This window comes from Balaenoptera musculus, chromosome 8, assembly GCF_009873245.2.
Source record: "Balaenoptera musculus isolate JJ_BM4_2016_0621 chromosome 8, mBalMus1.pri.v3, whole genome shotgun sequence".
In the NCBI taxonomy this organism is placed as follows: Eukaryota; Metazoa; Chordata; class Mammalia; order Artiodactyla; family Balaenopteridae; genus Balaenoptera; species Balaenoptera musculus.
Genome location: NC_045792.1, coordinates 39,193,244 through 39,337,422, shown reverse-complemented (window position 1 = coordinate 39,337,422; position 144,179 = coordinate 39,193,244). Strand labels below are relative to the sequence as shown.

At 37.5% G+C, this 144,179-nt stretch overlaps 1 protein-coding gene across 1 annotated transcript; it reads left to right on the top strand.

The window, feature by feature from the left end:
• The first annotated feature begins 40,857 nt into the window (after positions 1–40,857).
• On the top strand, positions 40,858–140,836 carry DEUP1 (deuterosome assembly protein 1). Its single transcript, XM_036861435.1, is given in 15 exon segments — positions 40,858–40,935; positions 42,649–42,721; positions 69,037–69,208; positions 70,612–70,707; positions 77,690–77,824; positions 82,479–82,592; positions 84,600–84,839; positions 90,561–90,706; positions 93,905–94,010; positions 98,515–98,712; positions 100,431–100,517; positions 119,119–119,303; positions 124,974–125,026; positions 125,029–125,096; positions 139,935–140,836. Coding segments are annotated over 14 exon segments (1,824 nt in total). The 5' UTR covers positions 40,858–40,935; positions 42,649–42,674; the 3' UTR covers positions 140,112–140,836.
• Positions 140,837–144,179: the final 3,343 nt, after the last annotated feature.

Genomic DNA, 144,179 nt, shown 5'->3' with positions numbered 1-144,179 from the left:
ATGTTATTTGTATCTTCCCCCTCCACCACTTTAGTTCAGACTCTCATTATCTTGCTGGATTACTACAAAGCCACTGAAGTGGTATCTTTTTAATCTCCTGTCTTCCCCCTCTCTGGTCCAGTCTTCACACAGTTTCCAGATACATCTTACAGGCACACAGCTCCCATCACATCACTGTCTCACTCAAGAGCCTTTAGGGACCCTCTACTGCCAGCCAAAATCAATGGCATTCAGGGCCCTGGTATTTAAGGGCTTTCTAATGTGACCCAAACACACTTTTCAAACTTTTCTCCCAATCATTCCCTGCATGCACTCTATGATTTAAACCACTGGACTGTTTGCTGTTCCCCAAATATCTTTCCTGCTCGCACTTCTCTGAGCCTTGACTGTGATCTTTCTCCTATGATGATTGTTGTCTTATTCTGTTTGGGCTGCTGTAACAAAAAAATCATAGACTGGGTGCCTTAAACAACAAACATTTATTTCTCACAGTTCTGAAGTCTGAGAAGTCCAAGATCAAGGCACTGGCAGATTTGGTGTCTGGTGAGGGTCCGCTTCCTGTTATAGACAGCTGTCTCCTCACTGTGTCCCCACGTGGGTAGCACTTGGATGAAGTTGTGTGAGAAGGGAAGTCCATCACTGCTGGAGAAAGTCCAGAAGTTACAATGTGGGGGCAACCATCTAGGAGGAAAAGAGCAAGAGACCTCACAGGAGAGGAGGATAGGAGAGGGTGATAAGTCTCTGGGTCAGAGAGCTCCAAAGGGCCATAGCAGCTTGGGATCTCATAACCATAGGGCTCTACCTTATCATGACATGACAGGTATCATGACAGCCTTGGGAAAGGTTTCACAGGGTATACAAAGCAGTTGGGCTCTAAATGGCTAAAAATCTGCTTATTGGGGCTATTTTTAAAAGAATTGGATGTGTAAAATTTTGAGCATGATGCCAGTAGACTTTTGAACTAATAGATCTCAACATGCAGTGAAGTGATATACAACCCACGGGTCAATAGACCAAGATCATCTATAACTCATTTATATAATGTATTGGGCGATAACTAGCAGTTAGTGCCACAGCAACCATTTAAAAATTATTAAATATTCACATTTTAGGAAGTATCCAGCAAATGACAATACATATTTTTTACTTATTTATTTTTTAAATTTATTTTTATTTATTTATTTCTGGCTGCATTGTGTCTTCATTGCTGTGCGTGGGCTTTCTCTAGTTGCAGCGAGCGGGGGCTACTCTTTTGTTGCAGTGTGCTTCTCTTGTTGTGGAGCACGGGCTCTAGGCATGTGGGCTTCAGTAGTTGTGGCACGCAGGCTCAGTAGTTGTGGCTCGCGGGCTCTACAGTGCAGGCTCAGTAGTTGTGGCGCACGGGCTTAGTTGCTCCGCGGCATGTGGGATCTTCCTGGACCAGGGCTCGAACCCGTGTCCCCTGCATTGGCGGTGGATTCTTAACCACTCTGCCACCAGGGAAGCCCAATATATAGTTTTTAGAATGATAAACTAGGAAAGAATGAAACCGATTTGATTAGTGATGGCTGTACTTGGGAATGGAGAATGGGGAGAATAAAGTGAGCCTGGATGTCCTACTGTATTTTTATTTAGAGGGAACTCATCACTCACTCTCCCCCTTTTCTCCCAAATAAACCCATGGGAACTCTAATCAGAGTTCAACCCAAGACACCCACGTTAAGGTGTTGTTCAGTATGATGGGGAACAGAGGTTCCCCAATGCTACGATCACACTAATGATGCCCCCTGATGGCTGCTGTGTAAGATGTTTTCACGAAAGGACTTCCCTTCCCAATGAAAGAGATGAAAATGTTGGATAAAATGTATTATTCTTCCATGGGGTGATGTACTGTTAGAATTGTCTATGTAATCACAATTTAAAATGTCCCACAATTTATTTTATTCCCCTAAAGAGTAAATCTTTTTTGGGAGGGTTGTTTTAATACAGAAAGCTCCTACAGCTTGGACTCGTTTTCTACAGTTACGAGTAGATAAATACCTCAATTATTTGTTAGCATATAAGTCCAGAAGCACAAACAACGATTCCTTACAAAATGAGAGGTTAGCATATTAGAAATTCACAAATCCCTTAAGAAGTTTCTGGGACATAAGTCATAATATAAGATTTTAATTATTGCTTAAAACTCCCTGGGATGTTTCCTAAGTTAGTTTGAAGAGATAGTTTTAATCGTGTGACCCTGGAATCTATTTTTTGTTCAACAAATATTTATTGAGTACTTGCTATGTGCCGGGCACTGGGCCAGAAAATGGGGACGTGGCAGTGAACAAGTTCAATGTGATTGCTGCTCTAATGGTGTGGGGAATGATGCGGTGGTCATAAAGCTGCCCAGAACATTTGCCCCTGAAATTGAAGATTCTGACAAGGTAAGACAAAAATCAGTATTTTTACTGTTTTATTTTCTTCTGGTCTGGGCTCCCCTGAGGCTGGAACTGATTGACTCCAGTCGTAAATCCTGCTGGAGAGAAAGTGGGTGTTACTACCAAACGTAAAATAGATAGCTAGTGGGAAGCAGCCGCATAGCACAGGGAGATCAGCTCTGTGCTTTGTGACCACCTAAAGGGGTGGGATAGGGAGGGTGGGAGGGAGGAAGACGCAAGAGGGAAGAGGTATGGGGACATATGTATATGTATAACTGATTCACTTTGTTATAAAGCAGAAACTAACACACCATTGTAAAGGAATTATACTCCAATAAAGATGTTTAAAAAAATAATAATACAAACGAATGTATATGTCAAAACAGAAACAGACTCACAGATATAGAAAACAAACTGATGGTTACCAAAGGGGAGAGGGAAGGGGGGAGGGACAAATTAGGGGCATGGGATTAAGAGATGCAAACTACAATGTATAAAATAGATAAGCAACGACGATATATTGTATAGCACAGGGAATTATAGCCATTATCTTGTAATAAGCTATAATGGATTATAATCTGTAAAAATACTGAATCATTGTGCTGTACACCTGAAACTAATTTAATATTTTAAATCGACTATACTTCAATAAAAAAGTGCCTAAAGTAAAAAAAAACGGCGGGTGGGGGGGGGAATTGATAGCTATGTTAAGCATATCAGTGGTTTGGGGACTTGAGGTGAAGCTCCAATTTGCTTCATCAAGGTTCCTGATCTGCCTCAAGGAGCCCACTTCACAGAATCCCACACTCTGACTTATCAAAATATTCATTTGACCTTGAAAACATTCTTGTGGATGTCATGCAGCTAGCAAACAGTAAAGTATTTGAGCAAAATGTTTGCATCAGTGACTCCAAATTGACACAAACTGTAGATTGCCTAGGATGAGAAACCTCTCAAAGGCTCATTTTATTTAGTGCCTGCAGGGTTTTGTTATTCTCTGTGCTTAAGATGACAAGCAGCATGTTAATTAAAGAACAGACATCCTTCACTTTACTCTTTTTTCACTAGTTGCAATATTCCTCTTTCTCCCCCAGCTCCCATCCACACTCCTGCCATTCCCAAAAAAAGTGCAAATGAAAGGTTTCACAGTCCTCATGTGAATAATTTGGGGGCAGATACAGTTCTCCTCATCAACCACTTTACAGCAAAGTCAAATCGTGTGCCCTGTTATGTTAAATTTTGATCTTTTTAACACAGGAAAAAATCATTTTGATAAAGGTCAGTGCCTCCTTAATATTTATACACTTGAATCATATTGAAAATGCATTTTGAAATTCTGAAATCTTGAATTAATATGACAACGTGCAAAGACTGTGTGACACCATTTGTAATTCATGAGCACATACTTTACAATATATTAGCATCAAATGTGGAAGGCTCTGTCATGGTCCTGGGAAGCCTGGGAGTTTCATCCTGGTTTAGTCTCTAGCACTTTAAGGTTTTGACATGGATGTCCAGAGACAATTCCAAATGATTCTTGCAGATCAGGAATAAATTAATTTATCCAGAAACCTGCTAGGTATAATATACGAGCCTGAGAAACATGCAGCCATCCAGCATATGTTTGTCTAGTTTCAAGCAGATTTTGAACACCAGACTGCCATAATGGGAATGAATTGTGACATGAACCTGGTAAATTGGGGACTGCATCTGCTGTCCTGCACCTGGCATGTGGCTTCCTCACATAGTGACTCTGCAGATGATTAAAGGTCCCTACAGTTCACATCATTTTGAAATAGTGCCTGGGTAACCTCACATGTATCGTCAACAGCTCCTGGAACAGATGGAAATCTCACAGTGTCATAGATTTCATAAGTTGTTCTTTGCTGATGCTAAAGCCCGCTGGACTATTTATTTTAATGACTTACTGTCCTGGGAATCTGAAAACCAGTCTCTGATTTACAGATACACACAGTGTCTAAAACAGTGATTTAATGACTATGCTTAGTTTGACTATTACCTAAAATATTTAAATTTTAGCTCTTAAAAATTCCCAAATCCCCCCAAATCCTTTGGCATCATAGAGTATTCAGAATTCCCCTGAACTTGAAAACTTTTGTAAGGAATACAGCCTAGGAGTTTATGTTTAAAAATATTTATAAGGCTGTTTCTGGTTTTACCATTATTAAAAAGAATGCTGAATCATCTGGATTTTGGAATTGACAGGGCTCCTTCATGTTTATTATTAATCTCTGTGACCAACCTACTTGGAACTGTAGTGCAACATTTTTGATCTGTTGTATAGTGTATGTGCAAGGGCATATATGCACACACGTGTATAAGTGTGGAGATCTTTATGGAGCAAAACAAATGCACTAGTGCATGCGTGAGTGTGGGCTTGTCCTTGTGATCATTGTTGCCTGAACAAGTCAACTTGTTCTTTTTTGTTTCTTTGATTTTTGTTTTGTTTTTTTTATAAGTCAATTTTTATTTTTTTATTTTTATTTTTATTTTATTTTATTTTATTTTTTAACAGCTTTATTAGACTATAATTGCTTTACAATGGCATGTCAGATTCTGCTTTATAACAAAGTGAATCAGTTATACATATACATATGTCCCCATATCTCTTCCCTCTTGCATCTCCCTCCCTTCCACCCTCCCTATCCCACCCCTCTAGGTGGTAACAAAGCACCAAGCTGATCTCCCTGTGCTATGCAGCTGCTTCCCACTAGCTATCTATTTTACATTTGGGAGTGTATATATGTCCATGCCCCTCTCTCACTTTGTCCCAGCTTACCCTTCCCCCTCCCCATATCCTCAAATCCATTCTCTACTAGGTCTGCATCTTTATTCCCATCTTGCCCCTAGGTTCTTCTAACCATTTTCTTCTCTTTTTTTTTTTTTTTAGATTCCATATATATGTGTTAGCATACGGATTTTGTTTTTCTCTTTCTGACTTACTTCACTCTGTATGACAGTCTCTAGGTCCATCCACCTCACTACAAATAACTCAGTTTTGTTCCTTTTTATGGCTGAGTAATATTCTATTGTATATATGTGCCACATCTTCTTTATCCATTCATCTATCGATGAACATTTAGATTGCTTGGCTATTGTACATAGTACTGCTATGAACATTGGGGTGTACGTATCTTTTTGATTTAGAGTTTTTGTCTTTTCTGGATATATGCCCAGTAGTGGGATTGCTGGGTCATATGGTAATTCTATTTTTAGTTTTTTAAGGAACCTCCATACTGTTCTCCATAGTGGCTGTATCAATTTACATTCCTACCAACAGTGCAGGAGGGTTCCCTTTTCTCCACACCCTCTCCAGCATTTACTGTTTGTAGATTTTTTGATGATGGCCATTCTGACGGGTGTGAGATGATATCTCATTGTAGTTTTCATTTGCATTTCTCTAATGATTAATGATGTTGAGCATTCTTTCATGTGTTTGTTGGCGATCTGTATATCTTCTTTGGAGAAATGTCTATTTAGGTCTTCTGCCCATTTTTGGATTGGGTTGTTTGTTTTTCTGATATTGAGCTGCATGAGTTGCTTGTATGTTTTGGAGATTAATCCTTTGTCAGTTGCTTCATTTGCAAATATTTTCTCCCATTCTGAGGGTTGTCTTTTCGGCTTGTTTATGGTTTCCTTTGCTGTGCAAAAGCTTTTAAGTTTCATTAGGTCCCATTTGTTTATTTTTGTTTTTATTTCCATTTCTCTAGGAGGTGGGTCACAAAGGATCTTGCTGTGATTTATGTCGTAGAGTGTTCTCCCTGTGTTTTCCTCTAAGAGTTTTATAGTGTCCAGTCTTACATTTAGGTCTCTAATCCATTTTGATTTTATTTTTGTGTATGGTGTTAGGGAGTGTTCTAATTTCATACTTTTACATGTACCTGTCCAGTTTTCCCAGCACCACTTATTGAAGAGGCTGTCTTTTCTCCACTGTATATGCTTGCCTCCTTTATCAAAGATAAGGTGACCATATGTGCATGGGTTGATCTCTGGGCTTTCTATCCTGTTCCATTGATTTATGTTTCTGTTTTTGTGCCAGTACCAAACTGTCTTGATTACTGTAGCTTTGTAATATAGTCTGAAGTCAGGGAGCCTGATTCCTCCAGCTCCATTTTTCGTTCTCAAGATTGCTTTGGCTATTCGGGGCCTTTTGTGTTTCCATACAAATTGTGAAATTTTTTGTTCTAGTTCTGTGAAAAATGCCAGTGGTAGTTTGATAGGGATTGCATTGAATCTGTAGATTGCTTTGGGTAGTAGAGTCATTTTCACGACGTTGATTCTTCCAATGCAAGAACATGGTATATCTCTCCATCTATTTGTATCATCTTTAATTTCTTTCATCAGTGTCTTATAATTTTCTGCATACAGGTCTTTTGTCTCCTTAGGTAGGTTTATTCCTAGATATTTTATTCTTTTTGTTGCAATGGTAAATGGGAGTGTTTGCTTAATTTCACTTTCAGATTTTTCATCATTGGTGTATAGGAATGCAAGAGATTTCTGTGCATTAATTTTGTATCCTGCTACTTTACCAAATTCATTGATTAGCTCTAGTAGATTTCTGGTAGCATCTTTAGGATTCTCTATGTATAGTATCATGTCATCTGCAAAGAGTGACAGCTTTACTTCTTCTTTTCCGATTTGGATTCCTTTTATTTCTTTTTCTTCTCTGATTGCTGTGGTTAACACTTCCAAAACTATGTTGAATAATAGTGGTGAGAGAGGGCCACCTTGTCTTGTTCCTGATCTTAGTGGAAATGGTTTCAGTTTTTCACCACTGAGGACGATGTTGGCTGTGGGTTTGTCATATATGGCCTTTATTATGTTGAGGAAAGTTCCCTCTATGCCTACTTTCTGGAGGATTTTTATCATAAATGGGTGTTGAATTTTGTCAAAAGCTTTCTCTGCATCTATTGAGATGACCATATGGTTTTACTCCTTCAATTTGTTAATATAGTGTATCATGTTGATTGATTTCCTTATATTGAAGAATCCTTGCATTCCTGGGATAAACCCCACTTGATCCTAGTGTATGATCTTTTAATGTGCTGTTGGATTCTGTTTGCTAGTATTTTGTTGAGGATTTTTGCATCTATGTTCATCAGTGATATTGACCTGAAGTTTTCTTTCTTTGTGACATCTTTGTCTGGTTTTGGTATCAGAGTGATGGTAGCCTCGTAGAATGAGTTTGGGAGTGTTCCTCCCTCTGCTATATTTTGGAAGAGTTTGAGAAGGATAGGTGTTAGCTCTCCTCTAAATATTTGATAGAATTCGCCTGTGAAGCCATCTGGTCCTGGGCTTTTGTTTGTTGGAAGATTTTTAATCACAGTTTCAATTTCAACACTTGTGATTGGTCTGTTCATATTTTCTGTTTCTTCCTGGTTCAGTCTCAGAAGGTTGTGCTTTTCTAAGAATTTGTCCATTTCTTCCAGGTTGTCCATTTTATTGGCATATACTTGCTTGTAGTAATCTCTCATGATCGTTTGTATTTCTGCAGTGTCAGTTGTTACTTCTGCTTTTTCATTTCTAATTCTATTGATTTGAGTCTTCTCCCTTTTTTTCTTGATAAGTCTGGCTAATGGTTTATCAATTTTGTTTATCTTCTCAAAGAACCAGCTTTTGGTTTTATTGGTCTTTGCTATCGTTTCCTTCATTTCTTTTTCATTTATTTCTGATCTGATCTTTCTGATTTCTTTCCTTCTGCTAGCTTTGGGGTTTTTTTGTTCTTCTTTCTCTAATTGCTTTAGGTGAAGGTTAGGTTGTTTATTTGAGATGTTTCTTGTTTCTTAAGGTAGGCTTGTATAGCTATAAACTTCCCTCTTAGAACTGCTTTTGCTGCATCCCATAGGTTTTGGGTCATTGTGTTTTCATTGTCATTTGTTTCTAGGTATTTTTTGATTTCCTCTTTGATTTCTTCAGTGATCTCTTCGTTATTAAGTAGTGTGTTGTTTAGCCTCCATGCGTTTGTATTTCTTACAGATTTTTTTCCTGTATTGATATCTACTCTCATAGCGTTGTGGTCAGAAAAGATACTTGATACAATTTCAATTTTCTTAAATTTACCAAGGCTTGATTTGTGACCCAAGATATGATCTATCCTGGAGAATGTTCCATGAGCACTTGAGAAGAATGTGTATTCTGTTGTTTTTGGATGGAATGTCCTATAAATATCAATTAAGCCCATCTTATTTAATGTGTCACTTAAAGCTTGTGTTTCCTTATTTATTTTCATTTTGGATGATCTGTCCATTGGTGAGAGTGGGGTGTTAAAGTCCCCTACTATGATTGTGTTACTGTCGATTTCCCCTTTTATGGCTGTTAGTATTTGCCTTATATATTGAGGTGCTCCTATGTTGGGTGCATAAATATTTACAATTGTTATATCTTCTTGTTGGATTGATCCCTTGATCATTATGTAGTGTCCTTCTTTGTCTCTTGTAATAGTCTTTATTTTAAAGTCTATTTTGTCTGATATGAGAATTGCTACTCCAGCTTTCTTTTGATTTCCATTTGCATGGAATATCTTTTTCCATCCCCTCACTTTCAGTCTGTATGTGTCCCTAGGTCTGAAGTGGGACTCTTGTAGACAGCATATATATGGGTCTTGTGTTTGTATCCATTCAGCCAGTCTGTGTCTTTTGGTTGGAGCATTTAATCCATCTACATGTAAGGTAATTATCAATATATATGTTCCTATTACCATTTTCTTAATTGTTTTGGGTTTATTATTGTAGGTCTTTTCCTTCTCTTGCATTTCCTGCCTAGAGAAGTTCCTTTAGCATTTGTTGTAAAGCTGCTTTGGTGGTGCTGAATTCTCTTAGATTTTGCTTGTCTGTAAAGCTTTTAATTTCTCCATCAAATCTGAATGAGATCCTTGCTGGGTAGGGTAATCTTGGTTGTAGGTTTTTGTCTTTCATCACTTTAAATACGTCCTGCCATTCCCTTCTGGCTTGCAGAGTTTCTGCTGAAAGATCAGCTGTTATCCTTTTCGGGATTCCATTATGTGTTACTTGTTGTTTTTCCCTTGCTGCTTTTAATATTTGTTCTTTGTATTTAATTTTTGATAGTTTGATTAATATGTGTCTTGGTGTGTTTCTCCTTGGATTTATCCTGTATGGGACTCTGTGTGCTTCCTGGACTTGATTAACTATTTCCTTTCCCATATTAGGGAAGTTTTCAACTATAATGTCTTCAAATATTTTCTCAGTCCCTTTTTTTTTTTTTTTTTTTTTTTTTTTTTTTTTTTTTTATTCACACACACACACACTGTATTTTATTTTTACAAGACATAAATAGACTGACACCAAGCATTGTACATGGATGACCACAACAAAAGCAACAATGATTGCAATTACCAAACATGAAACACACTCATACTATGTCATAATATTGACATTCAGTCCAGTAATCCTCCACTGTAACAGCTCCTTTACTTTGCAGTGAAAATTGATTTGTATATTCTTTGCCTCTGAGTCCTTGTGGGATTTTTTTTTTTTTTTTAAATTCAGACAGAAAGTCACAAAAATTATACTCATCCTCATCAGTTCACTCAGTCCCATGTAATTAATTTTTTTTTCATCTTGATCTTTTGTTAGCACTTTTATGAGTTCATCAGTTTTTCATTAGAGTTCTGAAAATGCTTATTCATTCAGTTCAGCAGTACAGTCAGTTACCAGAAACCTGTACTTGTCAGAGTCTTTTCCATGAATTTCTTGAAGATGAAACCCTTTTATAGGAACATATTTGCAAAATCATCAGAGTACACCCAGGACTGTCTGTAAATGACAAAAGACTTAAAAATGACCACGGTTAAAGATTTGATGAAAGTTCATAATAATGCAGTTGACAAGAAAATTAGTTATTTCTGAGATATACATTTTAAAGTAATAACTAGGATTATTACTTATAACATTATACCAGAACATATAAGATTTTTAGAAATTTCATGTAATGTCTGAAACATTTATATTAACATATTTCCATACATATTTCCATACAAATACAAATATAAGATTTTTAGAAATTTCATGTAATGTCTGAAACATTTATATTAACATATTTCCATACATATTTCCATACAAATACAAATATAAGATTTTTAGAAATTTCATGTAATGTCTGAAACATTTATATTAACATATTTCCATACAAATAACCCAATGAAAGTTTAGTATTAGTTGTTTTGTTTGTTTTTTTATACTGCAGGTTCTTATTAGGCATCAGTTTCATACACATCAGTGTATACATGTCAATCCCAATTGCCCAATCCAGCACACCACCATCCCCACCTCACCGCAGTTTTCCCCCCTTGGTGTCCATATGACCATTCTCTACATTTGTGTCTCAACTTCTGCCCTGCAAACTGGCTCATCTGTACCATTTTTCTAGGTTCCGCATACATGCATTAATATACGATATTTGTTTTTCTCTTTCTGACTTACTTCACTCTGTATGACAGTCTCTAGATCCATCCATGTCTCAACAAATGACTCAATTTCGTTCCTTTTTATGGCTGAGTAATATTCCATTGTATATATGTACCACATCTTCTTTATCCATTCGTCTGTTGATGGGCATTTAGGTTGCTTCCATGACCTGGCTATTGTAAATAGTGCTGCAATGAACATTCGGGTGCATGTGTCTTTTTGAATTACGGTTTTCTCTGGGTATATGCCCAGTAGTGGGATTGCTGGGTCATATGGTAATTCTATTTTTAGTTTTTTAAGGAACCTCCATACTGCTCTCCATAGTGGCTGTATCAATTTACATTCCCACCAACAGTGCAAGAGGGTTCCCTTTTCTCCACACCCTCTCCAGCATTTGTTGTTTGTAGATTTTCTGATGATGCCCATTCTAACAGGAGTGAGGTGATACCTCATTGTAGTTTTGATTTGCATTTCTCTAATAATTAGTGATGTTGAGCATCTTTTCATGTGCTTCGTGGCCATCTGTATGTCTTCTTTGGAGAAATGTCTATTTAGGTCTTCTGCCCATTTTTGGATTGGGGTGTTTGTTTCTTTGATATTGAGCTGAATGAGCTGTTTATATATTTTGGAGATTAATCCTTTGTCCGTTGATTCCTTTGCAAATATTTTCTCCCATTCTGAGGGTTGTCTTTTCGTCTTGTTTATGGTTTCCTTTGCTGTGCAAAAGCTTTGAAGTTTCATTAGGTCCCATTTGTTTATTTTTGTTTTTATTTCCATTACTCTAGGAGGTGGATCAAAAAAGATCTTGCTGTGATTTATGTCAAAGAGTGTTCTTCCTATGTTTTCCTCTAAGAGTTTTATAGTGTCCAGTCTTATATTTAGGTCTCTAATCCATTTTGAGTTTATTTTTGTGTATGGTGTTAGGGAGTATTCTAATTTCATTCTTTTACATGTAGCTGTCCAGTTTTCCCAGCACCACTTATTGAAGAGACTGTCTTTTCTCCATTGTATATCTTTGCCTCCTTTGTCATAGATTAGTTGACCATAGGTGCGTGGGTTAATCTCTGGGCTTTCTATCTTGTTCCATTGATCTATGTTTCTGTTTTTGTGCCAGTACCATACTGTCTTGATTACTGTAGCTTTGTAGTATAGTCTGAAGTCTGGGAGTCTGATTCCTCCAGCTCCATTTTTTTCCCTCAAGACTGCTTTGGCTATTCGGGGTCTTTTGTGTCTCCATACAAATTTTAAGATGATTTGTTCTAGCTCCGTAAAAAATGCCATTGGTAATTTGATAGGGATTGCATTGAATCTGTAGATTGCTTTGGGTAGTATACTCATTTTCACAATGTTGATTCTTCCAATCCAAGAACATGGTATATGTCTCCATCTGTTGGTATCATCTTTAATTTCTTTCATCAGTGTCTTATAGTTTTCTGCATACAGGTCTTTCGTCTCCCTAGGTAGGTTTATTCCTAGGTATTTTATTCTTTTTGTTGCAATGGTAAATGGGAGTGTTTCCATAATTTCTCTTTCAGATTTTTCATCATTAGTGTATAGGAATGCAAGAGATTTCTGTGCATTAATTTTGTATCCTGCAACTTTACCATATTCATTAATCAGCTCTAGCAGTTTTCTGGTGGCAGTTTTAGGATTCTCTATGTATAGTATCATGTCATCCGCAAACAGTGACAGTTTTACTTCTTCTTTTCCAATTTGTATTCCTTTTATTTCTTTTTCTTCTCTGATTGCCGTGGCTAGGACTTCCAGAACTATGTTGAATAATAGTGGTGAGAGTGGACATCCTTGTCTCGTTCCTGATCTTAGAGGAAATGCTTTCAGTTTTTCACCATTGAGAATGATGTTTGCTGTGGGTTTGTCATATATGGCCTTTATTATGTTGAGGTAGGTTCCCTCTATGCCCACTTTCTGGAGAGTTTTTATCAGAAATGGGTGTTGAATTTTGTCAAAAGCTTTTTCTGCATCTATTGAGATGATCATATGGTTTTTATTCTTCAATTTGTTAATATGGTGTATCACATTGATTGATTTGCGTATATTGAAGAATCCTTGCATCCCTGGGATAAATCCCACTTGATCGTGGTGTATGATCCTTTTAATGTGTTGCTGGATTCTGTTTGCTAGTATTTTGTTGAGGATTTTTGCATCTATATTCATCAGTGATATTGGTCTGTAATTTTCTTTTTTTGTAGTGTCTTTGTCTGGTTTTGGTATCAGGGTGATGGTGGCCTCATAGAATGAGTTTGGGAGTGTTCCTTCCTCTGCAATTTTTTGGAAGAGTTTGAGAAGGATGGGTGTTAGCTCTTCTCTAAATGTTTGATAGAATTCACCTGTGAAGCCATCTGGTCCTGGACTTTTGTTTGTTGGAAGATTTTTAATCACAGTTTCAATTTCATTACTTGTGATTGGTCTGTTCATATTTTCTGTTTCTTCCTGATTCAGTCTGGGAAGGTTATACCTTTCTAAGAATTTGTCCATTTCTTCCAGGTTGTCCATTTTATTGGCATAAAGTTGCTTGTAGTAGTCTCTTAGGATGCTTTGTATTTCTGTGGTGTCTGTTGTAACTTCTCCTTTTTCATTTCTGATTTTATTGATTTGAGTCCTCTCCCTCTTTTTCTTGATGAGTCTGGCTAATGGCTTATCAATTTTGTTTATCTTCTCAAAGAACCAGATTTTAGTTTTATTGATCTTTGCTATTGTTTTCTTTGTTTCTATTTCATTTATTTCTGCTCTGATCTTTATGATTTCTTTCCTTCTGCTAACTTTGGGTTTTGTTTGTTCTTCTTTCTCTAGTTTCTTTAGGTGTAAGGTTAGATTGTTTACTTGAGATTTTTCTTGTTTCTTTAGGTAGGCTTGTATAGCTATAAACTTCCCTCTTAGAACCGCTTTTGCTGCATCCCATAGGTTTTGGGTCGTCGTGTTTTCATTGTCATTTGTCTCTAGGTATTTTTTGATTTCCTCTTTGATTTCTTCAGTGATCTCTTGGTTATTTAGTAACGTATTGTTTAGCCTCCATGTGTTTGTCCTTTTTATGTTTTTTTCCCTGTAATTCATTTCTAATCTCATAGCGTTGTGGTCAGAAAAGATGCTTGATATGATTTCAATTTTCTTAAATTTACTGAGGCTTGATTTGTGACCCAAGATGTGATCTATCCTGGAGAATGTTCCGTGCGCACTTGAGAAGAACGTGTAATCTGCTGTTTTTGGATGGAATGTCCTATATATATCAATTAAATCTATCTGGTCTATTGTGTCATTTAAAGCTTCTGTTTCCTTATTTATTTTCATTTTGGATGATTTGTCCATTGGTGTAAGTGAGGTGTTAAAGTCCCCCACTATTATTGTGTTACTGTCGATTTCCTCTTTTATAGCTGTTAGCAGTTGCCTTATGTATTGAGGTGCTCCTATGTTGGGTGCATATATATTTATAATTGTTATATCTTCTTCTTGGATTGATCCCTGGATCATTATGTAGTGTCCTTCCTTGTCTCTTGTAACATTCTTTATTTTAAAGTCTATTTTATCTGATATGAGTATAGCTACTCCAGCTTTCTTTTGATTTCCATTTGCATGGAATATCTTTTTCCATCCCCTCACTTTCAGTCTGTATGTGTCCCTAGGTCTAAAGTGGGTCTCTTGTAGACAGCATATATATGGGTCTTGTTTTTGTATCCATTCAGCCAGTCTATGTCTTTTGGTTGGGGCATTTAATCCATTCACGTTTAAGGTAATTATCGATATGTATGTTCCTATGACCATTTTCTTAATTGTTTTGGGTTTGTCTTTGTAGGTCCTTTTCTTCTCTTGTGTTTCCCACTTAGAGAAGTTCCTTTAGCATTTGTTGTAGAGCTGGTTTGGTGGTGCTGAATTCTCTTAGCTTTTGCTTGTCTGCAAAGCTTTTGATTTCTCCATCAAATCTAAATGAGATCCTTGCCGGGTAGAGTAATCTTGGTTGTAGGTTCTTCCCTTTCATCACTTTAAGTATATCACGCCACTCCCTTCTGGCTTGCAGAGTTTCTGCTGAGAAATCAGCTGTTAACCTTATGGGAGTTCCTTTGTATGTTATTTGTCGTTTTTCCCTTGCTGCTTTCAATAATTTTTCTTTGTCTTTAATTTTTGCCACTTTGATTACTATGTGTCTCGGCGTGTTTCTCCTTGGGTTTATTCTGTATGGGACTCTCTGCGCTTCCTGGACTTGGGTGGCTATTTCCTTTCCCATGTTTGGGAAGTTTTCGACTATAATCTCTTCAAATATTTTCTCTGGTCCTTTCTCTCTCTCTTCTCCTTCTGGGACCCCTATAATGCGAATGTTGTTGCGTTTAATGTTGTCCCAGAGGTCTCTTAGGCTGTCTTCATTTCTTTTCATTCTTTTTTCTTTAGTCTGTTCTGCAGCAGTGAATTCCACCATTCTGTCTTCCAGGTCACTTATCCGTTCTTCTGCCTCAGTTATTCTGCTATTGATTCCTTCTAGTGTAGTTTTCATTTCAGTTATTGTATTGGTGATCTCTGTTTGTTTGTTCTTTAATTCTTCTAGGTCTTTGTTAATCATTTCTTGCATCTTCTCAATCTTTGCCTCCATTCTTATTCCGAGGTCCTGGATCATCTTCACTATCATTATTCTGAATTCTTTTTCTGGAAGGTTGCCTATCTCCACTTCATTTAGTTGTTTTTCTGGGGTTTTTTCTTGTTCCTTCATCTGGTGCATAGCCCTCTGCCTTTTCATCTTCTCTATCTTTCTGTAACTGTGGTTTTTGGTCCACAGGCTGCAGGATCGTAGTTTTTCTTGCTTCTGTTGTCTGCCCTCTGGTGGTTGAGGCTATCTAAGAGGCTTGATGGGAGGCTCTGGTGGTGGGTAGAGCTGACTGTTGCTGTGGCGGTCAGAGCTCAGTAAAACCTTAATCCACTTGACTGTTGATGGGTGGGGCTGGGTTCCCTCCCTGTTGCTGTGGCGGTCAGAGCTCAGTAAAACCTTAATCCACTTGACTGTTGATGGGTGGGGCTGGGTTCCCTCCCTGTTGGTTGTTTTGCCTGAGGCAACCCAACACTGGAGCCTACCGGTGCTCTTTGGTGGGGTCAATGGCAGACTCTGGGAGGGCTCACGCCAAGGAGAACTTCCCAGAGCCTCTGCTGCCAGTGTCCTTATCCCCACGGTGAAACAGAGCCACCACTCGCCTCTGCAGGAGACCCCCCAACACCAGCAGGTAGGTCCGGTTCAGTCTCCCCCAGGGTCACTGCTCCTTCCCCTGGGTCCCGATGCACACATTACTTTGTGTGTGCCCTCCAAGAGTGGGGTCTCTGTTTCCCCCAGTCCTGTCAAAGTCCTGCAATCAATTCCCTCTAGGCTTCAAAGTCTGATTCTCTAGGAATTCCTCCTCCCGTTGCCGGACCCCCAGGTTGGGAAGCCTGACGTGGGGCTCAGAACCTTCACTCCAGTGGGTGGAATTCTGTGGTATAAGTGTTCGCCAGTCTGTGAGTCACCCACCCAGCAGTTATGGGATTTGATTTTACTCTGATTGCGCCCCTCCTACCGTCTCACTGTGGCTTCTCCTCTGTCCTTGGACGCGGGGTATCCTCCTTGGTGAAGTCCAGGGTCTTCCTGTCAATGATTGTCCAGCAGCCAGTGGTGATTCTGGTGCTCCCGCAAGAGGGAGTCCTCAGTCCCTTTTTTGTTTTACACTTTTTTTTTTAAGGAATTCCTTTATTTTTATTATTTATTTATTTATTTATTTATTTATTTATTTATTTATTTATTTATTTATTTATTTATTTTTGGCTGTGTTGGGTCTTCGTTTCTGTGCGAGGGCTTTCTCTAGTTGTGGCAAGCGGGGGCCACTCCTCATCGCGGTGCGCGGGCCTCTCACTATCGCGGCCTCTCTTTTTGCGGAGCACAAGCTCCAGATGCGCAGGCTCAGTAGTTGTGGCTCACGGGCCTAGTTGCTCCACGGCATGTGGGATCTTCCCAGACCAGGGCTCGAACCCGTGTCCCCTGCATTGGCAGGCAGATTCTCAACCACTGCGCCACCAGGGAAGCCCCAGTCCCTTTCTTTTTCTCTTCTTCTTCAGGGACCCCTATAATTCGAATGTTGGTGCGTTTAATGTTGTCCCAGAGGTCTCTGAGACTGTCCTCAATTCTTTTCATTCTTTCTTCTTTATTCTGCTCTATTCTGCAGTAGTTATTTCCACTATTTTATCTTGCAGGTCACTTATCCGTTCTTCTGCCTCAGTTATTCTGCTATTGATCCCTTCTAGAGAATTTTTAATTTCATTTATTGTGTTGTTCATCACTGTTTGTTTACTCTTTAGTTCTTCTAGGTCCTTGTTAAGCTCTTCATGTATTTTCTCCATTCTCTTTCCAAGCTTTTGGATCATCTTTACTATCATTATTCTGAATTCTTTTTCAGGTAGACTGCCTATTTCCTCTTCATTCTTTAGGTCTGGTGGGTTTTTGCCTTGCTCCTTCATCTGCTGTGTGTTTCTCTGTCTTCTCATTTTGCTTAACTTACTGTGTTTGGGGGTCTCCTTTTCCCAGGCTGCAGGTTCGTAGTTTCCGTTGTGTTTGGTGTCTGTCCCCAGTGGCTAAGGTTGGTTCAGTGGGTTGTGTAGGCTTCCTGGTGGAGGGGACTAGTGCCTGTGTTCTGGTGGATGAGGCTGGATCTTGTCTTTCTGGTGTGCAGGTCCACGTCTAGTGGTGTGTTTTGGGGTGTCTATGAACTTATTATGGTTTTAGGCAGCTTCTCTGCTAATGGATGGGGTTGTGTTCCTGTCTTGCTAGTTGTTTGGCATAGGGTGTCCAGCACTGTAGCTTGCTGGTCATTGAGTGGAGCTGGGTCTTGGCATTGAGATGGACATCTCTGGGAGATTTTCGCCATTTGATATTATGTGGAGCTGGGAGGTCTCTTGTGGACCAGTGTCCTGAACTTGGCTCTCCCACCTCAGTGGCACAGCCCTGACGCCTGGCTGGAGCACCAAGAGCCTGTCCTCCACACGGCTCAGAATAAAAGGGAGAAGAAAGAAAGAAAGAAAGAAAAAGATAAAATAAAATAAAATAAAATAAAGTAAAATAAAAAATAAGTATTAAGAAAAAAATTTTTTAAGTAATAATAAAAAAAGAGAAAACTGACAGACAGAACCCTAGGACAAATGGTAAAAGGAAAGCTATACAGACAAAATCACACACAGAAGTATACACATACACACTCACAAAAGAGAAAAAGGGGGGGAAATATATATATTGTTGCTCCCAAAGTCCACCTCCTCACTTTGGGATGATTCGTTGTCTATTCAGGTATTCCACAGATGCAGGCACATCAAGTTGATTGTGGAGCTTTAATCCGCTGCTTCTGAGGCTGCTGGGAGAAATTTCCCTTTCTCTTCTTTGTTCGCACAGCTCCTGGGGTTCAGCTTTGGATTTGACCCCGTCTCTGCGTGTAGGTCACCTGAGGGCGTCTGTTCTTCGCTCAGACAGGACGGGGTTAAAGGAGCAGCTGATTCGGGGGCTCTGGCTCACTCAGGCCGAGGGGGAGGGAGGGGTATGGATGCGGGGCGAGCCTGCAGCGGCAGAGGCCTGCATGACGTTGCAGCAGCCTGAGGCGCGCCATGCGTTCTCCCGGAGAAGTTGTCCCTGGATCACGGGACCCTGTCAGTGGCGGACTGCACAGGCTCCCGGGAGGGGAGGTGTGGATAGTGACCTGTGCTCGCACACAGGCTTCTTGGTGGCGGCAGCAGCAGCCTTAGCGTCTCATGCCCGTCTCTGGGGTCCGCGCTGATAGCCGCGGCTCGCGCCCGTCTCTGGAGCTCGTTTAGGCGGCGCTCTGAATCCCCTCTCCTCGCACACCAGGAAACAGAAGCAAGAAAAAGTCTCTAGCCTCTTCGGCAGTTCCAGACCTTTTCCCGGACTCCCTCCCGGCTAACTGTGGCGTACTAACCCCTTCAGGCTGTGTTCACGCCGCCACCCCCAGTCCTCTCCCTGCGATCCAACCGAAGCCCGAGCCTCAGCTCCCAGCCCCGCCCGCCCCGGCGGGTGAGCAGACAAGCCTCTCGGGCTGGTGAGTGCTGCTCGGTGCCGAGCCTCTGTGCGGGAACCTCTCCGCTTTGCCCTCCGCACCCCTGTGGCTGCGCTCTCCTCTGTGGCTCCGAAGCTTCCCCCCTCCGCCACCCGCAGTCTCTGCCCACAAAGGGGCTTCCTAGTGTGTGGAAACCTTTCCTCCTTCACAGCTCCCTCCTACTGGTGCAGGTCCCGTCCCTATTCTTTGTCTCTGTTTTTTCTTTTTTCTTTTGCCCTACCCATACGTGGGGAGTTTCTTGCCTTTTGGGAGGTCTGAGGTCTTCTGCCAGCGTTCAGTAGGTGTTCTGTAGGGGTTGTTCCACATGTAGATGTATTTCTGATGTATTTGTGGGGAGGATGGTGACCTCCACGTCTTACTCTTCCGCCATCTTGAAGCTCCTCCTCAGTCAACTTGTTCTTACTTCCTCCCTTTAGCAGTGACGGAAAACTTTGCATTCAGCCTCATCCGTGTCATGCTGCTTCACCCCTCCATTACGGTGTCAGGCCTGCTAATTGCTTCCTAAAATCCCTTTTTCCCCCTCTATAGGAATATCATGCTGGGTTTTAGCTGGATACATTGCTGCCCACTCAAATGTACAATTTCCAGTCTTCCTTGCAGCTAGGTGTGGACAAATGACCTCATTTTAGACAACAAGATATAAATGGAGTTGTGTGGAGTGCATACTCTACCCTTCTTCGACCCCTTCCATCAACCTGCTGCCTGGAACATAACTTGATGACTCAAGCTCCAGCGGCATCATGTGAAAATATTGAGTGAGGTCCACACAGCGAGCTGAAAGGAGCCTTGTTCTATGACACCTGGGGAAACTCACCAGTCCTTGGCTGCCTATCTTCGGATTATTTTGTGAAAGAGAGAAATAAACCTCTAATTCAAGGCATTGTTTGTCTGCGGTTGTGTGTGCAGGCAAACGGAATCCTAACAGATACATGTGTCCTGGCCATTTCTTCCACACCTGCCCTTGATGCTGCCTCTCTCCTGCTCTGAACCCGGCCATCCACGTTATCCGTTGTGCTCCCAGGAGCCAGTCCTGCCTGTCTAACATCCTTGACTGGTCACATGAGGCCTGCCAAGATCTGATGACAGCCTCCCTGCCCAGCCTCACGTCTGCCGTTCCTCCTAACCCCAGCTCCAGGCTTCAGCAATACGGCCGCACTTCCTCCCACTACAGGTTTGGGTTTGTTCTGTCTAGGACATCCTCCCTGTGCTCAACAACATGGAAATATCAAGTCTCAGCTCAAATGCTCACCCCGCTCTTTGAAACCTTCATGTTCCCCCAGACAGAGAAAACCCGTGTGTCCTTTCTCTTGTACGCACTGCACCGGGTCAAATAATTGTATCACAATACTTCATGTTAAACTATAAGCCTCTCAAAAGCAAGGAATCAGTTACTTCTTCCTTGTACATCTTGTAACAAGCACATATAATCACCCAATGTATATTAACTGAATAAAAATAAAAAAGAATGAATGGGTCAACTAGGGACTCATTCCACTAGGAAGCACTCCCCCCACTTTAAATAACTTAGCTCCAACTCCTTAGTTGTCTAGGTGACAGAACCTCAATTATTTTTTTAAAAAACCATATCAGCATTTTACACTATACTGTTTTAAATTTTTTATATTTTACCTTCTTTGTCTTGAACCTTCTTAGGGTAAAAAATGGCATAAAAGTATAAATAAGTACATGTTAGCTTTAATTACTTATCATAATGGCCACTGTCTGTTTAGCATCTTACTGTGGCAACTTGGCCCTGCCAAGCCCTGTGGTATGTGCTTTCCATGCTTTGTTCTATTTAATTTTTGCCATAACTCCATGAGATAAGTATTATGTTCAGACTCTTTTAGTTGTAAATGATAGGAACACAAGTCAAACTAGTTTAAGCAAAACGAATTTACTGGCTCAATTAGCCAAAGGATCTGGGGGTAGTGGTTCAGCTGGATCCAGGGCTCAAACAGTACTATCCCTATCCCTACTTCTAACCCTACCCTCCTCCCCGTCCCTACTTCTAGCCCCACCCTCGTCCCCGTCCCTACCTCTAGCCCCACCCTCATCCCCGTCCCAACCTCTAGCTCCACCCTCGTCCCTATCCCTACTTCCAACTCTATCTCTATGCCTATCTCTAACTGTATTCCTATTCCTATCCCTAACTTTACTCCTCTCCCCAGCTCTATCTCTATCCTCTCCTCTGTCTCGAGCTCCATCTATATCCCTATCCTTATCCCCATCTCTATCTCGCCAAAATCTCTCTTCCTATAGCAATCATGGTGGGCGTCAACAGACTCAAACTTATATTCTACCCCCTTAGTAACCCAAAGAAGAGGGAAGCATCTTCTCTACAGTTCTGGGAGTAAAATCCCAGAGAACTGTCTGATTGGTTCCCTTGGGTGTTCTGCCTCTCCCTGAAGTTGAGATTGATTAGGGAGGTGGGAATGTGGTTGACCAGGCCCCGGTCATATCCAACCATGCGAATAGAACAGAGCTCAACCCCTACTGAGCTAAGCACGTGGAGTGAGTGTCCCTACAGGAAGGTAGAAAAATGCCTGGCAGACAAAAATGGAAGATTTCTGTTGCAGAAGATTTCTGCTCTCTCCTTACAGATGAGAAAACTGAGCTCAGAGAGATTACTTCATTTTCCCAAGGACACATGAGAGGTAAGTCATGGAGCTGGGATTCAATTCCAGTTCTGTCTGACTCTACAGTCTTTGTCCCCTAACACTCTGCTGAATTACCTTCCTTTATACAGTACTAAAAAGTAAACAGTAAACCTTCAAAGTTTAAGGGATGATGAACCAGAAATAAAGAAAAATAATTAATTTGCCCAAATTTGTGAGATAGGGCTAAGGCTGTGATCTGAATTGCCCCCACCCCCCATATCCTACCCAACCAAGTTAAGTCTCCTTACCAAAAAAGTATACTATTCCTTTTTATACATTGTTCAAAAACAAACAACTAAAAAAAAAACATATGTGAGTCACTTTATGCCTTTAGGGAGTTTACTTTTCATTTTTCTTGAAGCTTTGTTCTTTACATAGATAGTTCCTATAAAGATATTTTATACTCAGCTTCTTAATACCCTTTTCTCACTAGACATAATCATAGCATCCTTAAACTACTCAGTTGGATTCCTACGTGAACTCTACTTGTCTTGGCACTGCTTTAACACTGGTCATGTTTTTTGGTTTCCCTAAGAGAATACAGGCTACCCTTCCTACATACTTTCTATGTTTAACACTCATCCATAAGAATCCTAAAAGATTAAGACATGCCTCATCAATATTAAGGGATTTGGGTGCAGGGACGGATCTTAGAGATGATTAAACCCAATCATCTCATTTCACAGATGAGAGAAATGAGATTGATTCAGAGGTTAAGTGGCTTACCCAAAGTCGCTCCACTGCTTTGGCAGAATTTGGGAGCCTAGTTTTTCTGATGCTTTGTCTAATACTGTGTCATTACCCACATTGCCCCATATCTCATTTACCTTGCCCTGCTGGGTCTTCCTCTCCAAAACCTGAGATGCAACCTCCTCTGAGACTTTGTGGGCCACAAAATTCAAGCTATAAACATGTGTCCTTGCACATTAGCCATGTGATTAAAATAAAGATGAGACAGACACGATCAAATTCCAATGAATAGGAAAGTGTGACTGAAAAATGCCAGGGTAAAGGTGTGGAGGTGGTTCAAGATGGCAGAGTAGGAAGATCCTGAGCTCACCTCCTCCCATGGACACACCAAATTTATAACTACGTATGGGGTAACTATCTCTGAGAACAGCCTGAAGACTAGCAAAAAATATGTTCTACAACTAAAGATAAAGGGTAGGGACTTCCCTGGCAGTCCAGTGGTTAAGACTCCACACTTCCACTGCAGGGGGCACAAGTTCCATCCCCAGTAGGGGAACTAAGATCCCACATTCCACGTGTCGGCCAAAAAATAAATAAATAAAAAGATAAAGGGTAAAAGCCACATTGAGATGAATAGGAGGGGTGGAGACATGGTCTGGCTGGGATCCACATCCCACAGGCAGAAGGGAAATCACAGCCTCAGAGGTTCCCCCTGAGGAGCAAGGGCTCCGAATCCCACATTGGGCTCCCCAGCCCAGGGCACCCACACAGGGAAGATGAGCCCCCATGACATCTGGCTTTGAAAACAAGTGGGACTTATATCCAAGTGGGCCAGAGGGCTGTAGGAAACTGAGAATCCACACTTAAGGGGCACGCACAAAAACTCCAAGGCCCAGCACAGAAGCAGCAGTATGAAAGGCACCTGGGGATTCATTGACTAAATTTAGGGTATGTGCCTGAGGGGCAGGGATCTGATAGAACTTTTTCTTATAAAGGAGCTGGTGGATGCCAGTTTTGTTGTTTGGATGGTTGGTTGGGTTTTTTCTTTCTAGCTCACCCTCTACCTAGCTGGCCCAGTGCTGGCAGGTGCCATTACTGACTCTCCCCATGCAACCAATTAACCCTGGGTTCACCCATGAACCCAACAGCACGGCACTCTTCCAAAGCGGCCCCCACACTTCACCAGGCCTGGCAGGTGCCCTTGGCTGGCATTGCAGCCAGGCAACCGAAACAAAAGGAAAAATAAACAAATGGGACTATATCAAACTAAAAAAGCTTTTACACAGAGAAGAAAAATATCAACTAAATGCAAAGGCAGCCTACCAAATGGGAAAAATATTTGAAAATATGTCTGATAAGAGGTTACTATCCAAAATATATGAATAACTCATACAACTCAATATTTTTTTTAAAAGAACCAGCAATCCACTTAAAAAATGGGTGAATGTCCTGAATAGACACTTTTCCAAAGAAGACATACAGATGGCCAACAGGTACATGAAAAGATGCTCAACATCACGAGTCATCAGGGAAATGCAAATCAAAACCACAGTGAGATACCATCTCACACCTGTTAAGATGGCAATTATCAAATACACAATAAATAACAAGTGTTGGCAAGTATGCGGAGAAAGGGAACCCTTGTGCACTGCTGGTGAGAATGTGAATTGGTGCAGCCACTATGGAAAACACTGTGGAGGTTCTGCAAAACATTAAAAACAGAACTACCATATGATCCAGCAATTCCACTTCTGGGTATTTACCTTAAGAAAACAAAACACTAATTTGAAAAGATATATGCACCCTTATATTCACTGTAGCATTATTTACAAAAGCCAAGATATGGAAGCAACCTAAATGCTCATGGATAGATGAGTGGACAAAGAAGATGTAATATACATACACACACACACACACACACACACACACACACTGGAATATTACTCAGCCACAAAAAAGAATAAAATTTTGCCATTTGTGACAGCATGGATGCACCTAGAGGTATTATGCTAAGTGAAATGAGTCAGATAAAGACAAATATTGTATAATTTCACTTATATGTGGAATCTAAACAGAACAAATGAGCAAACAAAACAGAAATGGATTCCTTGATACAAAGAACAAACAGGCGATTGCCGGGGAGGAGGAAGGAGAGTTTGGCAAAACAGGTGAACGGGATTAAGAGGTACAAACTTCCAGTTATAAAATAAATGAGTCACAAGATGTAATAGACAACATAAGGAATATAGTCAATAATACTGTAATAATTTTGTATGTAACAAATGGTTACTAGAATTATTGTGGTGATCATTTTGTCATGTATTTGATTGTCAGATCACTATGTTGAACACTTGAATCTAGTATAATATTTTACATCAACTATACTTCAATTTGAGAAAAAAAAGTGAAAGAGCAGGAAGAATCAAAGACAGTGCAGATGTGTCCTGCTTGAGGAATAGCACAGATGCCATGGCTGTGTCAGGAAACTCTGAGGGAACCCACTAGCTCCTGTTCTACACATTTCACATAAGGCTTTCACCTCATAGCTAACTTCTTTCTGTACCTTTACAATGAAGACAGTAGATCCAGAGAAAAATGTATTCCTTCTATTCAATTTCATGTCTACCCTAAAGCTGTTTAGAAAGTGATTTTTTGATATACCTCTCTACATAAAGCAATAGTCCAACCTGTAGAAATAGTAGAGAGGGTTATTAGATCTCTAATTAGTTCTCAATTGTTCTACATTTCATGAAAAGGTTGGAAATAAATCCAGTTAAACATTTTCTTTAATGCCAGGAGATTTTAACAGATGACGTGCTTGATGGATTTAAGTATGCTTCTTGAATCTTGTACAGAAACTCATTTTCATTATAGAACAAATAATCCTACCACTGTGTCATAGAAATGAAAAAAGAAAGAACACCAAGATAAAAGAGTGACAATAAGTCCTTGCAAATGACTGTTAAAAATTGTCCAGATAATTCTGATATTCTATTTTTCTATCACAAAGCATTTCTGTTCTCTTCCTTTTAATAATTCCTTTTCCAAAGGTGTTCGAACCACAATAAATTGTCATGTTGTCATAGTAGCCTCATCTCCAGATGTGAATTAACTATATGTTGACTTGAAGGAACATGATTTTCTTATAAAATGCTATGCCAATACTGCTAGTGAAGAGATTAAGCTACTTTGAAAACTCTGAGGTAATAAAATTCTATTAATCATAGTGGTGTAAAGCTTCAAAGTATATCTTCATGTTAATGTTCAGAAACCTAAATGACTTCTTTCAACTGTAGCAATTTCACTGGAATAACAGAGTTCTATAGCGCTGACGTACATCCTTTAATAAAGGTATTTCTCAGAATTAGGATATATGTTCTAATTCTGTATACCGTGAAACATATTCTGGGCTAACTTTCACTTAAGTTCAGAAATGCAAGGCCAGGCCTACACACGACTGAGCATTTCCTCTTAGGCCAAGAATGGCAAAGAGTTTGCAACTGAAGACCGAACTCCAATATACCTAAAAATAAGTGTTGGGAAGTATTGTGAGTGAGATTCCAGGCTCTGTAGGGAATGAGAGCTTTATTGGTTAGTGATGTCTCCCACAGACAAAAAAAGGAGAGGTAGCACTCTGTGATGCACTTATACTCTCCAAAAGATAGTTCTTATTGTCTCTTTGTTTTCTTTTGTTTCAGTTTCAATTTTTATCAAACTTATATATGTACGTAGCTAGAAAGTCAAATAGTCATGGTTAGAAAGCCCAAGAGAAAGACAAAAAAGACAAAAAACAGTAGTTTCCTGATCAACCTCTTCCCACCCTTGATTTTCACTCCCAGAGGTAACCATTTCAAGTTCTTTAGCTATTCTTTTCGTATTTGCCTCTGTAGTTCTGAGGGTTGTTAGGTACTTGGAAACAACAGACTGACTCTAGACATGGGGTAGCTCATGGAGATGCTAAGCTTCCAAGAACAGTGCTTAAACCATACAGCACACTCCCCTGAAAAAAGACACATTCTACCACCACGTGTCCCACGGATGTCAATTCTGCTCTGGAACTCAACCTTGTGGCCGCCCTCCGAAGCTGAACTGTTCTGCCACAGCCCTCACCAGCCAAATGCTTTCCATATGGGACCACCTTCCTCAAGTCGCTCACTTCTAGATCAGAATCTCATGGGAGTGAGTCTGCTGGTGGATCCCAGGTCACATGTGTCTGTGCTAGCTGAAAAGGACACTGGAACAGAATTTGGGAGTTTATTTTGGGGATACAGGATTCATATGGCAGTAAATTCCCCAAATATAACAGTATGTTGTTCAAAAGGAGCTAGACAGCCTGCAAAGAAATGACAAATATCTACCACAGCTTTCTAATGAACAAGTTTATTCTACTACTTATTAATTTTGTATTTTAGAGATTTTCTAGGCTCTCCCCACTGTTGAAGATACATCATGACTCCCCTGGACACCACACAGACTCCTTCTTCATCTACCCACACATTTATCTATATCATATTTTTAAATAGATCAGTATTTGAGTTTGCATTATTTTGTCTATGTGAACATTATTTTTATCTTAGCCAAGTACTGTATTATATTCTTTTCTTATATAATGTTATGTTTTCCCTGGAATTAATAGTTAACTTTTTTTCATTTGATAACTTTCTATATACCTATCATTAATGCATTCTAAACTTTATTCCAGAATTGTAATTTCTTGTATCATATTTTTAAATTTCTAAGGTCTATTTGGTTTTCTAAATGTTCTTTTTATAACTTTTGTGTTCATGTGTCATGGATGTAACGCAGAGATGTAATCATCCCTGAAGATGGTTATAGTTTTTTTGTTTTTGTTTTTTCTGCTTCCTATATTGTTTCATCTGTGCTACCTTTTTCTATTTGTTTTGGTCTCTCTGATGTTAAAAGTTTCCCCCAAATCTCTTGTTATTTTTATTTTGCTCATATTTAAGAAAGAGGACTTGAAATTGTGAGAAGAGAGAATAGGGCTTATTAAAGACTTGGCTTCACTGAAGGATAATTGAGTAGAAAACAGCCAGTTCATTAGGGGTCTCCCAAGTGCAAGTACTTTATTTTGTTTTTCTCATTTTCCTCTTTGGCTGATCACTTTCCTCAGAGAGGAATCCTCTAATCTCCTGTCTTTAAATATGACTGCCAGCATTCTAAGAGCTGAGCCATGGAAGAGGTTGTTTAGAATAGAGGCTTTCATTCAGTTCCCCTGTTTTTGGTATGGTACTCCATCCTCCTCTCTGCTGAATGCCCTAAGTCCGGAGACCTCTGGTTTGACATCTCCAGAGAGTAAACCTCTAGTTTTCTGCCAGATTCAAGAAGAGGCAGTTATCCAGCTGGGGAATAGTATAGAGGGAAAGATCTGGGTACACCCTATGTAGATGTTCAATCAACACTGTTTTCTTCCCTACCTGTTCTCCAATATTTTGAAGTACTTGGTGGATTCAATAAGAGGCAGTTATCCAGCTGGGGAATGGTATAGAGGGAAAGATCTGGGTACACCCTATGTAGATGTTCAATCAACACTGTTTTCTTCCCTACCTGTTCTCCAATATTTTGAAGTACTTGGTGGATTCAATTCCTGAGCTTTCTTTTTCGGAAATCCCTGGCATGAGTTGACATACTTCTTAGCTTCAGCTGTTGTAGGCTTAGATTTCAGCTTCCCCTGATCTAAGGAGTCAGTCACCACTCATCCATCAGCTTTCCAGCTGCCAAAATTACACCACTGTCTTCCTTCCTGTTCTTTCTCTTCCTGTTCCCTTCCCTTTCTCTCTCCTCCTCTCTCTCATTCTCTCTCTCTCTTACAATCTCTCTCTCTCTCCCTCTCTCTTTCTCTATCAATATCTACCTACCTCTCCCCTCTTCTTCTCTCTCACTATTTGTGTGTGTGCGTGTGTGTGTGTGTGTGTGTGTGTGTGTGTGTCTATCTCATCTTTTATTGACATTGTAGTGGAATTTCAGGAGAGGAGAGTAGGGAAGGCATGTTTCAATCTGCCGTATTAGTCAGAAATCCTTTGTTATATATTCTTTCTTAAAACCTTGTCAACACCCTGTGGTCCAACAGATAGAATTGAAATTATGTTTTTCACAATTTACAGGGCTGATTTTGTCCACTTTCAACAAATCATATCTTCAGTACTAACAAACTGGTGTTCCTCTTGGGCTTTTGATCATTATGTTGAGATTTGGGTAAGGTCTCAGCTCCATTCTCTTCCAATCTCAATCCAATGTTTATAGCTAAAAGTTAAATCTCTCCCTATTATGCACACTTGCTACCTTCTAATTATATAAGCAATACATGTTTATTTTAGCAAGTTTGGAATCACAGAAAAACACAAAGAAGGAGTAAAAAATTACTTGTAATTATTCCTCTTTTTCAATGTAATGTGTAAAACTCACTCCTCTGCAGTCCACTAGGTTCATTTCCAACCACCTACCATACCTCTGTAAGCACTATCAACATTTTCATCTCTAAGCTTCTAGAAACTTTTATGCTTACACCTACATATGTAAGATTTGGTCGGTTTCTCCCAAAATAAAAAATCACGCTATATATATCATTGCTATACATATCATAAAACTTGCTCTGTTCTTTTTAATTAATGATATATCAACAATGCTTTTCTAAGTTAGTATTTTTTAACACACCTCATTATTTTTAATGGGAATCGATATGGTTTTAAAATACATTCACAGAGTAAAAGAAGTCCACTAATTCTTGATACTCCTTTCCAAAAGGTGGAGCCTAATTCCCCTCCCCTGAGTGTGGACTGAACTTAGTGACTCACTTCTAATGAATAGAATATGGTGGAAGTGACATTATGTGACTTCTGAGACTAGATCATAAAAGGCATTGCAGCTTCCCCTTTCCTCTTTCTCTCTCAGATCACTCATTCTGAGAGGAGCCAGTTCTTTGTCATGAGGACAGTCAAGAAGCCCTGAAGAAAGACCTATATGGCCAGGAACTAAGGTCCCATGCCAACAGCCAGTGAGGAGCAGTGGCCCTCTGACAGTACACATTCAAGTGAACCATCTTGGCAGTGGATCCTCCAGACCCACTGAAGCCTTTAAATGAATGCCACGGGAGGGAGAGGAGGAGATAAATTAGGAGTTCGGGATTAACATATATACACTACTGTATATAAAATAGATAAACAGCAAGGACCCACTGTATAGCACAGGGAACTATACTCAGTATCTTGTAATACCTATAATGGAACTATAATGGAAAATAATATGAGAAAGATTATATATATATATATATATATATATATATATATATATATATAACTGAGTCACTTTGCTGTACACTTGAAACTAACACAACATTGTATATTAACTATACTTCAATTTAAAAAAGTGAAAACAGCCCCACTGACATCTTGACTATAATCTCATGAGAGACCCTGAGCCAAAGCCACCCAGTTAAGTTGCTTCCTGATTCTTGACCCACAGCAATTGTGATATAATAAATGGTTGTTATAAGCTGCTATGTTTTGGAGTAATTTGTTACACAGCAGTAGATAATGAGACTGATTTTGATACCTGGAAGTTGGGTGCTATCCTAATAAGTACCTAAAAATGTGGAAGTGGCTTTGGAACTGGGTAGTGGGCAAAGGCTGTCAAGGCTTTGAGGAGAGTGTCAGAAAGTGTTAATAGAGGCCTGATTGTCATAGGGAGGCTCTGGTGAGAGCTTACAGGAAAGTGAGGAACAGCTTTAGGGAAACTGGAGAAAAAGGGGATCCTTGTTACATAGTGGCAGAAAGTTTAGTAAGACTGTCCCCTGTGGTAATGTGGAAAGTAGAAAATGTACCTGATGTGCCAGGTGATCTAGCTAAGGACATTTCCAGGTAAAATGCTGAAGGTGCCACCTGGTCTCTTCTTGCTGATTGTAATAAAATATGAGAGGAAAGAGAGAAACCGAAGGAAGGATTGTTAAACACAAAGAAGCCAGAACCGGATGGTTTTTAAAAATTCTGTCTTTCCAGATGGCAAACAAAACTAAAATTAAGAAATGGGTTTGCAGCAAAGATCAATTCCAGGCCACTGCCAAGAAAGCCTAGTTTAGAGATGAGGCTAAGAGTAGAGCTTTAAAATACTTTGCTTATGACCTCAGAAAGATCTAAGATGGTGCCTCAGAGAACTGTTCAAACAACAGAGCTTTGAAGAAGCTAAAGGATACTGTCCTTCCATAGTTCAGCAGAAGCTCAAGGTAGAGAAGAATTTACCTTGAAGAGATTTGTGGGTGTGGCTTTTGTCTAATGAAGTGAACCCTGATAAGATTCATGGGAGGCCCACAGAGTTTCTAAAAATAATTATAATTACAGAAATAACACCAGCTTAGACTGAAGGAGATAGTACACAATGAAAACAGGCATTTGGAACTCTAAAATTTTACTGAGAAAACTACACAGCTCCAAAATAGGCTAACTTTCAAGGAAAAGGAGGAATGAATCAGGAAAGTAGAAAATGTACCTGATGTGCCAGGTGACCTTCGGACGTTCTTGAAGCCAAGAGCCATGAACAATCATTCCTGGTCAGGAGTAGGAATGAGTTTGAATCAAGAACATCTAACATGTAGCTGAGTGGATTTCAGAATTGCTGTAGAACAGTGACTGCTTTGGACATCCCATTTTTTCTCTTTTTGAACAAGAATGTCCAGAGTGGTTATCCTGTGCCTGTCCCATATATACATACACATATATATACATACATATATATATATATATGTATGTATATAGGATGAGTTATCCCCTCATGTATGTATTTATGTGTGTATATGGATGTATATATATATGGATAACTTGTCTCTTTAGTTCACAGGGCTTGAGATCTAAGGAACCATACTCTAGGAGTTGCACTTAAGGAATGACACCTGACAAGCCTAAGCCTCACCTGGATCTGATTAAGTTGACCTGTTTCTGCACTTTAAACTGATGCAATAAATGGTTGAAACGGGGTTGGTTGGGGGGTGTTGGAAGGGGATGAGTATATTCTCTATGTGAGAATAATTTTAATCTGTGGCCAGAGGACAAGTTAAATAGTTTTAAAATACATCCATAAATCATTCAACACCCTTCCCTCCAAAAATGGAGGCTAATTCACTTTCCCTTGAGCTTAGACTGGATTTGGTGACTTGGTGCTAATGAATAGAATATTATAGAAATGATAATGTGTGATCTCCAAGACTAGTTCATAAAAGGCATCGCAGCTTCCTTCTTGCTGTCTTTTAGATCATTTTTCCTGAGAGAAGCCAGCTGCCATGTCATGAGGATGCTCAAGAAGCTCCATGGAAAAGTTCACACGGTCCATGTAGAGAGGGACTGAGGTCCTCTGCCAACAGACATGAGTGGGCCATCTTGGAAGCAGATCCTCCAGTCCCAGTCAAGTCTTCAAAGACTCCAGTCCTGGTCAACATCTTGACTGTAATCTCATGAGAGACTCTGAGCCAGAACCACCCAGCTAAGCCAAAACCAAATTCATGACCCTTAAAGAAATAAGGTAATAGATATTTGTTGTTTTCAACTGATAATTTTGGGGATAATTTGTTACACAGCAATACATAGCTAATACAGGTGTACACTATTCTGTTGCTCTCCCCCTTCCTTTTTTGCTATTATAAACAATGCTGCAACAAAACCTCTTTGTATGTATATCTTTATGTCCTCAAGATATTATTTCTATAGGATAAATTTTTAAAATTGGAATTTCAGGCTTGCACATTTTAAATTTAGGTAGATATTGTTAAATTGCCTCCCCAGAATAATTGTAACAATTTATACTCTGCCAAACAGTAGATGAGAATGTCTCTCTCTCTTTGCCAATTTTAAATGTTATTAGTCTTTCTAACTTTTCTCAATTCTATTTGATATTTTTGTTAATTTGTATTCTTTATTGGTGAGGATGAGCATTTTTTTTGTATATTTATGATTTGAAAAAAGGACCTTGTTTATCAGATGAATTTCTCTTTGCATGCTCCTACCCCTTGATCTTTCCTCTCCCACAATGCCTAGCATATAGTTCACATTACATAAATGTGCTGTTTTTGAATGGATGAATAATGGAATAGTAAATGAAATTTTGACACACAGAAAGTCTTTATTTAACCCCATGGGATTGACTTTTAATTGGGAAAAATACCTTAGCAACCAATTAATTACCTTTCCCTTTCCCTTTATCAATATTTAATTATCATTCAAGTGTTCTCTGACGAAGCTCTTTATTTTAACTTGTCCAGGCTAATTTGCTTCTAAAAGTTTTTCTCTCTGAATATTTAAAACACAGCAGAATAGTTATATAACAAATAATAATATTATGATAGAAACAACCATGTAATGATGCTAATTCCAACTATTCTTAGGTACCTACTGAGTGACAAGCACATTAAATACACCACTGACCTAATTTAATATTTACTACAGCCCTGTAACTACTGTTATTTCCCACTATAGAAAGGAGGAAACTAATATTCAGTGAAATTAAATAAATTAGCCAGTCATATAGCTGTTAAATAATAGAGTTGGGATTCAAACTCTCGTCTGTCTAAATTCAAAGCCCATCTTCTTTCTATAATGCTCAGCTGAATTTCTCAGAAATAAATCACTTGTATAGTTGCATTTTAATATTGTATATTCAAAGGAAAAGTAGGGTTCAAGATAAGAATTCCACAATTTTAAATGATGAACATTGAAATTATATATTTTTTCCTGCTTGGAGGGCACTGCCTACTGCTATTGATTCTTTTTTCAGAAGAATGAATTTCCTTTCCTTCACTGTTAACAAACCTAATTTAGCCATCGACGGGTAAGTGACTGAGACCCAGTTAAAGTGAGAAATGCAACTGAAATATTTAACAATGAAAAGAGAAAAATAAAGAAAATGTGGTTTCTTCTCACAATGATCATCAGTCTCTACCATCTAAGGATTTATGTCAAGCTGAGAAAATTCTCCCAGTCAGTTCAGATATAGGACTGCATAATGAATTTCAGCACAACCCCATGATAATGAGATTGATGCCTTCTTTACAAAGCAATTTACAAACTTTCAAAGATAATTTGGGTTTCTGGATGTTGAGGTTACCATAAACTGAAGGCCAGTATACTTTTCAGGTGACACTCCACAATGTTCCATCAGAATTATGTAAATTTATTTTTTAGAGATGATCCATCCCTAAGTTGTCAAAAGTTGTTTTCTAACAAGTTTTCTGTAGAATCAAGCACTGTAGAACGCAAGCAGGTGGGGAGTAAGCGGCTCTGTATGTAAGGGCACTGGGAACTAGATTTCATGGTACATATTTCTCTGCTTCCTTTTCTGAGACATGTCTAAGAGGTTTCATCATTTTTGTCCAGGAAAAGGAAAAGACAAAAATGTTTCGGTTTTCTTTTTTCCTATTGAATGTGGCAAATTCATGTTCCCTCAACACTGAACTCAGATGCCTCCTGGAATAACGTTTTATTATAGGCATAAAAACTCATATTAGGTAGCAACAGGGACAGTGCTAACGTGCTTTATACCAGGAACAAAAAGAGGTATAATGGTGGCAACATGATGAGTAGTCTTGCAACACAAACCTAAGAAACAAGGGTACTAGGAGTCATTTTTCTTCAACCTTCGTGTTGTTTCACATGCTCATTGAAGGGTGACACTAAAATGGATAAAACACCGGTATCTCTCTGAAACAGGAGCTGCAGTCTCTCATGGTGATGATAGAATGTTTATCCATTGAAATTTGTTTCTTCATGTATCTCTAACTCAGTTTTACTCAGCCACCTGCACATTAACCACTGTTGATAGGATAACTAGGAAACATGACACTCAGAGATACACAGAAAGTAATTCTCAGTTCATAGAAGTCATTTCAATAAAATTAAATAACAATAAAATAATGATAGTTAGATTTCCTAATACAAAATTCTGCGTTCTAAATATATTTTAAAGCCATATTCTCTTACTATACACATTGCTATATTCTGTTCTTTAATTTCTCACTAACAACACTATCTATAGCAGATGGGGGCTGATCTTGAAGCATTTATTTATTTAAATCATTCATAATTTTAACTGTTCCTGTTTCTAAAAATAAAGAGCTGAGGAAACTTACAGAACATGTATATATAATATGATAAGAAAAAAATTTAAATAATGTAGAAAAGACTTCCATTTCTGGCAGCATGTTTGATTAGGTATACTTAACAGCCCTCCTTATCAAAACAAATAAAATATAAAATATAAATATATTGCCGAGTTGGAAAGAAAGAATGGAACCGATAGATTTATAAACCCAAGTAAAAGCAAGACCTCTAACAAGGGAGTGAATGCTAAAAGCAGCTTTGCCCTGAGTGTTTCTTCTTACACTGTGATGACTATGGGCAGAAGGGCAATGGATATAAAGCCCAGGACCAGCCCAGGTGAGGATTCCAATAGAAGACCCCTGCAAAAAACTGGGCTCCCCAAAGGCTACTCTCATTATAAAAGTAAGTGAGAGACAAAGAGTAAACTTTAATGCATACAAATTTTTAAAAAGTGATTTAGGGGGTTGAAGGATCCCAGGATGGAATGCAGAATGTGACATTCTAACTGTATTGTAAATGTATGAAAGAGGTAAGGGGAAAAGGTACTGATCTAAGTAACTTTGGGTATGAATAGAATCTGTAAAAAAGGCAAAATTAACTGTACATAAGTACTGTACTCTAACTGATAAAGTTGTTTTTCAGAGGGTACAGGTTAACGCTTCCAATACTGTGATACCTGTATACTTATGCAGTTGAGTAATTAAGTAAACAGATGGTGGATGGTGGGAGCCAGTTTTTTCCTGTTGGAGTAGGAGTTTACACATAAGCAAGGAGAGGAGGTTAGAATGATCCACATAATAGGTTAGTTGGAGATTACAATGGGAACTCATGTTTAGCCTAATAAAGAAACAAATGGTTACACATAGAAGCATTTATAGATACTTGTAGATATACATATTTATAGATATAGATGAGCCTGGAACATCTTATAATGCCAGAAAGTCATGAAGTGCTTCAAAAAAAACCCCCAAACTAAACTAAACTAAAACCCACAATGATGAGGGTATGTCAAAGGGACATAGAAATTAACTGAAAGAATTCCCAATGGCCAAAGCTGGAACAATTTGAGAAACAAAATAAATAAAAAAGCTTTGAATTATAATTCAAAGTATACAATAAATATCCATGAGTCCATACAGATATAAATAAATGAGAGAGATGAGACAAAACTTCCATGCAGAAGAATTTCAAATAATTTATATAGATACCCTACCCTTAAGGAGGTGATGGAGCAAAACTCCTTACTCCTTAAGTGTGGGCTGTACATAATAACTTCCATCCAAAGAGCACAGAGTGGAAAGGGAGGGGAGAGTAACTTTACAGTGGGGAAACCTGACAAACACTATCTCAATCAGGTGACCAAGATCAACACCCACAATCATAAACCACGTTGACAGTAGGTACCCTTGATACAATGTGATGAAAATGGCAGTTTACTTCTGTGATCTTCTTCCCCCAAACCCATAATCCCAGTCTAATAATGAGAAAAACACAAGACAAATTCCAATTGAAGGACATTCTACAAAATACCTGACCAGCACGTCTCAAAACTGTCAAGATCATCGAAAACAAGGAAATTCTTAGAAATTGTCACAGCCAAGAGATGCCTAAGAAGACATGATAACTAAAGGTAATGTGTTATCCTGGGTGGGATCTTGCAACAGAAAAAAGGATGTTAGGTAAAAACTAAGGAAATCTGAGTAAAGTACAAACTGTAGTTAATAATAATACATCAGCATTTGTTTATTAATTGTAACAAATGGACCATACTAATAAAAGATGTCAATAATAAGGGCTATTGGATGTGGGGTATATGGGAACTCTCTGTATTATCTTCACAATTTTTCTGTAAATCTAAAACTATTCTAAAATAAAAGACACTTATTTTTTGTCACAAAAATGGAACAGCAGAACACATACCTATCTTAACTTTGACCCTAAGTGAAGGAAAATTATTTCTCTGGAAATTTGTATTGTAAGTTGTCCCTACAATTATTTTTCATTCATTCATGTTACCTGTGTTGTCTTAAAAATCTCCTGTCAAAAATCTAATATAAAATAATTTGGGGCTGGTTATGCCATAAGGTAACTCTCAAAAGCAAATGCAAATCCTCTGGAAGAATTTAACCTCAATTCTAGCCTCAAAGATGTCCCAGAAATAAATCCTCTCCCAAATTATCTTATAGTCAAAACTCATAAAACATACAAGAAAATAAGATAACATGAAAAGAAATAGCAGTAATAGATCCCAAAATTTCAGAGATTGGAATTATAAGACACAGAATAGAAAATGACTATGATTAATATGTTTAAAAATTAAAAGAGAAACCTGAACACTTTGACAAAGAAATGGAAATTATAAAAAGTGACAAAGATGATTTGTGAAATAACCAAATTTCAAATTCAACAAATACTTCTTGAGTACCCACTAAATGCAAGGGCATGTACTAGATACTTTCATATATAGTATCTATTTTTATTTTCATAACAACAAATAATTCTATTAATAAGTACTAAAGTTGTAAACCTTCATCTTAAAATATTTTCCAATATTTTGTCTTTTCCCTACAATCTGGAAATTTTCTTCTGATCTATTTTCCAGTTCACAAATTCTCTCTGTACCTGTATCAAATCTACTATTACACACATCTGCTGTGTTCTTAATTTTTGTTATTAGTAATTTTCTGAGCTTTAGAATTTCTATTTGGTTCCTTTTCAAATACGCTAAGTTGCTTTTTATATTTAGCACTCCTTACAGATTTTCAATCTTATTTTTATTTCTTTAAACATATTATCCATATTTTTATAATCTTTGTCTGATTCCAATATATAAATCTTCTGTGGTTCTGTTTCTGTGGTCTGTACTTTCTACCAGTTTTCCCTGATGGTATCTTGTTTCCTGGTCCTAGTTTATATTTGCGTCTGTTCTGCTATTTGAGAAATTATACTTAGGAAGAATTTGAGGCCTAGAATGATTTTAATCTTCACCAGAGAAAATTTTTGCTAACTTTCTCCAGGTGTTTTAATCTACCAGTCCAACACTGCCTTATCCATGCTCAGAGACTGAGATTGTCCTGAATTACTTAGGTGATCCAAAGCTGGGCTGCAAGTTAGTGAGAGGACTGATTTATTTCCACTTCACCATTTTCCTGAGGGCAAAGCTCTTTGGGATTACAGCTTAAAGGCAGAGGGTAGTTATTGACTCCTTATCTGGGGTGAGCCCAGGCTTTGTCTTTTGGCCCCTTTGCTTCCCAAGACTACCAGAACTGCTGCTCAGTTTTGTGGTTCTTCCTTCCAGAGCATCTAATGCCTCCCAGGCAAAAGCAGCATTGAGCTCTGGGCTCACTTCTCTAGGTTCTTACCTTTCTTCGATTTTGACCCAATAATTTCTCACTATCATATTAGCTTGAGACCTGAAAGGTTTTAACAGAGATGAGCTTTTGGAAAGAGTTGACCCCTGGCTCCAAATTTGTCTTCCCCGTTGGGAACCTTTCACTTCAGCGTTAACCCTGCCATGCCTGATTCCAGGAAATAAGCTATTCCATCCATGAAACTTTAGCTCAAGACTGTAAAAAATCTTTGGTTCCCTTTAATATCCAAGAGAGGGTTACATTTTCAAAACCACAAAGCAAAACACTAAGGACCTCTAAGAAGGAAAACTATTGGAAAAAATCATGGTAGCCATTTTCCAAAAAATTTAGTTTTGTTTTCTGAACCTAAAATGAGACCCGGTGTTCCTAATTCCCATCAGGAGGACGTGCTTCTGTGGCACCTGGGCCCCTGGCCAGCCGACACAAAGAGGTAAGGCCCTCCCATCAAATCTGAATTGTGTGAATTCTCTTTGGAGAAGCAGCCCTGATGAGGAGAATTGACAGGACTGTGAGTCATGATGCAGTGAAAGGCCTCACCCTGCCTGGCTAAGGGGCCTAGTTATGCTTTTCTCCGATCCCTCTCCCAATGCAGAGAAGGTTAATGAGGATTTCGAGGGAGGAGACTTTCATAGTCCCTCTCAAATCACACCCAAATTACTTAACAAACTCTCTCATTGTTTGACCCTTCACACTTAACAAAGGGCTTTAGTACACTGACCAGGCACCCATATTCCAGGGCTATGCTGTCCAGTATGGTAGCCACCAGTCATGTGTGGCTATTGAGCACTTGAATATGGCTCTAGGAGCTGATTGTGCTGGAAGTATAAACTACACACCAGATTTTGAAGACTAAGTATAGAAAAAAAGAATGATTAAAATATCTCAATTTTTTATACTGCCTATATGTTGAAAACATATTTTGGATATGTTGGGTTAAATAAATATACTATCCAAATCAACTTCACCTGTTTCTTTTTACTTTTTAAATTTGACTACTAGAATATTTTAAATTACATGGGTGGATAGGTGGTATGCATTATATTTCTATGGGACAGTGCTGTCTCTAGGGTGGCCTTAGTTCTAAAGACCGAATCTCCTTTTCCTGAATGGCTATTTTCTCAACTAGAATATGCATTGAAGCATCTCCAGAAAACTCCCTCAACCTGCTTCCACTTACAGAAGTGGCAAGATACAATAAGAAAAAAACCTGGATTCTAATCTCTATTTTTGTCATTAACTAGAAATAAAACTAGTCAAATCATTTTAATTCTTTGGGTCTGAGTTTCTTTATATAAAATGAAGGGTTGGACTAGGTGCCCTTAATGAATTCTTCCAATTCTATGGTTATTTCATAATTATTATTATTAAAATTTTTTTCTAAAATATTTTCCATGCATAAGGTAGTCATAACTTTTTATTGTAATATATATAATTTTTTAGCCTTCTTTTGAGAATGATACAAAAATAAATATTCCCGTGTTGATAAAAAGACAGACATAAAGATAATTTATAGAACCTTCCATATATTAAAGTTGTATGTTTGTTTTCTGTACTACTATTATAAATTTTGGCATGAAAACTGTTTTGTTAATGAAGGTTTTTCAATTTTTAAGGTTCAGTCTATAATGATTATTATTTATTCTACATAATTCATCCCTTAGCTTTTCTTCCAAAGACCATCCTCGATCCTCTCCTCATCCCTTTCAAAACAATTTCACCTGAAAAGATCTAATAATAGGTACATTTCAGGGTAAATTCAAGGCTTTGCAGTTCTTACTTGATGGTAGGGAGTCATGGAGCAGTGAGGAGGGGGGGAGGGTAGGTCTTTGCATTTTAAGTCTTAAGTCTCACCCTGAAATGAAACCTTTTTTCCTATTAAATTGAATGGGGTATTTCTATTCTATATTGAAATTTTCTTTTAATCTGTCATAGTATGTGAACTCTTACGTACCTATGTTTTGCAAGCCCTGCTCACATTCATTCTTTCTTGTGAAAATATGGCTTTAAATACATCTACAGTTACGTGTGCAAGATTCTGACTGCTAAAGAAACCTACTCAACCTTAATTTTTGGACAGAGTTTGAAGAGCACTGGATTTGAAGTAAGATGATCTTGGTTCATATCTTAGCTGCACTTGAACTAGATGTATCCTCTTGGACAAATTTTTTTATTCTCTCTAAACCTTAGGTTCCTAATATGCTAAAAGGAGCTATAATAACACCTGTTACACTTGTGTTTCATGGTACATTTTGAGCATATAAGGAACTAATGAACATAAAAGTACTTACCAATGGTAAAGAGCTACACAGCATGAGTGATATTGGGCATCCTGAAACTTCATTAAATTTCATTCCTAGTTCCATTTTCCCTTCCTGGGGTCAGAATAAATAACATTGATCCATTCAGTTTAGACAAGAATAGAGAATATGACAAAGGTTTACAGAATAATGGAAGGTCTCAAGTTAAGATAAAATGATCACTTTCTTCATTCAATCATAATGAGAACTATGAAACACTTATTAGCACTAATGACCTGAGTTACTTTACACAATTCATCTATGAAACTCAATTTGTCAAGAAACAGCAAATGGTTTTTTGAAATTCAGGTGGAATTTGGATGGAGGAATTGAGGTCAGTATTAAACTGATAGCCATATTAAAGTAGCAAATTAATGTTAATATTATGAAAGTGGAGTGCAAATAAAAGATTTTAAGAGTTAGGAATTAATCGACTGAATGTATTGGCAAGGAATTCTGTCCCTAAAATAGATACTAGAATATTTTCCAAACACAAAATCTAAGTGCTTAAAATATCACTCGTCGTATCAGTAGAAAAAAAAAAAAGGGTATGTATATGTGTGTGTGTGTGTGTGTGTGTGTGTACGTACAAGTATTCATGCATATATTTTTCCTATCATTTCTTTGAAATCAGAACCATGAGACAGAGCTTCTGTCATCAACTATTCTTGGAATTTGGTGAAAAAAAGAATTTGGAATCAATCACTCTGCGTTCCGTCCGTGTTCCCGCACTTAGGAGCTATTTCCTTCTCCCTAAGAGGGAAGGAACACTGCTCCGTCTAACTCGCAGAGTTGTTCTAAGGACCCAATGCGCTGGACGGGAAAGACAGGTACAGTTGCTGCTGAAAGCTCTTTCTAGCTGGGGGACACTTTGGTGACTCGAAAGGCAGCTCTCTTTGCCGTAAGTCTATTTCTTTTTCGTATCATTTCAAATGTGGGTAAGAGGCGGGGAAGCCAGGGGGATTTAAGGAACCTGGATGCAGAACCCTCCCCCACCCCAGCTGTTTACACTTTGTTCCCTCGTTATTTCGTTCATTCATCCGACAAAAATTTCTCGGATCCCCGTCGAGTGCCGGACACTCTGCTAAGCAGTGGGAGCCACAAAGTGGACAGCACCCAGAATGCGGTCTCGGGGAGCCCGCCGTCTGCTGAGCAGACACTAGACGCAGAACTGCAGGGCGGCGAGGTGCCGGGGAGCCCGGCAAGGCGCGCCAGCCGCGGCCTCCCGCGGGTCAGCCCGCCGCGCCGCCGAGCCCATCCCCCACCTCACCCCCGGCGGCAGCGAGTTCGGCCGCGTCCCCATGGCAGCCAGCGGCGGCTCTGCGGCGGCGGCGGCGGCGGCAGGCCGGGAGCCAGAGGCCGTAACGGCCTCGGAGGCCGCGCGGCGGGCGGGCCCGGGCGGCGGCGCCCCTCGGGGCGGGCCGGGCTGGCGGTGGCCCCGGCGTTCCTACACCCGGGGCTTCGGACCTCTCGGGAGAGCGCGGCGCAGCGCAGGTAACCCGCCTCGGACCCTCGACCTTCAGCCCAGCTTGCCCAGGAGGGGCGGGGGCGGGGGACCCCCAACAGACAGGCGGTTCCGCGGAGGCTGGCCTTGAACCCTCCCGGGGGGCGCGGGCTGCGGGGCGGGTGGAGAGAGGCTCGGGCTGACCCTGTAGAATTCAGAACAGAGATTCTCCCTAAACTGGAAGGTCTGTGTTCTAGTTGTGTGGCTTTGGGCAAGTCACTTGGCTCGTCTGTGCCTCAGTTTCCCTGATGTTAAAGTGAGGGATTTGAGAACCTACAAAATGAAATTATTCATCTGAACGTACTGGTCAGGTTTTCATTCCCCGTTCCTGCTCCTCGCCCCTCTTCTCCACTCGCAATTCCAGAGTCTCTCTTTAATCCCGTTGATTTGAGAGGGACATGAGCCCGCCTCTCTTCCTCCTCTTTCTACCATCTTGAAAGCTGTTTAACTTTTATTCGGAGGAGTCAAAGTCCTTTTCAATATTTGTCCATTTATCCTCATAGATTTTTTCTTTTTAATTAAAACTACGTTGCTGGGAAAAACTTTTTTTTTTACTTTAGGAAGTACTAACATCCCTATTTTGTCAAAAGGGTGAGCGGGTGCCCACAGAGCCACTGGGGAATTGTAAAATTTCTATTCTTAGGCAATTTTAGGCTTTTTGTCCTAAATCTCATGGTATATTCATTCTAACTAAATCCAGACAGGACCAAAGAAAGAATCTACTCAAATAAAGGCAGACCTTTAGGGGAGCCACCTGGAAGGAAAGCTTGAGTACCTTCAGCTGGGACCCATCTGGAGTAGGAATTCTGTTTTATTTATCTCATGTGCTGGCACTTTGCAAAGTACCTGGCACCAAGCTGTTGTTCAGTAGATAGTGAATGAATGTTCATTTCAGTCAGTAGCATCTATTTCAACTCATCACGAAGCCAATGTCATAAATGCACGGGGCACACACACGCATGCAAGTTTCTACATTTTGTGGAACCAAGAGCTACTACACTCAGAAAAACTCATATAACAACATGGTTTGCCAGTAGCAAAATTTTCTTGTTTTATAGGTTAATAAATGTAAGCATTTTAGGAATCTAGATCATTTTTTCCCCCTCACAGATTAAAAATCAAGAAATACAAACCAGATGCAGCAGTTTCTTGACATGGAGAACCAACCCCATAATACAATGGAGTAAGTGCTGAGACATTTCTTTTTAATTACGTTGATACTTAATTATGCCGAAATCTCCCTGATGATATGTGAATTTTGAAATGTAGTATTCATAGAGGATGTACCAATTATTTTTGGTGAGGGGGTTGGGAGAAATTCAAGTGACTTTAAGAATCTATAGTTTGAGTCTTTCCAGTTTTGACTATGGATCTGTAGTCAAAAATCACCATTTTCCAACTTCTAGTGAAATTTTCCAGTGTTCTAGGGTGATGGATGCCCACATAGGCCTCATGTGCTCTTGGGTTTCCACAGTGCAGCAGCTCCTGGCCAGCTTGCTCCTTTTCTGCTGCATTGAGTGTCCAAGCATCCCTCCAGGCTTGCCCTTAACGCTGAACTCAAAACGTAAACATAGCCTCAAAACAGATTTAGCTCCTCAAAACTGCAACAAGAACTGGATATTTTACCAAACGTTTCAGGAAGAGATAAGGAATAGAGTTAGTATGGCATTTGCCATTGTAAAAAGTTAAATTCTTTTTGACAAATGTCTGTCCTTCCCTGCCACCAGCACCATAAAGGTTTCTCTTCCTACTGTTTCATTAGCCAACTGGCCACTGGCTGACCCTAGAGCTTAGGGAGTTGAGAGGGAGTAGAGAAAGTGGGAGAGGGATGGGGGGTAGGGGTGATACTATAGTTCCTGATCTTGACTGTGACTGACTTTGGCACTAGTCAAACACTCCAGATATATTACTTTCAGTTATTCTGCTCAGACTGGGACTTTGACATCAGGCTAAAGGAAAGCTGCACGAGTCTTAAACTTCTACTGCATACTCCTCCTTAGAACAGCCCTGCCAGGTATCATTCTCATTTTACAACTAACAAAATTGAGCATATTAGTTAGAGTATAGTCTAAGCTCTTGTGACAAAGAGACCCCCAAATACAGAGGTTTAAAAAAGATTGAAGTGTATTTCTGTTTCATCCACAAGACCAGAGATGAGCAGACCAGGGCTGGTAGGGCAGCTCCGCCATTCTCACTACATGATTTCCAGCTCTGGGCCTGAAGTGATTGCTTCATCTCCCACCATCAATGACTGTGCTCCTGCCAGAGGGAAGGGGGAAGGGCAAGAGGAGAGAATAAGACCGTTCCTCTTAGGAGTATGACCTGGAAGTGACAAGCCTCGCTTCTGTTCACTCCGCATTGGGCAGAGCTTAGCCCCAGGGCAAGAGCTAGCTGCAAGGAAGGCTGAGAAATGCAGTCTCTAACTGGGCAGCCGTATGGCCAGTTAAAGCTTAGAGGTACTATAATAAAAGGAAAAAGGATGGATATTGGTGGACCACTAGCAGCCTGTGTCACATTGAGTTCAGAAAGGTAGAAAGAAAGAGAAATAAAGCAGGAACTTGGCCCAGAATACACAGCTGGTTTCTGGAGGAGGTAGGATTTGAATTCCTCAGATATGTCTGGCTCCAATCCCAGCACTTTGCTACACTAGAAATGGATGGCAAAAAGATGTGGGGAGTATCCTGCCTGGAATCCATAGCAGAGCCAGGATAGGGTTCTGGATTGAGCAGGTGGTAGGTCCCTGGTGTGAAGATGGCACTGAGGGCTAAGATGCAGATTGAAGGTCTTGAACCTAAGGTTGGGTACCAGATATCACTTCACTTCTGCAAATCTGCGGCCATGGAGACTGCTGTTTCTCTTCATTCATTCTTTTGGAAAAAAGTATGGAGGACTGAATGTATGCCAGGCACAACACTAAGCTCTCTGACTCATACAAAGACCATTAAGAAACAAACCTTAAAGAACTTAGTATTTAGTAGGGAGCCATAGAGCTCATTTGGGTACAATGTAATTACAAACCAGAAGTGAATGAGAATTACTGGAGGTTTCCATGAGAAAGCCACCACTTACCACAACAGACGTGGGACCAGACCTTGTTGACCTTGGTCTCCAAAGAATGGAGAGCCAGGTTGGCTTTGCCTCTGTCCCATGCACTATTGAGAAATATGTAAAAATTTAGATTATGAAGATAATAAAACCTCACTCATCAGGGATTTGTTATATGCTTATCAAACCATGTCACCTATATACACAGGAATGATTTGTGGAGCAGCCTTCATTTGACAAAGATTTCATTTATCTAAAGTCTACAATGAGCTATTCATTGGTCTAAGCACCAGGAAGACAGCAGTGAACACACTAGAGACAGCTCCTCCAAGGGATTTTTACATTAGTGGGAGAGACAGTGGGAGATATCAACATGTTTCATATGTGATATGAAGAAGAATAAAGCAGGCTGAGGATGAGAATGGGGTGGTCAAACAAAGATTCCTGGTAAGGCAGCATTTGAGCAGAGCTTATGTCTGAGAGAAGAAGGTTCCAGATACGAAGAACAGAAAACACAAAGGCCTGAGGTGGGAGCTTTTACACAGAACATTTATGATGTGGGTGAGTCATGATTCTCTGACATCTAGGTTATAACAGGGTTTGATTTTTATTTATCCAAGATTTCTCCCAATTATAGGTGTTTGTGCCATAATTATCAACCTAAACTCCTTCTAAATGAACCATTTATTTATTTATTTTTGTCATGTTTGGTGGGGTTTTTTTGTTGTTGTTTTTTATACATCTTTATTGGAGTATAACTGCTTCACAATGCTGTGCTAGTTTCTGTTGTACAACAAAGTGAATCAGCCAAGTTTGTCCTTTTTGTTTTCAGAGTGTATGCCCAGAACATAAATAACTATAGAATGAATAAATAATCTACTTTTATTGGACTTTTTAAGAGAACCATGTCTACATTTTACTTTGTTTTTGTTTTATTCATGAATTTCTACTCTTTGTCCTTTTATGTTTTATTTTACTTATCCTGTTCTGATTTTTGAGTTGAAAAATATGATTCAGTTATTTTCATGATTTCTGAATTTCATGATTTCTTTAAATAATACAAACATTTAAAGCTAAAGTTCCTCTTGGGCTCAACTTTGCTGCAGGCTGTAGAATTAGTGTTCCCACTCTCATTTTCTAAATTGTCTATTATTTCAGCTTTGATTTCCTCTTTGACTCAAGAGATATTTGGGAGATGTAACTTCTGGGGGTGGGGTTTATTTATCTTTTTATTATTACTTTCTAATCCCCCTACATCCATGGTCATAGAATATGACCTATATGATAGTTCAGTTTCATTAAGATTATTCTTATGATTTGTTACATGATCAACTTTTGTAAATGTCCTTTAGGCATTGAAAACAAATGTATATTCTCTTTTGCTTAAGAAAAAAGGTTAAAAAGTTATACATATATAACCAAACTGTTTAATTGTTATTATTATTATGTTTAAATTATGCTTTTCAAATCCATTATTACCTTTTTGTCTATTTGATCTGTCACATTTTAAGAAAGGTCTTTACTATAATTGTAATTTTTGTGCAATTCTTTTATTTCAGACAGTTTTTATTTTATATATCTAGTGTTCTGTTGCTCAATATATTGAGGTTCATGGATGTTATATCTTCGTGGTATATTATATGGTTTAGCTTTATAGAATATCTCACAAGTATAAGTGAGTGATTTTTATTTGATTTCTACTTTGCCTGATATTGATATTGCCATCTCTGCTTTTTTTTAATTTGCATTAGTCTGTAATAGCCTTCTTCATCCCTTCTATATAGGAAAAAATTCAGTCTTTTCCTTCCTTTGTAGGGAAAAACCCAGTTCTTCCCTACTATGTCTTTCTTCCCTGTGTGTCTCCTTTACCTTCACAGAGAACACTTCACCTCTGGTCACCAAATGTGTGGAGGTTTTTCCCCCCGCCAAGCAATTCTCTGGGACACCAGCTGGGTGTCCTGCAATCCAACTCAGTTCTGACACTGTCTACCCAGAGACAGCATCAGATCCCACAGGTTGAGGGCTGAGTCCCACAAGACTGCTCACGACCCTCTTCAGCTGCAGTTGCAAGCCCAGGTTGTCACCTGTGCTTCTGACCAACCGGTTACAGATCAGAGGTTCCAGTAGCCCCTCCTTGGATTTGATTAATTTGCTAGAGTAGCTCACAGACTAGGGGAAACACTTACCTTTAAACCCTTGCTTTCATCCAGCTTGCTAAAGGATACAGATGAGCATCCAGATGGAAAGGAGGCATAGCGCAAGGTGTATGGGAAGCGGCATGCCACTCTCCCAGCACCTCCACCTGCTCACCAACCCAGAAGCCCCCCAAACCCCGTGCCTTGGGGGTTTCTATGGAGGCTTCACCACGTAGGCATGATTGATCGTTAACTCCATTTTCAGACCATCTCCCTACGCGAGAGAATGGAGGGAGGGAGAGGCGGGGCTGAAAATTCCAAGTATCTAATCATGACTTGGTCTTTCTGGTGACCAGCCCTCATCCAGGAGTCATCTAGGAACCTGCCCAAAGTTGCCTCATGAGAACAAAAGACACTCCTATCACCCAGGAAATTACTAAGGTTTCAGGAACCAAGGTCTAAGACCAGTATTAGAGCAAGAGAGGCCCCTAGAGTTCTTATCACTTAGGAAATTACAAGGGTTTTAGGAACTTTGTGCCGGGAACCGGGGGCAGAGACCAATATATATGTTCTATTCTCTCATACCCTTGGTTTCAATATTTTTTAATATCATATTGTGTCTCTTATAAGTAGCATATGGTTAGATTAATGTAATATATACCTCAATTGGAATGTCTTTGCCACTAAAAAGAGGATTTTATGATCATTAATATATTAACATTTGACCCTTTTTGCTTTGCCAACATTTGCTAGTCTTATCTAGTTTTCTTCTTCTTCTTTTTTCTCTTAGAAGTTCTACATCCTATTTTATAAGTTTTTAATTTACATTTTTTACAAACATTTTAAATTTGGATTTCTAGTTTGGCTTCCCGAATTTTTAGTGTAACTTTGACCTCCCTCAACCCTATGTAAGACTTCACCTTTAGTACTGTTTTTGCTTCCGCATTCCCTTACTTCACCTGCAAGAAATTATCTGGATTTCTAGTCCTGATTTCTATTAATTTATATATAAATGATTATATATAGGATAATGTTAACTATTTTATTCCTCTTTTAAGAATCCTCTTTGACAGCTGTAAATTTGATTGCATCGCTTATTACTGTTATATAAAATTTTCCCTGTTCTTAATTTAAATTATTTAAAATTCATTTTTAATTTGACTGAAGTACTGCCTTAGTAATCTTTTCATAAAAATGAACATAGGTAGTATACTTCTTAACTTTTTTCATGTCCAAATGTCTTATTTTTACCCTTACACGGGAACTCTGTAACAGTCATTACTCCCATGGTCTTGAAGCGTGGACTGTTGCAGATGGAAAGTCCAATGTCAGTCTCATTCTCTCCTTCAGGTTTTGTTATCCCTTTCTTTTTTTTTTTCATATCTGGAGGCTTATGGGATTTCTTTTTATCCTTGGAATTTACAAATTTACCAAGATAACTTTCTAGGTATAGATCCTTTCTCAATAATCCTTCACAGCATTTGGTGAACACTTTTATTACTGAAGATTCAAATCTCTTCAGCTCAGTGAAATTTTCTTCTATTCCTTTGATTAATAATTCTCCACCATCTTGTTTCAATCTACTAGGATGCCTACATCTTTTTCTTTTTTCTCATAATTTCCATCATTGTCTTTTTTGCTCTATGTTCTGGAGGAATTCCTTGCATTTTCTAATTTTTATTTCAGCAATGATTACATTCTGGTTTTTTATTGCTTCTCTTGAGATCTTTAGTATTGACAACCATGTTTTTATTTCCAATACTTCTTTTTTGTATGTTTATTTCATTTGTTCCTTTTACATAGTAAATTGCTTTTCTTTATCAATGCAATACACCCTTTGACTCATTAAAAATATGAATAAGAAGTGTTTGAAATTATCTCTTGCTTCTTATATTAACTCCTTTACAGTGAGTCATTCTGTGGGTGTGGCTCTGGTATATTTCTCCGCATCCTTCAATTTGTGCCTCTTTCCAAACCCCAACAATTACTCCACGGCGCTGCCTTTTCCCAGCCTCTGCTACTCTAGAAGAGAAATCAATTAGGTTTTCCAGAGAAATCATTCCACCAACTACAGTGTAGCTACAGCTCCCTGAGGGCTCAGTATAACCACCATCCAATGTGCTATGCAGTCTAATATATTTAAGATTATTAAAGCTTATGTTTAATAAACTTACCTCTTCTAAAAAGGAATTCCACAAATGCATTGAGCAATGCTAAGGTCAATAAAACACAGAGAGTCCCAAAATTTCTGAATTCTAGGGTGATGTTTTGAAAAATGTCATTTTCCTTGTACAATATAAGTGGATGCACATATGATGGATTTTTTTTCTTTAAAATATCTTTTCTAACTGAAAAACAACATTTATCCAGATTTTCCTTTACTTAGTTACTCATGTATGTAATTTAAAAAGTCATTTGATTCTTTGTCACTGTTACCAAAAAACAGCAATCTCCTATTCCTGCTCCAGTTTTCCACTCCCAAAAGGCAACCACTTTCATTTCTTTTGGCTGATCCTTTTGATATTTATCTCCATATCTCTAAAGAACATGCTTACATTGCTACTTCTTGATTTTTCAGTTTTGGTCACCTCATCATTCCTGCTATACACACACACACACACACACACACACACACACACACACCCCATTCCTCCATTCTCTCAATACACCATAATTTGGATCAATATTCTGTTTGCATTGTTATGACTTTATAAATACCTCTACCTTTATAAATACTCTTCACCTCTGAGCCATATAGTATACTGTGATTACTTTTCCTTTCCTGCACGTTTTGTTTTTCCTGGAGCTAATACCTCTAGTATTTTAATTATAAATTTTTTGAAGTTTTCTTCTTTCTGCATAATTTTCTTCAAACAATGTCTTTCTGTTTGTATTTGACTTCGTTGTGTGAACTGCTTTACTCAGATGTCTGTGATCTCTGACTGCTTGCTCCTATTTAAGAGTAATGGCATCGGAAACTGATGGGAAGCTCCAGTGTACATGGGCAGGGCTTGTTGATAGCGGTCTTCACTGTCTGATTATCAGGGTAGTCTCTTTCCTTTGTCTCAGGCTGATCAGTTTCCAGAGAACGTGATTCGAAATTCTGCTTAGAGGGTATAAGTTGGGCAGCCAGCGTTCACCTCCTACTTCCAGAAATATCTAGTGGGTTGCTTCTTGGCTTTTTCCAATATCAGCTCCCATGTTTTTGTTCTGTAGGTTTAACCTTAGGTTAAAAATATTCCTTTGCCTTATTTTAGTAGGATTTGGGAAGGGAGCAAAATTTGTATGTTCATCCATCTTCAAAAGTCTCATTTTCTCTACTGAATCATTTACTCTTTATTCTGTGACTTATATCTTAATCGTTGATCTCGTGCATAGAATCTTGTCAAATTCTTCCTAAAAATCTAGGTACTGCTACATGATCTACCAAAATTTTTTTATCTGCTGTGAAAATCATATTTTCAAAGACCAAGGCAGGTGAATATTAAAGCACATTCTCACATCTGAATTCAGAAAAATCCTTCAAAGGAGTACTCTTCTATGTATACAACTTTCTTTTTTTTTTTTTAACGTTTTTATTGGTGTATAATTGCTTTACAATGGTGTGTTAGTTTCTGCTTTATAACGAAGTGAATCAGTTATACATATACATATATCCCCACATCTCTTCCCTCTTGCATCTCCCTCCCTCCCACCCTCCCTATCCCACCTTTCTAGCTGGTCACAAAGCACCAAGCTGATCTCCCTATGCTATACGACTGCTTCCCACTAGCTATCTATTTTACATTTGATAGTGTATATATGTCCATATATACACTACCACTCTCTCACTTTGTCCCAGCTTACCCTTCCCCCTCCCCGTGTCCTCAAGTCCATTCTATAGTAGGTCTGCGTCTTTATTCCCATCTTGCCGCTAGGTTCTTCATGACCTTTTTTTTTTTTTTTTAGATTCCATATATATATGTATGTTAGCATACGGTATTTGTTTTCCTCTTTCTGACTTACTTCACTCTATATGACAGACTCTAGGTCCATCCACCTCACTACAAATAACTCAATTTCGTTCCTTTTTATGGCTGAGTAATATTCCATTGTATATATTGCCACATCTTCTTTATCCATTCATCTGTTGATGGACACTTAGGTTGCTTCCATGTCCTGGCTATTGTAAATAGAGCTGCAATGAACATTGTGGTACATGACTCGTTTTGAATTATGGTTTTCTCTGAGTATATGCCAAGTAGTGGGATTGCTGGGTCATATGGTAGTTCTATTTTTAGTTTTTTAAGGAACCTCCATACTGTTCTCCATAGTGGCTGTATCAGTTTACATTCCCACCAACAGTGTATGAGGGTTCCCTTTTCTCCACACCCTCTCCAGCATTTACTGTTTCTAGATTTTTTGATGATGGCCATTCTGAGTGGTGTGAGATGATATCTCATTGTAATTTTCATTTGCATTTCTCTAATGATTAATGAAGTTGAGCATTCTTTCATGTGTCTGTTGGCAATCTGTATATCTTCTTTGGAGAAATATCTATTTAGGTGTTCTGCCCATTTTTGGATTGGGTTATTTATTTTTTTGTTATTGAGCTGCATGAGCTGTTTGTAAATTTTGGAGATTAATCCTTTGTCAGTTGTTTCATTTGCAAATATTTTCTCCCATTCTGAGGGTTGCCTTTTCGTCTTGTTTATGGTTTCCTTTGCTGTGCAAAAGCTCTTAAGATTCATTAGGTCCCATTTGTTTATTTTTGTTTTTATTAACATTTCTCTAGGAGGTGGGTCAAAAAGGATCTTGCTGTGATTTATGTCATAGAGTGTTTGGCCTAAGTTTTCCCCTAAGAGTTTTATAGTGTCTGGCCTTACATTTAGGTCTTTAATCCATTTTGAGTTTATTTTTGTGCATGGTGTTAGGGAGTGTTCTAATTTCATTCTTTTACATGTAGCTGTCCAGTTTTCCCAGCACCACTTATTGAAGAGGCTGTCTTTTCTCCATTGTATATTCTTGCCTTCTTTATCAAAGATAAGGTGACCATATGAGTGTGGGTTTATCTCTGGGCTTTCTATCCTGTTCCATTGATCTATATTTCTGTTTTTGTGCCAGTACCATACTGTCTTGATTACTGTAGCTTTGTAGTATAGTCTGAAGTCCAGGAGCCTGATTCCTCCAGAATCCAACAGCACATTAAAAGGATCATACACCATGATCAAGTGGGGTTTATCCCAGGAATGCAAGGATTCTTCAATATACGCAAATCAATCAATGTGATACACCATATTAACAAATTGAAGAAGAAAAACCATATGATCATATCAATAGATGCAGAGAAAGCTTTCAACAAAATTCAACACGCATTTACAACAAAAACCCTCCAGAAAGTAAGCGTAGAGGGAACTTACCTCAACATAATAAAGGCCATATATGACAAACCCACAGCCAACATCTTCCTCAATGGTGAAAAACTGAAACCATTTCCACTAAGATCAGGAACAAGACAAGGTTGCCCACTCTCACCACTATTATTCAACATAGTTTTGGAAGTTTTAGTCACAGCAATCAGAGAAGAAAAAGAAATAAAAGGAATCCAAATTGGAAAGGAAGAAGTAAAGCTGTCACTGTTTGCAGATGACATGATACTATACATAGAGAATCCTAAAGATGCTACCTGAAAACTAGTAGAGCTATCAGTGAATTTGGTAAAGTAGCAGGATACAAAAGTAATGCACAGAAATCTCTGGCATTCCTCTACACTAATGATGAAAAATCTGAAAGAGGAATTAAGGAAACACTCCCATTTACCATTGCAACAAAAAGAATACAATACCTAGGAATAAACCTACCTAAGGAGATGAAAGACCTATATGCAGAAAATTATAAGACACTGATGAAAGAAATTAAAGATGATACAAATTGATGGAGAGATATACCATGTTCTTGGATTGGAAGAATCAACACTGTGAAAATGACTATACTACCCGAAGCAATCTACATATACAATGCAATCCCTATCAAACTACCACTGACATTTTTCACAGAACTAGAACAAAAAAATCTCACAATTTGTATGGAAATACAAAAGACCCCGAATATACAGCTTTCTTAACCTTTAGAGTGTCCTTTCCCTCTGAGACATATTCATAATCACAACTTTATTTACCTGTTTCTTATGAGTTAAATACAGTTTTAATTATCGTTTGTAAAAAATTCTAATATAAGTCAATATATATTTGTAGTTTAATAAATTGTCATGTATTATTTTTGCACATTGAAAATTCTTTTTAATTTGATTGATTCTCGTGGTATCTGAGTGGCCCAGACTATACCCTATTATTCTCTCTCCATCATAATTTATCCCCCACAAAATACACATATTCCTCTCCAGAGTAATCAAATTTAACAAGTTCTAGTTTCTTGTTTCTCTGAAGAAGCAACGTGAAGTGGACCTAGGGTAGAATTCTGATATCTCAGACTTTGAAGTTAGACCCTGAAGTGTTAGCACAATGCTAAGTGATCGTAGGAATTCACTGAGTGACTTTGAAAGGAGGGAAAGACACTTAGGAAGAAAGGGGAGGGAGGGAGATAGAGGGGAGGAGGGCGTGAGCGAAGAAAGAAGGGAAGAGAAAGATTCCTTTGAAAGAATTGTTAAGCTGCTATTAAGTTAAGGCAAAGATTAAAAATTACCTCTGTGTAGGATAAATTTGCACGTAATTTTTACAGGACAATGTTTACAAAAGGTTGGTTGTATTAGTTACAAGTTACATTTTTTTAAAAATGAAAAAGAAGTAAACCATGGTATGTGTAAACCTAGGCATGTATATCAGGACCCAGGCACACTCACCCTGACCTGACATTCCAGGTGCTCAGTGGTCTGGCACCTTGGAACCACTTGGAGCAGTTGCGAGCCTCTTGTCAGAGCATTGGTGAAACAGAGAGGTGCTAAAACATGAAAATGATAGAAACAGGAGGAGCTCGTTAGTTCTCTCCCCTTGGGGGGAAAAAGCAGTCTCACTGGACCGCAGTTCATGTAAAAGCTATGTACAAAAAGAGCATAACAGAGCCAGGTGCACTATAGAATCATGCGGTGAAATGGCTTCCAAATTTTCTCTGAAAAAGAGAAAAGCAGAAATGCAAATATCTTGTGCTAATCTTATTTTCAAGTTATGAAAATACTTTTAAAAAGTTCAAGAATAGGAAAAAATGTGTGGATCAGCAAAACAGCTGACTCATAAAGGACAGCTGGTCAGAGTACGGATGAAGTCTGTACCCATTCATATAAGAAACTGAAGTGGGATATGAGGCACATTTGGTGCTATGGCCCAGGGACCCCGGAATACCCAAATCTTGCCTCAGATCACAGACAATCTCAGGGAGAAACATACATACTTACAATGGCAAAGAAAAACAGACACTTTGAGCGGTGAATGATAACGAGGCCACTCACTTCCCACAGTGTCCATGGGGGCCATGAGGACACCCCTGCCCCTCTCAGCCGTGGTGGTATTGGCAAAGGACTAGTGGGGAGCCTGAACCCCTCCCCCTGCCACCCAGCAGTAATGAGGAGTCCCTTCTCCCAAGTACCAACAGATGCTTAGTCAAGAACGTGGATTCCACCATGGCCTGGCAGGAGTGAGATAGCACCCCATCTCTCTGATGGTGCATTCTCAGAAAAGACCTGTTGAACACAAATTTTAAAAAGGGTCCAGAGTCTCATAACACGATACCCAAACAGATTAGGGTTTTTATTTTTCTGGAGGTTGGCAGTTCAGAGCTGACACTGGCTCTACCGTACCATCAGGGATTCATGGAGCTTACGGTGCAGTGGGGGGACAGATTTTAACAGATAAATGAGGGTATATTCTGTCAGGGGGATGGTAGTGACTGCTTTGAAGAAAAATTAAGCAGGTTATGGTAGTAGAGAGTTACAAAGTAAATCTGATAAGGTGATATCTGAAGAAAGACCTACAGAAAGTGAGGGTTCTCTTCATATGTATTCATATATATGAATATATATATGAAATAAATATATGAATATATATGAAAATATATAATTCATATATATATATTAATTATATATATATGTATTCAATATGGCCTGGGGAATGGCATTCCAGGCAGAGGAGACAGCAAAAGCAAAGGTTCTGAGGCAGGAACATGCTTAGTATTTTCAAGGAAAAAAAAAAGGCCAGTGTGTTTAGAGAGGAGCAAGCCGGGAGGAAGGTGGTAGGTGGTGACCTCAGAGAGGCAAATAGAACCAAGTCCTGTAGGGCCTTGCAGACCTTGGTAAAGACTTTAGGTTTCACTGTGTAAAATGGGAAGTCACTGGAAGGCTTTGAGCAAAGCAGTGACATTTTCTGACCTAATGTTTTGAAAGGCTCATTCTGGTTGCTATGTGAAGACTAGACCATAGCAAAGCAAGGGTAGAAAAGACAGACAAGCCGAACTGTAATTCAGTGGGAGATGGCAGTGGTTTGGATCAGGTTGGTAGAAATAGTGACAAATGGGATGTTGTGACAGAAAAGCTGATAATATTTAGAAATCATAGATTGAATGTGGAGTGTGCAGGAAGGAGATGGGATGGTGGGCTTTTGTCCCACCAATTGGAAAGATAAGATTGTCATTTATTAAAATAAAGAAGACTGGAGAAAATGCAAGCTTGGTTTGAGATGCCTGTTATCCATCCAAGTAAAGATCAAATAATTAGCTGTATATCCAAGTCTAGATGTATCTTTCTGCTTTATCACCCTCAGTGTGTGGCTTTATTGTTTGGCCCCAACAAATGATTGCAAGATGGCGGAATCACCTCCAGCATCACATCTGACTTCCAGGAAGGGAGCAGAGGAAGGGCAATGGGTAAAAACAAAAGAGAGCATGCCAGCATTTTATTTGGGGTTCCTACAGAAGCCAAAGCCCTGAAAGAAGGCTAGTTTATTTGGGAGATGAAAGTATGGTGTATTAGTTTCCTGTGACTGCTGTATAACAAACTCAGTGGCTTAAAACAACTAAAATGCATTTACTCACAGTTCTGTGTTCCGGAAGTCCAAAATCAAGGTGTCAGCAGGGCTGCATTCCCTCTAGATGCTCTAGGGGAGAGAATCTGTTCCTTGCTTCTTCAGGCTTCTGGTGACTGCCAGCATTCCTTGGCTTGTGGCTACATCACTCTGATCCTTAAGTCCAGCATCTTCTCATCTGTCTCTGATTCATCTTCATATCCCCTTTTCTTGTGTGTGTCAAATTTCCCTCTGCCTCTTTCCTAGGGCCCACCCAGATAATGTAGGGTAATCTCCCCATCTCAAGACACTTAATTTATACAAAGAACTTTCTTCCAAATGAAATAACATTTACAGGTTCCAGGGACTCAGACCTTATATCTTTGGTGGCCATTTTTCAGCCTATCACCTGTAGGGCTGGGGAAGTAAAACAAGGAAAGGCAGGTTATCAAACCGAGTACCACTGAAGGTGACTGGAGCAAAATCCTGATGGGGAAACTCTGGAACCCAGTGTAAATCACACTCCTCAGAGTTCTTCCATCCAAGGAGCAAATGAATGTTTATACACCAGTAACCGACAGTTATTGGTTGAAGGTTGCTCCTGGGAGGGCTTCAATTCCCCATCACTGCTGGCCTATCACACAGGAGGCAAAGAGGACTCCAGTGGCAAGAGAAGACACTCAGGCAAGGAAGTGCAGGTTCTGTCCACTGGAAATCAGGCTGAGTGCCCTGAAGTGGTAAGTGTGAGAGATGTGTGGGACACCAACAGCAACTGCTGTGGCCTTCTTTTCAACAGCTTCACGGCAACTTCCGCTTACATTTCATAAGCCAGATTTTGTTACATGGCCATGCCTAGCTCCAGGGGAGACTGGGAAATGTAGTTGTTTTTTTCACTGGACACATTTCCACACTGAATAACATCAGAGCTCTGTTGGTATGGGAGAAAGGAAAGCTGGATGTTGAGTAGGCAACTAGCCACATAGGAGATAAGGATGGAAGCAGACAAGAGATAAGGATGACTCAGACTAAGGTTTTATCACTGGATATGGTGAGAAGTAGTCAGAATTTAGTATACTGGAGGCAGTGCCAATAGGACCATGGTTCTGGGGCGTGAGGAAAACACAAATCTAGAATCATGAAGAGTTTTTTATCTTGAGTAACTGTAACTATGGTGCCAATTAAAGAAATGGAGTGGACTGGAATGGGAGCAGGTTTGTGGCACAAGGAGTCTAGCACTCTGCTTTGAACTTGTGAAGATTGAGATGCCTGTAGACGCCTATGGGAATGTCAATGTTGAATAGGTAGTTGGATAGAGAAGTCTGGAGCTCAGCAGCTCAGGCTGCAGATACAGATTTGGAAGTTATCAGAACAAGCTGGCATTAGAAGTTTCATTAGAAATGTCTAACATTTAGGGAACAGTATATTTCTTAGTTTTCTAGCATCGGAAAAACAGGTTTTATCAGTGTTTGCCTAATTCTTCACTGTTAGGATCCAGTGAAATAGACGGCTGTAGTTTTAAATAGAAAAAGGGTAAAGTGACTGTCCTCACATTTACTAACACTGCAGTCTCTCATCAGATAGACCTTTTGGCAGGAGGGAATTTTAATTGTCTTAAGAGATTGGCTTATAGAACCCATGCTTATGGTTATTAGTGGAAGTCAATCATTAAATATTTAAATGTTTAAATAGTCAAAAAAATTACAAAGGGTAATTTTAGATGTTGAAAATGGGATAGCAATATACAGATACATCTGTATCTGGCTTTATAATATGTCCAGATTTGCTTTAGTTTCAACCTCTCCCATAGGCTTAAAAAAAGAAATATTAAAAAAACAAACAAAAAAATCTAAGCTAATGCATGTGTAAATATTTATTTACTATTAATTGTATCCTATGTTTGTATGTATTAATATGGAATAATTTTTCAGATAATTATTTATGCTTCTAGATGATTGTAGAAATCACCCTGAAGAAAGAGAGTTAGCGCTTGCTAACATTTCACTGTCTCCTTACCTCATTTGATCTGTGAACCAAGGTGTTACTCAGAATGTGAATAATTATCATAGAAAAGTTTCAAGAAAAAGTTGATCTGTAATGTAGATTTTTAAACAGAATTTCCATTCCCTTTAGAACATAAAAAAAATGAGATTTTAAATTTGTATGTACCTAGAATTCTTATAAAACATTGATAGAGACTTGAAAGCTATGACATTGCATTTTCTTTCTATAAACATCTTTTTTTTGATGATTATAATGAAGGCTTTAGAATAAGGCCTTTATAAGTACAGTTAAGCATGCTTTATTGGAATAGTGGGAGTTACACCTCCTCCACATCCTAACATTAAGCTTATCACAAATGAGAGCAGAGAATGGACTGAATATGAGCCACCATCTCAAATATGCAGTAAAAATAGGCATTGCAATGCTAGTACGTCAGCAAACACTCACGGTGACAGTAAATAACATTTTTTGGACAACAAAAAAAAAGTGCTTGAGAAAAAGCTACTTTTAACTATAATTCAATAATTAATTTTGAACAAGGGCAACCATGAAACTATGACCTAAAAATCATAAAGTGATAAATCTTTCATTTACTGTTTTAGGAGAGACAATTGACTAAAGAGCAGGCTGACACCACAGACATGTCTACAAAAGTGAGTTCTAGGAGTTCTGCTGGAGTCTCTCTCATTTGGTTCTAATTATGTTTCAGGTGTAGTACAGAATGTGACGTGCAAAAGGATTTGTGAGCCACCACAGAAATGTTAAATTCTAGTTATTTATTATTATTTTTGAAACTGAAAAAAAAAAACAGTTTATCCATTTATCCTACCTCCACCTCTTGCCTCTGGCCACCACCAATCTGTTACCGGTATCTATGAGTTTGGTTTATATATATATCTTAGACTCCACATATAAGAGAGTACATACGGTATTTGTCTTTCAGTGTCTGACTTATTTCACTTAGCATGATACCCTCAGGGTTCATCCATGTTGTTGCAAATGGCAAGATATCACTCTTTTATGTGGCTGAATAATATTCCATTGTATGTGTGTGTGTCTATACACACACACATATACATACATGTACCACATCTTCATCCATTTATCCATCAATGGACATTTACTTTGTTTCCATAACTTGGCTATTGTTAAATAATGCTGTAATGAACATGGGGATGCATATATCTTTTCAAATTAGTGTTTTCATTTTCTTCAGATAAATGCCCAGAGGTGTAATTGCTAGATCATATGGTAGTTCTATTTTTAATTTTTTTTTTTTTTTTGTCAGAATAATACTTTTATTTTTAATTTTTTGAGGAACCTTCATACTGTTTTCCATAAAAACTGTACCAATTTACATTCCCACCAACAGTGTACAAGTGTTTTCTCTTCTCCACATCCTTGCCAACACTTTTTATTTCTAGTCATTTTCATAATAGCCATTCTGACAGGTGTGAGGGGATATCTCATTGTGGTTTTTTTTGCATTATGTTTAATGATTAGTGATGTAGATTAATGGTAAAGAGCATTTTTCATGTGTCTTTTGGACATCTGTATGTCTTTTTTGGAAAAACGTTTATTCAGATCTGCTCATTTTTTAATCATATTTTTTTGTATTGATTTGTATTGTTGTTTATATATTTTGGATATTTGCAAATATTTTCTCCATTTTCATTTTGTCAATGATTTCCTTTGCTATGCAGAAACTTTTTAGTTTGATGTAGTCCCACTTGTTTATTTTTGCTTTTGTTCCTTGTACTTTCGGTGTGAGAATCAAAAAATCATCGTCAAGGCATAATGTCAAAGAGCTTTACCGCCTGTTTTCTTCTAGGAATTTTATGATTTCGGGTGTTACACTCAAGTCTTTAATCCATTTTGAGTTAATATTTGTGTATGGTGTAAAAGTATTAGTCCAGTTTCAATCTTCTGCATGTGGCTGTCCAATTTTCCCAAAACCATTTATAGGAAAGACTGTCCTTTCCCCATTGTGTATTCTTGGCTTCTTTGTCATCAATTATTTAACCATATATACTTGGGTTTATTTCTGGGCTCTTTATTTTGTTCCTTTGATCTGTGTGTCTGCTTTTCTGTGAATATCATACTGTTTAAATTACTATAGCTTGTAATGTAGTTTGAAATTAGAGAGTGTGATGCCTTTAGCTTTGTTCTTCTTTCTCAAGATTGCTTTGGCTATTTGGGGTCTTTTATGGTTTCATACAAATTTTAGGATTATTTGTTCTATTTCTGTGGAAAATTCCATTGGGATAGGGATTTTGTTAGGGATTGCATTGAATCTGTAGATTGATTTGGACATTTTAACAATATTAATTCTTCCAATCCATGAGTATGGAATATCTGTCTATTTATTTGTGTTGTTTTCAATTTCTTTAATGTTTTGTAGTTTTCAATATACAGGTCTTCCACCTCCTTGGTTAAATTTATTGCTAGGTATTTTATTCTTTTTTGATGCAATTGTAAATGGGATTGTTTGCTTAATTTCTCTTTCTGATAGTTCATTATTAGTTTATTTAAATACAACAGATTTTTGTATATTGATGTTGTATCCTGCAACTTTACTGAATTTGTTTATTAGTTTTTAAGTTTTTTGATGGAGTCTTTACGCCATATATATATATATATATATATATATATATATATATATATATATATATATATATATGGTGTCATCTTAATATAGTGACAGTTTTACTTCTTCCTTTCCAATTTGGATGCCTTTTATTTCTTTTTCTTGCCTAATTACTCTGGCTAGGACTTCCAATACTATATTTAATAAAAGTTGTACGAGTAGGTATCCTTGTCTTGTTCCTGATCTTAGAGGAAAAACTTTCAGCTTTTCACCATTGAGTATGATGTAGGCTTGTCACATATGGCCTTTATTATGTTGAAGTACTTTTGTATGTCCCCTCTGTACCCACTTTATTGAGGGGTTTTGTCATAATGGATGTTGAATTTTGTCAAATGCTTTTTCTGCATCTATTGAGATGATCATATGATTTTTATCCTTTATTTTGTCTATGTGACATATCACAGTGACTGATTTGTGGTTGTTGAACCATCCTTGCATCCCTAGAATAAATCCCACTTGATCGTAGTGTATGCCTATTGAATTTGGTTTGCTAATATTTTGTTGAGGATTTTGCATTTGTGTTCACCAGGTAATTTTCTTTTCTTGTGGCATTCTCATCTGGTTTCAGTATCAGGGTAATGCTGGCCTCATAAAATGAGTTTGGAAGAGTTCCCTCCTTTTTTTTGGAAGAGTTTGAGAAGGATTGGTATTAATTCTTTGAATGTTTGGTAAAATTCACCAGTGAAGCCATCTGGTCCTGGACTTTTGTTTATTGAGAGGTTTTTGATTACTGATTCAGTCTCTTTACTAGCAGTCAGTCTGTTTAGATTTTTTATTTCATTATGATTCAGTCTTGGTAGATTGTATATTTCTAGGAATTTATCCATTTCTTCCAGGTTGTCCAATTTGTTAGTGTATAATTTTTCATAGTAGTCTCTTATGATCTGTTTATTTCTGTGGTATCAGTTTGAATATCTCCTCTTTCATTTCTGATTTTGAGTCCTCTCTTTTTTTCTTGGTGAGTCTAGCTAGAGGTTTGTCAATTTTATTTATCTTTTTCAAAGAACCAGCTTAGTTTCACTGATCTTTTTTTATTGTCTTTTTAATCTCTATTTCACTTACTTCTGCTCTAATCTTTTTATTTCCTTCCTTCTACTAACTTTGGGTTTTGTTTGTTCTTCTTTTTCTAGTTCCTTGAGGTGTAAAGTTAGATTGTTTATTTGAGACTTTTTTATCTTGAGGTAGGTATTTATAGCTAAAACTTCCCTCTTAGAACTACTTTTGATGCATTCCATAAATTTTGTATGTTACATACCCATTTTCATTTGTCTCAAGGTATTTTTTACTTTCTCTTTTTATTTCTTCTTTGAACCTTTGGTTATTCAGTAGCATGTTGTTTAATATCCACACATTTGTGAATTTTCCAGTTTTCTTGTGTAATAAATTTCTAGTTTCATAACATTGTGGTCAGAAAAGTTGCTTGATATGACTTCAGTCCTTTTAAATTCAGTAAGACTTGTTTTGTGACCTAACATATGATCCAGCTTTGAAAATATTCCATGTGCACTTGAGAAGACTGTGTTTTTGTTGCTTTTGGATAGAGTATTTTATAAATATTTATTAAGTCCATCTGGTCTAATGTGTTGTTTAAGGTTGATGTTTTTTAATTGATTATCTGTCTGGATGATCTATCCTTTAATTTAAGTGGAGTATTATAGTGTCCTACTATTAGTGTATTGCTGTCTATTTCTCCCTTTAGGTCTGTTAATATTTGCTTTATATATTTAGGTGCTCCTACGTTGGGTGTGTAAATATTTACAAATGTTATATCTTCTTGTTGGATTGACTTCTTTATCAGTATACAATGACCTTTTTTGTCTCTGTTACAGTCTTTGTTTTAAAGTCTATTTTGTCTGATAAAAGTATAGCTACTCCAACTTTTTTTTCAGTTTCCGTTTGTATGAGATATCTTTTTCCATCCCTTCACTTTCAGTCTATGTGTGTCCTTACATCCTAAATGAGTCTCTTGTAGGCAGCATATAGATGGGTCTTATTTTCTTATCTGTTCAACCACTCTGTGTCTTTTGATTGGAGAATTTAGTCCATTTACATTTAAAGTAATTATTTTTTTTTAATTTTAAAAATTATTTTTATTTATTGTTTATTTATTCATTTTGCCTGTGCCAGGTCTCAGTTGTGGCATGTGGACTTCTTAGCTGTGGCATGCAGACTCTTAGTTGTGGCATGAGGGCTTCTTAGTTGCGGCATGTGGACTTCTTAGTTGTGGCGTGTGGACTCTTAGTTGCAGCATGTGAACTCTTAGTTGTGGCATGCATGTGGGATCTAGTTCCCTGACCAGGGATGGAATCCAGGCCCCTGGGTTGGGAGTGTGGAGTCTTACCCACTGGACCACCAGGAAAGTCCCTAAAGTAATTATTGATAGCTGTGCACTTACTGCCATTTTGTTAATTGTTTTCTACCTGTTTTTATAGTTCCTCTGTGTTCCTTTCTTCTTCTCTTGCTCTCTTCCTTTGTGATTTGATGACTTTCTTTAGTGGTATGCTTATATTCCTTTATCTTTTGGGTATTTACTATAGGTTTTTGCTTTGTGGTTACCATGAGGTTTACATGTAACAATTGCTATCTATAACAGTTGATATAAAGTTGATAATAACTTAAGTTTGATACCATTGTAAAGCTCAACATTCTTACTCTTCCCCTTGCTGCATTTAATGTTTTTGATGTCACATTTTACATCTTTTCATCTTGTATATCCCTTAATTGTTGTAATCATAGTTATTTTTACTACCTGTTTTTGAATCTTCTTACTAGCTTTATAAGTGATTAACTCACTACCTTTACTATATATTTACCTTTCCAGTGAGATTTATTCTTTCATATGTGTTCTTGTTATTAATCAGTGCCCTTTCTTTTCAGCTTCAAGAAGTTCCTTTAACATTTCTTGTCAGGCCAATTTAGTGGTGATGAACTCCTTTAGCTTTTGCTTTTCTGGAAAACTCTTTATATCTTTTCTGAATGATAACTTTGCTGGTTAGAGTAGTCTTGGTTGAAAATTTTTTTCTTTCACCGCTTTGAATATATTGTGCCACTATACATTTAGTAGAACTAAATAATAGTAATATAACTAAGACGGATAGTATGTTAATACATTTTTAAAATGAGTTTTATTAGAATATTTTGAAATAGGTAAGACCTGATAAGATTGCTCATCAGCCTTTTGGAAACTCATTTTCTTAGGCTTGTCCATGTTGCATGAAATAGTGTCCTCTTTATTTTTTCTCCCTGCTTCCCTTCCTCTCTCCCTGCCCTTTCTCCATGATGACTTCTATATTTGTTTTTTAAGGCAAAGCCCCTCTTCTCTCTCCCAAGGTGAAGATCCATTTCTGTCAGACATCTCTCATGTCCTGAACTGAACTCACTCTTTTTTTTTTTTTAATAGACCTGTTATCCTCTTCTGTTTTCCAGACTGGTGATGGATAGACTGACCCTACATTTCAGTTTGCCGAGAACAGCCACTGTTTATACCTGTTGTCCTGGAATAATTATTATTAGTGCCCCTTTCACTTTTAAAATTGTCCTGGGTTGGATAACAAATCATATGGTCACCATAGTTATCTGTCTGATGAAGATCTGCCTTTTAAGAATCAGCACCTAAGCCCATTGTTAAAGGACTTTGGAGTGACATGTATTCCATGTATCTTACCCTAGCCCCTTTTACTCTGAATGACTCTCTCCACATTCCATTCCACTGCCCTTTCCCAACACACTTGCCACTACTGCCTCCATTTACATCACCAGCTTTCTAGTTTGCTCTCTCTTCATCTCCAAATAATGATGTCCTGATATTTTAACTCTAGGATCCCCAGACTGGTATGTTACCCTGCAAGTCTCAATGGGCCCCCTCCTTTCTGGCTTAATGCATTCAGACTGCTGTCCTGACCTCAGGATCCTTCTCTTGTGAATTGCTCCCAAGGATAAACCCAATAGTTAGGGCAGGGGTTTACATGTCTTAAGTGGTGTTATCAGGCATAATCCAACCAGTCTCCAATGCTGAAAGATTCAGAGAATTTTTTTTTTCTTTTTTAGCTCCTCAGTCAACTTTTCTAAACTTGGAATAATAAGGTCTACTTTATGGGATGTTATGAAGATTCATGACAGGAAGTACAGGAAAGTAATTAGCATAGTGTTAGTCAGCATTTGACTAAAGGAAGAAATAAAAATATAAATAATGTACTGTCCAGTTATGGAGGAGACTAAACTAAGCCTTTTGTATTTTACTTTAAAGTTCACTAGATTTAGGAACAGATATTGATACTGAGACAGCTGAACTGCTATTAATTATCTCTGAGAAACTGAAGAAGGGAAAATATACTACAAGATTAGACAATTGACTTTCAAAAGGGAGTATTAAATATGACAAAAAGCTGAATTTGATGTAAAAGTGTGTTTGACTAAATCTTAGGTAAGACTCTGGAAAAGATTATCAGTGGTTTGTGAGCATCCAGAAGAGGAAGCAGTGGCCACCAGGACTCAGCATGGATGCACCCGGACCACTGCATGCTAGACCAGCCTTGCTTCAAAGTGCAAATATGCTGGTGCATCAGAGAACATATAGACAGAAATGTACTTGGGCTTTGGCATATTTTATAGGGCTTTTCACCACATTTTTTGTGGGAAAAAAAAGTAAGGTTAATTAAGTGGATTAACATCTGATTATAATAAAAGAAATAATCAACAGATCACTGTGACCCTGAAGGGCTTGATAATGGAAGGCCAGAGGGCTCTGTCCTCTCTCCTGTCCTTTATGACATTTAACAATCACTTGTATGAAAAAAAAATGTATATGTAAAACAAGTAATGCTTATCAAATCTGCTGCTGACACAAAATTGGGAGGTATAGCGAATATATTCTCTGACAGTACCAGGATCCCAAAATATAAGCTCAGATGTTACCTCTTTCAAGAAGGTTTCTGTGATAGTCCACGCTGTCCAATACCTAAGGGGTATTTGGGCCCCTCCTTTCTGTTCCCAAAAGAACTGTATGTATTCATCAATCTGTTACTGCACCTGCCTGCCTTGCAAGTCTTCCTATACACAAGCAGTTGGTTTTGTGTCTCTGTCTTCCTAGTTCCTCTCACAGTGGGGAAAAGTCACCTGTGAATGTTTGCTTCCTTAAAGAATCAGTGATGACAACCTACATCGAGGCTGAAACTGTAACACTGAAATGTAATGAAAATAAATATAAATCCCTGCCCTTGGAGCATCCCCCAAAATGAAACAATCACAAGATAGTGAGTAGGTGGCTTTACTCGTAGCATGCATGAAAAGGAAAAAACAGGTTTAGCAAGAAAAAACTCGCCTTAAAAGTCATATGATATCACTGCTTACCCTTCCCCCTCCCAAATTCAAAGCTAAGGTGATCTTCATCTGCTTGAATGAAAGTATGTATCACCTAAAACAAAGGATGTGAGAGTCCCTCTCTGAGCTTATTAGACCATACCCTGGGTACCATGTTAAAGTTCTGAACAATACATTTCAAGGAGGAAATCGACAAACAGGAAGGAACTTGTTCAGAGGAGAGCCGCCAGGATTATGAAGGTTCTGAAAATCTTAAAATAGTCATTCATTTCTTCAACTAATATACAGTTCAACAACTGTATATTAAACATGTAGTATTTTCTAGGCAGTATACTAGGTAGTGAATGGTAGAGAAAAAAAAATCTCTACAAGCAATTGAAGGAAATAAAGATAACTTGTGAAAATAAACAAAGACCACCCAATAAGAACAAATGAAGGCTATTTATTCAAAGATGTCTATAAAAAGGGAGTCAACTATCACTTGCATTTGGCAGACTCAAAGACAGGCAGGAGAGTGGGAAAGCTTAACAGTGAAAAACCAGAAGGCTTCAGGTATGCCTCAGCCCTAGGCTGTCGACATGGGGAAGCTAGAGGCAGGATCGTTAGAAGCAGGGCCTCCTATGTGATTGATTTGGGGAAGATATTTGCCTTTCTCTGGTTGGTCCCGAGTTGGAAGTGGAGGCAAAATTGGGGAAGCTGTCAATCATTGACCAAGTCTTGACCATTCTAGGACTGTTGCTGCAAAGGTTTGGGGTCAGAATCCATTACTGCATATTCTGGCATTGTCTGTTAGTATGTTCAGTCTCAAATATTGAACATTGAGAAGACTCAGGAAGAATCTGGAGGTACACTGATAACTGTATTCAGCGTATTGATAACTGTATTCAAGTATTTTATAGTCTACAGTGTTGAAAAGGCATTTGTTCTCAGTGGTTACAATGGATCAAATTAGGACCAGTGGATGAAAAAGTTCTTCAGTGTAAGAAAGAACTTTTAAAAACCCACTTCTGTCTAGATGCAATCTCAGACAGTGGTTACCTGCTAAAGGAAAAGTTCAGACCTAGGCTGGGTGACCTCTTGGTGGTGATATTACAAAATAGATCACAAATTTTGGCATGCACCAAGTGGCATGTACTTGATACCTTTGTTACCAATGCAGAATCTGGGCTCTGTCCTAGATTTGCTGAATCTGATCAGTGGGGTATGATAGATGATTCTCTCCAGAAACATTTGTGGAAGGTATGCAAACACTGAATGGTTAGTTGGACTAGATGACTTGTAAAAGTCCTTCCACCTTGAAGTCTAATATTCTGACTTTTGCATATCATAGTCATAACCAGAAAATAAACACTTTATTCACTTATTTAACAATACTGATTGAGTAGCTCATATTATGCCACACTCTACTTTAGGCCTATATTTTAATTCCATTAGCATGGTACATTCCTATATGCCAAGGAGATAGTAATGGAAAAAACTCGTTCATTGACTCTTCAGAGATTTATTGAGCATCTGCTATGTGCTAGAGCACTGTGCTAAGCCTTGGGGAGATGGTGATGAACAAGACTGATGTAGTCCTTTTTCTTTCAGAGTTTACACCAGCAGAAAAAAAATAGACAAAATGTATTTACAGTAAAGGGTGATACATGTTGTTATGAAATAAAAATGGTGTGAAAACCATTCTTTTTGTTCTGTTGTTTTTCCCCACATCAGAACTCCAATCAAAATCCAATCAAGTTTTTTTATAGAGGAATTAGTACTTCCTTTCCTCAGACTTGTTTTAGGCTTTAAGTAAAAACTGAGAGCCTTTGGGCCTTAGCCCAGGAATGTTAGAAGACTTAAGAATGGCATTTTGTACTTACAACCTCTCTGGTGTCAAAACTGGTGAATATGCTGTTGAATAAGCCAATCAAGGGGACATCCCTTGTTCAGGTTGACTCTGGGTATTTGAGAAAGGGATTCTGGAAATTCTGAGTTCAAATACCTATTTCTAAACCTATTGCAACAGAGCTAATTTGTACTACATTTTCCAAGCAAGTTCGTATGCAAAACACCATGTCTTTTGCTGTGTGGTATACAGGAAGGAGCTTAATTAAGATGGGAAGCAGCCGTCTAGGATCTAGTTCTGGCTCTTCCATTAATTAATGTGTGACCTTGATGTCGCTGGGCTTCAGTTTTTTAAAAATGCTAAATGATCTTTAATTAGCCCTAAAATTCTGATTTGATGAAACTAAATGGAGGAAATGATGTCATTTTACACCTGCCTCTCCTGCCTTCCTCCCAGCTACGCAAATATATTGGAAGCCCTATCAGCACCATTGAATGGATACTGAAGTAACTTGCTTTTCTAATCTGGACATTTGTGTGTTCTTTAAGCTGAAGTCTGAGGCCTCAACATCTACCTGCTTATCCAGGCTGAATGACTGGATTTATACCAGGTCCTTGGGGAATGCTTCAGGTTCTATGAAGGAGAACCCTGCCCTGGGAGCAGTTAGCAATCTCTCTAATTCTCGGTCTCTGTAATTCTAGTTATCACCAAGGGTCTTGTTTCAAACACAGTAGACCTTCTTAGACCCAAAACATTACCACTTTTCTGACTAATAGTATCCCCATTGTCTAAAATCTTACATTACTCTGCTCACACCTGCCCACTTAGATTCCTTCCAAAGAGACACCACCAGCCAGATCACACCAAGTTTCTCTCCCAAAGGAGCAGCAGTGTAGCCCAGATAGTACGTTTGAATCTGATCCTACCTAGCCTGGGCTTGTTCCTCTCTCCCTGGCAGGCACAACTGAAGCCCCAGCTGACCTGCCGTCAAACCTCCTTAACTTATGATAAGCGCATAGGTATATGTATATTTACATGTAAGAGCATGGAATCATTTTTCATAATTAGAATTTTCCTTTGAATTAGCCCACTCTAAAATTAATTAATTAATTTATTTATTTATTATTTTTAAACTAACTTTCTTTATTGTGACCTTATTTCTGACGTAATCCACACAATATTTTATCATTTTAGGACTCCCTTGTCTAAGTCAAAACTTTTGGGTCAGGGAGATCCATGTGTTACCACCAGTACATAAGAGAAATGCAGGCAGTGACTTTATCAATATCTTGCATTATATTATGGCAGCAAGTGTACTTTTTAAAATGCCTTTGAAAAGTATGTACACTGTTAGCTCTGAAATTAACTTTTAGTTTTAATTTAAAATGTTAACCTCTGGTTTTTGGAATTCTTCCTATTTAAATAATTGAACAATTTGAGGAAATAATGATCAAGCTATTCAAAGCAAGATCATAATTTTTCTTGTTCTCACATTTCACTCTTTTAAAATGTATTTTACTTTTCTACAATTGCCAGAGCTTCTCCTTGTGAGGCTGAGCTTCAGGAATTAATGGAACAAATTGACATCATGGTAAACAACAAAAAATTGGATTGGGAAAGGAAGATGCGGGCTCTGGAGACACGATTAGATCTTCGGGATCAAGAGCTGGCAAATGCACAAACTTGTTTAGAACAGAAAGGTCAAGAGGTACTGCATAGATGTGTTAATAAATTGTTAATTCCTCAGACTGTTATAAATAGTATTTGTTCTGTCAGAATATATTTTTCATTACACATACTTTTTATCAGGCATCAGCAATAGCATTTATAGCTTGAAATTCTGTCACAGTGTGCTAAATGTGTTCTATCAAATAAGCGGCAAGCAGAGCTTAAACCGGTAGTAATTTGCCAATGCAGACAGAAATAGAGTCTAGTCAATGTTGTCTAGGAAAGTAAACAAACATTCAATATGTATGTGAAATAAATACTGTTTGCAAGCAAAGATGTCAGTGCTTTTGCTGCTGTAGAAACAAAGTAGTCAACAAAGCTGTGCCTTTGGATGAGGCAGAGTTCAGGAGCATTTGCCTTTTCTCATCTGCTAGAAAAATCTTTCCTAAAAGAAATAAAAGGTAAAGCCTTGATTGTAGAACAAGAGAGAAAACAGTTTGGTGAAAGGAGTGTGTGTATACCTGGGCGCCCACTTGGGAGGAATGCCCTGGGCCCCGGTGAAGGTGCTTGTGGCCAAGCTGGTGATGGTAGAAGGAGGTCTGAGTGCTCTTGGGCCTGCAGAGGAGTTCAGGAAAGGCATACGCTTCACCTGATGTGGACTTTCGTGTCTGTGAATTTTTCTTTGGGGTGAGGCATAAGAAACATGTTTACTGATCACATGCTAATAACTAAAACATCAAGTCAACTTGTTCAGCGGCCGTTTTTCTACCTCTAATGGCCTCTCAATGGAACTTAGTTTTTTGTCATGGTTAACTAAGTTATTGTTTGGCCTAGTTAGTTATCAATAGAGGCAGGTCATCAGACCTGGCGTATGGAAGGGACTATTTTCTCACTTTTGTACCTGTCACAATACAGATGTGTGAACAGGGGCCTTGCCTACTTTTTAAGCAAATTCTGTAAGCCAAATCCCTAAGAACTCCTCTTACACATTTTTCTTTTTCTTTTTAATTTGTTAGTTCTTATAAAAATGTAACAATTATTCCACAACACCACTAAAACAGAGCTCCCATTGAAGGTAGTAGCGCCTATACTAAAGGCTGAAGTGTGTCTGCAGGGGTTCTGTCCCAGGAACGATGACATAAGCCTCCCAAAAACATAATGCGAAGTAAATTTTAAATCCTGCTTTAAAATGTGCCGGTGAGAAGGATCTTTTGTCAAACATCCATACCATACTGTCTTAATGTGTACCCAGTGGAATAGTGCTAGCTACATTTGGTTTTTGTGAATTTAATTATTAATAACTATTCTAAGAACCACAGTACAAATATTTATTCTTGGTTTGGTACAGCAGTTTTATTTGAACTGTACTCCTCTTTTGTACATTTTCTGATTTTGTCAGGCAAAATTTAGAAAAATCAAAATTAAATTTTATTCTTAATTCAGGTGGGGTTACTTAGACAGAAGTTGGACAGTTTGGAAAAATGTAACTTAGCAATGACTCAGAATTACGAAGGACAACTACAAACCCTAAAAGCTCAAGTAAGGAAACTTATTACAATTTAATATCATATGTTTTGGTATATGTTTTGACCTATAAAATTGTGTTAATTTTGTTAAAATGGATTATTTTTAGTACAAGCAAAAGTTCTAGTATTTCAACTACAGGTTATATGTTTGGCCCTGTCTTTCATTGTTTTATGTGTATTGATTTTGTCTCTTTTATTAGATTGTCAGCTCTGTATCCCTTTAACTCTTAGCACAGTGATAGACTAATGGCTTTCTATTTATCAAGTGAGTAGTAGATTAATTATATCACGATAATTAGCTTTGTGAACAACAACAACAAAGTATTATCTTTTGTAGTCACTACTTCCTAATAGGGGTGTCCTTTCTTCTATGGCAATTTAAAATATGGAGGTTTGCTATCATGAAATAGATATTTGAAAGAACAAAACTGGTCTTTATTGCTTTGTTACTGGTAGGGCTGTTTCATAAATGAGAGGGCTTCTGCATATATGATGAGAGGGATACTGATTTCTTTCTGATTTATCCCTATATTATACTCCCCACTGTGCTAGGAAGCAAAAAGTCTTCTCTTTCTTCCCACAGATGACACATAGGGCAATAAGCATCTGAGCATCTCAGGTCTCGTAGGTACTGTATCCTTGCTTCACTTAGTAAATTAATCAATGGGAAATATGGTTTGACTATGAATTTTACTTTACAACCAGCTTGTTTTGGAGTGCAGAGATTTCACAGATGATAATATAGTTAAAGGAGCCCAAAGAAGTTAAAGTTCCTCTTTACATACCTTTTTAGGGAGGTGATCAGCCACTACAATAGGAATATGAAGCATTTGATTCCACTTAATGGGTATGATCTTACAAGGCTAGCTCTTAAGTCTACCTAGACATTTTGCCCGCAATTTAAATAGGTGCTGCTAGATGGTAGCTTGAATTATGAAACTTTATATAGGTTTTCCTAGTTAAGACTCTAAGCATTTAACACTTAAGTCAATCAATCTTGCTTTTTCTATAAAGATGAAGCTCTAACATAGCAACATAAATATTGAATCACTATAATTTTTCAGTATAAACAAAGAGATCACAACCTGGAATAAGTTTGAAAAAATACAGAAATCTAGGTACAGGTTAAGTACCATCTCTCAGTTATATTTCACGAGTTCAGTCGCAGCTTACCAGATCCTTAATTTCTGGATTTTTTTTTTTTCTTGTCTGTTGTTAAAAAAAGTTTTGGGCTTGTTTACAGGCACTGAGCAGTCATTTAATATATGAATCCTTGCCATTTGATGCTTTGCAGCTCTATTTTATTACTCAGCTGCCAGCTAGCCAACAAATGTCTTTACGGCAATTTTCACAAAAATTTGTTCTGTGTACTAACACTGAGAGCTTAGGAAATGCTATTTACTCTTCCTCTTCTCCTGGACATTCACAGTGCATAGTAGCCTATTACAGGCTGTGAGAAGTCTTGCTTAAAAACATCCATTTAGCCTTTTTAATCCATCATTTTTCAAACATATTTGACCATGAAACCCTTCTGTTTTTTAAACTAAAACCAACTAACACCATAGCACAGCTACAGTGTAAACACCATAAACAGGTGTTTCACAGAATACACTTTGGAAACACTACATTGTTGTTGAGAGAACAGCCATCTGCTTCCGCTGCAGTTTTCTGCCTCTCTTTTCTTCTCTGGTTAAAAGAAAGGAAGGGAGAGAGTTAGGGAGGGAAGGCAGAAGAGAAGGAAGAGGAAAGGAGGGAAAAAGAGAGAAAAAGAAAAGTACTATGTATTTGACTTGGTTTGCATAATAACTAGTAATATGTCATTTTTCTAACCAGAAAATAATATCCTGTGGCAAACATGCTTTTGTTGCTGCTGGCTCACTCTACTGCTTCTTTCTTTGAAATTCCTCATTTGTTTACAAACTTATTTTCCTAAAATATCTTAAGGGTACATTTTACCACACTCTGCCTTAAAAAACTCAACTCTGTCAAAACTTTCTTGTAGAAATTGCTTCCTTTTATAAAATGGGGTGTTTTCTTTTCCTTCTAACCATTATAAAACTATAATTGTATATATATTTGAGATTTCTACTTCTGGAAAGGTGGAGTCAATGTACTTTCCCCTATTCTTCCTGCTAAATGGAACTAGAAATCCTAGGCATTATTTATAAAACAATAAGAAGACTCCGAGAAGTGGAGAGGAAAGACAGACCAACTAGGACCTTGGGACCCAAGGAACAACATGGTGGTGAGTTCCTGGAATTTCTTTTTACCTCTTATATCCCAGACTGGATAACAGAGAAGCCAGCAACCCAGACACTCCAGTGGGCACAATCAAACAAAAAGAGCCCCAGGGAAAACCTGCTCCCTTCAACTGAAAAACCAGAAGAAAAGACAACCTACCAAGATTAAACACTTTTAGATAATAACTGCTTGACTCTAGCCAAAGGCCACAGAATAAGACTACAGCTGCAAACCCACTTCACCAGCAGAGACTGAGTGGACAGCCTCGGTTCCACCCTTACCATCTATAATGAGGTAGCCCAGGCCCCAACCTGGATGGAGTCAGAGAAGACTGAGTGGAAATCCAGGAGTTTCATCACCACTGGGTATCAACAAGCCCCTCCCCAGCCCATGATGTCAGTGGAGACCATGTGGAGAGCCTGGACTTCTCTGCCCATCTGGTGGTGATGAGGTGGCCCTCCTCCTCTTCTCTGGAATGGTATCCGAGGAAGCCTAATGAGGAGTCAGGACATTCACCACCTCTCCGTGGTAACAGGGCTACTCCCCTCACTACAGCATCATTGAAGGCCGTGTGAGAAGCAGTAACAAGGCACCTATGCCCCTCCAATCAAAGTGGTGTCAATGAAAAATGTGGGGAGCCTGAACTCTCACTCCCACTCAGCAGTAATGAGGAACACCTCCTCCCAGTTACCAGCTGAGGCCAAGTTAAGACCTGGACTTTCCCTGCCACCTGACAGCAATGAGGCAGCATTCTATTTTTCCCTACTGGGATGTTGTCAGAAAAGGACTGCTAAAACACAATATTTAAATAAAATCCAGAGTCATGTAACACAATACCCAAAAATGGCCTCAGTTAAAAAATCGCTCATCACACCGAAGACAAGGAAGATCTCAACTTGAATGAGAATAGGCAATCAAGAGACACCAACACTGAGTTGATATAGATGTTAGAATTATCTGACAAGGAGTTTAAAGCAGCTGTTATAAAAATGCTTCAATGAGCAATTACAAACATCCCTGAAACAAATTAAATTAGAACATTTTAGCAAAGAGATGAAACTAAAGAGCAAGCAGTTAGAAATTTTATAACTGAAAAATACAATAACCAAACTAAAAAAATTCAATGGATAGGCTCAAAAGCAGAATGGAGAGGACAGAGGACATAATCAGTGAACTTGAACATAGCAAAATAGAAATTACCCAATCTGAACAACAGAGAGAAAACAGACTAAAAGAAAATGAACCTCAAGGACCTGTAGTATTATTACAAAAGGTTGAAAAATTGTATCATCAGAGTCGCAGAAAAGAGGAGAAAAAGGGTAGGACTGAAAAAGTATTCAAAGAAGTAATGACTGAAAAGTTTCAAAACCTGGCAAAAGATGTAAATCTACAGATTCAAGAGGCTGTGTGACACTCAAATATGATAAATCCAAACAAATCTACACCAAGACACATCATGGTCAAAGTTCTGAAAACTAAGACAAAGTCTTGGAAACAGGAAGAGAGAAATAACACTTTGCCTATATAGAAAAACCAATTCAGATAACGGATTTCTTATCAGAGACCATGGAGGCCAGAAGGAAGTGGAATGTTTTTCGATTGCTGAAAGAGAAAAAATGTCAACACAGAATTCCATATTCGAGAAAATATCCTTACGAACCAAGAGGAAATTGAGAAATTCTCAAATGAAGGAAAACTAAGAGATTTTGTCAGTAATAGATCTGCCCTAAAAGAATAGCTAAAGGAAGTTCTCTTGGTAGAAAGGAAATGATAAAGACTTTTGAGACATCAGGAAGGAAGAAAAAAATTGGAAAAAGTGAAAACATGGGTAAATGCAATAGACTTTACTTCTCTTGAGTTTTCTATTGATAAATTGTTTGACAGCTGAAGCAAAAATTATAACAGTGTCTAAAGTGATTCTTAATGTATATTGAGAAATTTCTTAAGACAGTAATGTTAGAAATGGGTCATGGCAAAGGGACATAAAGAGAACTAAGATGCTGCACTTCACTTGAACTGGTAAAATGTTGACACCAGTAGATTGTAATAAGCTATGTATCTATAATATTACACCTAGAGCAATAACTAAAAATGCTATACAAAGAAATACATTCAAAAATACTATAGATAAATCAAAATGGAATTCTAAAAAATGTTCAAAGAACCCAGAGGAAGTCAGGAAAGCTAAAACAGAGAAACCAAAAACTGGATAACAAACAGAAAACAAAAAATGTCAGGCTTAAACCCTAACATAATAATAATTACACTAAATGAAAATGGTCTAAATACACGCATTAAAAGATAGAGATTTACAGAGTAAATTTTTTAAATGACCAAACTATATGCTGTGTTCCAGAAACTCACTTCAAAAATAACTACATATGTAAATTGAAAGTAAAAAATAGAAAACACAAAAAAAGACAGAAAAATATATACCCTACAAATATTAATCAAAAGAAAGCAGAAGTGGTGCCAAAATAATTCAATGGAGAAAGAATAGTCTTTTCAACAGTGACAGGACAACTGGATATCCACATGAAAAAGAATTAAGTTCAACCCTTACCATAGACAAAAATTAACTCAAAATGGATCAAAGACCTAAATATAAAAACTAAATCTGTAAAACTCTTAGAAGAAAACATAGGAGTAAATCCTCATGATTTCGGATTAAGCAATAGTTTCTTAGATTTGGCACCAAAAGCACAAGAAAAATTAGGTAAACTTGATTTCATGAAAATTTTAGAAACCTTTGTGCTTCAAAGCACACCAAAAGAAAGTGAAAAGACAACCGACAAAATGGGAGAAAACATTTGCAAGTCATATATTTGATAAGGGACTAGTGTCCAGAATTAAAAAAAAAAACTCATACTAGTCAACAATAAAAAGACAGAAGACCAAATTTTAAAATGGGCATAGATATAAATAGGCATTTCTCCAAAGGAGATATATAAATGACCAATAAGCACATGAAAAAGTGCTGAACATCATTAGTCATTAGGGAAATGCAAATCAAAACCATAATGAGATACCCCTTCACACCTGCTAATGGCTATAACCAAATGATAGATAACAGCAAATGTTGGTGAGGATATGGAGAAATTGGAACCCTATACATTACCACTGGAAATGAAAAATGGTACAGCCACTTTGGAAAACTGTTTGGCAGTTCCTTATAAAGTTAAACTTAGAGTTTCCATATGACCCAGCTATTCTACTCCTAGGTATATACCCAAGAGAAATAAAAACATATATCCACACAAAAACTTGTACACAAATGTTCATAGCAGCATTTTTCCATAATATCCAAAAAGTGGAAACAATCCAAATGTCCATCAATTGATGAATGGATAAACAAAATGTGGTATATCCATGCAATGAAATATTATTCAGCCATTAAAAGGAATGAAATATTGATACATGCTACAACATGGATGAACCTTGAAAACATTATGCTAAGTGAAAGAAACCAGACACAAAAGACTACATGTTGTATGACTCCATTAATATGAAATGATCAGAATAGGCAAATCTATAGAAAAAGAAAGTAGATTAGTTGTTGCCAGGCCTTGGGGAAGGAGGAAATGTATAGTCACTGTTAATAGATACAGCGTTTCTAATGGAGGTGATGAAAATATTCTGAAATTAGATAGTGTGATGGTTATACAACTATGAATATACTAGAAACCAATGAAGTATATACTCTAAAGGGTGAATTTTATAGTAGGTGAATTCTATATCAATTTTAAAAACAATGTGAGAAGGAAAAAGGAAGCAGAAATGACTACATTACTGTCAGATAAAGTAGACACAATTGTTCACAGCTTTACTTATAATAGTCAAAAACTGGGAGCAACCAAAAATGTCTCAATATGTGAATGGTCAAACAAACTGTGGTTACATCCATACCGTGGAATAATACTGAGCAATAAAAAGGAATGAACTATTGATACACTCATGCATATATTGTACTGACATCAATTTCCTGGGTTTGATACTGTACTATATAGTTCAATAAGATGTAAATATTTGGGGAAACTGGGTGGGTGAAGAGGACCCAGAACCTCTCTGTAATATCTTTGCAACTTCCTCTGAATCTATACTTATTTCAAGATAAAAAATAAAAACAAAAAAATTGGTTAAGTTATTTAGAAATTTCCTCACAGATGTTGATAGACCATGCCACTTTTAATCAATTACTTGAAGGTAGAAGCAAGAAAAAAAAATAATAGAGTCTAAGTTATAACAAGAATTACTGGTAAGAAAAAGATTATATCAAGCTTGATATTTAAGTTTATTTAAACTTATATCAACATGAATAAGTGTATGTTGTTTGTATCTTTTAAATTAAGTCCTCAGTTTTCTTAAATGGAGTATAAGTTGGTTATTTTATAGATTGAGTTACTGAAATTAAAATCGTCAACACAAGATGGCACTAAATAAAAGTAAGAAAAAGAACTTGGTTGTTTTAAATTTTGAGCCTTGCTACATATGGTTAAGACAAAACTGAACAAAACATTTTATCAAGTGAATCGCTGTTTAACTGTGCAGTTAATGAAGTTCCAAATTTACATGAAAGCTGAATTGCATTCAGCTTCAATAATTTAGTTTTAATAACTGGTTCTGTCTTCACTAATTGGAACTGCATTTCCTAATCGTGACTTAAATTTTGAAAGAGGTACACAAGAAAAGGACTATCGTGAAATCGAGTTAGAAATAACCAATAGTAAAATGTTAGCATTCTGTATTATTTACAGTTCTCCAAACTAACTAATAGCTTTGAAAAACTGAGATTACACCAGATGAAGCAAAATAAATTTCGACAAAAAGAAGTACCACACGTCAAAGAAGAAATACCCTTTGAACTGAGCAATTTGAACCAGAAATTAGAGGTGAGTTATATTTTCTTAGTTTCTCCCTGTGTATATTGAGATTGGTTTTTGTTGTTGCTGTTGAGGGCTATTTGTCTCTAGTGTACACAATGACATGTACCGCTGTGGTAACAAACTCCATTAGAAATCAACTTCTCATTGAATATATTTTCTTAGTGCACCTTCCCTTCAGGCACTTAGTGAATTAAAACATCACTTCGATTTGTACATCTTCTATGTATATCAGCATTTTTGGAGAGCAAAAAAAAAAGTTCAAAGGAACTGCAGATGTTGAGTGAACTTGAAGGACATCCCTGGGGTCACTTAAAGCGAGTGTCTAGTAAATCTTTTAATGGCTGTTTAACTATTAGGTACTTAAATCCCAGTGAAGCCTCATAGCAGTTTTCAGAACAGAGCTTGAAGTTTCAGGATCTTTTCTTTGAAGAGGTAGTGCCACTCCAATACAGCTACCCCATGTTACCCGGAACTTCTAAAATCTCAGTCCCTATAAAGGTTTACTATGTCATAGATACACTTATTTTAATCCCCTTAACTTTCCAACCTTGGAAAAAATAAATAAATTCTATTTTGGCTATTTTTCTTCCCTGTGCCCTTGAGCATTCCTGCTACTGGCCACATAACAGCAAATAGATTCTAGTATGAATTCCTGTTCTCTAACCTTACTAAATTCCCAGTGCTGGTCAATCATTGTTTTTTAATTGACCTCAAGTTGACCCCTATCATGTTATCCCTGTCATTTTTTTTTTTTCACTGTTCTCAAGCCCTAAACCCCAGCTTCTCCCACTGTCAGCCAATGATTTCAGTTTCTTCTACTTTGTTCATAGGTCATGGTTCTGTACTTCCCAATCACCCAGGTAGAAACCTCTTAGGAATCTTTGATCTGTTCCTTTCTCTTACTCTCATATTCCAGCCCAGATTTGCCCCTTTCCTTGTCTAATGCCTCTTATCTCTGTCTTTCTCCTATCTAATTGTCCTTGCCCTGTTTCATACTTCTTCATCTTTATCATCTGACTCTTCAATTAAGTCCTTCTCAAACTTTCCTCCAAAATATTTTTAAGAGCAGAAAAAAAAAACCAATCTGGAATCACAGTCCTAAAACCAACCTATTGCAAGAACTTTGTTGGAAGTCTTTGGTTTTAGTTTTTAAATTCCTGCAAATTTTATATTGTACTGAATAATAAATGTACATTTTTTTAAATACAAAATTACTACCACTAAGTAAGGTTGACCCTCTAGGAAAATGCACTGTGTATAACTCCCTGGCTCTTGCAATGGTATAACTCGACTGGCTTCTGAAATATTCTGGTCTCACAGAAGATGCCTAAAGATTACGACTTAATATACAGGAGCTTTCACGGAAAATGCAGTTAAGTCACTGATGTTCCATTTGATTGACTTCTCATGGGGATTAGTGGGAGAATTACATTCATATAAATTGTTTGGACAAAGAAAAAGCCTTAAATTAAGTACTTTGTGTGTATGCATTTTACATTTAGGGAGCTAAATATTTATATAAAATGTATCTCATGAAATTATAGTGGAAATTAGTAGCAAAGTATGACTTGATATGTTTGTACTTATACAAAAAATTTGAAGCACACTATGTAGATACAGTTTAATCTATTTTATTACAGAAATGCTTCATGTACCTGTTTTTGCTTAGAGGCATGTGAAAAATTAATGTGTAGGAGATGGGCTATTTCAGTTTTAGTCTACATCTAAGCATGTTTCTCCTTGGGGACAAACATTTATACACTGGTACAGTGATCGAGCAATGGGAAGCAGCTTGCTATAGTGGAAGAAACTGACAGTTTACAACATAAACTAGGACCTGACTGACTCGTTTATTTGCCCTGTGACCTTTAGACAAGCTGTTAACTTCACAGAGATTACAGTTTTCACCAATAAATGGGGGCTAAAAATATAAGTGACATGGTTATGGAAGAAAAAAATATATGTGTGTGTATGTGTGTTTAGATGCATTTGGGGGTAAAAATACATGAAGTCTGGAAGTTGCCTTAAAATACTCCAACAAGAAAGGGTGGAGCGATAGATGAAATATAGATGGACTGAGTTGACAGTAGTTAAGCTGGGTGAAGGGTACATGGGAGTTTGTTTGACTCTCTACTATTATGTAAGTATGAAAATTTTCGTACTAAAAAGTTAAAACTATCTTGCAAGTGGAGGTTTGTAGAGTCCCTGACATACAGTAATCACTAAAGAAATGGTCATTCTACCTCTCAAGATTTAGTAGAGGGATTAAAAAATATATATAATAGTATAGCTTCTGCTAGAAACTTTGATTTTAATGCCTCTGATCCACTCGCAAACTTAAAGACCCAGAAAAGGTTTCTAGCTGTGGAGAACTTACTCTGGAGGTTTAGGCAAGTGTACGGAGCCTCTGGAACTGGAACCTGGGCCGACACCTCCAGTCTCTACAAAATCCTTATAAAGCTTGCTCTGTCTTTGCACGGCCCCATGACTGCTGGAGATATTGTGCTTGCATGCTTGCTGATCTTGAAACCAATACATCTGTAAGACCAAGGAAGCCAGGACTGTTATAAGGACCAGCCGATATGTTTGTGACACACATTTTTAGCCTTGTTTGGCCTCATTCTTGGCCTCATGTCTACCTGTTGTAGAATTTGTAAGGAAGTGAGGCTGATGTTCCTGCCTCCTCCTAAAGCATGCTGGGAAATATTTATTGTCAAGATTGAGATTGTTGGGTGTTAAGTATTAATATCATTGAAAGATATGAACCGTGCAAGTCAACCTTGCCCACATTTTCACTTCTGACTCCAAAAACTCCTTTCTAAATTAAACAGCAATTTTTTAATCCACCTTGTACTCATTTGAAGTGTACCTAGTTTTGTAAATTTGTCACTATTTCTGAAGACCCTGTTTTCATGTACCTAATTTTAAATTGTCAAATGTCAGAATCAAAGTCAATAACTTTAAATGAACTGTCTCCATTTATCTTAATAAATATGGTCTATTCATCAGGGTATTATTATATATTTAAAACAGGGTCTATCTATATTTCTCCATCTTTATTACCACCACTCAATTTCAGGTCACCTTTAATTACTATAAAAGCCTCCCAATTTATAACCTTCTTTCACTGATTATTTTGGGACTTTTGGATTTGTAAAATGAAGATTTCCCCAAATATTCTTTAAAATCATTTCTCTATAGAAAATATGAAATGCCATATCCTCATTTTAAGCAGGATGTAGCTTTCATTCTCTAAATTAGTATATTTATTTTCCAGCTAGCCAATCCAGTCATTTCAGCCATCTTCAAAACATCGCCAATCTCTCTGGCCAAATGAACTCTTTTCCAATTGACATATTATCGGGGATGGCTAAGATAATCATGGCATCATCTGCATGGCTTTTATGTGGCACTATTATTTGTAATAATACTGTAAAATTATTTACATGTATATTTCCCTACTTTATTTTATATATAAATTGATTTTTTCTTTTAAAAATTTGTTTCTTTTAATCATGAAATATTTCCAAATTCTCCTCTCTCCACAGTACCTGCTGTACACTAGGTACTTAATACTACTGAGTTGATAATTGGAAACATCAATGCATTCATGCCATGTATCTACATTCAGTAATATATCGCTATGGACTTAGTAGCTATAGAGTTTGTTTCCAACCACATTGTTTTCTTTGCAAAATTTAGTGAGAAATGTTTACATTTTTGGAAATATTAATACCATGCTTTTGTTTGTACATTCATGTAAGTGGTGCCTGGCACTTTGTCATGCACCGTGAGCAATACAAAAGTAATGAAATACATAGTCCTCACCCTTAAGTTGCTTACAGCCTGGACAGAAAGATAAGATATGATGGCCAGCCCTAGGCAAAATTGAGAAGCAGTGAAGTTTTCTTTGGGATTCCCAAAGCCACATTCTTTCCTTTTATAAATTTGTGAACAGATAACCAGGCTCCATGAAGACACTACTTGAGCAAAACGGTGAAGATCTGAGAGCATGCTGTATCAAGTAGTTCTACCACTTCTTGCCCAGCTTAGCCCAGCTGGTACTGCCTAAAGGAGGCCTGAGATGGTTGTCCTGTCTGTTCTCAAGAATGGGTCAATCTTGGCTTCACCTGGGATAACTGCTTTGAAAGCCACAGGGGACAAAGTCACTAAATCAGTCCAAGCCCCACCCCCTCAAAAACAAGGGAGCAGGTTTGGTGACTGAGTGTAAAGAATGAAAGAAGGGAAAAAAACTTCTGTTGTCAGCTCAGGAAATAGAAAGGAAGTACTGGTTGATGCAAAAAATTGTTTGAAACTCCGCTATTTGTTATCAGTATTTGTTATAAAAAATTTTTTACATTTTTAACAAACAAAATCCTTATTTTGAAAAAGTTGCAGTAAAGGAACCATACTCCAATAAAAATTAAAAATAAAAATAAAATAGTGGATTCAATTCCATACTTTCCTAGCAAAAATTAGAAGATATATCTATTAGTAAATCCAAGATGAGTGATTTGATACTTTTTTGTTTTCCTAATGGGGAAAGAATGGATTTACTTTTTTTCTCAGAAGAAAGATGTACAAATGAAAGAAGCCCTGTTCATTGTGCTTTAAAATGAATAATTTTTTCAATTTATATTTCTCTCTCCACTTTTTAAAGGAATTTAGAGCAAAGTCAAGAGAATGGGACAAGCAGGAGATACTATATCAGACTCATCTGGTTTCTTTAGATGCTCAACAAAAAGTATTATCTGAGAAGTGTAGTCAATTTCAGGTACATTATCTAATACTACCCTCTAAATCAGAATAAATTAGAGGTTAAATACTATTACTCTCTTTACCATTCAGCATGTAATCCTTCTACAGATACAAATGCCAACTAAGGGAAAATAACCAAAGTAGGTCCAACACTGGGTAGAGTTACAAGTGCATGAAATATCTGTAATGACGACTTTAGTCTGTATGTCTCAGAGGGTGGTGCCATTAAAAGTCTCCATTGTTATTATGTCATTAAATAACATGTTTTTGCATGCCTATGAGCAAGTCATTTAGAAAGTCTTAAGATTGCTTGGTCCTGGCCCTCTAGAACCTTACAGCCTCGACACAGATAATACATGTACAGGTTTACAGATAATTAATGACAAGTGAATGAAAAGCATACAAATCCTTTTAGAGGTCGAAGGAGTAAGAGAAAAATTTGGACTGAGATAGTCAGAAAACATCCTCCAGCAGGGGTGGGACTAGGCCTGGGCCTAGAAGAAGAATGGTTATATTTTGAGACAAGAGAGAATGTATTCCAGGTTGTGGAAATAACATGAGCAAAGTCACTGAAGCAAGAGAGCAAAAGGCAAATTCAGGGAATGGAAAGTGGGCCAATTGGCTGGAAGTCCATGCGGGAGGTGAAGGGGCAGTAGGCAGGAGGGAAGGCTGGTGAGTTGGATATTAGATTGTAATAAGCCTTAAAGGCTTACCTAAGGAATTTGGAATTTTTATTAAAGCTGGTAAGAAACATTTTTGTTTGATATATACTTATTTTTCTTTCTTTCTTTAAGTTACTTGAATTGTATGTTATACGTGTTCCCTGAATTCAACAATACAAAATAATGTGCTATAAAACTGATAACCTCATCCTCTACTCCATTCTTATCCATTTAATATAAACACTGTTAACAATTAGGTGTTTATCTTCACATACATTTTCTTCTGTTTGTACAAATATGTAAATATATGCTTGTGTGGAAATTGTATATTTTTCTTTTTTAAATTTTGCTTTTTTACTTAATAAGCCATGAATAGCCTTTTGAGTCACTACTTAATTAAAATATTTCAAAGTATATAGTGTATATATATCATATATACCATAATATATCGTAGATGTACCATAATTCTTTCAATCATTTCCTTATTAACGAACACTCAGGTTGTTTCCAGTTTTCTGCTATTACAGTAGTGTAACAAATACCCTTGTATGTACATCTTTAAATACAAATACTTTCCTTTTGTTAAGTAAAAATCCTAGAAATGATCGCTGAGCCAAGGGGTATGTTCATTCAAATTTTTAATAAATGTTAGCAGATTACTTTCTTAAAAATGATAGTAATTTATAATTCATGAACAGGCAACAAGACTATCCCTACTCTCACCAGCATGGACTATCCGTCTTTTGATTTTTACTAACTTGATGGACTAATAGTAACCTTGACTTCATTTGCTTTACGTTTCTCTGACTGCTTGTAAGGTTGAGCATCTCTTCTTGTGTTTCTCAGCCTTTTTCATTTCCTCTTCTGTGAATTGCCTGTGCATAAACTTTGCCCACTTTTCTTTTGTGTTGTTTGTCTTTTTCTTATTGATGTGTAGTTTTTGTACATCAGAAATTACCCTTGTTACACATGTTGACAACTTTTTTGTACAATCCAGATTTTTTGTTTTATTTTGTCTATTTTTTGTCATAGAGACATTTTCAACTATTATGTAATTGAATCCATGCTTTTTTTCATATCTTCTATATTTTCTTTTTTTGCTGAATAAGAATTCCCTAGCAAAAGCCGTCTACTCTACTCTGCATCTTTGCTCTGAGGTTATACAGATATATTTTCTCTTTATGCCATCTGAAATTGAGGTTTTAGAATAAACACAAGACTGAATTATGGAGGACAAAACTTCATTATCTAATAATATATTTAAATATGTTTTTCCTGATTCTTTTCTATCATTCTTGAACTTTATGTAAGCTTAAATACGATATTCTTCACTTAACTGACACAATTTTCATATTTCTCAGAAACAGGCACAAAGTTACCAAACTCCACTAAATAGTAAAAAACAGGGCATAGAAGACAGCAGCTCTGAAATTCCTTGGATATGTGAACCAGATACCAGTTGTGAAACCAATGAAAGAGATGAGTTCATTATTGAAAAGTTAAAATCAGCTGTGAGTGAAATCGCGTTAAGCAGGAATAAGTTACAAGATGAAAATCAGAAGCTCTTACAAGAACTGAAAATGTACCAAAGACAGTGCCAGGTAAGATTTATTTGTTTTTCAACTGATACAGCCCATGAGTTGTACAAATGATGACTCAACAGGTATATGGATTAGAAAACTAATTTTTTATTACATATGTAAATTCAGCTCATATTTCCTCTTAATAAGTAATTCTTACTTGATGAGTAAATTCAGTAATCCCATGGGTACTTTTCCGCACTAGGTGCACTCGGGTTCTGCAGCAACGTAATAATAAATATTACCAGTGCAGTAGAAGAGTGGTCTCTCACAGACCTCTCTTCCTAAAAACCATGGCCCTTTAGCCACACCACACCCTCTGTCCCCAGTGTTCATTCTCTCTGACGCTGTGCCTCTTTGCCTCTCAGGAATCCTGGGCTGGAGACCCAGGAAATTATTAAGGGTTCGACAATCTAATCACCTCCCTGAGAGGCATGAGGGTCACTCCCTGTGGTTTATCACCATTAACGTTATCATCGTTTACCAAATAGGAGGTAACTCCACCTTGGTAGATGTGATGGAGGGTTTTTCCAAGGATTAATTTTTTTCTTAACTCAAAAATCATTTTTTGTCTCTCTCTTGGAACCACTAAGAAAGTTATGCAGCATTCATCAAAATTGATCATTACCAATTTCTCGACTAAATATGTATTTCTTATTCATGTCTTTCTCAGTTACTTGAGACATTCTGTGGTTTTCTCTCCCATTCTAGGTCTTATCTCCCACCAGCAAACATTCAGCCTCTTTCTACTGATTCCTCTGTGTCAGTTGGCCCATTTCGTAGTCCCACTCCATTCCCTCCTCAGGCAGAGGTCACCTTTCCAGGTCACTTCCTGAGCAGACTTCCACTTCTCTAAGATATGCCACCTCAGGCTCTTCTTCCCAGGGTCATTTCTTAGTGTTGGGCCGACTTCTCCTTCCCTCCTTCTGCCACATTGTATGTGGGATTACGTGTGGGATTCATCCTTTCACTTCTTTCTCTGCCAGCATCTATCTTCTGTGTTCCCCTGTCCCCACGTTGGCAAGGGGACAGAGCACAGGCTCCCAGCTTCTCCTATCCTGTGGCATTTCTAAGAGAAGTACAGCTTCCCAACCCAGACTCCAGCTTTGTTTGGGGAGGGGGTGTTACTCCAGTACAAATGAGAAAGCAGATGTACACAAACCAAGCTAAACCACAAATGCTAAACACTGAGAAAGTCATACATCTTCTAGAAACAGAAAAGTTATTGATGATGTTTTCTCTGGATTCACTAGAATGTAAATGAGACGAGCCCCTCCTCTTCTGCTGTAGAGCTTGTCCAGGTGCTTTCTAGTGTTTAGCTCGCTGTCCCCCCACCAGTCCTGGTGGAGCTGGGTTTGCATGACTGCTGGTTCTGACAGGCTCCCCTTCCTCCCAGGGGCTGCTTCCCCTTCATCCCCGTGGACAAGGGTCACTGGTCACACCTCTGGCCCTGATTTAAAGACGTCTTAAATTTACATTTTGCAGCTGTCTTTATACTGCTAGAGGCTGTCTTTATACTGCTAGAGGCTGCACCAGGATCACAAGGATTCACTTACAGAAAAAAAAATCAAATTATTCTGGAGTATGTTTCATACACACACAAAAAAATATAGTTCTAATGAAAAGATTTTTGAGAAGTAATTTGCGTCAAAAACTTCAAGGTGTCTAAAAGCGAAGATTTCTACTTCCAGGAAAACACTAATTAATCTTGATGCATCTAGAAAAAAGTGCTGAAAATGATGCTTTTGTTTGGCCTTTTCCCTGTTTTATTTCCAAATTTTACTTACGTTTCATTCTTTTACTTTAGAATAAGTATCAATTATTTACTGCTTGATAGCTGATTTGAGGGTTCAAAATCACTGCTTCTCTCAAACCATTAAGCAAATTTCTAACTAAACAGATGGGCCTCAAACTTGTTTTACAAAATTTATATTTTACCAAATGGGAATAATTAGAAGTGAATAATCACTGTAACCAGTGCATGTATTTAGAAAGAAGTTTCTCTTCTCTTTTTGCAAAACTGTCATATGATGGTGTTCCACGTCTTGCACATGAATTTAAAAAGACAACCATTTCAGTCTGAATTACTGTCACTTATTGTATATAAAATTCTCTTTAGTTTACAACACACTTTAATGCCAGCTGCATCTGAATTTTCACATGAATCACATCTTCTCACTTGTCTTTCCACAACCTTGAAATGTGTCAGCATAGCTATTAATTCCATTGCATATGTTTATTTACTGTGCTGCATTACTCACATTCTGAAAGTGTACAATATTTCCCATTGGCAGTTAATGACAGAAATAAATTGTTCTGCATTTTTTCTAATATCTATGCCAAAAAAATGGACCTTTTTTGTTTGCTTGATAACGTGTCATTAAGGTACTAGAGCAGCACTGTCCAATAGAAATATAATGCAAACCACAAATGTAATTTAAACTTTTCTAGTAGCCACATTAAAAGAAGTAATACGAAATGGGTGAAATTAATATATAATAGTAATAAACTTTATTCAACACAACATATATCCAAAGAGTTATCATTTCAACATATAATCAATATGAAAAATTATTAATGAGATATTTTACATTTCTTTCCATACTAAGTCTTCAAAATCTGGTGTGTATGTTACACTTACACATCTCAATTTGGATGTTTAGTATTCACCGGAAGTTCCCGATCTGTATTAAGATTTCATAAAATTTACAGTTAAAAAAGTAGAGATTTACATACCCAAGTTGTTCCAAACAAACTTGAAAGTGTTCCAATAACTGAATCAAGTACCAAAGAATCATTTTCCTGAATATTTGCATCCACACTGACAAATAATTGACTTGACTTTTATACAAAAGCATGCTAATTTTAAATCACCTAATCTAAGTTAAATCACCAATTCTTGTGTCAACTCAGTATTATTAACATTGAATTCAAAGGGATATTACACAAGTCAAAAAACAACTCAATTTATCAATACTAACAAAGCTTCTTTTTTTGCACTTTCTAGTCAATTTTACATAATGCTGTCAATTATAATTAAAAACTTTCACATATTCCTTCATGTTAGAAAAACCTGTCAAATCATTATTATTGTAAAAGTTTCAATTCTAACATAAATTCTTCTACCTGTGCAGCTAGATCACAAATAAGCTTTTTTTTCCCTTAATGATATCTCCAAATGTCACTCTTTTAGGTATTATTTTCTAATGACAGTACACAAATAGACTCCATTATTATCACATTTTACAGAATTCCATGCTGACACTACATTTCATCGTCCTGGAGTTAGAGCTCTTTTGTGCCCCCGCCCCTTCCCCAAGTGAAGGCTGGCCCACTCTTCTACATGCAGGTTCATGTTAGATTGCTCCCTGGTAGTAAATCTGCAATGCAGGGAGCCCAGAGAGTGCCTTCCTCAACTGGGTAAAGTAATGGATGACCTTCACATCAAGTTAATTTGTCTTTCTATTTGCTAATCTATTGTTTCACATTCCTTTTGTTTATTTTGGAATTTTAACCTCATCTGAAAAATCCCCACTGTTTGAGACAAGGACTTTATCCAAACAAGTCTGTTAAATCACCTATTTGAATATATTTTCATTCTTATTTCCAAATCAGCCAAGAATTTCTGGGGCTAAAGTATTGCAGCTAGGTCTTTTACTGAACCCAGGTCTCTAGGTCTCCTGGAAAATAATATATTATATTTAAGACTTTGGTAAAAAAAAAGAAAGTTTATCTGGGAACCCATATGTCCTATACTGTCTACATGATTATAATTCTAAGCTGTGAATTTTTAGATAAGAATTAATGAATAAGAAAACATATGTCCACATAAAAGCTTATACCTGAATTTCATAACAGCATTATTCATAATAGCTAAAAAAAAAGGAAATACCCAAACGTTCATCAATTGATGAATAAATAAAGTGGCATAGCTATACAATTAAATATTATTAATAAAAAGGAATGAAGTACTGATACATGCTACAACATGGATGAACCTTGGAAGCATTATGCCAAGAGAAAGAAACCAGTCACAAAAGGCCACATGTCGTATGATTCCATTTGTATGAATTGTGCAGAATAGGTAATTCCATAGAGACACAGTATATGGTAGTGGCTGCCAGGGGTTGGAAGGAAGGGAAAATGAGGACTGGTTGCTAATGGGTATATGGTTTATTTTAGGAGTGATGAAAATGTTCTGGAATTAGATAGTGGTGATGATTGCACCACTTTGTGAATATACTCAAATCCACCAAACTGTACACTTTAAGTGGGTGAATTTTATGGTATATGGATTATATTTGAATGAATCTATTATTGATATATAAAGATTATTGAACAAATGATTTTTTGAAAATATCAACAGTGGTTTTTTTACAGCCTTTATTAGCAGTGCCCTCAGCACAACACCCACCCCCCATCTTTACCAACAAGCTACAGGTCTGCTTTACTTATTTTGCATGAAACAATTATTTTTTGCATCTTGAATGTTCTAACTGGACTAGTAGACAAAAGATCTGGACTTTTCCATTCCAGAATCTGCCACTTATGAGCTATGTAACTTTGGACCAAGTCTGGCCCTCAATTTCCTCATCTATAAAAATGGTGATGGATTGGATGACTTGGGTCATCAAATATGTTAATATTTATTTAATATTAATTACATTAATACATATTCATTTCTCTGTGTAATTGAGTGGAGGAGACCTGTTGATATGAAAGGACTCTTCCATTCCTCTCTCCCAGAGAACAGCCAAGTTCTGCTGGAGAAAATCACTCAACAGGTCATGGGCACAAACTTCAAATGAGTATCAACACTGCCAGGAGTCCTACTGTGTTGCTCCAAACAACTAACTCTCCCATTCCCGTTGAAGGCCATCTCAAACCTTCTCCACTCTCAAAAATCCCTCCCCTACCCCCACCTCCACCTCTCCTTCCACTGACCTGACATTGCCTTTTTCCTTCACAAGGAAAATAGAAGCCAACAGGTAGCCCCTCTCCTAGCTCCCCATTTCCAGATGCATATACGTGTCTCCATTCCATCTTCCTTCCTTCTTTCCTACTGCAGGAGCAGAGGGGCTCTTTTGCTTTAGGCAATTCTTTCACTTGTGCTTTGGGACCCACCCCACCTATCTTCTCAGGAACCTGACGCTGTTAGTATTACCCCTTCTCTCTCCCAACTGGATCCTTCCCAACAGCTTCTAAACTTGCTCAAGTCCCTGCTATTAGCCAAATAAAACACTGGGCTCACAGGATTGCTGGTATTTCTAGTTACCAGCTAAAGCAGGGCTACTATTGGGCAATAGTGGAACCATAAACCATGGTTTATAATTCACTTTGTTGGCCAGCTTTGAAATTAGATTTTTCTTGGCTATTATCTTATTTAAATTAGGAATTATTTGCATTAATTCAAATTTTATGCGTTGATATTTTATTCATACTTTTATGTTTCCCTCTTTCATACAGTATGGCCATATTTGGATGCTTCTTTGTCTTTTTCACTAGACTGTAAGCTCATGAGGACAGATCCTGTGTCTGTATCCTCAGTGCTGAGCATAGAGTAAGAGCTCAGTAAATATTTGTTGAATAAATGAATGAAATTCTGTAAGACAGAGCCAGCAAAGGATTATATATCAGTTCATTTGAAATTAGGCTGCTTCATAGATGTGAAATATTTTTAAAAGTATTATACATCATGATATCCAAATGTGAGGACTGAAATTTTTTGATGTTTTTATTTAGGCCATGGAAGCAGGACTCTCAGAGGTGAAAAGTGAGTTACAATCACGTGATGATCTCTTGAGAATTATAGAAATGGAACGATTGCAGTTGCACAGAGAATTATTAAAACTAGGAGAGTGCCAAAGTGCTCCAGAAAATAAAAAAAGGTATATTTTTATATTCAGCAGCCTGAGAAAAACTATTCAAAACATCATGTTTGAATATTTTTAAGAGTTTTATATTTGAAACTAGAATTAAAAGTCAGTCTTGTATTAACATGCTGTTAATTATTAGGTAATATTAGATATTAAAAATAAAGCTAGTAATTATTTTATCTTCAAAATCAGTATCTTTACTCACCTAGAAAATTATATCATGTTCTGATATGTAGATATGTATGTGTCATAATGAAGTCAGAGACTTTCTTAGAACTTTATTCTTCAGAATATCATAAAAACAATAGTATAGAGCTGGTATTTAATTATCAATGTTGATAAATAAGATTTATTCCATATTTTTCAAATGTTTTTATTTTGTTGGCCTTAAACCTGTTACTAACTTTTCACTCATAAATGTTGTATTTATTTTGGCCTCCACACTCACCACCGTGTCAGTTCTATTAAGGGTTTTGTTAGAACAGACATTTTTTTTCCTTTTTTAAAATCAGACAGATATTGTGTACTACATAACCACAAAGGAAATGGGAGTGCAGAGGATTATTAAATGTTTATGTTTGTGAATAGACAGTTTGACTGTTCTAACTAATCACTGATGTTCTAATTCTCATTAGAACTTGAATCCTTCTTACATCTGAAGGCTAATGCCAGACCAATGATAGGATTTTAGAAACTGAATAGCCAAATGGTAAGGGATATTTTATTGAAGGATAATTACATTGTTTTAAAGGCAATAGTTATCTCTTCAAAGTTGTGGGACCTGCTAGCATTTCTCTGAGGTCTACACTTAACAACAAATGGCAAATTAAGATCCATAAAAATGACCTACTGTGCATCTAACCAAGGATGGTAGAATGCCTGTTAGCCAGTTAGCATTATAGAGTGCTCAGATATATAAGCTATATGTCATCACCACTGATCATTAATAAATCCATTGGAAATATATTATGTGCAAGGCACTGTCCCAGTGTGGTGAGTTGGTGAGAAATGTCTTTGCGCAAGGAATGTATATGCCTAAAAACGTAAGAAATTTCCTACAAGAGCAAACCGTTCAACCCATGTCTAGCTCTGGTTTGTGAAGAGCATTGTAGGTATTTTCTCTGGAGCTTCCTCACAAGGCCAATGCTGAATTCCAGACATTGTTAACTGTCCTTCAATACATGATTTAATCTAAAGTCTTGCAGTTATTCACATATTTGGCTAATACAACTCTTCTGGTATGCCTGCTTGCCATCTTCTATTTAAGTTGGTATATATTTTGGTCTCCAAACTACATCTTTCTAATTTGGAAGATATTCTTCAGTTCTGGTATTCTGAGATTTGATGAAAAGATAGATATATAACTTTCCACAGCTTCCATTGTATTTTAGACTTTGGGCAGAGTCTTCTCAGCCTTCGTCTTTCCACTGAAAGCTTCTAATTCTTTGAGTTTGTTCTCATATGAACATGATTCTATCCTCTTTATTGTTTTGGGTTTTTTTTTTATTTAGACTCTGTTTTGTCTTTACAGCTGTATTAAGGTGAAGCAGCCAAGGCTACTGAGTGTAGACACACAATAGCTTTATAATAGTAGCATTATAATGTCTTCATTCATTTTCAGAACCTTTCTCCATAATGCTAAGATTTTGTTAGCTTTTTCTTTTCTTACTTATAGAAATACCTTGGGCTGATATGTTCTGAGAGTTATTAAAAATAATTTCTACATTCCCTTCTTACAAGATAAATGATAGTTCCTTTATATCTTTATATTAGCATGATTATTGTTTTCTTCTTTGAACTTGTGCACATTAAAGCTTGATGTTTGTTCCATTCACTCACTGAAATTTATAAGATCATTATGAGGTTTTACCATTCAGTTCAACATTCCACTCCCTGAATTGCTTAGGAAGAATTAAAAAAATAGGAAATTTCATTTTTCACCTTTTAAAAATCATAGCAAATAAGAGAAATTTAAGATTGATCCTGAAATAATGTTTTAGGAGAATATTGGATAAAATACTCACAATATTTTACTGAGTGGGAAACAAAAGGGGACTGAAAAATAATGTGTTCAGTACATTCTAATTGTACGGGGAACATGTATGTTTTTATACACATATGCACAGGCAAAAAAGACAATTAATATACACAAAAATGCTGACAACAGTTCTTCCTAGATGACAATTTATCGCAGTATATACTCTGATAAACTCTGTTTTCTACAGTTAACATGTATATTTGATAATCAGAAAAAAGCAATCCAGTCCAGACATATGCACCTCAGGGATATCACTCTTAATTTATACCTTTTAAAAGAGCCCTTTATTTTCCATCTTTACATTAGTTATTTCTCTATCATTACTCAGATTTTGTTGTGTTTGAATGTGTGGCTTAAGTTTTTGATTTGTGGAAATTTTTAAAAAGCTCTTTGGAAATCTAAAATTATGCTCACTTATAGGTGGGTACATTCCTCAAAACCCCAGACTCTACCAGGTTAGTCCAGCAATAGTGGAAAGAATGTTTCTTTTCTTGCCTGGTTATCTTTATTTTTCTGTTTTAATGGTTTTGTAATTTTACCAACCTCCCTGATGTGGAAGTGAACATTACCTGTTTCTAGTTCTCCAACCTTCCTATGGAAATGGTACTTTTTACACTAGTTTCTGCCTTTCCTCTCTAGTGTCCATATGTGGTTGCTATTCCATTTTATAAATTGAGCAGCCAAAAAATAGACATATTTGCACTCTCTCTGGGTAGACTGTCAGATTTAATCATTTTGGATCACTTTTACAGAGTAGTGGCTCCCCTCGGACATCTCCTGACATAGTTCCTTTCCACGATGTAGAAGCAGGTCAGGTGTATTTTCTTTTTTTAAACTGGCTCCCAAGCTATTTTATTATATCAAACAGTCTTTTCTTCTTATCCAAAAATCTTATCTACATATGCAAATCCAGTATTCAGCCAATTTTTAATGTATAATTGAAATTCCATATTAATAACTAGGTTTTATTTTTTTCACTAAGACTATTTGCACTCAGTTAAATATGCAAATACTTACGGGACCTGAATGTATTAGAACTTGCCATTTCTGTAACTAGAAATGTTTCCAACAGACTGATAATCTATCTCTGCCTCCTATGATGGCCTAAATTAACAATATAATCATAACAATTTATCAAGTTAAGCTTAATTTTTACTCATTATAATTTGTAGACTTGAATCATCTTATTCACCATCTATTAAAGAATCAGAAAAACAACGGAAAGAGCTGTTCGCAGTGACCCCAGATCAACCAAATCATGAAAAAGAATTGAACAAGGTATGGCAAATAATGAGCTTCATTCTTCCAGGCAGATCTGAAGTCTCTGAATACAAAGGGGGGAAAAAATCTTCCCTCTCACTCCCTTCTTTTTCCTTCTGTGTTTTCTCCTAAGATAATAACCTACCAAGCTGCTAATTCTGACACTCTTCTGTGTAATGCTATAAGAAACACAAACCTTAGGGCATCACTCTGCTGCTGGGAGACCGCCCAGGAAGCACAGAGGGCCTGTGGCTCCGTGCAAGGTAGCTGACCGCAAGAAGTGTGAGAGCAGAGGCCTGCGCTCAACCGCACACTAGGTGCATAAGCTTGGGGAAGTTGCCTATGCGAGCTGCTCATGGTCCTTATTTCTAGGATGGGGATGGGGTAATTAGCCCTACCTCATAAGGTTGTGATGAGGATTAAACAAGCTTACACAACTCTTGCCATGTGCCAGAAGCTGTTCTAAGGGCTTAACAAATCCTAATTCATGTATTCCTCACAACCGTCTTATAAGGTAGGTACTAATACTATCCTCTTTTACATTTAAGGAAACTAAGGCACAGAGAAGGTCAGTAATTTCCACCAATATTATATAACTAGTAAGTGGCAGGGGCCAGATTTGAATCCAGGCAATCTGGCTCCAGAATTCATACTCTTCCTTTAAGTTAAAATCCATAAAATAATGCAAGTAAAGTGCTTAGAACAGGGCCTACCTAGCTCAGAGGAAGCACCTAATAGATGTTGGCTGCTATTGTTATTGGTTACACCCACATTTTGTCATTGAGCACCTAACATGTGCCAAGTACTCTGCCAGGAGCTAAGCAGCTACAAAAACTGTCTTCTCTTCTTCCTCTAGTAAAATTCAGTAATGGCTTTCCCATGAGTTCCTCACGGCTGCTACCCAATTCTCTGGTCTTTCAGTTTAAGGATTACGCAGAATATTCAATGCTATATAGTCTAAACAATTGTTAAAAGTAGGAAAATCCTGGATGTGGCTTTGAATTATCATCCAGTGCCCAGCAAAGTGCCTGACACACAATGAGTAAAAATAAATATTTAGAGAACAAATTTATTAATATTAAGGCTGAAGTCTCGCATAATTGTATAGGGTCATAAATTCAGTTGTTTGTATAAATTAAACAAACATTTATTGAGTATCTAGTACGACTATTGCTATACTGCTTATTTCTGTAGGAAATATAATAATGTAAAAGACAAATCCCATCTCCTGAAGAATTGACCGTCAGGCAGCTATTAAGTGTAGACAAGGTGTTATGAATTAATGATCATTTTCCTTATATTTTTCACATAATCCCATGAAACTGATTTTACTGATATTTTAAAATATAACTTTAAAAACTGTTCTTGACTGGAGTCCCCAGTGAATACATTATGATAAAAGGTTGATTAAATCCTCCTAAAGTATAGTTACACCGTTCTTAACCTCATAGATTTAGGTAGAGTAATAAAACTTAGAAGGAATCTACTGATTTTGCACAGTTTTGATGTGGGGGGAGGGACTGCAAGACACAAATCTCTTTACAGACTCTGGGAGACCTCTAGATAATGCATTGCTGTGCAGAAAAGTTAACAAATGAATTGTGTATAAATAGATATAGTTTCTGGGAAGTGTTTGTAGAGAGCATTTTCATTCTCTTGTAATAAAACCAACAAGAGCCATGTATTATGAATCTTGCAAGTGTTTTATTTCTTTCTCTTTTTTCAATATAGAACGATCTTTAGTCACTTATATTGTGATAAAATTGACATTTTTAATAAAAGCGAAAAGTCATTTAGAGCTAGGTAAATTAATCTCATTTAAAAAGAAATTTTGCAGTATAGCATGTTTTAATATCTAAATGTTGTGAAAATAATGAAAATAGTTTACTCCTTCTTCGTGATAGTATATTCATTTTTCCCCACATTTTAAAAATACCATTTTAAGAGAACATGTTAAACTACACCATGGGGATGCAATCAGCAAAATCCAAATTGGGGCAAATGATAGAACAACCCCATTGTTCATCAAATAAATTGTAAGAGAAAAAATTGGAGAGAGAAGATGGGAGACGAAAGGAGATGTGTAATATTGTCCTGGGGTGAGGGTATTTGTACTTCAGTCTCCTAGTCTACTCTTCTGCTCTTAGGAGCTGGATAACTTAGACCCAGTCAGTTCCTTTCCCTGTGTCTCTTTTTCCATTTTTTTAATGATGGAGTTAGACCATGTGATTTCTAAGGTTATGTCCAACTCTGAAATTCTAAAAATTTTAGTAAAAAGAATAGACTCAGATGAGAGATTGATGGTATAAAGCCTGAGGCTGGACCATGGTTGCCTTACTGACCTGAGTACTTTCCACGTTAGGTCATCCCACTCTGGCTTTTTTCCAATGTGGGAACCACGTTCTAGGGCTATGCTCACAGAGGTTACATAGCACAATGGGTAAGGACCTGGAATCAGACTGCCTGTCACCAAGAATGTGACTGTGAACAGTTATGTATCTTAATTTTCTGATCTGGAATATAGAGATTGTGGTGATTAAATAAGACGATGCATGCAGAGTACTCAGAACACACACACACACACACACACACACACACACACACACACACACACACACACACACACACACACACACACACACACACACATACACATACACATACACATACATATGCATGCACAAAGAGAGGCTTTAAAAAGATAGGAGCCAGTCTCAATGTGTGGACCATATTTAGATCTCAATTCAAACAAGCAAACCTGAAAACCATTCATTACACTTCTGATACAATTTTAAATTTGATAGTGCCTGGATATTGTATGATATTGAGGAATTGTTGTTAATATTGTTAAGACATTATAATGGTATTCTGGTTATGTTAGAAAAGAGAGAGAGCACACCCCTATTCTTTTAGAGATATATCCTGAAATGTTTAAAGATGAAATGAAAAAAAGTTTTTGAAGTAAGTTCTGAGGGGTAAATTCATATAAATCTCTTTGTGAATGGCCCCTACTTAACTCTCCAGCCTTACTTCTCACAATGCGCCAAGTCCCAGCCACTCCAAACTCCTTTTGGTTCAGAGTGTGCCTTCTCCCTCTGACCCCGCTCCTTCACTGCATTCGTTGCCTGGGAGCCCACCTCCATCTCCCTCTTCCATCTGGCTTCCATTCATCCTTCAGTATTCAGTGCGATGTCCCTTCCTCTGGGAATCCTATCCTGGCATCCCCAGGCTGGAGTAAGCACTACTCCACTACATACTGCTGATATCAGTTGCTACACTGTGTTCTAACTGTTTATTTTCCTGTTTCCCCCGATAGACTGTGATTTTTTTTTTTTGAGACCGGTAATTACATACTTTATCTCTGAGCCTCAAGAATTAGAGAGAGTGAACGATTTCTAGAAAGACGGGAGGAGGCTGGACTAAGACAGTGGTAGTAGGAATGGAAAGCAGAGGTGAGATTTAAGAGAGGTTGAAATAGAAGGGACAGAATTTGCTACCTGACTTGATTGGGGAGGATGAGGGAGGGGAGGCGTCCAGGGTGATCCAGAGGTTTCTACCGCGGAAGGTTTAGCTAAAGTTAAGAATATGAGACTCCACCGGCTTAAGAAAAGTAGGTGATGCTTTTTGATGGACACCTTAAGTTTGAAATTTATTGTAACATGATTCTAAAAAACATAGTGTTCAGTCACAAATAGTACAGCATGATTTGGTCCAAAAGAGCACTGAATTTAGATCCAACAGTCCTAAGTTCTAGACCTAGCTCTGCCAGTTAATAGCTTTATGACTTTGAGCAAGTCACTTAACGTCTCTAAGCCAAGTTTTTTCTCCCTAAAAAATGGTTCATCAGCCTCTGGGTTGTGGGTCCAGTGCTCTTCCATGGCACCAAATCCGGAGCGGTGGCTTAATGGGTGTGAAGTAAGTTACACGAGATCAGTGAGTTCCACAGTCTGCTGCACAACACAGTGCAACAGTAAACAGTAAGGTATTGTGCACTTAAAAATGTATTAAGAAGGTAGAGCTTGAGTTAAGTATTCTTACCACACACACACAAAATTAGAACAACAAAGGGACACAAAGAAACTTTTAGAGGTAATTGTAATGTTTATTGTCTTGATTATGGTGATAGTAACACAAGTGTATGTCCAAACTCACCAAATTTTATCCATGAACTATGTGCAGTTTTTTGTATAGCAATTATACCTCAATGAAGCTGGGGGAAAAGTGCTTGGTAATACTTTCCCCACCTTCCTGTCGAAGTCGTCATTAAAGTGGTATCAGTAGTTGGTGATGACTTACCTACAATAGAAAATAGAAGCTAAAAAAAAATTTTGAAATTGGAAGGAAAAAGTAAATGAATCATTACTGTAAGTATCTTTTTCATTTAGCATTGATCAGAAAAGGAGGGTAAAGTGAGGTCTGGCAAAGTTTTAAGATAGGATGGGAAGACCGAACATGGCCAATAAAACCTTTCAGCTGCTGTGTAAAGGATTTGTTACTATTTTCTGGAAAATATCTGCTGCAGATAAGAAGCCAACTCTATCAGGAGGAAGAGTACCATAGCTCTGAGCAGGAAAGAATGAGGAATGAAATCTCTGACCTAACAGAGGCGCTTCATCAGAAGGAGATCACTATAGCAACTATCATGAAGAAAGCTGCCCTTCTGGAAAGACAGTTAAAAATGGAGTTAGAAATAAAAGAGAAAATGTTAGCGAAACAACAGGTACGCAAGCAGCAGGAAGCGCCTGTCCAGGTCACTCTTGCTCAGTGCAAATAGTCGCCTTCCTTATTGATTAATAAAAGCGTTGTATTTCTCGTATTGTTTCTGAGACTAACAGCACAGAAATGCTTTGTGGAGTCACGTAAAACCTTGGTGAGATAATGCAAAGTGTCATCAAACAAGAACCAGGGAAACAAGTGACAGCACAAGAAAATTTCTATAAATCTCATGCTAACATTTTCTAGTGACCCATATTCTGATCACCTCCCACAGCATGCTCTGGTCAAAGATTTCTTCCTGAATTTGTTTTCCATAGTTCTCTTCTATTAACATTTGTATCTTAAAAAAAGCTCCTACTCCAGCTTTTCTTGGACACTTCCCACTCCCATTTCATACCTTTATTTTAGAGTTTTAAAAAATGGATATGAAACACGAAGATTAGTTCATATTTACTGAACATTCACTCAGTGCATAGCGTAGTTCATGGGGAAAAACAGCCATTATAACATTCTACTGTTAGAATACTGCAAGTGACTTCTAAGTCTTCCCTCCCTCCCTCCCCTCCTATTCATTTTGAAATTCCCTCAGTCCCATACTCATCATCAAATTGGTGGCCTGCTACTTGAAAGTATAGGGTTTCTCAATGTTTTTACCCCAAATATAGAGGGGTTTTTAAATTTTATTTTATTTATTTATTTTTATACAGCAAGTTCTTATTAGTTAGCTATTTTATACATATCAGTGTATATATGTCAATCCCAATCTCCCAATTCATCTCACCACCAAATACAGAGTTTTTGAGAGCACCATTCAATAATTTTCTAGGCATATGAGGGTTACTTCACAAATAACAGGGCTATTTCAATCCTGAGTATTATAAAGACAAGAAAAGATTCTGCCTTTGCCCAATTATAAGCTTTAAACTGTGATTAATTTGTATAAAATACAGGAAAACAGCATAGATGGGACAATAGCATTGGTTGCACCTGTAAAGGAAATGGTATTTTTACAGGTGTTAACAGTGATCTGGGTAGTTGGATCATGAATGATTTTTATTTTCACCTTTATATTCTTCTATATTTTTAGACTTTTGTCAAGGAGAATATATTTTGTAATTTACAAAAGTAAACCTTTTTAACGGAAGTGTTTTATACGGAAGTGAGCCCTAGATAAATAAAAGGGCAAATGCTATGTCTAAGTGCTCTTAAGTAGAAGAAATTAGGGAAAAAAATAAATTAGGAGACAAAATGAAGTTGTCACAAAAAAGAAGGAAATTTGGCAGAAGTATCAAGAAGAACAAAATTAAACATGAAATCATATTTGCATATTGTAAAAATTAATCAGGTCATGAACAAATTTAATGGACACTATTATTCAAGCAAGTTTTTAAAACTGTGATTTTTCTGATGGTAATTTGCATACCATAGAAAAATAGAAGTGAGAAATGGAATTTTGGAATAGGAAAGAAAAATATAATGAATCATTATTGTAAGTATCTATTTTTAATTTAGCACCAGTCAGAAAAGGAGGGTAAAGTGGGGCCTGCTAAAGATCCAAGAACTGAATGAGAATACCTGATTTATGATGATCCTGCCTAAGAAGTGTTTCCCTTCACTACACTTCAAAAATATTTACATTAACAAAATAAAATTAATTTTCATAGAATTGTGAAATTTTATTATGAATTTTACATTCACTTTTAACTACTCATCTCCTTTCAGGTCTCAGATATGAGATATAAAGCTGTCAGAACTGAAAACACACACCTGAAAGGCATGATGGGAGATTTAGACCCTGGACGGTACATGGTAATATGCTGAAATCATTCAGTAACTTGAACAGAGAGATTACTTAGTTGGTCAGGATTTACCCAGACATTCTTTACTGAACGCTTCCCACATGTCAGGCATGCAGGAGATGGGGTGGCAAATTATCTTGCACTTAGATTGAATTTACTTTTATCCTCAGGCTAGAACACGTGAATTTCTAGTTTTCTCCCTTGTTCTTTTCTTGCATTGGGCTCAATTCTGATCATTTCCTCAAACATACTACTTCCTTGCTTTTGCTCTTGCTGTTGCCTCTGGAATCCTACCTCCTACATGGCCTGACTCATGTGTCAACTTTCCCCTTGATAAAGCTGCTCCCGAAACTCCAGTCAGAATAAATCATTCCATCTACACTTGGTTTGTATTTTGGTCCGACTTGTTTCATAGCTTATCACTTCCCCACTGGATGGTGAACAAAGACTGTGCCTCTCTAATGTGTGTATCACCAGTACCTCCCAGCGTCAGGAGTATAGACAGTGTTCAGTGAACGCTGGTTGAATAAAAAAAAGGATGAATCTGTGAATGACTGAGGACTGAACATGTGGTTTCAACCAGTGTCTTTACAGGTTTACACAAGGCAACTTAAACAGGTTCTGTGCCTTTCATTTCAAATGTTTAATATAACAGTTGAGGGTTGGTTTTTTACACGTAAAATAGGAGAACTTTTATTTATTGAACTAATGAAATGCCATTGTTACTTGTCTACCATTTATTTGCTCTGAGTGAAAATTCTGAGGTAAAATAATTTTCTGCCATGCAGGGAATGGAGGGAATCGAATATGGCAGTTGCTTAACTTGGCCTCACCTTCCTCAGCTGTAAAGTGAGGAAGTTGGATCAGGCATTTTCCATGGTCCTTTCTTAAGCCAGGATACTGAATTTCCTTTTTTGTCAGTATTTTATTTCTGCTTTTTTAATTGAAGTATAGTTGATTTACAATATTATATAAATTACAGGTATACTACATAGTGACTCACAATCTTAAAGGTTATACACTATTTATAGTTATTATAAAATATTGGCTATATTCCCTGTGTTGTACAATATATCCTCATAGTTTATTTTATACAAAATAGTTTGTACCTCTTAATCCCCTACCCCTATCTCTGTATCTGTATCTCTTTCTTTTCTGTTATGTTCACTAGTTTGTTGTATTTTTTAGATTATACATATGTGATATCATACAGTATTTGTCTTTCTCTGACTTATTTCACTTAGCATAATACCCTCCAAGTCCATCCATGGCAAAATTTCATTCTTTTTTATGGCTGAGTAGTATTCCATTGTGTGTGTGTGTGTGTGTGTGTCTGTGTGTCTGTGTGTGTGTCTGTGTGTGTGTCTGTGTGTGTGTGTGTGTACCACATCTCTTTATCCATTCATCTGTTGGTGGACACTTAGGTTGCTTCTGTATCTTGACAATTGTAAGTAATGCTGCTGTGAACATTGGGGTGCATATATCTTTTTGAATCAGTGTTTTTTGTTTTTCTCAGATACATACCCGTGAATGAAATTGCTGGGTCATATGGTATTTCTATTTTTAGTTTTCTGGAAAACCTCCATACTGTTTTCCACGGTGGCTGCACCAATTTACATTCCCATCAACAGTGTATGACAGTTCCCTTTCCTCCACATTCTCACCAACATTTGTTATTTGTGTTCTTTTTGATGATAGCCATTCCGACAGGTGTGAGGTGATATCTCATTGTGGTTTTAATTTGCATTTCTCTGATGATTAAGAATGTTGAGCATTTTTTCATGTGCCTCTTGGCCATCTGAATGTCCTCGTTGGAAAAATGTCTATTCAGTTCTTCTGCCTATTTTTTAGTCGGGTTGTTTGTTTTTTTGATGTTGAATGTATGAGCTGTTTTTGATATTAACCCTTATTGGTCATATCATTTGCAAATATTTTCTCCCATTCAGTAGGTTGTCTTCTCCTTTTGTTGATGGTTTCCTTTGTTATGCAAAAGCTTTTAAGTTTAATTAGATCTCATTTGTTTATTTTTGCTTTTATTTCCTTTGCTTTAGGAGACAGATCCAAAAAAATATTGCTACAGTTTATGTCAAAGAGTGTTCTGCCTATGATGATACTATATTTCTGTGATAGTGTGTCCTTGTTCTCCTAATAGTCTGTATTCTAGCATCAAAGGATAGAAGCATTCTGCATTCTTCTTTGGGCCTTGTTATGGATCCTGTGATTGGAGTATAGATGGATAAAAAGTAAAGTATGTGTGATTTCCCTGTCTGTTAAGAAAATCTGTGTAACACAAAGACTATTTTTTCTAAACTGGACACACGAAAACATTATTTAGGATCCTGCCCTCATCTATGTCTTTTTTTCTCTCAAAAAATTGTTTTTGTTATTGTTTTACATTTCAATCTGGATGTTTTTGCTTGTGTAGTCTGCTTCGTCACAGCCCCCACTAAGCCTGCTTCACTCTGGCTCCTGTAGGCATTTGGCTTTGTTCATTTATTGGTTTTCATTTTTTCAAGAAATAAAACACATGAAGATGGGTAAAGAAGAAGCTAATTATCTCGGCTCCTATCCCCAATCCCAGTTTGGACTCCAGAGATATTCAGTGCTAACCAGCGAGTGTGTAGCATGCTATAACTTTTTCCTTGCTTGTGTACACACTTAGGAGGGATGAGCTGAGTGCTCTTTTACAGAAATACATGTGTAATATATACATTATTCTAAACTGGCTTTTGACTATGTATCATGGACATCTCTACAAGTCAGTAGAGAAACATCTTTTTATTTTTCTTAATTTCTTAGAAAAAATAAATATATATATACTCATGTAAGGTGCATACAAATTTTAATGAATTGACGCGTAACTTACATACTAGTGATTTTAGTGCAGTCTCTCTTTTTCTCTTGCTTCTCCCCTTCCCTTTCCTCCATTTCTCTAGCCACCTCATAACCCATCCACCAGATAACACGTTAACTATTCAGTATGTATCATTTTGTGTTTTTTCATATATGTTTGTGTGTGTGTGTAGTCATATACCTATTTAGGGGTTTTAATTTTTTTTTTTAAATGGAATATATTTTGCACACTTCTCTGTGTCTTGTAAACTTTGCAGATCCTATGTCAACAAGTTTAGGTCTTATTTGATTGTATAGAGTAGCTTAATAATATCCCATGATGTGAATGTATCAAAAGTCATTCAGCTATTTTTTCAGAATTATGGTTGACCCTTGAACAACGCAGGGGTCAGGGGTGCTGAGTCCATGCAGTCAAAAGTCTGTACATAACTTTACAGTCAGCCCTCCTCCATATCTGAGGATTCAACCAACTGCGGGTCGTGTAGTACTGTGGTACGTATTTAGTGAAAAAAATCCATGTGTAAGTGGGCCCACACAGTTCAAACCCCTGTTGTTCAAGGGTCAACTGTAATTCATTCATAATTAATAACTCTGTTTCTAGATTTTTACACAGATACACAATACTGTCAAAAACATCCTTGTGCATACATCTTGGAATAGCTTTCTGAGAATGGAATTGCCAATTCAAAGAATATGTTTTAATTTTACAATATTTGTTGTCGAATCATATTCCTGCTGTCTCTGTATGAGAGTACCCTTTTCTTTCATCCTTACTGGCAATAATAGGTGTTATTGCTCTTTTATATTTTTGTTGGTCTGATGGGTGTAAAGTGATTTCTCAATAGTAGTATAATTTGCATTTCCCTGACTACACTGAGCATATTTTTGCGTATTTACTGACAATGTACTATAAATTAGTTATATTCTTTGCTCCTTTTTCTCGAGCAAAGCTCAAACTCATTTTCTTTGGGCAATCTTTTTCTTGTCAATTTATAACAGCATTTTTCTAAATTAGTTGTTTCTAATTTTATTTATGATATCTTTTTATCATACAAAAAATTTTAAACTTTTATTTGTCAAACATGTACATCCTTTTGTTTATAGCATCTGAATTTCCTTCCTTGTGTAACATGGTTCTTCCAACTTCTAGACAATACGTATAGTTTATTCAAAGATTTTTATATTTTTCATCTGTCTTTAATCCATTTGAGTTACACTTTTGCGTGTGATATAAAACAGGAATCCAATTTAAATTTTTATATAAATATTAAGCTCAATTAATCCAGTTTCTCCTGATAATTTCCTGTTGGATTCTATTTGGAATTGAATTAAGTTTATATATTATCTTTGAAAGAATTGGCATTTTTATAATAGTAAAATTTACCATCCAAGAATATGGCATGGCTTTCCATTTCTTCATCTCTTATTTTATGCTCTTCAATAAGACCTTACAATTATCTTTGTATAAATTCTGTGCCTTTCTTTTTAAATTTATTCTCAAGCATTTTATAATTCTTGTCACTGTTGTAAGTGGAATATTTTCCTTTTTCCATATCTAAAAACTTACGGCTAATATAGAAAAAAAAGCCAAATTATCTTTTAATTCTAGTAGGCATTTTTCTAGAGGTTCTTAAGGTTTTTGAGATATGCACTTGTCTCAACAAAAATAGTTGTATCTCTTCTTTTCTCCTGTTCATATCAGTAATTTTTGTCATATTGAACTTGCTAGCACTTCTAAGAGAATATTAAATAATAATAGTGATTGTTGACAAATTTGTCTAATTTATGATTTTAGATGAAATTGTTTTAGAGTTTTACTGTTTAGGATAATATTTGTTCTTGACTTATGGTCTTTATTTTGTCTTTCTATTCCTAATTAGAGTTTTTAAGATTTGCTGCCGGTTTTATCAAATGCCTTTTCAGCATATGTGACATCATGTAATTTTTGTCCATTAATTTGTTGATGTGTAATAGACTATGATTGACAGATTTGCTGATATTGATCCACCTTTGAATTCCTGGAATAAACCTTCTTGGTCATTGTATTCATTTTCTAGTGCTGTCATAACAAAGTACCACAAACTGGATGGCTTAAAACAATAGAAACTGTTGTATAGTTCTGGAAGCTAGAAGTCTAAAATCAAGGTGTCAACAGGGCCATGCTCCCTCTGAAACCTGTGTGGGAGGATTCGTCCTTGCCTGTTTATAGCCTCTAGTGATTTGCCAACAATCTTTGGCAATCCTTGGATTGTAGATGCATCACTCCAACGCTTTGTCTTCACATGGCCATCTTCTTTCTGTTTCTTCATATCATCTTCCCTCTATGCATGTCTGTCCCGGTGTCCACATTTCCCTTTTTTATAGAATACCTGTCATATTGGATTAGGGTCCACCCTAATGACCTCATTTTTTATTTGATTACCTCAGTAAAGATCCTGTTTACAAGTAAAATCCCATTCTAAGGCATTAATAATGGTTAGGACTTCAACATATAACAGTCATACTCTAACAGTTTTGATATATTTCTGGATTCTATGTGGTAATATTTTATTTAGAAATTAAGATTTGTGTGTATAAATGAGATTTGTTTATAGTTCTCTTTTTCCTTGCTTGTTATACAGTTATGCTGGCTTTATAACATAAATTGGGAGCTTTCCATATTTATGAGCAGTCTAGCATGGTTTAAATAATATTGGAATTACAGTTCTTTAAAGGTTAGAAGGAGCTTAGCTATGAAACCATCTGGATGTTGAACCAGTGAAGATACACCATAATGGAAAAGAATATAAAAAAGAATGTATATATATGTAACTGAAGTTTCAGTGAAGTAGATTTTCAATTACCTTTCTGTTCTCTTTCAGGGTACCTGGTATATTCAAATTTCACTTCTTCTTAGGGTGTTTGTGGTCATTTTAATTTTTCTAGGAAATCTTTACCCATTCCAGTATGTTTCCTTGTTACCAAAGGGAGTAATATCCTAAAGTTCTTTGCATCTCTTCTATATTCTGTATTTGTTTCCTTTCTTAATTCTAAGTTTGTATAGTTTAGCTCTCTCTCTTTTTTAAGTCTGGCACACAAAGTCATTGCTTATTTTATTAATATTAAAAGTATTGACTTTGGATTTGTTATTATTTATTCTTCCTAATTTCATTATTACTGTTTTTTATTAATTTCCTCTTCCTGATTTGTTTTGTTGTACTTTGTCTAATATCTTAAGATAAATACTGAATTTCTTAATTTTATTTCTTTTTTCTTTAATTGTAAAGGTTTTTAAAGCTATATGTGTTCCTCTGGATATAGCTTTTGCTGCATCCCATCAATTTTGCTGTGAAATGTTTTCCTATATGTTTCTCTTCAAATGCACTCTGCCAGTCATAGAGTGGGCTTGGTCTCTGAGAACAGGATGACCAGGCACACACAAGAGGGCTAATATAACCCAGCCAAGCCCCTCCTAGGTTACGTGGCCCTGCTTGCTCTGAGGGAGGGAAGGAGTCTTCACCAGCTTTCCCTGACAGGAGCCTCACTCACTTGGCTCAGGAGCAAAAGGTTAGAAATAAACATGGTACAGGCGAGATGCAGCAAGATGCCAACTTCCAAGTCTCCCTTACTCCTCAAAACAAGAATATTAGAAAATGTATATCCCACAGAGAAGTTAGCCCTCAAGTTTTAATGAAGTTAGTCAGTTTCACATTGGTTTCTTAAAGCTTTCTTTTTTTCCCTCCTAGCTTTATTAAGGTATAATTGACAAGTAAAATTGTATATATTTAAAGTATACAATGTGATGATTTGATGTATATATACATTGTGAAGTGATTACTACAAATTATTTAACACATCCATCACTCACATAGTTACCATTTGTGTGAGTGCGTGGTAAGAACGCTTAAGATCTACTCTCTTTGCTAATTCTCAGTGTACAATACAGTATTATTAACTATAGTCATTATGCTGTACATTAGATTCCCTGAACTTTTTCATCTTATAAATGAAAGTTTGTATTCTTTGAGTCAACATCTGCTCATTCCACCCCCCCGACCCCCCATCCAGATAGCCCGTGGCAACCACCATTCTACTCTCTGCTTGTATCAGTTTGACTTTTTAAAGAAATTCCACATATAAGTGCAGTCATACAGCATTTGTTTTTCTCTGTCTGGATTATGTCACTTAGCATAATGTCCTCCAGGTTCACCCATGTTGTCACAAATGGCAGGATTTCCTTCTTTTTATGGCTGAATAATATTCCATTATGTGGAATTTTCTGTATCCATTCATCCATTGATAGACACTTAGGCTGTTTCCATATTTTAGCTATTGTGAACAATGCTGCAATGAACATGGGAGTGCAGATATCTCTTCAAAATACTGATTTCATTTCCTTTAGATATATACCCAGATGTGGGATTGCTGGGTCATATGGTAGTTCTATTTTTAATTTTTTCAGGAACCTCCGTACAGTTTTCCATAGTGGCTTCTCCAGTTTATATTCCCATCAGCAGTGTACAAGAGTTCTCTTTGCTCCACATTCTCACCAACACTTGTTATCTTTTGCCGTTTTGATACTAGCCATCCTAACAGGTGTGAGGTGATATCTCATTGCGGTTTCGATTTGCATTCCTTGATGATTAGTGATGTTAATAACTTTTTCATGTGTCTGTTGCCATTTGTACGTCTTCTTTAGAAAAATGTCTATTCAGGACCTTTGCCCAATTTTTAATTTTATTGTTCGTATTTTTGCTGTTAAGTTGGATGAGTTTGTTATATATTGTGGAAATTAACCCCTCTTCAGATATATGGTTGGCAAATATTTTCTCCCATTCCATAGGAATTGCCTCTTCACTCTGTCGATTGTTTCCCTTGCTGTGCAAGAAGCTTTTTAGTTTGGTGTAGTCCCACTTGTCTATTTTTGCTTTTGTTGCCTGTGCTTTTGGTGTTATATCCAAAATATCATTGCCAGGGCCCATGTTAAATAGCTATTTCCCTTGTGTTTTCTTCTAGGAGTTTTACAGTTTCAGGTCTTACATTTAAGTCTTTAATCTATTTTGAGTTAGTTTTTGTAAGTAGTCTACGATAGAGGTCTAGTTTCATTTGTTTGCTTGTGAATGTCTAGTTTTCCCAACAACACTTATTGAAAAGACCATCCTTTCCCCATTGTGTGTTCTTGGTGCCCTTGTCAAAGATTAATTGACTGTACATGTATGGGTTTATTTCTGGGTTCTCTATTCTGTTCTGTATTTATCGCATGCCACAATCACCACAGAATGTTTTCATTCGTTCTATAAATACTTATTGAATGTCTGCTATGTGTCAGGCAGTATGTTAGGATTGTAAGTCAGACTAGATCCTTGAATTTTTGGAGCTTAATATTAGTGGAAGGAGACATACATTAGTGGATACAGACAATTAACTAGATAGTTATGCTAAAGAGTCATAGGAAATTGCAGAGTGCAGGGGGCTGTATAGGGGTTACCTAACCCAGTATTGGGAGTCAGAAAAGGCATCTGAGGAATAATTAGCCAGACAGAGTGGTGGGAATGAGTCATGGTAAGGTAATATAATGTACAGAGACTAGAGATAAAAAGTCAGGGAGACTGGTAGAACTGTATAACAACAAAGAGCTGCTGTTCATTGGGTGTTTACTACATGCCTTGCACTCTGCCGAATACTTTACATACATTAGTGTCTACATCCTTATACCGTGGGTGGGGGGTAGGTATTATTATCCCCATTTCACAGAAAAAGAAATGAAATCTTTAAGTTTTTAAGTAATTTGCCCAAGATCACATAGCTCGTAAGTAATTTGCCCAAGGTCACATAGCTTGATAACTCCAAATGCATGATGTTAACTGTTATTATATCCCGTGGTTCTGTTTCTTCTGTTTTCTTCACTGGCTCCTCACCCTTCTTCCTCTACTCATCCTCCAAATTTGACCTTGGCCCTCTGCTTCTCTGGCTGTGTACTTTCCCTTAAAGGATAGAGATAACATCAAGTTATCTCTTCTGGATCATGGAATGGCTTCCAAGTTGGGCACTTCTCAGACCAGATATGCTTTCTTTACATAAGCTTTCCTTGTAGAACATGTGCTCAATTTCCCATAGGAAGTCAGAACTCTTCACATTCCATGGCTTCCTTACTCTGGCTCACCCACTTTGTTTCCCTGTAGTGACTTGCACAAAGCCTCCACTATAGCTAGAGTAGCTTATTCTCATCTGTGTGTGTGATGCTCATTTCTCATGTTCTTTCTTATTTCCAGGCCTTTGCACATGCTTTTCCTTCTGCCTAAAAATCCCCTTTCCCTACTTCACATGGCCATGCCCTATTAATGTTTCAAGTCTCTCCACATAAATTTTACATGTTATACGAAATCTTCCCTGATTTTCCTCTGTTAATAGTCCCTCCTCGAAGCCATCATAGCATCCTTTACTTAGCACCTATCATACCACAATATTAAAATTACCTGTTTCTTGTCAGCTACCCATCCCCTTACCAGTAGGCTCCCTGAGGGCAGTTATGGTCCTAGTTTACCATTGTACCTCAGCACTTCCTATAGTGCCTAAATATAGGAGGCACTGAAAAAATCTTCTGTTGGATGAGTGAATGAACAAATGAATGAGTGAATGATGAATGAATCAACCTATTATATGTCCTCCACCTTTCCTTTACTTTACGAGAGTAAAGACATACCCTTTTCTTTATTAAATCCTACCAGTCCCTTAAGGGACTAGATTAAATTTTATTTCCTCCATGAATTCATCTCCCATTACTCTAGGGCCCATTTAGTTCTCCTTTCTTTGACTTTCTTTAGCACTTAGTTATAACAATTTAGCACTAAGTTTAGAATTGTCTTCTTTTATTTTTTTAATTGTTTAGTATGGGTATGTTTTGTCTCATCAGTCATAGACTTCTTGAGGGAAGAAGTGGACTATGTTTTATACTTTTTCTTCATATAAAGTTTGGTATAGGGTAGGGCTCAATGAATACTTGTGGATTTTTGGGACTCACCTGTAGTCTAAGAAGCATGAATAAGTTATCATGAAAATCCTTTCTAATATCATTAAAAAGATCACCGAAGCCTTGTCTTATCTCACTTTCTGGATGATCTCAATCCCAATAATTGTTGACATTCATTGATTCAGAAAACATTTGAGTTCCTATCAGAAAACATTTGAGTTCCTACTTGGTGCAATATAATTTAACACATAATTATACCATATCTATATTATTTACTATTTTTTCGTACATGTTACTTTACCCTACTCAATTTTATTGTATTTTCCATAAAGGCAGAGTCACTTTTTGATATTTGATTACCTCTGGAGCACTTAGCACATATATACATATATAATATATATGTCTAAAGATTTGTTAATGGGCTAGCATAAAATGGAATGCCATTGATGTATAGCCTTCAATGTGATCTTATTAAAAGAGCATTTATTCATATATATTTTATGTAAGATTTTACTTCATATAGGAAGGTTATTTTAATTGAAATGTCGTTGACATAAAATATGTTGGTTTCAGGTGTGCCTCATAGTGATTTAACATTTGCATATATTATGAAATGATCACAATAGTCTAGTAACCATCTGTCCCATATAAAGTTATTTCAGTATTATTGACCATATTCTGTATGCTGTTTAGTACATCCCATTGCTTATTTATTTTATACCTGGGGGTTTGTACCTCTTAATCCCCTTCACTTATTTCACCCATCCACCCTTATGCCTTCCCCTCTGGCAACCATCAGTTTGTTCTGTGTATCCTTGAGTCTGTTTTGTTTTGTTTTTTAGATTCCACGCATAAATGAGATTATATGGTATTTGTCCTTCTCAGTCTGACTTATTTCACTTAGCGTAATAGCCTCTAGATCCATCCACTAGATCCACTTGTTGTCCCAAATAGCAAGATTTCATTTTTTTAAAATTATGGCTGAGTAATATTCCATTGTATATATACACCACATCTTCTTTATCCATTTGTCTATTGATGGACACTTAGGTTGTTTCTGTATCTTGGCTATTCAGTTAGTGTTTGTGTTTTCTTTAGGTAAATACCCAGATGTGAAATTGCTGGATCATATGACAGTTCTATTTTTAATTTTTTGAGGAACCTCCATATTTTTTTCCTTAGAGGCTGTACCAATTTATATTCCCACCAGTAGTGCACGAACATTGCTTTTCTCCACATCCTCACCAACACCTGTTATTTTCTATCTTTTTTATGATAGCCTTTCTAACAGGTGTTAACAGATGATCACATTGTGGTTTTGATTTGCATTTCCTTGATGATTAGTGATGTTGAGCATCTTTTCATGTCTTTTAGTCATCTGTATGTCTATTGACATCCACATATTTTAATCAGTTTTTTTTTTTGATGTTGAGTTGTATCAGTTCTTTATATATTTTGGATAACCCCTTATCAGATGTATCATTTGCAAATATCTTCTCCCATTTGTTAAGCTGCCTTTTCATTTTGTTTATAGTTTCCTTCCCTGTGCAAAAGCTTTTTAGTTTGATGTAAGCACACTTGTTTATTTTTGCTTTTGTTTCCCTTGCCTGAGGAGACAGATCCAAAAAATATATTACTAAGACCAGTGTCAACGAGTATACTGCCTATGTTTCCTTCTAGGAGTTCTTTGGTTTCAGGTCTTACATTTAAATCTTTAATCCATTCTGTGTTTATTTTGTGCATGGTGTGAGAGTAGTCCAGTTTGATTCTTTTGCATGTAGCTGTCCAGTTTTCCCAACACAATTTATTGAAGATGCTGTCTTTTTCCCATTGTATATTCTTGCCTCCTTTGTTGTAGATTAATGACCATATAAGTGTGGATTTATTTCTGGGCTCTCTAGTCTGTTCCATTGATCAATGTACTATTTTTTTTGCCAGTGCCATACTATTTTGATTACAGTAGCTTTGTAGTATAGTCTAAAGTCAGGGAGCATGATATATCCAGCTTTGGATATATCTCAATTCTCAAGATTTTTTTTGGTTATTCAAGGTCTTTTGCATTTCTGAACAAATTTTAGAATTATTTCTGCTACTGCTGGGAAAAATACGGTTGGTATTTTGAAAGGGATTGCATTGAATCTGTAGATTGCCTTGGGGAATAGGGTCATTTTAACAATATTAATTCTTCCAACTTATGAGCATAGTATATCTTTCCATTTGTTTCAGTCATCTTCAATTTCTTTCATCAATGTCTTATAGTTTTCCAGGTATACCTGGTCTTTCACCTCCTTAGGTCGATTTATTCCTAGGTATTTTATTTTTTTAATGTGATTGTAAATGAGAATGTTTTCTTAATTTCTCTTTCTGATAGTTCATTATTAGTGTATAGGAATGCAAAGGATTTCTGTATATTAATTTTGTATCCTGAAACTTATTGAATTCATTTATTACATCTAATAGTTTTTTGGTGGCATCTTGAGGGTTTTCTATATATCGTTTCGTGTCATCTACAAACAGTGACAGTTTTACTTCTTCCTTTCCAATTTGAAATCCTTTTATTTCTTTTTCTTGTCTCATTACTGTGGCTAGGACTTCCAGTACTATGTTAAATAAGTGGCAAGAGTGGGTATCCTTGTCTTGGTCCTGATCTTAAAAGAATTGCTTTCAGCTTTTCACTGTTGCGTATGATGTTAACTGTGGGTTTGTGATATGGGGCCTCTATTATGTTGAGGTATGTTCCCTCTATGCCCACTTTCTGGAGAGCTTTTATCATAAATGGATGTTGAATTTTGTCAAAGCTTTATCTGTATCTATTGTGATGATCACATGACTTTTATTCTTCAATTTGTTACTGTGGTGTATCAAATTGATTGATTTGCAGATATTGACCATCCATGCATCCCTGGGATAAATCCCACTTCATCATGGTGTATGATCTTTTTAAAGCGTTGTTTTGCTAGATTTGCTGGTATTTTGTTGAGGACTTTTGCATCTGTGTTCAACAGTGATATTGGCCTGTGGGGTGTGTGTGTGTGTGTGTGTGTGTGTGTGTGTGTATGTATGTGTGGTGTCTTTGTCTGGTTTCAGCATCAATCTGATGCTGGCCTCACAGAATGAGTTCAGAAGCATTCCTTCCCCCTCAATATTTTGGAATAGTTTGAAAAGGATCAGCATTAACTCTTCTTTAAATGTTTGGTAGAATTCACCTGTGAAGTTGTCTGATCCTTAACTTTTATTTGTTGGGAGTTTTTTGGTTACTGATTCAATTTCATGACTGGTAATAAGTCTGTTCATATTTTCTACTTCTTGATTCAGTTTTGGAAGATTGTACATTTCTAAAAATTTATCCATTTCCTCTCAGTTGTCCATTTTATTGGTGTATAATTGCTCATAATAATCTCTTATGATCCTTGGTATTTCTGTGGTGTCAGTTGTAATTTCTCCATTTTCATTTCTGATTTTATTTATTTGGGCTGTATTTCTTTTTTTTCTTTATGAGTCTCGCTAAAGATTTATCAATTTTTTATCTTTTAAAAGGAGCAGCTCTTAGTGTCATTAATTTTTTTCTATTTTTTTTAGCTTCTAATTCATCTATTTATGCTCTGATCTTATGATTTCTTTCCTTCTGCTAAGTGTGGGTTTTGTTTATTCTTCTTTTTCTAGTTTCTTTAGGTGCAAGGTTAGATTGTTTGAGATTTGTATTGTTTCCTGAGGTAGGCTGGTATCACTATAAACTTCTCTCTTGGAACTGCTTTTGCTTCGTTCCCATAGATTTCGAATTGTTGTGTTTCCATTTTCATTTGTCTCCAGATATTTGTATTTTCTCTTTATTTCTTCAGTGACCTATTTGTTGTTTAATAGCATGTTTTTTTTTTTTTTTTACAATTTTCCGTTTAGTTATTTCTAGTCTTATAGTATTGTAGTCAAAAAAGATGCTTGATATAATTTCAATTTTCTTAAATGTATTGAGACTTATTTCTGGCCTAGCATGTGATCTATTCTAGAGAATTTTCCATGTGCACTTGAAAAGAATGTGTATTCTGCTGGTTTTGGATGAAATGTTTTGTATGTATCTATTAATTCTAACTGCTCTAGTGTGTCATTTACGGGCAGTATTTCCTTATTGATTTTGTCTGGATGATGAGTCCATTGATGTAAGTAGGTTGTTATAGTCCCCTACTATTATTGTATTACTTTCACTTTCTCCTTTTATATTAATATTTGCTTATGTATTTAGGTGCTCCCATGTTGGGTACATATATATTTACAATTGTTATATCTTTTTCTTGAATTGATCACTTTATCATTATGCTATGTCCTTCTTTGTCTCGTTATAGTCTTCATTTTAAAGTCTATTTTGTCTGATAGGAGTATTGCTACCCCAACTTTCTTTTCATTTCCATTTGCATAGAATACCTTTTTCCATCCCCTCACTTTCAGTCTGTGTGTGTCTTTAGATCGAAATGTGTCTCTTGTAGGCAGCATATATATGGGTCTTGTTTTTTAATCTGTTCAGCCACTCTGTGTCTTTTGATTGGAGTGTTTGGGCCACTTATATTTAAAGTAATTATTAATAAGTATGTGCTTACTGCCATCTTGTTCATTGTTTTCATGGGGCCTGTGGGGCCTGAGGCTGTTTCCAGACCTCTGATAGGTGGGGCCATGTCCTGGCACAGCTGGATGTGCAGCCCATGAAGTCCTGGGACTGGTGCCAACCAGCTGGTGGGCAGGTAACCCCTGGCACTAAGAGGCTAGAGGGAGGTCTCCAAAATGGTGCTTGCCAGTGCTGGTGTCCATGTGGTAGAATGAGCTCCCAAGAATGGCTGCCACCTGTATCACCATCCCCAGGGGAGTCCTAGTTGCCTCCTGCCTCTCCAGGAGGCTCTCCAAGATTAGCAAGTTTATCTGACCCCGGATCCTTTCAAACTCTGCCTCTGTGCTGAGACTTGGAGCATGAGAAATTTTGTGTGTTTTCTTGAAGAGCAGAGTCTCTGTTCCCTACAGCCCTCTGGCTTAACATAAGTCCTGCTGGTGTTCAAAGCCAAACATCCTAGGGGCTCATTTTCCTAGTACAGGACCCCCAGTCTGGGGGGCCTGATGTGGGGCTCAGACCCCTTGCTCCCTGGGGAGGACCTCTGCAATTATGATATTCTTCCAGTTTGAAAGTTGCTGATCCAAGAATGTGGGTCCTGACTATACCGTGTCTCCACCCCTTCTACCCGTCTCGCTGTGGTTCTTTCTTTATAACTTTAGTCATGGAAAATCTTCTCTGCTAGTCTTCAGGTTGTTCTCATAGGTAGTTGCTCTATAAGTAGTTGTAATTTTGGTGTGCCCCTGGGACAAGTTGAGTTCAGGGTCTTCCTACTATGCCATCTTGAACACATTCCCCTCATAGGAAGTTGACTTTATAATTGCTCTCCATTTTTTATATATGAAGATTTAGAATTGACTTTGATAATTGAAATAGTCAAGCCACTGCCCAAAGAGAAAAATCTTGTGTCTATTGAATAATAAAAAAGAGTTCAATATGACTCTTGGCTCTTTAAGCCTTTATAATCTATTGTCACTTATTTAGCACTTATCTGTTTAAAGATTTAATAAAGAAAACTCATATCTGTTATATGTTAAAATCCCATAATTAGATAGTTAATTCTCTCTGAAATAACTAAAATTAATAAGTAAACATACAATTAAATAATTTGTGCTGAAACTTTACCTCAGGCAATAAGAAACATAATATTTACATCATTATTTTTAGATCTTCTAAAATATGTAGTATTTGTATAATATTAAAATAACAATTATTTTTTCCTTCCTAGACAAGTGGAATTACTGATATAAAAGTTGGTCATTTCTGAATAACTAGAGCTTTGAGAACTTTTCTGCTTAATTAATTGTGAAACTCCCTGATTATTTACACTTAGGGGAAAAAAAGGTTGAAACATGACACCCACCCAGTGGTAGGACCTACCCAGGTAGAAACAGCAGCCCTGCACTCAGTTCTTACCTATTGCATACCTGGGGCTGTGGCCACCCCCATTTTCCTCTGGAGAATTTACTGTTGGGACTATCCACCTGTTATGTAAGTCTTCCTCCGGTTTCAGTGAGATACTTAGAATAGGAACAGTATTAGCAAGAGGTTTTTTGTGCAAAAACTTGACTGTATGGAGAAAAGTGAGGGGTTTATCTTTATTCTGCTCCTGGGTAAATAACGAAGAATCAATTTTATCATGATAGTTTTTTTGTGATTCCGTATTTATTTAGACCTATATTTGTATTTGTTAAATTTTCTTTTATTTAATGAAGGTGTCATCAAGTTAGATTTAATCAGAACTCAGAATTTATGGTAATTTTTAAGACTAATTTGCCTTTCACTATCCATAAAGTTTGCTAAATAAAATAACAGCATAAAAAATTTGTACCCTCATAAGCATCTAAGACATCCATTTACATACTAAAAATTAATATAGTAACCTTAAATTAACATGATTAAAGCCAGTCCTTTTGTAGAAGTACTTTGTTAGCCTAATTACTATTGTAGAATACACATGAATTTAAGAGAAAAAGTGCACATACAAAGTACTATCATTCAGACAGTTCAGCAACTCAACTGGCCTCGAGCCAGTGAGTTCAAGTAAACAGGCACCAGCAGGTTTTTCCATTTCAAGAAAAAAAGTCGATTAAAACTATGAAACCTTAAAATGTGGGGGGAAAAAAACAAGAAATTGAGATAATGGGCCTGTAAAAGAACCCACCAGCAGTACAGAGGTAAAGTTTAATCAATGCATGATAACCATCTAGTGGAGGATATATTTCTGAAATCCCTAGAAAAGTATTTAGGAAAAAAATAAAATGAGAGAGCCCGAAAATGTTGTCCAGGAAACTGGAAAACGCTTTTAAATACAAATCGTGTAAATACATTACCTGTGTAATTCTTTCAGGTCATGCTCACAACATATTTAATTTTGGTACATTTAGAAAATTCTGGGTTTTTAAAAAAATCATTACTATCATTCTTAATTACTTTAAACCAACACTGGGCCAAAGAGTCACAGATGAAATCTAATTTTATAGAAAATTTTTGAATAAACTTGTAACAGAGCAGCAGACCATCAAGAATTATATATTTTGACTAGTAGATGTCTTTTTAGGAGTAAAATTTTGAATCTTTTCCAAGATCTTTTTCAAACAGATCTGTGCATATGAGTATTCTCCTTATGAGGGCAAATTTTATAAGATCTGCCTCCTTTATGTTTATCACAAATCTGCTCTAATTTTAGAATAAACAGTCCTTTCTCTTTTAAAGCAGATTATCGACTGGTCTTTTATATGCACCAGTGTATCTCAAATGAGCAAAGTTGAGATATACTAAAGGCAAGGGCCTAACAAGCAGAGAAATACCTTGAATGGCCTTTCTTTCCCAAAGGGCATCTTGGTCAATAGACATATAAGTATATAACCCTTGCTGTATTGTTTTGAGGACGCTTGATCTCCTGGAACACTTTATTTTTTCATTCAAAAGTAAGATCTTTCTAAAATTCATAAACTTCTATAATACATTAGGCAGTAAACAAAAATTTTAATAAACAGACTTTGCCTGTGAAGCAAAAAATAAAACAAATAGGTAAACATTTTAAATGCCTCATATATATTTCTATACTTATCAATGTTGATACTAATATGATAGTATATGAATAATTTTAAATGTGCAATTAGTCAAAAATTTTTGAATGACTTTATGGCATGGCAGCCCATATGAAATGGCACTCAAAGCCTTAAATTTAGAAACTTAAAAATGAAAGTTCTAAGCCATAATCAACTATAGTCTTATGAGCTTTTAAACATAGACATTTGTAGCTTCAAAAGATATTTTACTCATGTTATGCTTTTTGTGCTAAAATATTATCCTTCTGAAAGCAGAGAGCTATTGTTTAATTAGCAACTAAATAATTCATAGGTATTCGAATCATAACACTATAAAGGACTACATGGGGTCATTTAAAGCATTTTCATTAGTTTTTATGTGAGTATATATCCTGTTTTTTAATATTTTGTGAGAAGAAAAGTTTAGACTCTCCCTAAGAAACTTCTTACAGCATTTAATTAAAACAGCATCAGGAATCTTTCTTCTTGCTCTAAACCTCTCATTTTGTGATTTAAATATGTTGCTTATTCTTTTATGAAGACATTAAAATTGGGTTGCCCATACCAGAGAGTAAAACTTTATCATGAAGCTACATTGCTCAAGACTGTGTGGTATTGGCACGGTCTCAACCAGGATCTAATGATCTTGGTATAGAATGGTCCAGAATCATATCCCAGTCTACGTGGATTTAGTATATAATTTGTTGCATCACCCAACAGTGGGGAATTGATGTGTGATTTTCTGTAATGACACGTATTGTTTTAATCAGAAAAAAATCTTTTAAAATTGAAAGCTATGTTAATTCTGGTTCCATTATTAATCAGCACTAGAAGGCATACCCTATAAACACAAAAACTCCTTTATCTAGCCAATTTGTTCTAGCTGCAGAGAACAGTAATGCATGGGGTGAGCGTTTTCTGTACTGGAGCGTGGGTAGTAGTGTGTGTACCCCTTTTACTGTGATGTGTTCAGTGGCAGCTGTCCCTGAGGACCTGTGTTGTGAGAAGGTGGGGGTGAGAAGAGGCATTTAGGAGGCACACAGGAGTAGAGCTACATCACTTGACTCAAATTAAAGGGTCTTTCCAACGTGTGTCCAAATGCACAGAAAACATATGTCACTTGTAAGTAACAATTTTTTCAATGATAGTTTATTTTATTCTCTAGAGTATGAACTTCACTAACAGGGAAAACGCAAGGCATACATCTATTAACAAACTGGAATATGAGAATGAAAGGCTCCGAAATGACCTTGCAAAACTTCATGCCAGTGGAAAATCAGCATGGGCTAACCAAAATACCTACGAAGAAACAGGAAGGTATGCCTATCAGAGCCAAAAAATAAGGGAAAAATGAAGATTGGTATGCTGACACCATTACATAAGGACATAAATGTACAAACATTTAAGTGACATTATTTTTAAACAATTCAAATTATAATTTTATATACTTTCCTTCAGTTGTTTAAAATTTATTTTATGGTGATAATTCAATAGTCTAGATATACTGTTTTATATGAAATTCTGTGTTGCCAATAGCTTTCAAAGTATAACAGTGAAATGGGTAGAGTGTTAAAATGAATTTTCGTCACTTCAGACCCTTCTTAGAACCTGATGTGTCATACAGAATATACCAATAAGTAATCTTATTTTTTACGTCAAAATATAGGAAGATATCACGTCTGACTTAACTTCAAATATATATACACTTTATATTGACACTCCAGCAGTGGTGAAAAACTGTGGTCATTTCATAGGAAAGAATCTATGGATGTGTAAGAGAGGTCTTTTCTGTATGGAAAGAAGAGTGTGGAAAATCAATATCCGCTGCCCTCATTATCCCCAGGCTCTTTAAAATGTCTTAGTTCAAAATTTAAGTAAATACATCAGCCATAAAATTGGCTAATTTCTTCAACTTTAGTAAAATATTTATGGAGTCAGAACTGTCTCTGGAGTTCTTTCACCATTTTCCCATACTTGGAAAATGCTCAGCAAGACAAACAAGTTTCTTTTCTACAGGATTTCTCAAAGCCATTAATATTGCTAATTACATTGTGAGTTTCCAGGAACAGGTATGATGTGCAACATTTCCCAAACTTATTTGATTTATTAACATTCCATGGTGCTGAGAAACGGTAAATTAATAAGTCCAGACCCAACTTCAATACAACTTTTGCTTTGAAGCTCATAATACTTAGCATGAAAACTTTACATATTGTTTTCATAAAATATAATTAATATTTGCAACTTTGGGCAATTCACTTAACCTTTGTTTTCCCGTCTGACAAATACAGATAATAGTTATAGGGGTTTTCTGAGGATTATAGGAGAAAACATAGTTCCATGTAAAATATATAGTCCCCTAAATGTTAGCCATTATTATTGATGTTATTATTACTAACAAAATTGTTAGTATTTATAATAATGTTAATACTGCTCCAACAACTCACAGTACATAAAAAGTATATTTTGGTGGATAAACAAATGGCTGAATCTGACATTTCCTCAAAAGGTAGTCCTGTTGGGGAGGAGTGATGCCAGGCTCATCTTTGTAACTAAGGGGTCCAGTTCTACAGGTAGATAAATCCATAAATCCAGGGGCTGTACTAAAAATGTCTGCTCAGCATTCTTGCGGATGTAGTACAATTCTCTCCCACTTCCACCGCCCCAGCCCTGTATGTATTAGAGGGATATATTCTAACCTGATGTAAGAAACAGAAAGCATTCAGAAGTGCTAAAGTAATAACTCCTCTTCAGGTGGTTAGGGAAGGGAATGAGGGAAGACTGGCCGCTACCCACAAAAAGCACTGTGCGTGGGGTGCTGTGATGGGGTGGGAGCAGCAGCACAAAAGCGGTGTGGGGGGATGAAAGCGGGCGCTGCGCCACACCAGGGGCCAGCTCTCTGGTGAGCCTGCCCACATTGACCGGCCAGTATAACTGAAAATCTGTCCAAAGGGGCCTAATCTGTTTGTTTGTTTGTTTGTTTATTTATGGCTGTGTTGGGTCTTCATTTCTGTGCGAGGGCTTTCTCTAGTTGCGGCGAGCGGGGACCACTCTTCATCGCGGTGCGCGGGCCTCTCACTATCGCGGCCTCTCTTGTTGCGGAGCACAGGCTCCAGACGCGCAGGCTCAGTAGTTGTGGCTCACGGGCCTAGTTGCTCCGCGGCATGTGGGATCTTCCCAGACCAGGGCTCGAACCCGTGTCCCCTGCATTGGCAGGCAGATTCTCAACCACTGCGCCACCAGGGAAGCCCCAAAGGGGCCTAATCTTCATGTGAGGGTAAGAATGTATTTTCTAATATAGAATGAACTCTTTACAAAGTGCTTCCCCTACTCTATGGATTCATTTCTCCATGGGTCAACTCACCACCCCGTGTGTATAGGTTCTCATTGTAGGAGAAAGCAGGCCCCTATGTTACAAAGGGTCTTCCAGTGTATCTTCGTCACTGGTCTGTGTTGAGCGCCCATTAGATGCACAACATTGTTTCCTATTTTTGCCTGTTGGGAATAACTTTGAAAGCCTTGGATGAAGGTACTAGGTGTTGTTATTTAAACAAAAAGAGAGCTACTCTGCTTTTTACTATTTTTAAAGAGTGTTTTTATTGTTTGGATTGCTCCCTTTTCTCTTTGCCAGGCAGTAGGGAATGTGTTAAACATGCCTAATGAAAACAAGACAGTAGGGGACACAGAGAGCGGCGTAAGAGGTAAAATGCCCAGCAGGAGACTATCTTAATAAGCAGTTTGGGCGACTATTCCTGCTGCAAAGCCTTGTGTCCTGCCAGTCTGATTTGTTGAAAGTTTCATTAAATTTGTTTTAATGGCTTGTCTGATTTCAGTGTTCTCCAGTGACCTGATTTTTTTAAGAAACAGCATTTCAAATGTTCTGAATAAATTATTACCATGTAAAACCCACTATAGGGAAAGAGTTGTTGAGAGGCAAGGACACTGTGTACTCACCAGTGGAGAACTGTAAAGCACATACCTATTAATTTTAGCAAGCGAAAAAGGCAGTGTGCTTTCCTTCCCTCACAGCACGGCTCAGTGAAGTCAAATAGTGAAAGCTGTATGTATTGATTAGGCAGAAAATAATAAAAAAAAATATAGTCATATTTACATATCAATGGCTAATGCAATAAGGTCATGTTAAGCTATTTTAGAAAGGAAAAAGCTTTTAGGTAAAGGTATATAAAGATAACGTTCCACAAAATTTTTAAGTCTGTAGTCTAATTTTTAGCCACTTCTTGCTTTTACCTGAGGAAGATTTGTATACTGTATTATTAAAATAATCTTCTATCCACTTGGAGGTAACTCAGTTTTTGTTGTTTTTCACTCCTGTTAGAAATGATAAGAAAATTTTCATGCTCATCCACTTAAAATGTGAAGCATTTTAGGATATTCCAAAGGATTTACTTTCCAATAAGAAAGTTATTCAGCACTTTAAAAAAATTAATGAATGAGATGAAATTGGTGAGGATGTATTAAATGTTTTAAAAGTTAGAGTTTTGAAGTTTAAGGATCATTTACATTCCCACTTAGAGTAGTGGTATCCAGAGCTATTAATATACAACTAATATTAATGGCAAATCAGTTTTATAATAAATGGAGTTTTATCTCTATATACGATTCATACTTAAAACTGAATATACGGCTTTAAAAATTATATCATGTACCGGAAAGATTTTGGTAATCACAAGCAAATCTAGTCAATAAATTAAAAGTTTCTAATACTAAAAAACCACAAAGTCAGGTTTGTCTTAATCACTCTACAGGATCCCTTGTCAAGGAATGAATAGCTGGTTAGAAGCAAAAAAGTAAGTTGAGTAAATTTTGGCACCATGGTGTTGCTTAATCAGGAGAAAAACACAGCAGGCGAAAGAGTTCTAGGCCAGGAAATAATGAGTAGTTCATAGAATAAGGGAGCGTTATGTGGAGTGTTAGAAGGCGAGGCTGGAAGCAGGTAAGTTAGCATAGTTTTTGCAGGGATCCTATTCCATGCTGAGGACATTATGTGACAACCCAGGGAGGGTTATGAAATTAATGGAGGGCCAGGATTGGATGTACAGTCGGACAACTCTGTAAGCTGTGCAGAGGTGACTGAGGTCTCAAGCCGACTCAAGTTGGGTAGAGTCCTGCACTCCTGGCAAAGTACGCAGAGGCCTTAGAATGGGGCCTGCGGAAAAGCTAATTGAACAGACCGGCTTGTGAGAGTGTATTAAAAGCCTTCTGAAATAATTTTTAAGATAGCTTTTAAATTGATATTCTTAGCATGTTTTGCAAGGTGGTTTTATGAAGTATTTGAATAGCTGTATTCTAGAAGAACAACTTAGATATAAAGATGATTTAAAGCAAAAGTACTTTACTTCATAATGCAGTCTTTCCTTTCAATTTCTACATTTTATTGATCTTACAATAAAGAGAATATTCATATATAAATTTTAGTAGTTAAGACCATAAAATTGTATCTATACATCCAAAGCCAAATGGATAATTGAGATAATTATTTAGATAATTTAAGACAAATAGTACTTTCCCTGAATTCTCTGTATAATTGAGATTATAGAGAGACATATATTTCTTGAACCACTTCTATAATTATCTTATTTTTTCCCCACTGTGCTTTGAAGTATAGATGGTAGCCTCGCTCAAATTAAAAGGTTCAGCTGAAGATTGTATGCAGATGTACTAGGCAATTGTTGTAATTCTATTTGAATCGTGGGATGTTTCATTTTATTGTGCACATCATAAACCATGTTATTTCTGTTTAATTTGCTGTTCTGTTTCCATGGTAATTATGGTTTGGAAGAATGGATTTTTAAAAAAAGATCTATTTCAAGATAAGTAAAAATGTAAAGCATGTTGTGTTTGTTTTTATGTACTAATTTACAGATGCCTCACTTACCTTTTATTGCTATTTGTATGCATAGCTTTGAAAATGTTTGCATAATAAAAAACAAGTTTATATAGATAGTCTTTGGATAAGAACAGAGGAAAAGAATGTAACTTTTCTGAACTGTGTGAATTTAAAATATGAAGACTTTGAAAATGGTTAATCAATACCTGTGGAGAATTTGAATTATTGGTAAAAATAAATAAATAATTTTAAATTCAAAGGGTTTTTATGTTTTCATGGTCTTTGATGATTTTGATTAAATTTAAACCCCATTTTCATGAATTAAGGTTCAGAAAAAATATTTATTTAGCTCCAAACAGCCCCTACTTTTAGGACCTTTTTGTGTAAAATTTTAGGGCAAGTTGGTTTGTTTCTTTGTTTTATTATTCATTTGTTTAGTCAGCATACCAAAATTTAAAATCTCACTGGTATTTTATTCAGTCTCATCTTCTACCCCATATCTTAGCACAAACAGCAAATTCTATACTGCACCTTTCATCAAATTGTGGAGTTCAATTCTCATAACAACCTTTTTTTATAAATGAAAAAATTAAAGTCACAGAAAGATATAGTCACCTGCTCAAGGTCATACAACTAAGGGTGGAGGAGTTCAGGAGGCGATATAAATTGAAAACATGCTATAAATTATTAAGCTCCTTAGAATTATTATTATACAGAGACTTATTTTAGCATCAAAAAAAAAAAAAAGGAATAATTCTGCTAAGAAAGCCAGTGAGGTTAAGTGAAATAGAGAATTAAAAAAAAGAGTATCTATTTAGAACTGTCAAGGGCAGCTGTGTTAACTGCTTTGAAATTTTTCTCAAACTGGTTTAATATTATTTAATTACATGGCCAAGAGATAAAAGAGTAAAACACAGAAAGGGAAGCAACGTAGGCAATAAGAATGGCAGAATATTTTTTAACAATTACAAAAGTTTTCTGCTTCATTATTAATTATTCTGTCTTTTAAGTGGAATAGAAATTATCAGCAAAATTATTTTCCAAGAAATACCCAGATAACAAGCCCAAATGTTTTGTTGTGTTTTCCTTGCAGTTAAGTATCAGAGAAATTTAAATCCTTAGCCCCATAAATAAGCAGGTGTCCTTGGTAGCAATAACGACAACCAGTCCTTCTCTTTCAGATTTAGCCACGATCGTGAGCCAAACAAAAGTGCAACACCTTCGTTGCACCTTTGCCATTTGAAACCAAAGAAATGACAAGTCCTTTGGTTAGTGATGATGAAGTATTCCCAATGGTGAGTTGCTGATTATTGGTTATTGCTTTTTCCTTTATAGGGTGATTACTCTTACACTGATACTGCTGTGTACATAGTGGTTAAAAAAAAAACATTGCTCCTTGAATAGGACTCCAAGATGGGTCTTGTGAGTCATTTGGCCATGATTACCTACAGAAGGAAAGGATCCATAATGTTTCATGAAGTATTTCACCTCTAGAACAGGCCAGAATTACTGGTGACTCTTTTTTTAAAAAAATGCAAGTCACCTCTGCACATTCTAAGACCCCTCAAAGATCTGTATATTTGAAAGAGCTACAAGTGATTTTTTTGTGCCTGTTTTTTTAAAAAAAAAAAACTCTTTTATTGACTCTGACATACATACAGAAACATGTGCAAATCAGAATTGGACACCTTGATGAATTATTGAAAAGGGAACACAGCAGTGTAACTACCACCCAAGTAATAAAAAGAGCATTTCATCATCCATATTGTTGGCTGTAGTTTATCCATTTTTGTTTCTCTATAGTATTACATTGTATATAAATACTATATATAATGATACTGTTATATAATGATACTGATACAATTTATCCATTCTACTATTGACAGATATTTGAATTATTGCTGTTTTGGGCAATTACAAATACTGTTGCTAAAAACATTCTTGCAAGTGTCCTTTGGTGCACATGTGTACATATTTCCATTGGATCTATATCTAAGAGTGGAATTGCTAGGTTATAGAATATGCATAAGGTCAGCTTTAGCAGGTACTGTCAAGCTGTTTTCCTAACTAACTGTTTGAGTCAGTTCATATCCCTACAAGTAGTGTGTGAGTATTCTCCTTTTCTATATTCTTTCTAACAGTTGGTGTTATTGGTCTTAATTTTAGCTTTTATGGTCACTGTGTAGCAACATCTTATTGTGATTTTCATTCTTGTTTCCTGGTGACTAATGAGGTGAGCACCTTTTCATAAATTTATTGGCTATTTTGATATCCTCCTTTGTAAAGTGTCTGTTTGATTTTCTTGCCTAATTTTCTATTGGATTCTCTTTATTCTTCTTGATTCATAGGAGTTCTTGGTCTGTTCTAGATATAAGCCCTTTGTTGATTATATGTATTGCAAGTATCTTCTCCCACTCCTGCTTGCCTCTTCCCTTAATGGAATGTTTTGATGACCAGAAGTTCCTAATTTTAATACATTCATACTTATGAATCTTTTCCTTTATGCTTAATATTTTTGGTGTCCTATTTAAAGCTTTTGCCTGTCCCAAAGTTATAAAAAATATTATCCTATGTTATCTTCCGGAAGCTTTGACTTTTTATTTTTTACTTAAGTATACACCTGGAATTAATTTTTGCATATAGTGCAAGGTATGACCTCAGTCCCTTTTCCCATGGAAATATTCAATTGAATTTATACATGTTTTCCAGTTCTGTAGATTCTTTGGATTTTCTATATTCAGAATCAAAATAATGATAGTTAGACTTCCTACTTTCAAATCTTTATACCTTTTTTTTCTTCTTCTTGCCTTATTGTACACTAGGACCTCTAGTGAATGTTCAGTAGTAAAAGTGATATTGCCAGCATCTTTCTCGTATTTTCAATTGCAAAGGGAAAGCATTCAATATGTCATCATTGTACGTAATATTTGCTATATATATTTTGTAGGTTCCTTTTAAAAGATTGAGATAGTTCCTTTTATTCCTAGGTTGCTAAATTTGTTTTCACGAGTTGATATTGAATTTATCAAATGCTTTTTCCACTGCTATTGAAATGACCATATAATTTCTCCTTTGCTCTGTTAATGTGGCGTTTTTTTCTTGACGTTAGATTGTTAACCCAACTTTGAATTCTTAGAATAAACCACACTTGATTGCTGGTTTTGGTCTGTTCATATTGGTTTAGAATTTTTGCTTTATGTTCATGAGAGGAATTAGTCTGTAATGTTTCTTTGTTGTCTTTGTCAAGCATTGGTATCAGATTATGCCGACCTCATAAAACAGGTGGGAAGGGTTTTAAATTTCATATTCCCCTGTTCTTTGTTTTCCTTGACTCTCTGTGTTGGTTTCTCTGCATAAAAGAGCCACCTCTCCCAGCCTTGAGGAAGTGGCCTCATGTAGGTTAATTTCAGTTTTATTATTATTCTGTTCTTGGATTTTCATTTGATTTTTCTTTTTAGTTTCCAGTTCTTTGCTGAAATTTTCTACCTTGTGATTTGATTTACTGAACATAATAATCACAGATTTTTAAAAGATACGTAGGTTTTTCACCTCAGAAACTAGTAGTACTCTTAGCAGTTACCTTTGCTTATATTCAAAGTGTATTATGTAATTTTTCAGTGCCTCTCCATGATAGACTACTATTGGATACAAATTATAAAAATAAACAATAACAAAAAAACCCCAGAAAATGTTTAAACTGGTTAGGCATCCCATGAGTACTTTTCTGCTTTTCTGGAATCTACCACCTTCTTTGGGAGAGACTGGTAGTAAGATTTAAGCTATTGTGGAAGAAGAAGACTTAAATCCATTAACTTTGGATGTTTTAGAGATCTCTAAAGCCCTGAAATGCTCTTTTGTTTCATCTCGACATAAAATGCCAAAATTATTTGAACAGAATAAAATTCCGTAACAGTAAAGTAAAGTAAATAAACTTCCTCATTTAAGCTAAGGGAACATCTAAGAGGACTTAGCAAATTTTGATCAACAAAAGTTTGATCTTTAAGGACTCCAAAGTAAGCACATACTCCAGTCCAGGAAGAGAAAAAAAAAGGGATAAATTGCTAAATGCTTCATTGTTCTAATATCAGATGATTTTAGGATTTTAGGATGATTTGTCTCTGCTCAAATATCACCTCATCAGAAACACCTGCGAAGCTACCCTACAGTAGCACCTCCCTTGTAGACTCCCTGTCCCGTCCTCCTATTTTTTGTTTTTCCATAGTACTTTACCATGTTTGGTTTGTTTGCCTCCCTCTTCTAGAACTTAAGCTCCATTAAAGTAGGATTTTTTTTTTTTCAATTTTTGTTTACTGTTTTAACCCCAACACCTAAAACAGTGCCTGGCACTAGCAGGCACAAAAAGCATTCAAGAGTATCTATTGTATAACTTAACACTGGGTTTCTTTCCACCTCTAAAATTCTACATTATTCCTCTGAGGAGTTCATAACTACAGAGTCAACCAGGAAAGAAAATTCTCTACTGTTGTAGGTCTGGGCACAGGGAACTTAAGATGTGATGGTGGCCCTAGAGTTTCCTGAAAGACGTAGCCCAACCCACCATTCCGTGTCCAGTGATTTCCATCCACTGCTGCATTTTTACTTCTACATCAATACTGTTCCTACTCAGACCACCAGTGACATCCTAGTTGTTAATTAAATACACAGTTTAAAGAACTCATCTTCCTTAATCCTTTTCTCTTGATACTCTTACGTTCTCTGACTTCGAAGATGCTATTCTCCACTGATTCCCCTACTGCCTTTCTGGTTACTCTTTCCCAGTCTGCTTCCAAGGTTCTCCCTCCTATACCTGTCCCTTAAATACTAGTGTTCATCATTCACTCAGTCACTGATAAAATAAACATGTATTAAGCACTCACTGTATGGCAGGTTCTGTTCTAAACACGTCTTTGATGAGACAGACAAGTCTATAGACTGGTGAAAAAAAGAGGAGAGCTCCATCAATGGGTGAATGGATAAACAAAGAGTGGTATGTATACACGGTGCGATACTATTCAGTCATAAAAAGGAGTAAAGTACTGATATATGCTATAATGTGGATGAACCCAGATAATATTATGCTACTTGAAGGAAGCCAGACACAAAAGGTCATATATTATATGATTCCATTTATACAAAATGCCCAGAATAGGTAAATACATAGAAACAGAATGAAGGTTGGTGGTTACCAGAAGTAAAGGGGGAGGGAGGATTAGGGAGCAGTGGCTTAATGGGTATAGAGTTTCCTTGTGGGATGATGAAAATATTTTGGAACTAGATAGAGGTGTGGTTTTAGTACATTGTGAATGTGCTAAATCCACTGAATTGTTCATTTTGAAATGGTTAATCTTATTTTATGTGCATTTTGCCTCAAAAAAGAGGGAACAGTTAATGACTAGAAACAAATGAACAAATAAGAAAATATCAAAAAGTTATGCTATAAAAAATGATGAAAAGAAAGCAGACGATGTGATAGGAAGTGATGAGAGTGTGGGGGATGACTTTAGGTTGAGTGGCCAGGAAAATGATTACTGAGGAGGGGACATTTAGGATGAGACCTAAGTAACAAAAAAAGATCCAGCCTTGCAAAGATCTGGAAGTAGACAGCTACGGGCAGAGGGAACCACTGGTACAAATCTGTATGGCGGAAGAAGTTTGGTAAGTTTGAGAAGCAGAAAAGGGGAATGGGGTGGTCTGGAGCTTAGAAGGACAGAGAGAGAATGTAATGAAATGGGGACAGAGAAGTAGGCAGGGGAAGTCCGGGTATGTAGAGACTGTAGGCCATGGGAAGGAATTTGGATTTTATTTTAAAGCAATGGGAAGCCATGGGAAAGTTGCAAGTGGGGGAGTATATGATCTGTTTAAAAATTTTTAAGAGATCCATTTGACTGCCAAATAAAGAATAAATTATAAATTATAGATGGGCAAAGGTAGAAGTGGGGAGAACAATTGTCAGGCTATTTCAGTAGTCGAAGCAAGGGATGATGCTGCTGGCTTGGGAATGGTGGAGGTGGAACCACATGTTAGATCCAGGAAATGTTTTGGAGAGATGAGACTTGACAGTGGATTGGCTATGGGAGCGAGGGAAAGAGAGGACTCAAAGATGACTCCTAGGACCTCAGCCTGAGCCTCAGGTAGATGCTTGTACCACTCTCTAACATGGAAGACTAGGAAGGAGCCAGGGTTAGAGGAGAAGATCATGATTTCTAGGTTAGACATGTAAATTTAAAGTGTTTATTAAACATTCAAATGGAGATATTAAGTAGGCAATAGATATGCGAACCTGGTAATCAAGGAAGAGATCAGAGCTGGAAATAAAATATGGGAGTAATCAGCATAAGGCTGATACTTAAATCTATCAGACTGATTGATAATACTTAAAAGAGTATAAATGGCAAAGTTGTCCCAAGACAAAGCCTTAGACCATAACATTTAGTGGTCCAATGGGAATCTTCAAGGAGAGGAGGAATGTTTGATGGTGAAAGAGGTGGGGTGGGACCCAGGGAGGGATGAGGTTCATTTGTACAAGCAAAGTCATTAAGCAGGTAAGAAGGAATAGAATCCACAGTGTAGGTAGAAGGAAGACTCTGAAACAGAGTATGGCCTAAAATATGGCTCCAGGTGCAAGTGGTGTGGAGAGATGAAGGAGTTCCCACCTGAGAAAGAGGCAAGGCCACAATGCCATGAGTGAGAAAGTGAACATACTAAGGAAGTGCAGTAGAATGGCCAGGCAGTGCTAACTAACCATTTGAATTTGCGGTCATGAATTTCAAGTGAAACCAGTCTGTACAGTAATGTAATTTCTCCTCCATCCACCTGCCCAGCATTCAGTTTCTCAGGTACAGGCATGGTGCAGGCAGTTTAATTAGGCCTGGGTTTTACTGAATACCTAGGATAGAGCCAGGATATAGGGAGGGACAAGTTGCTGAATGGTTATCATAATGGATATGGAATATGAGCAGAGTTAGAAAAGAATGGATGATATGAGAAAGTGGGAATACTAGACTAAGTCAGATGGAAGGATAATAGGTGGGTTGCATAAAATCTTTATTAGTAAGTAATGCAGTTATCACTGATGACAATGTCAAAAATATGACCATGGGAGTGGGTGCCTGAAATGAAGTGTTCCCTCAGTTTTCCTCTAGGAGTTTTATAGTATCTGGTCCTACATTTAGGTCTTTAAACCATTTTGAGTTTATTTTTGTATATGGTGTTAGAGAATCTTCTAATTTCATTCTTTTACCTGTAGCTGTCCACTTTTCCCAGCACCACTTATTGAAGAGATGGTCTTTTCTCCATCATATGTTATTGCCTCCTTTGTCATAGATTAATTGACCATAAGTGCATGGGTTTATTTCTGGGCTTTCTGTCCTGTTCCATTGATTTATGTGTCTGTTTTTGTGCTAGTACCATACTGTTTTAATTACAGTAGCTTTGTAGTACAGTTTGAAGTCAGAGATTCTGATTCCTCCAGCTCTGTTCTTCTTTCTCAAGATTGTTTTGGCTATTTGGGGACTTTTGTGTTTCCATAGAAATTTAAAAATCCTTTGTTCTAGTTCTGTGAAAAATGCCACTAGTAATTTGATAGGGATTGCATTGAATCTGTAGATTGCCATGGGTAGTATGGTCATTTTTAACAATATTGATTCTTCCAATCCAAGAACATGGTATATCTTTCCATCTGTTTGTGTGGTCTTCAATTTCTTTCATTAGTGTCTTATAGCTTTTGGAGTACAGGTCTTTTGCATCCTTAGGTAGGTTTATTCCTAGGTATTTTATTCTTTTTGATGCGATGGTAAATGGAATTGTTTCCTTAATTTTCTTTCTGATATTTTCTTGTTAGTGTATAGAAACACAACAGATTTCTGTATATTAATTTTGTATCCTACAACTTTACCGAATTCATTGATGAGCTCTAGTAGTTTTCTGGTAGCATCTTTAGGACTTTCTATGTATAGCATCATGTCATCTGCAAACAGTGACAGTTTTACTTCTTTCCAATTTGGATTCCTTTTATTTCTTTTTCTTCTCTGATTGCTGTGGCTAGAACTTCTAAAACTATGTTGAATAAAAGTGGCAAGAGTGAACATCCTTGTCTTGTTCCTGATCTTAGAGGGAATGATTTCAGCTTTTCACCATTGAGTATGATGTTAGCTGGGGATTTGTCTATGTGGCCTTTATTTATATGGAGGTATGTTCCCTCTATGCCCACTTTCTGGAGAGTTTTTATCATAAATGAATGTTGAATTTTATTAAAAGCTTTTTCTGCATCTATTGAGATGATCATATGGTTTTTCTCCTTCAGTTTCTTAATATGGTGTATCACATTGATTGATTTGCATATATTAAAGAATCCTTGCATCCCTGGGATAAACCCCACTTGATCATGGTATATGATCCTTTTAATGTGTTGTTGGATTCTGTTTGCTAGTATTTTGTTGAGAATTTTTGCTTCTATGTTCATCAGTGATATTGGTCTGTAATTTTCTTTTTTTAGTGATATCTTTGTCTGGTTTTGGTATCAGGGTGATGGCCTCACAGAATGAGTTCAGAAGTGTTCCCTCCTCTGCAGTTGTTTGGAATAGTTTCAGAAGGATAGGTCTTAACTCTTCTCTAAATGTTTGATAGAATTCACCTGTGAAGCCATTTGGTCCTGGATTTTGTTTGTTGGAAGTTTAAAAATTACTGATTTAATTTCAGTACTGGTAATTGGTCTGTTCATATTTTCTATTTCTCAGTGTTGGGAGATTGTATCAATACCTTTCTAAGAATTTGTCCATTTCTAGTTTGTCCATTTTATTGGTACATAGTTGCTCATAATAGTCTCTTATGATCCTTTGTATTTCTGTGGTGTTGGTTGCATTGTAACTTCTGCTTTTTCATTTCTAAGATTTGGGCCCTCTCTTTTTTCTTGATGAGTCTGGCTAAAAAAATGTATCAATTTTATTTATCTTTTCAAAGAACCAGATTGTAATGTCATTGATCTTTTCTATTTTTTTTAGTCTCTATTTCATTTATTTCTGCTTTGATCTTTATGATTTCTTTCCTTCAACTAACTTTTTGCTTTGTTTGTTCTTCTTTCTCTAGTTGCTTTAGGTGTAAGGTTAGGTTGTTTATTTGAGATCTTTCTTGTTTCCTGAGGTAGGATTGTATTGCTATAAACTTCCCTCTTAGAACTGCTTTTGCTGCATCCCAGAGGTGTTGGATCACTGTGCTTTCATTTTCATTTGTCTCTAGGTATTTTTTTATTTCCTCTTTGATTTCTTCGGTGATCCATTGGTTGTTCAGTAGCATATTGTTTAGCCTCCACGTTTGTGTTTTTTGCAATTTTTTTTCTTGTAGTTGATTTCTAGTCTTATAATGTTGTGATCAGAAAAGATGCATGATATGATTTCAATTTTCTAAAATTTACCAAGGCTTGTTTTGTGGCCTAGCATGTGATCTATCCTGGAGAATCTTCCATGTGCACTTGAAGGGAATGTGTATTCTGCTGCTTTTGGGTGGAATGCGCTATAAATATCAATTAAGTCCATTTGGTCTAATGTGGTATTTAAGACCTGTGTTTCCTTATTGATTTTGTCTGGATGATCTGTCCACTGATGTAAGCGGGGTGTTAAAGTCCCCCACTATTAGTGTATTACTGTCGATTTCTTTTATGTTTGTTAACATCTGCCTTATATATTGAGGTGCTCCTACATTGGGTGCATATATATTGACAATTGTTATATCTTCTTCTTGGATTGATCCTTTGATCATTATGTAGTGTCCATCTTTGTCACTTTAACAGCCTTTATTTTAAAGTCTATTTTGTCTGATATAAGTACTGCAACTCTGGCTTTCTTTTGATTTCCATTTGCATAGAATATCTTTTTCCATCCCCCCACGTTTAGTTTGTATGTGTCTCTAGAACTGAAGTGGGTAATTTGTAGGCAGCAAATGTACAGGTCTTGTTTTGGTATGCATTTAGCCAGTGTGTGTCTTTTGGTGGAGCATTTAGTCCGTTTACATTTAAGGTAATTATTGATATGTATGTGTTTATTGCCATTTTGTTAATTGTTTTGGATTTGTTTTTGTAGGTCTTTTTTTTTCCTTTTCTTCGTTTGTTCTCTTCTTTTGTGACTTGATTACTATCTTTAGTGTTATGTTTGGATTCCTTTTTCTTTTTTGTGTGTATATCTATTATAGATTTTTCATTTGTAGTTACAATGAGGTTTTGGTATAGCAGTCTACATATATACATGATTGTTTTAAGTTGCTAATCTCTTAATTTCAAACGCATTTTAAATGCCTTGCATTTGTACTCTCCTTCCCTCACGATTACTGTTTTTGATATCATATTTTACATCGAATTGTTTTGTGTATCCCTTAACTACTTATTGTGGATATAGACAATTTTACTACTTTTGTCTTTTAACCTCCCTACTAGCTTTGTGTATGGATGATTTCCTATGTTTTCCTTTACAGGTGAGGTTTTTCCTTCCATAATTTTGTTTCTAGTTGTGGCCTTTCTTTTTTGCCTAGAGAAGTTCCTTTAATATTTGTTGTAAAGCTGGTTTGGTGGTACTGAATTCTTTTAGCTTTTGTTTGTCTATAAAGCTTTTGATCTCTCCATTGAATCTGAATGAGAGCCTTGCTGGATAGAGTATTCTTGATTGTAGGTTTTTCCCTTTCATTATTTTAAATATATTGTGCCACTTCCTTCTGAACTGCAGAGTTTCTGCTGAAAAATCAGCTGATAGCCTTATGCGGATGCCCTTGTATGTTATTTGTTGCTTTTCCCTTGCTGCTTTTAGTATTCTCTCTTTATTTTTTTTTTCATTTTGATTACTATGTGTCTTAGTGTACTCCTCTGTAGCTTAATCCTGTATGGGAGTCTCTGCATTTCCTGGACTTAGGTAACTATTTCCTTTCCCAGGTTAGGGAGGTTTTCAGCTATTACCTCTTCAGGTATTTTCTTGGGCACTTTCTCTTTCTTCTCCTTCTGGGACCCCTATAATGTGAATATTAGCACACCTGATGTTGTCCCAGAGGTCTCTTAAACTGTCCTCATTTCTTTTCATTCTTTTTTCTGTTTGGCGACAGTGATGTCCACTACTCTGTCTTCCAGCTCACTGATCCATTCTTCTGAATCATTTATTCTATTATTGATTCCTTCTAGTGTATTTTTCATTTGAATTATTGTATTCTTCATCTCTGTTTGGTTGTTCTTTATGTTTTCTAACTCTTAGTTAATTCTAACTTCTTGCTCTGTGCATCCATTCTCCTCCTGAGTTCTTTGATCATCTTTATGATCATTACTCTGAACTCTTTCTCGGGTAGATTGACTATCTCCATATCACTTAGTTCTTCTTCTAAAGATTTATCTTGTCTGGAACATACTCCTCTACCACCTCATTTTGTCTAAGTTGCTATTTGTATTTTTATGTATGCGGTTGGTAAGTTAATGTTTCTCGACCTTGGAGAAGGCATCCTATGCATCCGAGCAGTGCACTCCCCTTTTGTCACCCATGGTATATGCTCTAGGGGTTCCCCTAAGAGGGATGGGTGGGTCCTTCTCTTATGACAGGCTATGTGGGTGGTCTGGTAGGCTTGGTTGGCCCCTAGTCTGGTTGGTTGCCAGGCCCTGCCTTGTGCAGTTGCTGCTAGCTGCTGTTTAGTGGGGCCTGGTCACAAGGTGGCTGGTTGTGGAATCCTAGGGGGCCCTGGGGCTAGTGCTGGCTCACTGGTGGGTGGAATCAGAGTCCCAAAGACTGAGGCTGTCGCCAACTCACTGGCAGGTAAAGCCAGATCCTGGGGTTAGTGCTGGACTACTGGCAGGGAGAGCTGGTTCCTAGAGTCTGGCTGCAGGGCCCTGGGATCCCAGAGCTCATTTCAGATCACTGGGGCGGGGGGAGACAGTTGACTATGGCGTCCGAGGTGTCTGGAAGGTTGCGTTGGCCTGCTACTGGGCAGGGCCAGGGCCCAGCTAGTCCCAGGAGGCCTGCATTGCGGGATTTGCGGGATTGTAGTTTTCTTGCTTCTGGTGTCTGCTCTGTGGTGGGTGAGACTGATCTAGAGGTTTGTGCAGGCTTCCTGGTAAGAGGGGCCAGTGCCTGCCCACTGGTAGGTAGAGTTGGGTCTTGGCCCTCTTGTGGGCTGGGCCCTGTCTAGGGGTGTGTCCACAGGCGGCTGTGGGTTCTTTAGTCTGTAGACAGCCTGTCTGCTGATGGGTAGGGTTGTGTTCCTGCGCACTTAGTTGTTTGGCCTGAAGCATCCCAGCACTGGAGCCTGCAGGCTGTTGGGTGGGGCCAGGTCTTGGCGCTAATGATCCAAGATGTCAGTTGCCAGGAGTGTTCACACAGTTGAATGTTCCCCGGTATGTCTGACACCAGTGTCTTTGTCACCAGGGTTAGCCACAGCCACTCCCTGCCTCTCCAGGAGACTCTCCAAGGTCAGCAGGTAGATCTGGCCCAGGCTCTTATCAAATTACTGCTTTTGCCCTGGGTCCTGGTGCACGTGAGATTTTGTGTGAGCCCTTTAAGAGTGAAGTCTTTATTTCCCCTAGTCTTGTGGGGCTCCTGCAGTTAAGCCCTGCTGGCCTTCAAAGCCAAATGCTCTGGGGGCTCCTCTTCCCAGTGCTGGAACCCCGGGCTGGGGAGCCTGACGTGGGGCTCAGGACTCTCACACCTGTGGGAGAACCTCTGCAATATAATTATTCTCCCATTTGTGAGTCGCCCACCTGGGAGTGTATGGGATTTGATTATATCACAAGTCCGCTCCTCCTACCCGTCTTGTTGTGGTTCCTTCTTTATGCCTTTCATTGTAGAAGATCTTTCCTGGAAGGTTCCAGTCTTTTTCATCGATGGTTGTTCTGCAGACAGTTGTGATTTTGATGTGCCTGTGAGAGGAGGTGAGCTCAGGGCCTTTCTACTCTGCCATCTTCTTGGCTGGTGTTTTGGGCCCTGTGTCAATCAGTCACTGCCTCTGAGAAGAGGGGGTGATAGTAACTTCCCAGGTGAGGCAGGAGGCTCCAGTTTAGCCACAGGCAGATCTCCAGAGAAGTGGCCAGCTGTGAGCTGTTAGCAGCCAAAACCCACAGCAGCTGGAGGATAGACGCACCAGCCTGGTGAAGGGATCCAGGTAGAGCACCAGCGGCATCCACTATGGTCCACTTCTTGACCCACTCAGATCCATGTTCTTTTCATGTTGTTCATTCCATTCAGGCTTAGCTTCTCCAAGATTCTGGCTGGTCGTAATTTCCGGGAAAATTTACAGAGGAGGGTTGGTAGAGCAAACTATAGCCCTTGATGCTGTCTCAAGGACTTAACTGATACTCATCTCCTCACCCACTCTAGGTTCCCGCCCCCCTCAACTGGCACTTCTGTTGGTCCAGGTGGCTTGCCTTGTGGGGTGAGCCCCTGGTTCCCATGCCCTTATCAGGATGTGGTTTGTCATCTACAGTTAAAACTGGGCATGAGAGCACCAAAAGACCACCTCAGTGGATTACCTGAGTTCCAAACATATTGCTCACTGCTTCCATTATGTAGTAGTAGTCTTACCTCTTCATGATGATTAGGGTCAGTTACCTCAGCCAGTATAGTACCTCTTTTCTGTGCCTCTGATCTGTCAGCATGCGGAGCCCAAAGTGACAAGGTACAGCCAAAGCTTTAAGTTTAGGGAGACTCTTACAGTCTCACTTGGTGAGAGGCATTCCTTCTCTGAGACCAAAGACCTGTAGACCAACAGAGGCTAAAGAAAGACAGAGACAGAAGGAACAAATTCTCCAAGAGGGCCGACAGAGAGTGAAGACATTCCTACATCCTCCCTTCTGTTCCCAGATCACTGTTACAAACACAGTAGCATATAACAGCCATTGGTTTAAAGTCTATACCATATGCTGAAGAATGGCACCCCATCCTTGCGGGATATGATTTCCAAGCTAATTCCTCAGCTGTGCCTTCAAGAAGCCTATCAGACTAGCATCATCTGGAGACACTTCATGCTGTATGTGGTAGAACCAGTAGATACCCGGTCATGCCCTCACTGCCATACTCCTCTGCTGTAAAGTAGGTTCGTTTATTATTAATCAGGATCTCATGTCAGTAAACCAGTTACTCTGTGAGCCCTCGGATAGTGGTGCTGACCGAGGCCCTGCAGGCAGGAAAGGCAAATTATAGGATACACTGTCAGTTCTGGTAAGGATAACACATTGCCCTTTCCAAAGTATAAGGGACCCGATGTAATCTAATTGCCACCGAGAGGCTGGTTGATGTCCTTGAGGGACGGTGCCATATCAGAAGCTCAGCTTTGGCCTCTACTGCAAGCAGATCAGCCATTCAACAGGAACAGTAGCTGGATGAACCTGGGTGAAAGGGAGATGGTGCTGTTCGGCCCGTGCATAATTTCCACTGGAGCGGCCAAGGACAGAAGCTAGATCAAGTCATCCTGTCTACGTCTTAGATGCTCTGTCTCAACCGGGGCGCACCAGCATGACAGGAACTGTTCTGCAAATAGTATACAGTTTTCTGCAGCAGATGGCGTGGCCTTGCTGCAGAACCTCAAGGGTTTGTAACACAGCTCCCCCCGGAACCTTGCCAAAGGCGCCACAGAGCACTTTTCTCTATGAGAAATTCTTCTCGTACGAGAGCTGCTAAGTCATTTCACCCAACTAGCAGGATTGCTTTTCCCCCCATTCCCAACTTACTGCAAAGCCCTTTCTTGCTCTGGGCCCTGCTCAAAAACAAACAAACAAACAAACAAAACTGCCTCTGTGTCCACGTAATAAATGAGTCAGATGATTCCTCCCAAGAGTGGAACATGCTGCCTTCAAAACCTGAAGAGACCTACCAAGCTGTATGCTTCTTTCATAGTGATAAGAAATGCAAGGTGCATTAATTTATGCATAAAAGGAGATGTCCTGACATGTTCCATATCACCAGACACCTACAAACAAAGTGTCAAGCCTTGAATTGCTTCTGCGGTTTACCTTTCACTCTGTGGAGTGCCTGTGTCTTTCCAAGCCTTCAACATGCTTGCCAATTCTTGCTCATCAGGTCTTAGCATGATGCTCATGTTACTGTATCATGTCCTATAGTCTGCAGTCCGTGGAACGTCCAGGTGGTCCAGGCTCCTTGAGGGTGTATTATGACGGCATCATTAACGTAAAACATAATGTTGGGGCGAAAACACGGATGTGTACTGTTGTCTATCCCATGAGAATGCTAACGACTTCTGATCTTCCTCCTCACTGAGTATTAAAAAGAGTGCATTTGCCAGATCAACAGCAGCATACCATGCCCCCAAGACTGTGACATTCTACTTCAGTAAAGATGTGATACCTGGCACGGCAGCTACAGTTGGGGCTACTACTTGGATAAGCTGGCAGTACTCCACTGTCATCTGCCACAATCCCTACACTTCTGGCAGAGGCCAGACTTGTGAACTACATCCCCCTATAACAGAGTTCGCCTGCATACAGATCGCTGACTCTCCATACGCTTTATAAAAATCCCATTCTTCCCATAAAACAAAAGTTGAAGAAGAGTCTGGGGGTGCCGCAGAACTAAAAAATTAAAGTACAGGTTTCCCCAACTTATTTTTTTTAATTAACTGAACAAATTATTTTGAATGAAACACTAAAATTATGGTATCATTGCCCTTTATTCCTCAGCCACACATTGTGTGTGTGTGCATGTGTGCGTGTAAATAAGCACTACACAGGTCGCAGTTAACTGAGCACTTCCATACCACATGAAGGGTGGAAGCAGGCACTCATCACTGAAGTGTTCTCAACTGCAGTTGGACGAACAAGATAGCCCCAGCATTATGCACCCACCTCCACTATACATCATGCTTTTATCCCTCCTCACCTGGCCACCTCCATGCAGCAGCGAGCCCCCTTGAAGCCTAGCCTTAAGTTTCTTTCCTCTATAAGCTTTCTTTGCCCGACTCGACTATACTCTTCACTTGCTGTTTTCGTTCCTTAAGGGTTTCATTAGCAGCAACTGTATTACACTGGTGTAGAGAGTTCAGCTTAAGATACATTATTTCATTAAGAGTTGCAGTGTTTTGTCAGGGGTGAAGCATACCAAGAAATATGAAGACTTTTTGTAAAAGGCCTTGTGTTCCTCATCTAACTTTTCTTTTTCTTTTTTTAGTCGCCCCCAGATATAGCCTTCCCAGCTTCTTTGGCTGCACAGCATTTCCTTCTGGAGGAGGAGAAGCGAGCAAAAGAACTTGAAAAACTTCTGAATACACATATTGATGAACTGCAAAGACACACAGAATTTACTCTGAATAAATACACCAAGCTAAAACAAAACAGACACATATGAGCTTTTAAACTTTTTCATTTGCTTCGCCCACCCCAAGGAAAAAAGCTCTGGCAAAATATTTACAAAGCTGATTAATGAAACTGAGAAATTTTGTTCTGTTTTCCTGAGTAAATCATTTCTGTAAGGCAGCTAGAAAATAGTATTTTTTTCAATAAAGCTGTTTGTATTTCTGCATTAACAAACAAATTGTTCAGCTACAGAGTTACTCTAAAATAAACATGACTTCTCCAAAAGAGATTTTTTTCTCCAGTCTAAGGAATAGTTTGGAATTAAATATGCAGTTTTTTCCCACCTGAATCAATCATGTATACTGAAACCCATTTCCTCTGTAACAACACATGATGAGGGAAAGGGACGCACTATATTCTAAATACAAACAGATCAAGTGCAGCTCTCTTGTACTAGGTTTGAAAACTCAACGATTTTTAAAAATGAATAGCTATGTAAACATCCTAAAATTTCTTTTAGGAAAAAAGGGTACAGCTTACTGTTTCTGCCTTCATCTTTGTAATGTCTCTCTGTTTTAACACAAAAGACCTGGAATGTGCTGTTTGCACACTTAAAACATATGTGCCAAATATTAATGCTTTCCTGTTAGTACTAATTATTCATGGACATAAGATAAAGAAACTATAAAGCATTGCTGTTGTTACCTTCTCCTTTGTCATACCTCTGCTTTAAATACAATTAAAGAATGAGAAATTCTTTGGACTTAAAACATAAATGCCAAGTCTGTAAAGAATAGTAATAGCATGGTGGTGAACAATAAAACTCAAGTTCCAGATATACAAGCATGATAATCCATTTTTCTTTCTTTAAAAATGACATTTATATAAAGATTATGAAAAATCCCCATGTCATTACTCCAGGTTAAGTCCTACAGTTTTTATAGTTTTCTTTTTCTCTTTGTTGAAACTAAATCTCCACATACGGAAAGATAAGTCACGATGTCCTTAGACAAGTGTCATTGCCATGGGAAATACAGAGCCCTGTTCACTTCAGGTGAAACAACCACGTGGGTTTGTAGAGCTCTTGATATTTGCAAAAAGCCTTCAGAGAGCATTATTCATTTCAGCCCAAAACAAGCCTGTGCAGTCAGCAAGGCTAGTATCCTTGTTCCTGGGAATCAAGCTGTTAAGAACTTGCTAGAATCACAGTGAGCAAGAGTCAGAAACGCCAGCTTCTGATTCCCAGCTCTGGCTCTTACCACGTCCCAGCATTATGTCTTGTAAGCAAGCAGGTGGTGAGCAGTGCTCTAGCCACAGAAGCCATGTTTTATGGCAAAACGTCAGAGGGTACAAAGACCCACATGAGGAAAATAACCCAAGTTACCATACCTTTAATTAGAAATTTAGTAATTTCTAGCCTGGACACAAAGAAAATAGAATTCAGTGTTATCTTTAGAAGATGGGAAGAAAAAGTAGGTTTAGGTAAAGGATAGTCCATAAACAAATTCTAAAACCTTTATATCCCTAATGCAAATGCAAACAATGCAAAAATTTAAAGGTACGTATCTTTAAAATACGCTACGTCTGCATGCGTATATATGCATGCTGAATCGAAGACTCTAGACTACAGTGATCTTAAAACTTAACAAAGTCAAGAGAGCATGAACCTGGAATATGTCCAGGACTCACAGTGCATTTGCCCCTCCAGATTATTATGTCAAGTCCACAAGCAAACTTCTTTTAAATCACTAGTTCGGCATTCCTCTTCATACCCACTTTCTTAAAACAGTGGTTTTCAATAGTTTTTGCTTAACAGCAGGATTCAATGTTTGAAAGGAATCATATGCTGAAGCCCAACATATATACAGTCAAGATAAAAAGCAAGCAGCTCGGGCTTCCCTGGTGGCGCAGTGGTTGGGGGTCTGCCTGCCGATGCGGGGGACACGGGTTCGGGCCCTGGTCTGGGAGGATCCCACGTGCCGCGGAGCGGCTGGGCCCGTGAGCCACAGCTGCTGGGCCTGCGCGTCTGGAGCCTGTGCTCCGCAGCGGGGGAGGCCGCGATGGTGGGAGGCCCGCGCACGGCGATGGGGAGTGGCCCCCGCTTGCCGCGACTGGAGAGAGCCCTCGCACGGAAACGAAGACCCAACACAGCCAAAATAAATAAATAAATAAATAAATAATTAAAAAAAAAAAAAAAAAAAAAAGCAAGCAGCTCTGGTTGAACATTGAAAGGAGAGGAGTGAGGCCTACCTGCTGCTCCTCCCTTCCCCGCCCCTCCCCTCCCCCTCCCCCTCCCAGCCCCTCCCAGCCCCTCCCCTCCCCTCCCACCTCCCGCCCCTCCCACCTCCCCTCCCCTCCCCTCCCCTCCCCTCCCCTCCCACCTCCCCTCCCCTCCCACCTCCCCTCCCCTCCCCTCCCACCTCCCCTCCCCCTCCTCCCCTCCCCTCCCCAGACACAGGGAATCAACAGAGCGGTTGCCCATGTGCTGCTGTGGGAGGGATCGAAGGAGAGGCAGCTGTGCTGTTACTACCTCAGGACAAAATACAGTTTCCTACAGAAACCATGCCATGAAGAGTGGTTATAACCCCCTTCATACTACAAAAGTCAGTTTAGCCCATGATTGAGCTAAAACACAATGAAAGGAGTAGAAGCAGAGCCGCAGGAGAAAGACCAATCAGGTCACCTAACGCTGGGAGTCAACACAAAGAGGAGGTGGGACTTGAGTTAACTTTTGCCTTGTAATGGCCTAAATATATACTTTTACTTCTTAATTATCCAGGAGCAAACTGGTTTGAGAATCAACTAAATTTGAGGGAGGGAGGGCTGCTGGAAAAACACAGATAACCGCCAAATAGTTAAAACAAAATGCTGGACAGCTCTGGATTATCTGTCAACAGCGCCGCTCCGGCTAAGTGGGACGCAGTCTCCCCAGGACCGTGATCCTGAGACAGTGCCCTCCCCTCTGGGAGAGCAATCAGCTCAGCAGCTTGGGCTGCCTAAATAGAGGCCTGCCCTGTGGTGGGTTTGTCTAGATCCCTGCCATGCCTCAACCATGGTTAACCTGACCCAAGCAATCCGTAATCGTGGTTTTAACAGTGCTGTGCGGTTATCCCCTCCCCATCCCGTTATCTCACTTAATGTACACTTCCTCTTTATACATGCGCCTCCAGTCTCTCCAACTGGCCTGAAAGCTCCTAGAAAAGAGGAGTATTAGGCTTCTTTGCCTCCCCTGTGCACCTAGCACAGGTCCTGCTCATGGGAGGTACTGGATAAGTAGCGGTCAATGGGTGGATTGAATCCAGACATGGGGAATGCCTTTAGCAAACGCAAAAAGTAGAGGAAGTTTGAGGCAGTTTAGATACAAGACAAACTACCAGCCATATCAAATTGTCAGCTGCAGAAAGGAGCACGGAACTGTGAATTTGTCTGAATGCTGGTGGGTGTGGGGGGAGATTTTCACTCCATACTTGAGCTGACATAGGACCATCTGAGCATCTACACACTCCTTTTATATGTTTTAACGAATGTCTAATAGGAATCTAATATAGAACAGCAGCCATGGTGCTTAATAGAGCAAATGAAACCATTAGAATCCCAGGAATGCAGAAGTTAGTGTGAGAGGGATTTGGGCCCAAGGACTTATGCCCAACTAGCAACTGAAACTCTGTCCTACCCTCCCAACCCCATAGCCTAGAGCATCACCAAGAGCTAAACCCTAAGGGATAAAGCATTCCAAACTGAGGAAAGGCTCTTTCCTGCTACAGAGAGGATGCACTCACTGTGCCCAGGGATGACAGTGAATGGGCAATGGGCCTGTGAGTCCTGGCTGAGGGAAAAGCCTGGGGAAAAGTTTTCATGACCTCCAGGGACTCCCAAGGCAGGCATGAGGCAAAAACATTGGCACGTGTCACAGAAGCCGACTGGGCAGTGTTCAGAGGCTACCTGCCACACAGCACCATCCTCCAACATGGGTCAAGAGGGGTCACAGTAGCTCATGCAACTCAATAACAAACAACCCAATCAAACAATGGGCAGAAGACCTAAATAGACATTTTTCCAAAGAAGACATAAAGATGGCCAACAGGCACATGAAAAGATGCTCAGTATCGCTAATTATTAG